Source organism: Harpia harpyja, chromosome 3 (genome assembly GCF_026419915.1).
Source record: "Harpia harpyja isolate bHarHar1 chromosome 3, bHarHar1 primary haplotype, whole genome shotgun sequence".
Taxonomy (NCBI): domain Eukaryota; kingdom Metazoa; phylum Chordata; class Aves; order Accipitriformes; family Accipitridae; genus Harpia; species Harpia harpyja.
In genome coordinates this window covers 64,766,419-64,885,827 of record NC_068942.1, presented here as the reverse complement: position 1 = coordinate 64,885,827, position 119,409 = coordinate 64,766,419, and the positions used below count along the sequence as shown (strand labels likewise).

At 37.9% G+C, this 119,409-nt stretch overlaps 1 protein-coding gene across 6 annotated transcripts; it reads left to right on the top strand.

The window, feature by feature from the left end:
* The first annotated feature begins 69,010 nt into the window (after positions 1–69,010).
* On the top strand, positions 69,011–115,937 carry PPP4R3A (protein phosphatase 4 regulatory subunit 3A). Of its 6 annotated transcripts, none has more exons than XM_052782997.1 (18): positions 70,019–70,116; positions 74,932–75,174; positions 78,694–78,749; positions 87,532–87,596; positions 89,077–89,175; positions 89,516–89,570; positions 91,629–92,246; positions 101,779–101,856; positions 101,958–102,074; positions 102,581–102,697; positions 103,962–104,093; positions 104,186–104,288; positions 105,573–105,731; positions 106,994–107,163; positions 109,015–109,157; positions 111,780–111,970; positions 112,534–112,760; positions 115,082–115,937. In XM_052782997.1, the coding sequence occupies exons 5-18, from the start codon at positions 89,111–89,113 to the stop codon at positions 115,193–115,195; spliced, it is 2,289 nt and encodes a 762-aa protein (XP_052638957.1). In that variant the 5' UTR covers positions 70,019–70,116; positions 74,932–75,174; positions 78,694–78,749; positions 87,532–87,596; positions 89,077–89,110; the 3' UTR covers positions 115,196–115,937. The 6 variants fall into 6 exon arrangements, with proteins under 6 accessions (XP_052638956.1, XP_052638958.1, XP_052638957.1 ...); XM_052783000.1 differs by lacking the exon at positions 87,532–87,596 and adding an exon at positions 82,080–82,205; XM_052782998.1 differs by lacking the exon at positions 74,932–75,174 and having other exon boundaries at positions 69,991–70,116.
* Positions 115,938–119,409: the final 3,472 nt, after the last annotated feature.

Here is a 119,409-nt window from a genome sequence, read left to right as displayed (position 1 = left end):
AATCCTACAAATATCCTTTTTGAAAAATACATCAGGTGCTGATACTCCAGTCAAACTGAGTGGTACTTATGGCATCCACTTGTTCTCAGCTACTTTATTTCATCAGCACTTCGTTCCCTTTCCCTGCCTGCACCTCTCTTAGTTGCTTAAGAGACAAAGCATACTCAAACACATCCAGCTGTTTTACTTCCTTTAATCAGCCCCTGGAAGGTCATCGGAATGACAAGTTTCTCCTGTGCTTTAGAAACGTGTCAAATCTGTTTGCAAATGTCCCTCTGTATGAACAGATCAAAGCACTAGCGTGGTCAACAAAAGCAACGAGCTTATCAGCCATGCAAACTGCATCAGTACTTCAGCAGGAATTTTGGCAGAACAAGCCATGAATCCAATATTCAGGTGCAGATCCTCAGCTGCTGCAACATAAACTGGACTGTGCATTGATAGGCCTGAGCCAGCTCATCTTAGCTGGGGGTCTAGACATGCAAGCCACAGAAACTACAATCTTCTGCTAAAAAGCAAGAAGATTGTGACTGTTGCTGTTCATCCCTTGGAAAGCTTCAGCAGGCTGCATCAGGGTCTCAGAAGCAAGTGTTCAGGGCTGGAAATACACTTTCAGCAGCTCACGCAAAAACGGGAAAGAAGAACCCTCACCTATAGTCTGGAGTGATGCAGAGTTATTCTGCATGGCCTTTCATATCCCTGGAGATCCATGATTTGCTTTCTCAGTTTTAGTGTTTCCCGATTAAAATATGGCTTCATGATCAACTAATAAGCCTTATCCATTTGTATCTGTCTTACTAAATAGGATTTCTTAATGTGGCAGGAAAGAGGGAGGTAGAGGGGAAGAATATTTACTGTGATCCTTGTCAACACTCCAATAACCTGCTTTAATATTTCTCTGAACTAGTTGTCTGTGAGCTGCAAGTGGGAAGCCGTTTTACCCTAATAGAAATGGCTAACATACTGAATTCAGAAAAAAATGGACTAGTTCAAGTCTTTGACACCAAGTCTGTTTCTTCATGTGATGCAAGAGATAATTCTTTCTTACCTTACAGAAGAGACCCAAATCAATAAATACATAAAATGTATTGCTTATTAAAATACAGTATTATAAAGTATGTACTGCTTATTAATTAAAATATAGTATTATATGTCCTTACCTATGTTACTAAATACCTCAAAGAGTTAAAACAGCAATGATTTTTTCAGATGTTTGCTTTTTCTTCATTTGAGCTCCTACATTTTCTTTGGGCAATGCAAATAAACTGGCCATATTTACTCTGAGTGAGACTGAATCTCCTTCATGCAGTATTCATTCAATAACTGGTTTTCTGTAAAGGTTTAATAACTTCTTTTGTTGACTGAATTTGATCCAAAATCTGAAATTTGGTTTCATTTTAATATTATATTGCCTGTTTATCTGCAGTATGCCAAATAAAAATTATATAGGTTGTCAGAAGCAAAGGTGGCAAAGCATTTACAGGAAGGGTAGGTCTTGAAGGATGCAGAACTGATTACAGAGTTGTAGTTCTAACAAGTTCAAATACAACCCTAGCTGATTATCCCTGGAAGTAGTTAAGTGTTTGAGGTTGTTAAACAGTCTTTGCAAAACAATGCGATGCTTGATGCTTTCAGTCCAAGGATGTCTCCTTCTCTCAGAAGGTGTCCGCAGCTGTTAAAAGAAACAATGGGAAAGATAAGAATGAAATTGGGATTATTCTTTGACTGTGGGCCTTTTGAGTCAGGCTTGAGACACAGCAGAGATGCATCAAATGGTGAATGGCTGCTACCCATGCTGCATGAATTTTGTGCCAAATCAAAAGACTTTGTTCTCCAGCTCTGTTGCCAGTCATGGGACTTAAATCATAATACATAATATCTAATAATAAGCTTGCAAATGTTCTGATGAACTGCTTTTGTGCAGTAGAGTGATTTCTAGTTTCTGTGATCCTCAGTCTTTTACAGGGGAGCCAAGAACACATGCTTGGAAATGCTTCTGCTAAACAATTAGTCCAGGAACCCCCTCCCTGGGATTTAAGAGTGCCGTAGTGCCCAGACTTACAGGCACGACAAGCACATAGTCAAGTAGAGCTATGCAGCAAATCTTAGTTCCAAGGTTAAAATTTTGAGAATTTGGAACATTAGGAAGTATTTCACTAACAAGAATTTGAAAGGTTCTGAATCTGCAACGCATAAAGGTTGCAGTCATTTCAAAGCATGCCCAGGGAAGTAGGAGTTTGAAAATGGGGGAAGCCTGGCATTTGGGTGCCACAGCCTCCTGAGAGCACACCTGAGAACGCGGTGCATGAGGCTTTTACTACTTCTTAATGGAGATCTATTTTCTAATTAATGGAGATTAACTTAGGCTGTCTATGAAACCATCCTACAGATATATAAGGACTGCACTACATGTAAAAGTGAAAATTACTAAATTCACATTTTTAGAAAGAGAAGGTGAAGTATATTACAATCTTTCAAGTTGGAGGAGTTCATTGAGGCCCCAAGAAGAGACCAGATCATACCTGGAAACAAAGATAAGAAACTGTGACACTACAAACTCTACAATTAATTTGTGATAAAACCATTGGACTGACTTACTTTGAAAAACGGTGGCAGACATCCAGCTCATAAAAGCTCCTGCAGAATTACTAAGGCTATAACAGAACGTATGTAATAGGCGATCCAAAATACAAGAAGAAAAGAAGGTTAAAGAATAAAAGCATGCAACACTAATGAAGAGGTCAGGAAAAACCCATGCTGATTCCCCATGCTGCAGCAAATGGCACGAGCTAAGACAATGCTCAGCATTTTGATGAAGATACAAAACCTGCAGTAGATCAGCCAGCCACACAGGAGTTTCCTCATGCCAGCACCCTGTGCACAGATGATGACAGTGGCATTGCTACCACAAAGAAATTCTTCATGGGGAAAGGATCAGGGGGGCCATGTTGTGACAGGTAAGTACATGGTCCTCATGAAAGCACACAGGCTACTGACTGCTATTAAACAATCACAGAGTGAAAGCTGAGAAACTAACGGCACTATGTTCATGTTGGAAACTGGCGTCCAACTGCTTGGACATCAGTTACAGCCAGAGATGGCGAAGAGGAAAAACCCTGATATTTTGGAGTTCTGGGACCTGTCACTTAATTGGCGTCATACGTGCATTTACATACACACACACATATATATATGACATACACATAGACTGGGAGACAAATGGTCTTGGCAGCAGCATCATAAGAGGTGATCCTGTTGTTCAGTGAGCTTGTTACTGTGAGTAGAAAAAACAGCCAAAAAAGGTGACACTTCCTTCAAATCCCACACAGCTAAACAGCACATTTTGCCCAGGGAGCCAGAATTCATATCACCTCCCTCAGTGAAGTTGGCATCTTTCTCTATAAATATCAAGCTGGCAGTCATTCAGTTCCAGACACATAGGCCATACAAGCCTATACTGAGTACTTCCATAGAAAAGGCTGTCCAGTGCTTTGGCAGCAGATCTTTTTGTTACATTGCTTGTAAATGTAGAAAGAAGGTGCAAAATAACACGAACTGCAAAGGGGGCATAGCTCAGTATCATGTTTGTAAGGTCAGGTATGAGAACACTACAGACTCAGCCAACTATCAGATGGAAAGAAAGGCACATCTTGGTACCACCATCCCAGCCACTGGGGTATGATACGATGGCATTGATTCTTCATATTCCATTCAATTCTGAGTGTGCAATCATGTCAGGGATAATATTCCATGGTGTTGAGGTTAATTGCTAAACTGCTATTTATCCAAGCTGATTGCAGGCTTCCCAAATCACATTTACTTTAAAAACATTGAAACATCTCCTGATGTCTGTAATAAATTAGCCTGCTGCTGGAATTTACAGGAAGGAGGTAGTAAAGGCAAAACTATAGCACGGTAATTTCTGGAGATTCATACTGAAAGCAGAAAGGGGCACAGTACACATTTTCAGATGGTGAAGCTGGTATTTTGTGCTTCAGAATAAAGATATTTGAACTGGCAATATAGTACTGTTGCAAAAATGGCAAATACCATCCTGAGACCATAGTTAAGTTTTGCACAGATGACACAGAGCTGTCCATTGCTTCACTTGGTGCTGGGAAAGCCCCAGCTGACGGATGGTGTCGAGCTGTAGTCATCATCTTTCAAGACAGACAAAATGGAGAAAGTTTAGAGGAAATAACAAGATTAAGAACACGCAAATCTGACCTGTGAGTAAGGAGTAAAGGTACTGGGTTGTTTAACCTGGAAAAGAGAAAGCATGGAGATAAAATTCTAATATACTAATATGCAGTAGTTTGTTGAAAAGGACAGAGAATGACTGTTCTCTATGTCTGATAGGGATGAACTGAATACTCACGTCATCACAGGTGACAAGGAAGTTTCAGCTAGAAAATATCTGCTTCAATTTTTTAGACTGCCCAGCAACATGTTAACATCTCTATAAAATATTGAAGCAAGAATGTGCTCAGTTATAACCTGCTTATCTTAAAAGTTTGATTATTGCTGAAGATGAATGAAAAGATGGTTTTCTTTAGTTCTTTAGTTTGCTGGCCTGCAGAACAGTCTTTAAAAAACAGTTCTTACCAGCAGTCCAAAAATTATATACGAAAAGTTTTCAGTGAAATTAAAATAATACCTCTTTTCATCTGGCTTTTTAATCCTTTCATGAAAGTTTGGCAGTTCTCAGAATTAAAACTGACAAAAAGTTAATTTTGCAAAGGGAATGTGAAGCACTGACCTCACTGATGATGAGGAAATAACTTTATATAATTCACCCATTGGGTAGATACATATTTCTGATACAGTAATGGTCCACATGGTAAATATAATGTTAGTATTACCATAAAGCACAACTTTCAGCAAACACAGCATCTCTACCTTTTGTTTAATCCATTAATTCCTTATTGTCTCTTCTAGCCCATAACCATTGTTTTGTAAAAGCTTTCTATTACAGCAGGTATGAGCAAAAAGCTAAAACAAAGGTTCATTGAATTCCTCAGTCAGGGGCCTCATCACGCATTCCTTAGGTGCCTTTCATTGCAAGGGGTGTGTCAAGTACGCACAGGGCTCCTGGTCAGGCCACCAGCCAGAAACATGGGTTTATAAAGTACTGTTGAGAAGGTTTAGGAAGTGCTAGTTTTTTATCTCATTTTGGAAGCTCCCTTAGTGATTTTCACTGTCTAAGCCCACTTTCATCAGTTTAGTTGTTAACACTGACATTTAATGAAACAAGATGAAGATGCCTGCAATAAAATCATGGTGGTATACAACTGGGGTGGAATTTGTTCCAGTTCTCTCTCCTGCAAACAAGCAGGATCATACTGAAATCAGAGAAAATGCTTTTAATTTGTTTCTTTTCTTTTCAAGTCTCATCCCATGATACCATCAGTTTCTTTTTGACTTAGCAGTTGGAATCTGATATTACTGTCTATGGGGACGGCAAGGATTTAGTCAGAGTGAAGAGCTATGCTAATAACGTGGAACAAAACACTGGCAGCAAGAAAATATATTCTGTTCTTGGTTTAAAGCTGAATTTGCCTTAACTGGGTGAACTGGTGGCTACTTTGAACTTAAATGTGTTTTGACTTATTAACATGTAAAAGGTAATTATTAAAAAACCCACATTCTATATTAATGGGATACATGCATGAGGTAAAGTTTAAGAAGGTAGCTGTTGCTTGATCTTCTCTAATGTTACTATAATGCATAGTTGGAAACTCAAGCAGCACCACTGGAGACTTTTAAAATGAATTTGTTTATATTTCAGTCCCAAGCTATTCGCATTTATAGTATAGTCTGTATTTCCAGATGAAATTGATTAAGCACATTTTGAATTTCAAAGCCCTTCTGTGTTCACTCATATTTGTTAAAAGTTTGACGCACAAGCAGCTCTTTGCTGATTCCCGAATGAGTCCAGGTATAACAGGACTGAGCCTACTATGTCTTATGTTGATTTTCTGATTATGGTATTTTATTACACTTAATTTACACACTGAAACAATTTTTTTTCTTTTACAGAGCTTCCTGTTGGCAATGTGACATTGTGTGAATGGCATATAATCTTGACTCCTTTTGCAATATCCTGTGGTCCAATGCCAACTTCTTGTTTAAAAAGGGTGGGAAAGGATTTGACTGATGAGAAAATGATGCTAAACATTAACTGTGACATCGTTGCAGCACCTGCCTCATAAATAACCCCGGATACTCTCACAGATGCAGAGTAGAATAGAATCGAAACTGTTTAAAATCTGTTTCAGTAAGAATTCTGCCATAAAATCCCATGTGTCCTTTCTGTCTTTAGTTTCTAACTTAAGTAAAAGGTTTGTTCTTGTTTGATGAACAAAGAATTTGTAGATGATACCAAATACCTAATTACTATAAACTGTATGCTCTGGACAAAGGCCAACAATGATAACCATACTTTGCCTTAGTAAGCTTCTAATTAATTTCATAAGCTGTTTAATGTGGTTATCAATTTCCCATCTCCACTTGTGCAGCGTTGCTAGGTGTTCTTACACCACCTGTGATTCAGCTCTGCTCAGCTGATTTTGTGAGTTTTCCTCTGGGCACAGAAATCTTTATGAATGCATAGGTTGTGTTACAGCAATAAAACCATCACAACAGAAATCATGAATAGAGATTTTTACAGATGAAAATGAATATGCAGAAGATCTTATTTAAGTATATTTTCTAATTACGTAGACCTTCTGCCTTGGAATGAGTATTTATTTAAATAAAAAAGTCAATGGCCATGAGCAGTTCCAAGGTTTGCATGTGAAGCGCTGCCTGAAAAATGGAACAGAATTAAGTGACTTATTTGAGTACTTATTGTCATGTTCTCTTCAGAAGCTGTTTTCTTGTGGAATAGACAAAACAAAACATTATTATTCAGCTCCACTAATAATTTTTTTGTAAAAGGCTTAGGTCTTAAGGTAAGGTCTCAATGTGAAAAGCTCTGCCTTTCCATCCAGTCATTATTGCACAGATTTCCTCTAAGTGCTTCTTTGTGTATAGCTGAGGGGAAGAAAGAGAATTGCACCCAAACCTCCAAGTCTTTGGTTTTAAAATACTATATTCTATTCAAACAAACCAAAACAAAAAGAATTTTAATGATGGAACTGATGGAACTGAAAATATACTATGGGGAGTGGGACAGAAAGGACTAACTACATCTCACCAAATTCAGTCAGTGGAGACAGGGCTAGGGAGGTCAAAAGACAGACCAAAACCACACTGTAATTGAATGGGTTTTTTTTGCATTTCACAGTAAATCAAAACTCCTGTAGTAGAACTGCCCTCTTTGAAAACAGCTTCCCTCCAGTGACTGAGGACAGAGTTGTGGTTGAAATTAACTTCAGCTGAGTAACTGCTGTAGGGAGATGTTTGTCTTACTTTGTCAATGAAACAGAGGAAGGTGGTCCTTACACTCCCTTGAAACGCTGAGCAGGAGCCATTTTAAGACAGCACCTTTTCTGTGGGGATAATGGCCCTTTGAAACCAATGGAGTTACTTTTGAAAAGTAACTTCTAATGCTATGCTATTCCGAAGGAAAATATATTTCGTATTATGAAATTACAGAATCATCATTAGTTTTATGTATTTTCTTGATAAAATATTCATTGCACCAGGTACATTCCACAAGGACGGAATAAGAAAGAAGCAGAAGACTTAAGAATAAGCCGTGCCCAAGTGAATATGGGGTAGTAGAAAGCTGATGTGTGCTTCTCTGTCTGTGTGAGTTTACACATTTGGTTTATGTGTATCCATACCTATATAGAGGTACCTGTAGAAGGAGCTGTAGAAGAAACTGGTAGAAGGACCGCAAGATAGTTGTGTGCAGAGTAAGGCCCAGGGAAGAACAGAGAAGCCCCAAAGGTAGCAGGCAGCTGACACATGAGCAGTAGAGCTGAGCTGGGCCAGACGCTTGTGTTACTCTGGCAATACCAAGTATTTGTGAAAACAATTTGATTATTCAGTGCGCTCTGGCTGCTTTAAGATGCTCTGGAGTAAATCAAACCAAATATAACTTTTTTTCATAACTATCAAGTTAAAGCATGAGATGGCGGAGACTAAAGTAATTTTCATGCTCAAATGATGTGTTTTCAGTATCTTTAATGTGCTAGATTTTCATTAACCTTAATTCTGAGCTTCCTAGGTTTATCATGTTTAGTTTAGGACTAATAACAACATCACTTTAAAGTCATCTGGAAAAAATTGTCTGGATTTTACTCTACATTATGAAATCCATTTTCAAGTAGTTTTGTCAGGGAATATAATTCCCAGCATTGGTTGAAACACTTTTGGCGGAAAATTAGATCTTTATTAAATGCACATTTTTAAACAAAAAGCCCGCTTTCTGGGGAAAACCTTGTTTTCTTTTAAATTAACTAATTAAATACTCAGAACTAGTCTTTTAGCCAAAAGCTGAAAAGTCTCACTTTGGAAATACTCCCATCTCTCCCCATGGGAGTTGTAGCTCAAATGCCTCATTGTCCTCTATTACGAGTTGCTCTCTCTAAGGAGACTGCAACTCCAAGGAGGCACTGCAGGCAACTGACACGACAGGAGACTGACAGACATAGTCACAAGCCAAACCTGCACCCTCAGTTACAGCTCCAAGGACTCAGCAGGATGATATTTTCTAGACTCAAACTTTTGGAACAATTAGGGAATAGCTGGAAATGTGACTTCCTCTTGTGTTCCAAGATTCAACACCTTTTCTGCAACATAAAATTTCCAAGAGCAATGGAAAAAAATTACTATCAGCTTGTCTTCCTCCTTGCTCATTAGAAACTAGCATTATTCATATATCTGAACATGGGAACTATACAAGGTTTTGATGTTGTGGGGGTGTGGCACTTGGTAGTACTGATCCCACCATCTTCCAGAACTGTCATCTGACAGTTAACTAAGTCATGTTATACCCAGCGTCTGTAAATTTGTTTGCGTATATGAATTAGAATTTATATAACTCTTAATAATATTGTAAAAGAAAGTTCACCCACAAAATATGCATCAGCTTAGCTTAATAAACAGCCTTATCTACATTTACATTAGGCTTCCACTCTTTCCCATTCAACATATGGTTTCACTTTGAAAGAGCAGACTTACAGTAAACTGTATCATCAGTAGGCTGATAAATGCTGTAATTCGTAACAGTGCATCTGTTTGAGGAAGATTTCCCATGCCTAGTGAATGCTTAATGGCTTTCTAAAATACTAACTTTCTTTTATATTTCAACACTGAGTACTGTATATAGGAAAAGAAATTATGGTTCTTGCCCACCTCTCCAAGAATTTTAGCTTTTCATTTATTTTACAAGTACATGCTGGTGTTGGAATACTTAACACAGATGCTAACCTCAAGATCCTTTGTCCTTAAGAGGCAAATGGGATCTTAATTCTACCTCAGTGCGCCTGGTCTTGCTGCTCGTGTAATGTGGCATGTTAGAAGTTCTGAATAGTGTAAATTACATTTCACAGTGCAAGTGTGATGGGATCAGCAGGTCCCATGCTGGGATCTGGAAGGTTTCTGAAAACCTACTGGCCCAGATGAAGATTTGGGCCTGCCTGTATGAAACATTTTGCTTGTAGGTCAGCTGAGATGCAGAGGTGACAGAGGTCCTTGAGGTTTTTGAGGTTCCTTGTGACTTTTTTTTTCTTTCTTTCTTCCTTTTGTGAAGCAGCAAAGCTGGACATCACCAGAACACATACATGATTAACAGGTGAGGAAGCCAGTTCCCACTTGAACCACCAGTGTCTTTTGCCCTAGGCAGTGAAACAGATCACTGCAGTGAGACAATTTCTCTGTATGTGGTAACTGTGGATGCATCTACATAGCCCCAAATGGAGGCAAGCCATGCACACCCTTAAAATAACAAGGCTAGTGCAGGTCAATGCCCAGTGCTTTGTTCTTGTAGACTCCAGTCTGCAAAGAAATGCTCCCAGAAGAGTCTGGTCAGGTAAGACATATATAGAGCAGTATGAAGACTAATGGCATTGTAGGGCTTGGAGTCTGCCTGGTAAAGCACTGCCATAACCTGTAAACATGGGAAAGGATTAAAGTCATATCAACATGCTGACTGACGCAGGAGGTTTATGACTAAGTTAATCATCCCATTTGAAATGCAAACTTGCTCCCGTCAGAAAAGCATGCAAAGGGGCCACTAGTAGTGCCTAGAGCCAGAAATTTCCAGGTTCTGCTCTCACAGACAGGGCAGCTGGCAAAGACAGATTCTGCAGATGAAACAGATGTAAGGCAGGAGAAAATGGGACTAGAAAATCCAGGCACCCCTTCCCTGAGTAGTACAGAATGCCAGGTCTAGCAGAAATCATCAGCCCACCCTTGGTGTTGGATGCAATGACCTATGCCTCACGATAGCAAGTCCTGGATCATTTGGCAAAGGAAAGAGCCGAACCCTGACCAAGATTTTCATCAACCTTACTGCATTATTAAAAATAGGTACACTTTGCAATACTCTCAGGCAGATGAGGTCACAATGCAAATGCTGATCCTGAAGCTATATTCCAAAGAAATGCTGCATTTGGGGCTATTCCAGCCTCTTGGGAAACAAACAATTCCCTGTGTAATTGCCATTGTTGCTGGTTTTGGCATGGGTTCATAAAGGCACTGAAAGGTTTTTTCTTTTATGTCCCCAAATCGAAGCTTTAACTAACAGTAGAGACATTTGGATATCCAGCTATGATGGAATGAACATTTCTCACTCAACTCCAGACAAGTAAATACTGTATCCCAATCTGGTGTCATGCTTTAGGCTGATGAAGTGCTGGAATGGCTAGGGAAGGCAAGGCACCTGGAAACTCCTCACTTTCCCAAGTGATATTGGCCTGTTCCTTTTGTGACTGACTGATATGACAAGTGCTGTAATAATGCACTTTGACTTTACTTCCATTCAGCCTAGACAGAGCTGCAGCTATTTCTCAGGAGAAAATTGCTTATTTCTTATCTGTATGAGCCTTTATATTGCTTCCCGCTTAGTGTGTCATCCATGATCAAGATTGAGAATTTCACCTGAAGCTGCTGCTGACTGTTCTACAATTCACAACAAAGTACAGATTTTACAACCAACCCATTTAAATGTAGCTCTAATCAGCCATAAACTCAATGTCTCAGATATGCAATGGGAAACTGACAGATGTTGCTGCTGACAAGGCAGCAACACATACAACCTGTATTATACTTAAGTTGGAAGATATTTCTATGAGAAAATGGTGGGAAGGCCTAGCATGCCAATGGACTGAAACATAATCTACTGGGTAATATGTTTATATATGAGTCTGCAGGAAAAAACTGCTCAGTATGTAGACCGGATCCTGGAGCCTCTGCTCAAAGTGCTAACCTGAAGCAACATTTCAACTGGTGCTACTGAAAGATATGATCCAGGAAACAACCTAATGATCAACAACATAAATAAAATCAAGCTTTGTCAATTCTGCCTTTTGAAGAGCAACATGAGTAGTTAATCAAAGGAAGTAGCTCATCAAAGCAAGCAGGTTGACCTGGGACACAAACTCCTGAAAGACACATCTCTCTGAATGACCCAACAGTGGACATAGATAAGCAATGAATACTGACTTTGAAAGCCAGAGGGAAAAGTGTAAACAATCCACTGAGATGATACAGAGGTAAAGTTCATCTTCCTAGTGTTACTGGTTTTGGTGGGCTATGGACTTAGGAAGCTGACACACTTGGTTCATATTTCCATTATTGTCTTTGCAGACTTAAGAATAGTATTTATTTTTCCTTTTTTTTTTTTTTAACCCTAGTAGATCTTACAGTAGTTCATAGATTCTGTGTCAAATTCTACTGCATCAAAATTGAGATATAGCTGAATAAGCAGAAGTTTGGTACAGACCGATGACTGTATTAAGAGCTTCTCTGTTTTTCACTTTGCAGTGCACAGTGAAAACCAGTCTCAAAGGACTAGCAATTTAATAGGACCATGTAAAAAGATCACATGAATGAATAGGTCTTTGTGAACTCAGTAAATCTGAATAACTTCGGCGTTTTTTCTTACTCTAGGATCTTTTTGTTTGTTCCATTTGGCTCTTTATGACTTCTTTGGCCACTGACAGATGGATTCTGGTTCCTCATTCCATGTACACCCAAAATTCTCTCTTGAAGTTTAGCCAGAGGATCAGATGTCCAAGAAGCAGGATCAGTCTTGTCATAGTTATTTCTTGCAGCAATAGTGTCTTCAGTTGACCAACATTTAAGCTTTCTCACAGTTCTTCTTTCCTGTTTAGTTGCAAACCTGTTTAACCTGTAACCAGTGCAAAGTTGTTGCTTGTAGAAGTGAGGGACTTACTAGTCTTATGCAGGTAGTCATCCTATCAGGCCAGCTTAATCAAATTTTTTAGCAAGTTAAGTAGCCCCATTGAGACTAATGCTCACATTCATATGCTGGAAATACGTTCTACATGTTTTATAAAACCCAGGCTATATGCATGTTGCCTTTCAGGACTAATATTCTGTAAAAGACTGTACAATGAGAAATGGAAGACAAACATTTCAGCCACTGAAATGTAGCACAGGTTTGTAAGACAGAAGTCTTCTCCAAACAAGGTATAAGGCACAGATCCACTACAGAATTCCTAAACATTCCCACAATGAGCAAATAAGAAGTGAATAGTTATATTTGCATTCTTTAAATTTTTAATTTTCATGAGTTTCTATCAAAAACATTTGCTTAAAATTGGATCATGTTTCCTGAAACTTTTGCAAATCCATATGGGTGGTTTTGTGCTTTTGCTTTTTTTGTAGTCTTGGATTTCAACATCAATTGTTCCCATGGTTATGTTCAACACTGTTCTCTAAACAGAGTCTGGTATCGCCTGAAGTGTGTTTTGACACAACGATGTCTTTAATTAAGAGAGGTAGGTTTGGATTGTTTTGGTTTGGTTTTGCCTTTTAGTTTGTCAATACTTAAGTAAATGTGCTGCGACTGTAGCTTATTATGCACACTACATCATAGACAATCATACTCGTCTCCTATTTTGTATTACCCAACTCTGTTTCTGTTGTCCACAAGCACACTGAGCCGGCGCCATCTTTTCTCTTTATGTATGTGATGATTACTTGAAAGAGGCCCCGACTTCTGAAGCTTTTAGTAGCTAATTCAAAATTAACATGAAAAAAAATTTGCATTTTTAATTTAAACTCCCGAACAGGACATATATATTCTGCCAGTAGTTCCATTCATCATTAATCTTAAATACTGAAGTGGAGCTAATTAAAACCCTGGTTGTCCTTAAGATGTCTTTTTTGCTGTTATGTGTGGATAATGACATACTAGCTTTTCAGTTTGGTGGCCAAACTAAACAAATGAAAAATAATTTTGGTTTGGGTAGAACTGAAAACATTTTAGTCAACCCAAAACAAAAGGGTTTATTTTGATTTCTTGTTATGCGTCTGCCTGGAAAATCAAATTTAAAATGAAAATGTAATTTTAAGACTATAATTTTGTCCAGAGTTTGCAGCAACAACACGCATTGAACTTTCTGTATTATTTTCAGGTCTTGAGAAAACTTTATTAGGTGGCATCTGACTTTTCGTTACTAATTACGATGTTCTGAAAGCATGTTTTTCAGAAAATCTAGTTTTTGCTAAAAATAGGCCTCCCTACTGTGCTGTGAATATGGGTCAACAAGTTTTCTGCTTCTTTTAAGGAACGCTGGATTCTAAGCAGGGAAAAGCCATCTAATTTTTCTCGTCGCGCCAACAGGAACTCCCTGGAGTTCTACTTATTGTCGTCTGTTGAGGGGATTATTTTTAAATTCAGTTTTGATTCTTTTGCCTGGCTGTCCTGCACATCCACGTCCCGGCAGCTCCTTCTGCTCAGAACCAGCTTCACCAGGGCCCACCGCCGCCCTTCAAGCCCGCCACCTCGGCGGCTCCTCCGGAAACCACCCCTCCTCCAAACCGGCCTGCGACGGGCAGCCCAGGCCGCGGCGCGCTGTCCTCGGCAGTAAAACTCACGCCAGCCATTGGCTCTGCCCATCAGCTGAACGAACCGCCCTCACCTGGATTCCTTCGCACCTTTGAAAGTAATTAACTGTCAGCTAATGGCACACTTGATCGGCTAGCGCTTGTTATTTCTCCAGCGGTGCCTGCCCCCGGCCCCGTAGGTCCCCACAAGCCGCCCGCCCACAGCAGGCAGACAAGATGGCGCCTGTCTGACGCCGGCGGCCGCAGGCTGCACGCTTCCCCTGCCGCTGTCCTCAGAAAATCAGAATCTTGATCTCTTCTGCCACGCAGTGGCTACTGTGGAGAACTGCCCGAAAACCATATGGCAGACGTCTGATAAATCGGGAGATTCAATTCCCGCCTTCCCCTCCGTTTTGGTCAGTTCGAAGTGCAACTAACCGCCCCCTTCCTGAGCCCCGGCTCCATCCCTGTGCTCGCACACTCAAGCTCGCACATCAACACCGCCCGAGCCTTCTCCCACGCTCTTCCCAAGCTCCTCAGCTGTTCCTTCTTTTTTAGGGGGAAAAAGTAAACACAGAGAGCAATGCGTTTGATTTAGTCCAACAAGCTCCATCTCGTAAACTGATCATTTGAAAACGGGGTAGGAGCCGTACTGGAATCTGCGGTGCTCTGCGCAGCCGGCTGTACAGACGTCCCGGTGCCGATGCTGTTCTGAGGTGCCAGAACCAGGTATCGCCACAGAAGCACGCAGTGCAGCAGGACAGTTTAACCCACCTCCACGCTCACAGGGGTTATGTGTGTCCCTGAGATCTGAGCTGATGTCTCACACTGGTGCTGAGCAGCACTGGGCTGTGTAGATACACCAAATTGCTCATTAGCTGCAGCCTCTTAAATGAGGAACTCCTCTGAATCGTACAGGCACCGCTTTAGGTGCTGCCAAATTTGAAACCAGAGAGAACCACTATTAGGGAGTTGTAGACCAACAAAAGCAATTCCAGTAGGTAAGGAAGTAGCCCTATATCCTCTTATAATTGATTTGAAGGGAAATAGGTCTTCTCAAATTGGTTTGGCAATTTCAGCACATGTTGCTATCTTCAGTCAGGTGAGGGAACCTGCTGTTTTCTTCATTGCAGAAGGTATGAATAAGCTGCTAGCAGGGAGCCTCTTTTGATTCATAATTCACAGAACTGGATTTGTGGTGTTCAGAGATTCTTTGGTAAGGAGCATACTGAAGTAAGGAGCCATCTGATGCATTTGTCTGATGAGCTGAAAACATACAGATTTCACCAAAACTCTGACCCACCTCAGAACGGACAGAGGTTGGGAAGTGTTTTTCTTTACCAGCCCAGCTTACCTTCCTAGAAGAGATACACAGACAGACTACATTAGGCTAGATCAGACTCACCCCACTAGCCAAGAAGGCTGTGAAAACAGTGCCTTGCCTTCCACCCTATTGCTGATACTACTTGGCAGAATGAATTCCTGATCTTCCTTGAAAAGGAACTCTCTCAATTTAAGGTTACAAAATGTACTGTCAGGATGGTATTACTTTTCACTTATACTGTCCAAGAAAAGTTCAGTTTAAAAATATGGCTTGGTTATGCCATTTCATTTGCTGAAAAAATTGAGTTTCCCTGTTACTTGAAAAGGAAAAATGACAGGCCTGTGCTTCCAACAATTCACATACACAAGTGCAAAACAGCTGGTTTCTGGGTTGGCTGATTGACCTCTCCATCCTTCTAGGATCTAGATTGGCAAGAGAGACACTTTCAATCATTTTTATCCTTGCAATAAACATGTAGAACCTATGAGACCCTCTCTTCAGGTATTACTCCCTGAGCATTATTATTCTTATCATATATTATTGAAGAGTCTGATTCATTGTCCATTGAAGCCAATGGCAAATTCTCCCTTGACTGACCCAGTGGTCACAGATGAGGGCCAGGTAGGGAGCAGGCCTCTGTTCTGCCAAGATTCAGCCAAAGACACACACACAAAAGGCAATACCTCTCCCAGAAAACTTACAATCTAAGATAAAAGATGGTAGTATTCTGCCATTTCCTGCTGTTCCCAATGAACAGTTTGAAGGTTCATAAATTTCAAAGACTTCACTGCAAAAAATCTTCAGTTTTAACATAACTGCCAATGTAGTTTGTCTGGGACATCCTGAAAGTATCTCTCCCCCATTTAATGATTGACATTCCAGCATTAGTTGAGAGACATGTATTAGCACTAGCATGAACTTCAGAAAAAATTTCTTTTTAAATGGATGCACTCAGCCAAGCAATTTCTGTGTTGCCTCTGCTAATTCTGGAGCTAAGTGTATTTGAATAGAAATGTATCTCCTTAACCTTTGTTTTCTCATTTGGCTGAGTCTATAGTGATCCTGTGTTCTATGTTTGCAAAATGAGATTTGCTGCTACAGATTTACTGCAGGGTCAAGTATGATGAAAAAGTATGTTGAGAGAAAGCCAAAGCCTTCTTAAAACACAGATGCCTTAAATATTACAGATGTCATCCATGTTTAGCAAATAGGGTAGGGGGCTGGATAGCTGATGAGATTGATGATGAGTGATCAACCTTTCACTGTTAGACCACCAGTCCTAAACAAGCATAGAACAGTGATTACCAATTATGTCTTTGTATCTGATTATATGAAATACACTTGCTGGCCATTATCCATTTTACAGTGAACAAATCTGCACTTCTTAAAAACCTACAGCAACATGAGAACTCATTGCTCTATCACAGATACCAACTAGTATAAAGCATTTTTTCTTTCAGCAGCAGATCCTTTGGACTAGGATCAGGGGAGAAGCATATATTGTTCTTAGCCTGCACTTCTACTGCTAAAGAGTTCAGGCCTGGGGAATGTAAAGAGAGCACCCAGTAGCAGCAAGAAATTTAGAAAATAAAAGTCAGCCAAAACTAGTTTATGGAAACTTATGGAGATTAGACTCTGGGACACCACTGACCTTTAGATATTCTGTGATGGGAAGTGAGTGTGCTATTTACAGTAAGTATTTGGAAAGCTCTCACAGCTTCCTTGAGGCTAAGAGAAATAAGTTTGGCAGTATGGACTGCACTATGACCTTCTTTATCCTTCCCAGTGATTGTTGGGTTTTTGTCATGATTGACTTTCTGGTGAGAACTGAACTTGGCAGAATTTTATTATACCTAGTGATTTCTTTCCTTTGAATTACGATTCTCTTTAATATAAAAGCTTCCTCTATTTCCAATTTTTTTTCTCTTCAAGTATTCTTTCTCTTCAAATATTTTTTTTCTGTTGTTTTAAATGGTAATTTTCCTTACTAAGTACAATTTTCCACTGCTTATTTTAATCATTATGTTTCACTGGCTTATCATTGCTTTTGCAACATAATGTTTGGCAACCATTGCTCTCTTACACTCATAATATACTGGTATCATAATGACAACATGGTCTTATTTTTAAGAGACTGACCCAACAGCTTCTGTAACACGTAAAAATCTTTGTACATGTTACAGTGCGCTTTGGATCAGTGTTGGATATCACAAATTGAAATTCTGAGATCAAAAGTCTTTTCCTGGCTATGTCAGAGACATTTTTGTGTGAGTTAGGGACAATAGTTTTCACCACCGTATCTTATTTTCACCATCTGCTGTGTGACCATACCTGTCTGCATCTCAGGCACATTGGAACTCAGCTTGCTGGCATTTGTAAAACACTTTAACATCTTTGCAAGTGCTACTTGCAATTACTATTAATTCTATGAGCTGAGCATTGTAATATATAGATGTTGTTCTAATGTGTATATTGTGACAAGTTAGACTGTAAAAGACTTACTGCTGTTGTCACTTTCATAGGCCTCTTGATTTAAGGGGCTGTTCTGATGTTTTATAAATATCTATATTTGTCTGTATGTATAGGTATACATTAGTATGCAGAGGGCATATATAGGCTATGTAGGGCAGTGGTGTCACTGCTGTTTTTATTCCTTCAGTCAGTTTCTGCTTCCACCTGTTAAACTCCTCATTTTGCAGTTTACTCCAGTGGACAATTGCCATGGATTATCAATTGTTTGCCAGTTTTATCACCCCTTATTTGAAGCTCTTTCTTTTGCAACTTGGGAGAGCAGAGGAGAAATTTAGATATGCTGATACCATCACCTGTGAATAAGGCTTTACTGTGGTTTTGTGTTTGGCCAGTTGTTAGAACTGCCTACAGTCATGTCGGCAGTATATTGCTGCACAGCTGTTTATGGCACAGTAACTTGCATTCATGCTTGGCTCTCTCTGTGTTCTGTTAGAGAGGGGAGAAAACGCTAAGCATTCAGAGTTGATTGATGCTGCGATCTTTACTCACTGTCCATAGAAGGATAAATACGGACACTTATAAAAGAAATGGCATCTTTAAAAAATAGGGGCATTAGCTATTCTCTTTAGATTTTGTTCTTTACCATGTCTGGTCTGGAGTATAAGAAATCTGTCATAAGCCCGTCAGAGGAAATAATGTAACTCATACCAATTAACAGTATGATCAGGTGATTGCAAGCAGATGTGTGAGGGCTGCTTCAGATGTTGCTGACTTCTCCATTCAGCTGGCTGTGAGCACACATCTAATTGTTTGCAGGATAAAGTGAGATGTGCTCAATGCCCCTAGAGGAGAGGTTGGCAGCAGGCAGCTCTGGTTGTCAACCTTTTTAAACTGCTAAAGGGAAAACACAAATTGCTGCTGCTGGTCTTCACAGGGTCAGAAGTGAAATGCTAGGTGAACATCAGCTCCATAGTGACTGAAGCCATTGAGGCAAGACTGTCTGTCCAAGGGGTGAAAGGAGGCAGAGCCGTCAGCCCTCGGGTTTGCTCTGAGGGGGGGTCCATGGCTCTGCTTCCCCAAAGGGGCAGGGCAGGCTGCCGGGCATGGTTGGAGCTGCCAATAGTTGGCTCAGGCAGGGCAGTGTGCCCCAGCCAAGGAGCCGTGGTGGCTTGTTACCAGCCCAGCAGAGCATGGACTAGGAGTGGAGAGGTCTGACCGGGTATGGTGGGGAGAAAACAACGGGCTCTCCTGTTGCCTGTGTTGCAGCTGTGCTAGAAAGAAGGGATAGTACCTTAAATGCAGGGAATAACAGGAATAAAGCTGAAGTGAGGGGTGAGAAATTAAACAGAGAGGAAGCACAGATGTGTAAAGGAGGACTTGCTAAAGGAGACAGGGCATCAGACTTTACATTTGTACTATACGTTCTCACCTAGACCTCAAAGTGCTTTCTAAACAAAAGCTTTCCTGATGCTTTCTGAGAGAGATGTGGAGTATGTGATGCATGGAGAATGAATAACTTGTCTAAAGCCACACAAAGTCAGGTGGTCCTGCTTGAACAGAGGTGTTGGACCAGATGACCTCCAGAGGTCCCTTCCAACTCCAACCATTTTATGATTCTATAGTCAGAAGTCTTTGGGCATATTTTGAACATGCACTCAGCCTGTCATGACACAGACTGCATTCCAGCTTCTTTTCTGTACCAGTAGCAAGCTCAGCAGCTATCAGTCTTGCATCCAGATTTTAGTTTTGAAACTTAAATCTCCGTCTTGCAAATGCATATTTGTCTCCTTCAACTAATTGCAACCTATTACTTCAAATTTGATCCTAAATATTCTCCACTCATAGATTTGTCTTAATACATAAAACACATTACTTTCAGTCTAAAGTTAACATATGCGAGTTATGATGTATATGAAGTTGTTTTCCTGAAGATTATGGCCTCTATGATCCCAGACTTGTTGCAGCATATCTGCTTTTAAGGGCAAATAGTGTGTACAAAGAAATTCAACCAATTCAATCAATTATTCATCTATGAAGTCTGTTAAGTGTTTGATCAGTTTAATTGCAATGGAGGGGTAGCGGAAGATTTCTCAAGTTAAAACATGAATTTTTCCTTCTTTTTCAAAGAAAATCAGCTGTTATTTATATAGCATAAATGGGGAGAATAACATGGAAATGAGAAGCTTCTACTGATGTATAACTCTGTAGGGCTTGCTCCCACCATCGAGATCATGAACAATATCTGTTCTTGCATCTTCCACATCAAAATGAAACAGGTGACACTTAGTTTTTCCCAGTACATGTTTGATGAGCATGAGTTATAAATTGGTTTCAATGACAATACCAACACAATTGTTTTACTAATTCTCTGTGTTGCCCCAGAACTTGTGAAACCCGTAGTCATGATTGGGACTGTGTAGATACCCTACCTGTCATTTATTTTTTTCTTGTCTGCTAGGCAGCTGGGTTAGCTTTGCAGTTCTCTAAAAATTAGAGACCAGTACAAGAGAAACATGTTTAAATAAGGCTTCATCCACTCTCATCCCTTTGTTCTTGATACAGTATTTTGAAGTTCAGTGCTAGAGTAAGAAACTTGGTGATAGCTAATGGAAGGTAGGCTGAATAGTGGCAGGTGGTGGTTGTTTAAATTGGATAGGTGAGTTGCAGAATACAAACAAGTGCAGAGGGGGAAGTTAGAAACTGGAACTTCCAGGTGGAAGTACTGAATCTCTGTTGCCCAGGAAAGAATGAGTGCTGCAAGCACTAAAGGTTTCATGATCTTCTGCATATACCATTGTAGCTGCTTGGGGGAATTAATAAAGAACAAACAAAAAATTCAAGTTTGGGTTGTCCAAGTAGCTCCCTGTAATTTTTGTAAACTTTGAACAGCTCTCAAAACTGAGAAATTCTATCCAGAGTGTAATGTCTAAGTATCATGGAATTCTTTCCACTTTTCACTGATTTTCATGTATTTTTTTGTGACAATTTAGTCCTAGTTCAGATACCTCTTGAAGACATTTTTGATGCTCTGAGGCCTAGATGCTTTACTGCTTACTTATGCTGGAATTATCACAGCAATTCAAACACTCTCAGGTGATGAAATTTATTCTCCAAAGGCACATGATACTGATACAGTATAGCTGTTCTCATACAGAGAGAAAATATACTGGTATGCATTTTCTTGATTGGCACAACTGCATCCACATCAATTGGTCTAATTATTTTTCCCAACAGGTACAGTTATACTAGCAACATATATACACATACACACCCCACTGTGTGTTTTTATATATATATATATATATATATATGTATTTTTATATATATATATATACACAAAAAACAAACCAACACAGATCTTATTATACATTGGTGTTTAGGCCAAAGTTTCTGTGTATGTTTAAGGACTGGTAAAGGTACCATAGTGTCAATTCTATCAGCACAAGGTGCTCAAAGAAAAGGGGGGGGGGGGGGGGATTTGAATCCAGGTGCTCAAGAGCACATATCCAAAGGAATCTGACTCCCATCAACTAAAGAAAGGTTTGATATGCAGTCAGGGCTTAATGGGACAGATACAAAAGCATAAATGACACCAAAGGTTCTGTGAACCAGTGGGGTCCTGGTATATCCCCACTGACTTCAGCCAGAGATAAACTCAAGGAATGTGCTCTGAAGACTTTTGTATCCAGCAGTTTTACCCTCAGACTTAGTCCTACAATGGTGCAGTGAGTCATGGACAATTAGACATGTAATTGGGGAAAGGGGTGTTTTTAAAAATAGCCTTTGCAAGAAAGTTTTAAAGTCTCTTTTAAATACTGGCTTTCATTTCTAAAGCAAACTGGAAACAACGCAAGTATTTGACATCATTATCCCCAGAGTAAATGTTAAATATAATACTGGTAAGAGTTTTAAAATCATACTTCATATCAATATGTTTTTCTTTGGATAAAATTGATATTTTTTCCTGTAGCTATAGTGCTCTCTCATAATTAATTAACTTTCCTGTCTGTGTTCAATACTCTTTTGATTTTGTTGTCACTCAAATATTTGCAGATTTTTTTATCCACTTAAAATGGTGTCATACCAATTCTACAGGTGGTTGGTTTTGCTAAACTTTCCTTAAAAAGAAAATTTTCAGATTTTTTCCTTGAGTTATTTTTATTTTCCAAAGACTTTGCTGTTAAGAATGCAGTTACTGAATGATGAACAAACATATTCATTGCTTACTGTTGCAAAAATGACTGGAGTTCAGTCTTTATAAACTATTTTTTAATAACAGCTCTCCCAACTTGAGAGTTCATATCCAGAATCATGCTGGCATATTTGGTTTCAAACTCCTGTGTTTTGTCCACTAACGCCCTGTTTCTTTCAGCACCACTGATGCTCATATTTGTGTCTCATAAAATATCTGGTTTTCATATTATATTTCTTCTTGCAGACTGGCTTTAACTTTCCTATATTGAATCCTTGACTTTTTTTTTTTTAATAAAATTCTAAGACCTTTAGATGATTTCTCATTGCTCATTTATGCCTGCAAACTCTCCTAATTTAGTGTCTGGACACTTTAACACTACCATTTCCTGCCAATATTGCAGATTTTTAAAGAAATCTGCCTAGCACTAAACACTGTGATGTTGCATTAAATGCCCTCACAGTCTAGGCTGTTGACAACTTACTCCAGAGAAGTGGTTTTCTCAATGTCTCTGTTGCAGTGCTAATGCTGGTATGCTGCTGTTGGGGTTAGGAGGAGTTTGTAAAATCTCTGCTGTTATGCAATTGTGCAAGTGTACAATTGATTTGAAGTTCTTGATAATAGTCTTCCATCTGGTCTAGTGCTCAGTATTATGGCAGGAGTCATTTTGGATAAAACTCAGTATTTGTATATCAAAACAATTGGCTTTCCAAACATTGTAGTTTGTCATTTTATTTACTTTGTGCTCTTTACCTAGCTTTCACTTGATGTAGCCAAGACATTTCCAGTGAATGTTTAGGATAAGAAAACAGTATCTTTTAATTGTTAAATATCCAGATATATTGACTTCTTGTATCCCTCATATTCAGCTAACTTTTTATATGAATTGTTTAGCTATGCAATTTTTTCTAGCTACATACTGATGTCCTTGCTCAGTAATCAGTTGCTACTAAAAAAGAGATCTGATGGCAAAGGGAAGAATGTCTCTTCTGTGAGTATCATTCTTCTATGGTATTTTATAAGATTGAAACATTTCAATAATATTAGCTTCATGTTCAAGCAGACATTGCTCCAATATAGCAATGGCTTGTAAAACTCAGAATACCTCATGGATTAAATATATTTACCACAGAGTTGAGAATAAGATAAGGCCTAGTCCTCATATATGTTGAAACCACAGGCTAAATTCAGTGTACTATCTCAAACCTCTTTCCATTGAAATCCAATCCTAGCCACAGCAGACATGAGGTTTCAGATCTAGCAGCTCTTAAGGTTAACTTTGCAATCTTCATAGTGTTCTTTCTAATACAGATGCATGTAAAACATAATTTAAGAAACAAAAAAGCTCTTAAATTTTACACAGATGCTTTTTGCCACAGTATGTATACTAACACTGCAACACAGATGTGTTTAATGAATTTGAGTTCTCCATGTTAAAAGCATGGTCTTATATTTCAATGATGTTTCTTTTCTTGATATGTGTTTGTTAATAAGTGGATTCTTCCTTTCATGCTAGCGATAAAGCTATTTAATAAATTTATTTTCTTACATGCTTACTATACTTTACCCTCTATCTATTATATTTATCGTCTTATTCCCCAAATCCATAATATCTCAAGACTGCTTCATATGCATACCGTTTATTCATGCTTTGTTGTTAAGCAGCTATATATTTCTCTTCCACAGAACCTATTCTTCAGTGGGAACTTGATGAAAAAATATACCCTAAAGACCTTGATGCTGTAATACCTTATGTGATAAATATCACATTGTCAAAATCTCCTTGTGCTAATGATGTGGTAGTCGTTGCTCTCATCTGCAGTGCTACAGTTTGTGGTAAGCGTAGACCTCTGGGCTTTCACAAATGCACAATGAATCTAACAAGTGAAAAGCAATGAATATGTGAAAGAACTGTTATGTTCTGAATTAGCTACAATTTATCAAATTACCTTCTGCCGTCTGCTGTGTCCTTTTTGCAAAATCAGTTTAGCCAAAGAAACAGTCTGGTATAATGCTTTAATTAAAATTCAGACATAGTCAGATAAATACGTAGGAGTATATTCTCTGTATTTTTATGTGTTTTATAGCTCACATGTATTCTCACTCTTCCTATTGAGTGTTATTCGTTTGTTTAAAACAATGCAGAGCTTAAGGAAAAAAAAAAAGAAATATCAAAAAAAACCCCAGATGAAATTATCTGAGATAGGAAAGAACATTCAGAAGTCTAGGGATATTTAATGTAGCAAACAAATAAAGGAGGAAACAATTGACAGTTCTGTAACATAACAAACTGCACAGGAAAGGCCTTTTGAGCATATGCTTCCAGAGCAAGGGCTGTCAGTGAAGACCTTCCTCTTTGTTTTTAAGGCAAGTTATAAATACTTTGTTGACATCAGTATCTCACTATGTGTTGGGACAGAGTTGTTTGATTTTTCTAAAGAGCTATGGCTTTTTATACAGACAACAGACCTGATCTCTGTTGTTGTTCATGTTCTCTCAGGTGAGATTCATCTCTGGATTTGTTTATGTGCAATGTGGGTATTACTTCTAGCTCATTGCCCAAACTCTTTATAGTCAAAGGAGAGAAATAAGCATTTTTAGAATGCAAAGTTCCTCTCATCTAACTTTAGATGTCTGTCTTTGGACAGACATCTTTATCCAGACAGTGTGTCTGGATAAAGTGTTAACTTGTGTCTGTGATATTTGTCTCAAGTCTAAAATGATTTTTAAAAAAAAACTCCTAAACTCCTCACCTACTTCTCCCCAGCTGTTCTTGCAACTTCTCATCTAGACAATGCTTGCCACTCTGTCCTGGTTGTGTTTTACTTTGTCTTGTAGGCTTCGCCTAAGTTCTTTCCAGTATTATCCCAAGATTCAGCTTTTCCTATTCCTCCCCAAAGCTGAAAGTCTCATGACTTATCCTCTCTCTTGATTATTAAATTATCTTCTGTATTAGGCAAAGTCAGAGAAATCTTACACCTTCACATACACTCAGTGCTGATGGGGGGGTGGGGGAAGCATTTCCTTGTATCTTTCTGCTCTCCCCCTTTACTGTTACTCCAAACAGAAGCTGTTTTTTTCTTTGGTGTGAAAACTCTTCATAGCCTTTCCTCACTCCACCTTGTCTCATTCAGTATTTACAATTTACCTATGATGCCCTTGTCCATATACTTGTTGAATTTTCAGCTAAACTTTTTTTCTTTCTCCAATGTTACTCCTCACTCTAGGAAGAATATGCAGGCACTTACAGAGCTGTCGTCTTATTATTTCTCAAATACCTCCTCAAAGCAATCCTCTGCACCAACAGCTCTACTATTAAGAATATATTTAGACCACTGCTATGCAGAAACCATTGCCTCTCATGCTGAACAACATTTCATTGTTTTCTGTCTTCAGGTATCCATTGCGTCTCTTGCTTAGATTTTAAAACAGGGATAATTTTATACATTTATTCTGTGTTTGTACACCACAAACCAAAGAGGGACATCTCAGTCCTTTATTAAGATTCCTAGACACTGTGGTAATACAAAAAATCCATTACAGCAATACTGAAATTATTGAAGTAATACTTAACATTTTTTGTAGCACTTTCCATAAACACGTATGTGCTATTCTTACTGTTTTCTAGATAGGCACCTGAGGCACTGAGCAGTGATATACCTGGCTCCAGTTATTCAGTTTTTTGATGGATTTTATTCCAGTCGCTAGCAAGTGATCCCCTGCTGCAGAATTTGTGTTGACCATTATCCAGGTCCAGGAAAAAAGTCACACTATACAAAAGGATTATGCAATTGACTGTACTATGAAGGCTTTAAGACATCCTAGGAAAATGGATGTGATGAGCTGTTACTGGAGATGAAGGATTTGCTAGGTAGTCACTTGAAAAGTAGAATGGTTGACTGACCCGTAAGTCATAATTCTGGAAGAACCCAGGGTGATCTTTCAGTCTTACCTTTACTGTAACACAGCCTGCAGAATTTTCCAGGTTTGCTTCTAGAGAAATTATTAGTCATGTTGGCTCTGTCTCTCTTCATCCGCTACCTTTTCCAGGCATTGGTGAGTTCAGCTATGCCTTATAGGCTGGTGGAGCCTAAGAGACATCATTTTCCTACAAGTTTTAGAAAATAAATGACTGGTTAAAAAAGAGAGCCTATTCATGTGCCAGTGAGGGGGAAGTAACAGCCTGCACATATCCTTTAGTAGACATCACACAGAAGATCCACAACATAAGTCTTCCATCTCATTAAACTAATTGTGTCTTGTAACAGTGTGTTATTTAGAGGCATATCTGTCTTTATACGTCTTATTAGCATGAACAACTTCAATATTTAGCAAACCAGTTTTATATACCATTCTGCAATCTGCTGAGATGATGTACAGACTCTAGTGTCTGCAGTGCCAATAAAAGTGACTGCTCCCATCTAATGAGAAATGTAAAAACAATAGAAAAATAGAAGTAAATGGATTTCTACTCTATACCAATAACTGTAGACATGTAAACAGATATTTTCCCAGATCCAGAAAGTTCAAAATAGGACCTAAATAGAGTAGCGAGTGGAAGAATAACATGTAGGTAAAATTGCCAAATAATTTAAGAGTATTTTTAACATGCTATCTAACAGTGTATTTAACAGGTGCAGGAGATTTATCTGAACTGGTTTCAGCTGGGATAGAGTTAACTGTCTTCCTAGTAGCTGGTACAGTGCTATGTTTTGAGTTCAGAGCGAAGAATGTTGATAACACTGATGTTTTCAGTTGTTGCTCAGTAGTGTTTAGACTAATGTCAAGGATTTTTCAGCTTCTCATGCCCAGCCAGTGAGAAAGCTGGAGGGGCACAAGAAGTTGGCACAGGACACAGCCAGGGCACCTGACCCAAACTGGCCAACGGGGTATTCCATACCATGGGACGTCCCATCCAGTATAGGAATGGGGAAGTGGGGGGGCAGGGATTCGCCGCTCGGGGACTGGCGGGGTGTCGGTCGGCGGGTGGTGAGCAATTGCACTGCGCATCATTTGTACATTCCAATCCTTTCATTATTGCTGTTGTCATTTTATTAGTGTTATCATTATCATTATTAGTTTCTTCTTTTCTGTTCTATTAAACCGTTCTTATCTCAACCCACGGGTTTTGCTTCTTTTCCCGATTTTCTCCCCCATCCCACTGGGTGGGGGGGAGTGAGTGAGCGGCTGCGTGGTGTTTAGTTGCTGGCTGGGGTTAAACCACGACATACCATAAGTATGTTCTGTTGAAATTTACCTCAATTTTTAAGAATGGTTTTGCAGTTGCTTATGTATTAATTGCATTGAAACATTGTACTATAAAACATTGGGGTAGAAATTGAGGCAAAAGCAGTTGCTAGGATTTCTTGTTGAATTTTTCAACAAGAACTGAGAACACTTCAGCTGTTCATTACAAAACCTGACAAATTCACATGGCAAAAATAGGATCTGAAGAGATGAAAGGCAGAATTAACATGTGGGGGGCAAGCATTTGATAATTAAACTCAAAAAAAAGCCAGCTAAAAGTCTTCCTGCTTACACCTTCAAACTTTGTTTTATATATATATATATGTGTGTGTGTGTATACATATCCTTCCTTTGTCCCTCCTTCTTTTGTTCCCATGTTTAAGTTATTTTAAAATGTTTTTTGCTTTAAAGTTCCATTCTCACCCGTTCTGAAAAAGTATGTGTGCTGAGTAAGAACTTTTCAAAACAAGCCCCAGAGCAAGATGTTCACAGCTCCTTAAACTGAATATTGTTCAGGATGCTACTGTGAATTGTATTTGAAATGAGGACCATCTTTTCTTTTTTTCTTGCATAGTGCTAAGCACAAGCAGTTTGCACTAAATAATAATAATAAATCTACCATGTTCCTAGCAAAGGACTCAGACTTGACATCAGTTGTTATTCCAGTTGCAAAATAAATCTGAAATCAATTGATGGTTTTATGTCAAAATGACTGTTGTTGATAAATCTAAGTAAAAGAAATAAACCTACATATTTGTTTGTAGAAGTTAAGCACAATAACAGCAGCAGCTAAGGCACACAAGTTTGAAACAAGCTTCATTTTTATTCCAGTGGCCTCAACCAGCCTTTACTTGGTTCTCATATAGGAACAGTTCTATGAAAGTTACTGTACTGAAGCATTACAAGTCTCAGAATTTTCAGACATCATTCTGATTTATTCTGTTCATGCTAGTAGTGTTTTTACCTGAATAGGGAAATGTTATATCTGTTCTGTGCAAAAAAATATATTTCCTAAATAGGTCTAACATTAGAGCAGAGATTCTTAAAATAGATGTCTCTTTCATGTCAATGCCAATTTTTTTTTTTTTTTTTTTTTACTTTTTAGGTGTCTATGTAGGCGTTAGCTATACTGGTTTTGTATATGAGGAGACAAGGTGGTTCAATATGACAAAAAAACCCCTGTGTACCAAGCTGGGTGGTGGTAAATTTTGATTTCACAATGATTTAGCTAGGCAAATCTGGTGGGGAGATGATACCAAGCTAATAGGATTGGAGAGGAGGAAAAAAAAATAATTATTTATTCATCTATCTATCTAATTTATTTATTTTAGACCTTCTCTGAATGTGAAACAAAAGCAATATTATTTTAAGTGAAGTATAACCTGAGAGCAGCTGTTCTAATTTTAACTGAATTTGTTTAATGATTATGAAAATTAAAAAAAAAAAAAAAAAGAAAAAAAAAGTGTGTGGGGGGGTGTGTACTGGTGGAACTAAAGGGTCAGCAGAAGAACAGAATTAAGTTGTGGGAAAAACTATCATGCATTATCAAAACAATATTTATAATTTGCTATATCAAGTAAAGTTATGAATTTGAGCTCCCAGATGCTTCTTCAAAGTTATTCTGTAAGTCTCTTAAGAATCAGGACTAAAGATCAGCACTTAAATGATCATGCCCAATGGTTATTAAATGTTTGTATATTTTTATTGTCTGCCTTAGATTATTTGGTCAGTAGTGGTTACTTGATTTTATGGATGTTATTTGCATGATGGCATCTGAGTTACTGTATGAAGAATATTGTATTCTCTTTATATATACCTGGAATTACAGAGATTTTGATGATTCATTTGTGGCTGTGGAGAAATTTTACATTTATTGCTCAGCATAGTCTTGTTCTGTCTAGGGACTGTCGATTTAAAGGAAACTTGCTTCTGACTCAGCTGCTGGGATGTTATTTAAAAACAGTGTTGGTGTGCATATGAAAGGAACTTCTTTGACATTGGATAGGGCAAGCAATTTAGTTTGGATGTTTAAAAACTGTAGTAAGGTGTATTTTTAGACATGGATCTTACCATTTTTGTGTCAATCATTTGTAAAGCACTCTAGAGCAGCTGGTTGCAGGGACAGTATGATCTTAAACCTGCCTAGCTGACTGCATGGAGATGTGCCTCCATGCCAGGCAGCATACAATATGTGAATACTGTATTATACAAGGAGCATGCTTAGCTGTACAGTTTGAAGTGTAGGTTCCTCTGCAGGTTGGTTGTCTGCACGAGCCTCCCCTCTAGTTTTGAGGGCAACTCCTGGGTGTTTATGTGAATACTCTAGGGTAGACTTCAGGAATGGCAAATGATGCCAACAAAACAACAACTCTTCACAATGTTAATTTTTTGCCTCCCCAAGTCTGTGATGACCTCTCACTTGTGAGTATCATCTTAACAAATCACTATTTAATAATCCTCACAACAACGGGTTTATTTGTCAGTGAAGACCTATGCTGTCCTACTGGAAAAACCTTAAAAGTAAGTAATATGAAGTAACTTTTAACACAGTTTTTTAAAATTTCAGCTAAATAGGAAGTAAACAATTGTAACTATTTTCAGAGAGGTATTCTGGAAATATGATGCTGTACGTTTTCAGTCTTCTGTTTTCATTTTGTGAAAGACTACTTTTTGAAGCTCTCAGTAAAAAATCATAAAATTAAAGGCAGTGACTAAAGACAAGAAACCTAGTGTTCATCTTTCCAAAAAAGTACCTAATGTTGTCTAAAGAATAGATTTTATACATGAATTTACCATATTATCAAAGTATTTTGAAAGAAGTATGACACTTCCAGCACTCCTTTATTATTTTGTACCTCTTGCAGAAGGAAAAACTAAATCTTGCACAGGAAATTAAGTACCTGTTTATTAATTTCAAGCTACTCAGACAGCTAAGTTTTCAATGGATTTTGTTGATCTGAGTGATTTGAAATCCAGTTAGCAAGGCTGATTAGTTCTTCTTCATTTTGAAGACTTTTTTTCTGTTTGGTATATAATCAGCATCTTTTAATTAGCACTTTAGGATATATATAATTCATAATAAGAAATGCAAAGGACTGGGTACTGCTGTAAATGTGCGATTCCTGTATCTAATATGATTTTTAAGTAATATTCTTCCTTGTATTTTTTTCCTGTTAATTGTAGGCATATGTTTCCTTTGAAATTGTGGGCATTTTCTTTCAAATTAGCTATCTCACGTAGTAATTTCCTTGACAGATCATTCTATGTATAGAAGTGATCACGGTAAGAAACCTGGAAATGCAATCTGCTTTCAGTCTTCATATTTGCAAATCTCTCTACATGAGTGAATATTTGTTTGAAAGTATTTGAACTCTTTGGGACAAAACAGCTCAACTGCTTAACATCTTAACATTGAGAAATTTTAGGGTAAGCCAAGATACTAGAAAAATGCAACTTCAGATTGTAACTCTGGAATTTAGTTGCAGCTACTTGAATTTGGCTGGGATGTTACCAGTGGATATTCTTGTAAGAATGCAAAGGGGTGTTTTTAAACAGAATGAACAAAGCTTTGATTTTCTGTATGATCAGAATAATTAGGTCTCCAGTGGGTGGTATTGCTGCTGCTGCTGCTGTTTGTTTATGTTCAGACATTTTGCTTCCCTGACTAGGAGAATAATCCATGTGCTATTTCCTTGGAGGTCTTTCAGAGTACTGCCCAGATTCCATCTTTCTTAGCTTGAGATCAGTCAAGCTTTAAGTGATCTAGCTATATCCAAGTACAATGAATCATTCATTTTGCCTGCCTATTGAAAGTAAATTTGTGTTATTTATAGATTTATTTTTATGTCAAAGGAGATACAATCACTTCACTGATTTCTTTTTGTTTCTCATAGAAATGTTATTTCAGTGCAAGTATATGGTATAATCACTAGTGCCTAGCTAACAGTAAAATCTATGAAGGTAAAATATCAGTTTTCAAATTTAAGAGGAAGAGAAAAAATAATAAAAATCCTAATAAAGTCCATTTAGAAGTTAATTTTTTCTTCAGCTTCTCAATCTCGAAATTGTGAAGGAATTCATATCCCACTAAACTTGCATAGAATTTGGGGACCAAACTGCCTAGTTCATGTGAACACCTCAATTCTTAATTGCCAAGTATCTCTTTCATTTTAGAGCTATTTAATCTCTTAAATTTTATCCTGCTTCTAATATTCTTCCTTATTTCCTTGTATCTGGCGAAAGGGACAGAAACTTATAATTTTGACATGTCAGTACAGATAATGGAAAAGCTGGATGGAAAGAATCCTGTGCTTGCTGACCGTGCTCCGTGAAGGGATACGGTGTCTTGCTCTCATGCACTTCCCTACTAGGCCGCCTGTTGATAAGAGCACCACCTTGTGCACAGCAAGCGAAAAGCACTTACTGTTACAATCGACACTACGAAGTAACAGTTGAGAAACTTCGTATTACTGAGATGAGGATTCTTTCTCGGCAAGTTCCTCTCATATTCATGTGAAACAAAGTTACTCAGGTCTTGGGGAAAAAAATTAGCTTGTGCACAAGTCAATATATATGGTCAAGTTTTTTAAAAGACATTTGTGTCACCCATCCTTTACAAGTATTTTGCACAAGCAAGGTAAGATGTTCACATACCAGTGCTTATTTTCTGGTTCTTAATATTGTTTTGCATAATTATTTGAATTCAAAACAGCTACACTTGTAATATGCATTGGAGACAACATTTGAGAACCCCAGATCACAATTTCTGCTCAAAAGTGTCTATGAAGTCTACTGAGAGATCCTGTACGCGGAGGCTGGCATGTCTGTGTCCATGCAGCGTACAGCCAGTTGAAGCAAACTATCCTTATGCCAAAATTAGCCTTTGTGAATACACCACTATTCCTTGTCTCATTAAAGAGATGACTAGGAAAGGACTGAAATCATGACCAGTGCAGGAAAAGGTCCAGGGAATTTCTTAAAGTACATATCCAAGTTTCTGTTTCTTTCCCCATGCCCAAATACTAGACTAGATGGATCTTTTCTCCCTTTAAATGGCTGTTATTTTCTTATATACAGAAATGTAGTTTTCCTTTCTTTAAAATAGTTCTTATTGTTTCAATACATTGAAGAATGCACCATAGAGGTGCTAACGTTCCTTCCAAACTGCCCAGAAATATAGCAGTAGGCACATCCTCTTTTGTATGCAGACCAGAGACTGTATCATTAATACTTGCTTATGTATAAAATCACTCAATTAATTATACAAGATTATATAGACCCTGTATTAAAATTACTTAGTACATGATCTGCATTTTTTTTTTAAATTGGTAGATTAATGAAAGTTTCGTTTATTCTAGAGGGTGTTGTTAGTGTCACATTCAACAAAGATAAGACATGGAGCCAGGTAAGGAAATGGAAGGTTTACAATATGCTGCATAGTACAAGTTTGCCTGATAGCTTAATTTTAAGATTCCTATTTTGTTACTATTTCTCTGCCTGAGTATTTTAAGCTTTAATATTACTAGTCCATAAATACTGACATATTGTATCCCAGTATTAGAAATTTAAAACTGCCATTTAAAAATTGCTTTCCAGGTTATTTAATGAATAAATGCTAGTTCATACCATATCCTAATAGTCTTACTGACTGGTACTGGTAACTTCTGGCCCTTTTAGATCAGTGAGCCACCAGCCTGTTGCAAGTAGCTTTTTGCATGGACTTAGATGGAGGTCCAGAGACCTTAATTTGAAATTCTGTATAAGAAAGAATTTGTAATACCTATAGGAAAGGCTGCTCACCTTTCACCTCCCAAGTTTTCCATCTGCTGATACCAGATGAATGATTAAAGTTTGCCTTAGTTTCAAATGAATGCAATCAAATTTATGCAAGTAAATTTCAGGACTTGAATAAATCTAAGTATTGCTGAAGAGTTTTGTAAGAAGACATTCTACCTTGGTACTTCTATGCCTTTTATGTGGCACTGAGCTAGTTTATGCTGAGGATCTGATTTTAACTTTAACATACAGAAACAGAGCAAATTCAAATGAGCCCGTTCATAATGTCAACATACAGAGTTTACTAACAATATACTTTCTTTTCCTCAGATGTCAACCTGTTTTTATAGTTACGATCCCTTCTCTAGTTGGGCAAGTTGCCTTCCTGGAGTACTCAGTGACACAAAGACATTATCCAAAAGAGTAATAGTGTTTCTGATTGATTATTAGCAGAATACAGGAATAGGGTTTTTTTATGGTTCAGGTATGTTATAGAGCCAGGGACAACTTCTCTGGCTTTGAATATCTCTATATATTATTTATAAATTAGATTAAGAAGTTGATCGTTCTTACTTGTCATTCTAACCTATTTGACCAAAGAAGGTTGCGTGATGTTAGTGAGAAGACTAGGAAAGACACTTCAGCCCAGCAGATCTTGGTGCTGTTCTTAGCTTCTTCACTGCACAGGCAAATTGCTTGCTTTCTTTGTGTGCCAGTTTTCCTATTTCTAAATTGGGCAATTTATAAGAACTTAGAAGAATCTGTTCACTGTGTGAAATTCAGTCTGAAAAGATTGAGGAGAGGTTTACAGGATGCAAATGCTTTTCTGGTTTATGTTGTACTTCTGCCTGATAGAGAATTTCTCCTAAGAGTCTCTCAATTTGAGATCTCTGCCAGTGATGCATTAAAAATTGTAAAATAACAATGATATATTTTTCTCTTTTATTTCCATGATATTTCCTCCTTCCCATACTTAGGACCCAAAAACTTAAGGGACAGTATCTTTTCATCAGCACAATTATGTTGATTTGAGTGAATTTTTAGTTTCAGCTGGAAATACAATCTGCTTCTCCAGGCTTCCCACAGATTCAGCTACAACTCCTTTGGTTTAGCTACAGCACCTTTCCCTCTTCTTAAAAACTTTTCATCTTCCAAACACAGAAAAAATATCCTTTCTTGAAATTTACAGGTGACCATGGAGTACTTGTATTTGACCAGTTGAAGGAAATGCACATTTGAAATCAGATATGTAATATTTACTGCTTTCTTTTTCCAACATATGTCTACTGTTTGCTTTCTCCTGACTTTAAATTCATTCCCAGCTTAAGTGTACCATCTACCTTTACTTTTTTGGTAGTCTATATACTGCATAGCCATTATACTATTATCTCAGCTATTAATAATTAATGTGTTAGTTCTTTTCAGAGAAGGTCAATGGTTGCTGTTTACAGACATGTAAATGGTTGACTGTTCACAAACTGTATCAGAACCCAAAATTTCCAGTGTTTGTATTTCTAAACACCAGATTTTTGTCACATGGAATGTTTTTCCACCCATAGAGTCATTTCTTCTATGTTTATGGAAATGAGGTATGTATGCAAAGAAAGTAATGTTGAATTTGAGTGTAACTTAACTTTTTTTTCTTTTTCTTCCTTTTTTTTTTTAGGAAGTAAATAGTCCAAATCTGTTGTTAGAACTGTTTTGGCCAAGTTCATGCTGATTTCAGTGGAATCGAGCTCAAAATTATTAGTTTCATGCATTTTTCAATTACTGGACTTACTTTTTTGCAGGGTTTGTACCATCTCTGTCAGTGGTCTCATTTAAATTGTGAGATTTTCTGAAATAATAGTTATTCAGCATCAGTACCATTGGCAGAAATTGATCTTTAGTGAGGAAATCCTTCATTTTAGGTTTTTATAGAGACTACTGAAGAAGCTATCCCTTAAAAACAATTTTTTGTTACAGGAAAATCTTGAATCAACAGAAAGAGGTTTTTTATAAACAAGGTTCTGTGTTCTGTCAGTTTGGTCTATGCACAGTAGTTTACAGGCAATTACTAAGATAAATGGCACTTTTACACTTGATGGAATAGACGCACTCTTTTCAAAAAATAGTAATTAACTAATAAACATTCTCTGTAGTTGCTTTGCCTCTAAGTATACATAGTAATTCAGCAGTGACTATTTTTTTAACGTGTGGTTATCTAGTGATGGAGGCAATTCTTTTCAATTATTAATAAGTCTGGAAGATGAAAAAATTATAAAAGCAAACACGTGTACAGTCATTCAGTCACATTCATGAGTGGTAAGGGAAGCATTTTCTTCACTAAGGCAGGTGAGGGCTTTAAACCTACTTTTGCAGTGAAGTGAGGCATGACAACTACATGGAAAAGCTCCTGCATTAACCAATCCTCACATGTACCTTGTTAAGGCCGTTGTACAGTAAACATTAATACTTCCTGTTGATAAGTTCTGAGTGAACTGCCAGGTTAGAATAGTTGAAAAAAAGATGAGGCTTGTAGGAAGTAGTAGTACTGTGTTTTATTAGTTGCGTAGTTGACAGAAACAAGCTTGTAATCACACTATCCTTCACCTAGTTGAAGAGCAGCAGGCTTCAGGCAAAGTATTATACTGATACCAACAAAGACAAACAAGGAAAGTGTAGTGTGTGATTGTGCCAAGCATGAGAAGTCATGCTTCATTACTTGCTGAGAGGTCATCAAAGGACATAGCAAGCTAGTCAGTCATGTACCATATATTCCTTGCTCTTCTGCTGCAGAATGCAGATGGCTACAATCAAATAGCTCCTGTATTGTCATTGTATGAATCGAATCTTAACAGGCAGACTGTCCTTTCTCCTTCTCCATTTGTTGTAGTGTGCTATGTATAGCATACTCGGATAAAATTGGCTTATATAGATGATATCAGGAAAGTACAGATTTAATTTAGCTGTCTTTAATTAATTTCTTCACTTGGAAAAAAAAAAAAACAAATGTAGTTAGCCCACGTAAGAAGAGAATACTTTAGAAGTCACTTTCTATGACAATAACAGTGATTCACCAGTCCAGGAGCTGCTGATTTCAGTGGAATGTTTTTGTACTATACTTTGCCATGAGGGAGAAGAAAATGTGACATTATTTTTGTGTGGTGCCAGTCCTGTGAGAATCCAAATCCAGTTTGCTCACTGCTGCAGTAATGTACAAAGAAACCTATCAAGTTAAATGTACATACATAAATTCCACTGGAGGAGGTGTGTATTGATGCTTTAGCAAGATGTAAACTGTGTGTGAAAGATTATGGAAATCAATGGGAATTTTGCCATTGTTTTTGCCATAGAATCATAGAATCATAGAATCATTTCGGTTGGAAAAGACCTTCAAGATCATCAAGTCCAACCATTAACCATGCCCCCGAGTACCCTGTCCACTCGCTTTTTGAATACCTCCAGGTGACTCAATGCTTTGAGTTGAGCCCTAGGTTTTCCAATCTGAAAAAAAACTATATAGACATGAAGCCCTTTGTTCTTGTAGAACCTCCTTGAATTTATTAGACATAAGTATGCACCCCAATGACCAGTGCAGGATGATGCACATGGTATTTTTTGAGGTATCTTAGGAAAAAAATATTTTATTTTGTTCACTTCTCAATTCGCTTTAATGAGGTTCTTTTCTTCCCCTAACTAATTTACTGTGAAATTGTTTCTTTAGGCGTATGTCAAAGCAAGAGATCTGACTGAAGTACTGACCCTCATTGCTACTCCTGTATCAGCTTAAGCAGCATGACTTTTGTCTTCTCCTCATGTGCATTATCTACTTCTAATTTATTGCCTGTATTTCTTCTTTGTAGGTTTGGAAACATATGCTAGGTCTGAGACTCTAGCGGCAAGTGTTGTCAGTTTGTACTATGACCATTTGGGAACTTTCCATCTAATTACTTTGGGTAAGTCAAAGTCTGATAGGCTGGAAATAAAGCAGCTAGATGTTTTAAAATCAGTGGAGGTCAGCTGTCAAAAAAATTCAAATAACTGCTGCAAAATATCCTTTAAATCTGCAAGGAACAGTATGTTTGTCACTGTGCACAACTTCAAGAAGATTTGGTTTGTGCAGGAAATTGAATAAAAAAATATTCTTATTGTATGGAGAAATGCCAGACTGTTGCATATATACAGCTGTATGTACATTTTAAATGTCCACTACAAGGTGAAGAAACAGCCATTTTTACAGAAACTAATGATTTTCATTATTTCCACTTGTCAATAGGGTTTTTGATTGGATTATGTGGCATCAAAATAAGTTTATATATTATAATACTAGAAATGGAGAATAAATAAGATAACCGTCTTTTTTTTCCCCTGACCTTTTAGGAAGTAAACAAATGATTTGTCTGTGTATTGTGCCCACAATATATCACTGAGCAGCAAATAATATTTTTTGAGCATAATTCAACCAGAAGGAAAGGCAGTATCAAGAGCTCAAAAATTCATAACCTCAATAAAGGTCAAGTGATACAGTATTGGTAAGATGATGATGATAATATATCAAGACTTAATATGCTAGTATTTAATACTTTCAAATGGTAACTAGCAAAAGGGCATTGGTGAAACACTTCATAGTTTCTATTTTTACTTTTTTGATATGCTGTTTTAGAAATTAGAAATAAATAATAAAATGTTCTAAAAAATGTGAAATTTCATAATTTTATTGTGGAAGTATAGTTGAATGTGGCATTCTTTGTTAATTATTACTTTTTCAGCTTTTCAAAACCAGATTCAATAGCAGTAATTCTGACTCATGCAAAACTTTGCCAAAGCCCTGTGAATTCTCAGAGAATGTTAAAAACCATTGTCAGGTAGTGAACAGCAAAGATTAGAAATATTACCTTCTTTGCTGCCGCCTTGGTTGCTGGAGTGACGTCAGCAGCAAATAAACTGGTTAAAATTACAGTCATTTGAGCAAGTGGCAGTTAGTAGTTCTTGGAAAACTACTAAGTAGAATAGATCTTCAGTGGGAATATTGTTTTATGTAGGACTGATGAATCTGGTCCCTGAAATACAAAGTTGTGGGGTTTGTAGAACCTGTGCTTACTTGCTGTCTTCCTATGTGATAATGTTGTGTGTTGAATCAGCAGTTTACTGGTGCAATACACTTCAGCAGACTGTCACTGAGGCTACCAGGAGTGGACTAAGACTTGTTTTCAGCTGACCCATTAGTGTTTGTAGTTATATCAGCATTTACATTTTGTAAATTAATATAATGCTTATTCAAGTGATCCTGTACTCCTTGGCAACAGGCTCTTAAAGTATTTGGTTTCTTTCAGAGAGAGAGAGAAATGGGGATAAAACCATTTCTGTTTTTGTAAAACTGAAGACTCAAGATGTCAGAATTCACCTCCTCAGACTATGGAGTGTATCTCATCTCATCTCACATACCAATAATGGAGTACATCGAGCTCTGAATAGCCCTCTGTTGAAAGTACGTAGCAGTTCTTATTCTTACATGGTTTATGGGGTATTTTATTCAGCCTCCAATTGTCTTTTTGCCACTCAGGCTGAGAGGACAGATCCTTGTACTAATTCTCTAAGGACCGCAAGTAGAGATTTCTTGTCAAAGGAAGCTAAAGTCTATGGTTCACTATTCTGATGTCTCCAAAGAAGAATCCGCCTTCACGCCAACAGTATCAATTATTTCCTTGTATTTGCATGCACAGTTAACAGTATAAAATGGTCTGTCTGCACTGATGATTTGTACCTCTGCTTTGATGGGAACAAGTTCTGAAAGCAGGGGCACAGCCTATTTAGCACAACCTATTGGGTCTGCCTTTAGCTCAGCATTGATGCCATGAATATTACAAATTCTAGTTTCAAAGATTCATAGATTCCTTAGTCATCTATGTGATTCATACAGAAGTCTGGAAAAGTCAGGAGACCCTTTCCTGGATGAGCTCAAGAACTAATAGATGCCATATACCTTAAAGCTAGAGACAGTGTCTTACTTTTTGAGTATTTATGCAACTCAGTCCAAGCAAAAGAGTTCTGTTATCAGTCCTAAAGATGTCTCTTCTGATTATTACCTCATCAGAAGTTTTCAGAAACACCCCATGAGAAACTGAAGTTACATAGCATCAGTGAGTATGGTAGATTATTAGTAGCAACAGTACCTGAGAACATCTCTTAGGTTACCACCACTACTAATAATCTATCATAACCTCTGACAAAATCAGTTTGACAAGTATTGTAAGAGATGTCAGTCAATCCTAAGAGATTCATACCCTTAGCTACTCCTTTCTAGGAAATCATTTAACTATTCTCAGAAGCTGCATAATAGTATAATTTCCAATACATGGACACTCTACAGTTTCCACCTATCTTGCATATCTACTTTTTTTTCATTCTTGTTTACTAAATATGTATTTCTCTTCCACAAGAGTTCAATGGGTTCACAAACATAGGCCTGTGTGAAGTGATTCTTCAAGCATGTCCACTGTTAAGCTGGTCTATTTTACCTTTCTCTCTAGCTGTACCAGTTGTTAACTATATTCCAAATTTTTATAAGTAGGTGGAGGCGGGAAGAAGCATGGAGGGAAGATAGGGCATTCATTCCCATAATGCATTTAATGTAATCATTGATTCATGTGTAAATCCACAGAGTAAAAACTTTGTTGTCTCTCAACCCTACTTCTCCACCGTGTTCTGTCTTCCATAAAGTGTACATGTGTACCACAACCTAACCCTCTTTGTAACATTCTAAAGGTTTGGGTTTGGGGTTGGTTTTTTTTTTTAAGAAATTCTGTCATTTTAAAGTAACAAATTTCTAACTCTGTTGTCTCCCCCAAACCAGAAATTTCTGAAGAAATGGTTGCTTTGTACATTTCAGATGTCATTGTATAGAAATTTCTTACATTCTTCACTGCCTATACTGACCTATTTAAGGACCAGGCAATTTCAGCTCAGGTATGTGCCACCTTGCATGAATGTGTGGTCCAAGACAGCTCTTTCAGAGGCCACAAGGCAGATTACTGTGCACTTTAGCAAAGAAAAAACAACTTCTGCTGCTTCTTATCAGTACTCCCATAAGAGAGAGATTATGGAAACTGTATGCTGTGTGTATGTGCATGTATGTATCATATCTATGTTTATGCATGTAGACAGAGAGACTATAAGACTATAAGTAATTTTAGTGTGGTTTCTTAGTTTGAATTTGATAAAGTTGTGTTTTACTCACTGAACAACTCAGCACCTTCTGCCAATAACTCTGCCAATAGCTGCGGAATATATATGGACAAGGCTACATGAAGTCTGTTTACAAGAAGGAAGGTAAGTAATTGCTCTTTGTCTTTTTCAGCAGGTAGGCAAAAGCCATACAACTGAAGAATCTAAGCCTGTCCTACTAGGTGGTAGCATTATGAGGACCTACTTTCAAATATTGTTTCATCTGTGCAGGTCACCTGGCATCCCAATCTGGTATTTGCCAGTTTGCTTTGACTTTGGAGAGGTTTTTCTTTAGTATTTGTAAAAATAGTGTGAAAGACACATGTTTTTTACTTAGGGAATTATCCAACACAATAAGAAAATCATACTTCTTGTCATTATAGGCCAGTTGGAGCAGCTGGGACTTCCCACTGGGACATTCTTCTCATTATATATCCTCTGTGGTTGTAGATGTTCTGGAGAGGTTTCCCATTGAATCTGAAGGAAGCAATCCCTGCGTAAAACATACATTAGCTGTTACGAAGGGCATAAAGGATACTAGTGTTACACTCTACCTTTCTAATCCTGGTAAGCTGCAGATGCATTTGATCATGAGTCATTAGTTACAGTAAAAGAATATTAATATATGTTCCCTCTTATTTCAAGCCATGAATTGTGGTCCTGCATTGCAATACCACTGTTTCTTATTCCAAATAGGCACGCCACTTCTTTGTGAGTGGGGAAGCTTCATATGAAATGCAAGTGCCAGAGAACAGACTAGCTAAAAAGCCACTGCCTTTAGCAGATGCAAAGTATTTCACGTCTCTGACAATTAGTGATCTGGGAGCTGCTACAGCTTCTGCTCAGTTCTGAACGCAGCAGGATTCAAAAGATCCTACACCTTATAGAGGCAAAATTTTCTTCCTGGCACCTTCTTTCTCAGAGTCCAATATTCTCTGACCAGATTCTTTTAGATATTCCACATGAGGAGGGTTTAATATTTAATATCAAACATACTTATTTGGTATATTTGGCATTACATGGGGGGTTGATTTAGCAGAGTGATACAGCAATGAACTGACATCACAACACAAGCATAATATAGCAATTGTAATATTCAACTGTAGTTGAATCTTGATGCAAATGTAATTCTTGTTACTGGTCTCTGTATGCTCACTGCCATGACACTGGGCAACCCCAGTCACCTGGAAGGAATAAGTGGATTGAAACCAGCTCAAGCCTGTTGCTCCCTTCAGAGCTTATTATTTGTACAATTTTTATGCTTTGTTTTGGGCTGAGCTACCTACACTCTGCCCCCCACCCACTCCCCACTGCTGGTCTGGCTAGCTCACGAACATATTATTCTTTGTTAATAGTCTCAGGGAACCTGATGATTCACTGGTGCAGCTGTCATATCTAAAACCAAGGTTACCCTCCAGTCTACCTGGTATCAAGATAAGTGCAGCTTGCTTTATTTTATGTTCTTCCTCAAGCTCACTGGTTTTTGCCCTTTTTTGAGCTCTCCTCCACTGTGGGGGTGTGCTGCTTGGTTACATAGCTGAACTGCCAAAGCCCCTACTGAGTCCAGAAGTCAGTGGATGTTGGTGGCCATACCATTATGACTTTGCCTTCCTTGAGCAACAGTAACAGCTGGCTTACAGAAGTCCTTGTTGAATCCCATCACCACAAAGCCCAGCATGCAACAAGCAGCCTGGCCTTGTTGTGAACAGCAAGGGATGCCAAAAGCTGTTGCTCTGTGAGTAGCAGCTCCTACCTCCCATTTCTGCTGAGCTCATAACCTAAGCTTTTAAACTGATAACAATTTGGATTTAAATTCATAAACATTTTCCACTTATTTCAACCATGCATATAAATGTGGTTATAGCTGTCTATAAATAAATAGGCCCTTAAATATTATTTTCTTTTTGGTTGTGATATGCTTTGAACATAGTCATAGAATCATTTTAGAAATCACTATAGTATATTAAAATGTTGTCAATTACCAGGTGATTATTAGCACTCCAAAATTTTTGATGAGCTCACAAGTCACTTCAAGACCTTATGGAAGCAAAACCCACTACAGTTCAAAGTCAGCTGCCTGCATTTTGATCACCTTCAGCAATGTTGTAATGTTTCACATGTTAGCATGGTAAGACAGGGGAGTGGAAAAATCATTGCTCCATCCATTTGCTTCACCTCTCTCCGAGTTGTACAGATCACTCAGTGGGCTGCAAATTAGTTGAGGATGAAAATGTGTTGACTTTAGATAAAAACAATCCAAAAGTCAAAACTGTACTGTCTGTCTTTCTGATGTATGCTAAATTTAGTAGGCATATTGGTTCAGCTAAGAGAATAAATTAGTAACTGAGCCCGGTATTTCATTATAGTGTGCATACAAATGTATGTTCTTCGGACACAAGAGGCATTAAGCACAAAGTGGGGGCTTTTTCTATCTTTCTTCTGAGCCACTTTCAGCCAGTGCTCAGGCCAAGAAGCTTAGTCTCTTTCATTTTACTTAGTGTTTATTCTGCTATTTCTTGGCTTTCTGCTTCTTTTTCTGTCAGTTCCCATGTTTTTCCTTGCTCCTTCTACTTCACCTTCACTGAGGCAACATTCCCTTTCAGCCAATCTCTACTCTTTGGGTATAGCTTGTACTCCACTTTTCCCCATGACTTTGTTTGAGGCAGAGGCACCTCACATTGTGTCTCTTTCATAAAGAAGCTCAGATTCTTTTTGCATTGCTCTTAATGAAAGGTGGTTTCTATACCTACCAGTATACAAGTCTCGTAAATGCGTAACATCCTCATCTTCTTTCAACTCATGGTCCTGATGAGGTTTAAAAGAACAACATTGTAAACTCTTTCCAGCAAGGCCACAAACATCTAACTGAACATTCTATGCAGCCTTAACTATATTTATTTATTTGTTTGTTTGTTTCCACCTTTTTTTCTTTTAGGTTATATTAACATCACCAGATTAAAGCAATATATTTGGATTGAAATCATCATGGAGATTTCTTTCCTTTTTTGGTTTTTGTTCAGCTGCCAGAGAGTAGTTTCTTTTAGCAAGCCCCTCAGGAACGATTAACATCTCCCCACAGGCAGAAGCCTAAGCACACCATTGGCACATAGCCTGTTTAAGGTCTCAAATGACATTACTGGGCAGAGGCTCTGTATCTGTAAAAGAGTCTTTTCACAGTGAACATTCCTTAGCTAACACAAATGCTCATGTCATTTGACAAAGGTTTTGTGATTCCCAAGGTGTAATGGGCAGTTTTGAAATAGTGATACAAACTCAAATCTTCCTTTCCCAGATCTAGTCCGGTGAGTTGATACCTACTTTGGTCATTCTTTTCTGTATTTTTTTCTTACTGCATCCCAAAAGGTCTCACTATAGTATTCTGAGGAAAGAATACTACCTCCCAAATGCCTCTTTTTGCCTAATTACTTTGTAATTGCACCCAAAGGTGATATCATTAGCTGCCCTATAGGAAGCTCTAATTTGATCTGAATTTTCTCAATAGCTTGTAAGTTCTGTTTATTACTGGGAAATGTTGAGGTGAATGGTAAAAGATCAGCTTCTCACAAAGTTCAGTCTTGTGCCAGATGACTACCTATGTCTTTGTCAACTTCCTGTTAACCAGAAAATCTCTGGTTTCATTGCATTAATTTTCAGGTATGACCTTGCACTGGACAAATCTAAAAGAAATTCCAGAAGCTTCCTTTCTCACCTCCCTTTCTTATCTATACAAAAGTTACTAAATTTGTTGGTTAAGATTAAGCAATTGCAGTTCCCCTTGCACTATCTGTTATTTGTTGGAAACACTCAGCACAATGCCAGGGATATATTTTGCTTCTGAGTATCAAGAAAGTTTGAAGCCAAAAATCCCCAGAAATCTTGGTCATAAAACTGAATCTAACTAATCCTTTTTTTAAAATTTAAATTAAAAGATACCGCATCAGGTAACCACTTTCAGGATTTCTATCCCGTCAAAGGAGAACATTTCCACTACAAATCAATTGATTTCCCCAACGTACCCATAGCCTGAGTCTTCGTGATTCTCTTCCTGAGACTATTTCAGAACTATTTATAGTGAAATCCTGACAAAACTGCTGCATGACAACTGTTGTTCAAGTGCACAGTTTTATCCTGCAGTAAATATGAGCTAATATAAGGACACTTATTTCATAATGAATGGAGCATAGATGACATCCCATTGACCACTGAGTAAGAGCAGCTAGACGTTGGGAGGCTGTACACTAGCTACCCCTACAGTAAGGTACGGTAGGCGTGCACCTGCTAGTGTATTTCTAAACCCATGGACAGACAGACATCTAGATGCACCTTCACAGATTAGCAGTCCACACTGAAATTACATGCAGGTAATCTATGTTACCCTTGCTTACATATGCCCAGCGTAAGTCTTTTGGAAGCTCCACAGGTTCTGGGGGGAGGTTGCTATTGTTTCAGTTCTCTAGAACTAAATGGATTTCAGTCACTTCTTTAATAATATATGAAGGGCAGCTGTTATACCTGCTAGTTTCAAAAGGACTTAACCCTACCCAAACAATATTTTAATAACTTTTAAAGCAATTTTTACTTCTTCACTGCTGTAAATTATTATGGAGATTATTAGTATTTAATGTCACATTCCAATAGTGTCCAGAAAACACACAACAGAAGTAGAAAAAGACATGTAAAGCTAGGTGGGTTGTGAAGAACTAAGAAAGGGAATTTGAAATGTGGACAAGGAGAGGCTGGTCAGCAGAAACCTTCTAATCAGCAGAAACCTTCTAATCAGCAGAAACCTTCTGAGATCTGAGCTGTTCACATACTTCCCGATTCTTTCTTCCCAGCAAGGGAAACTACAATCAAAATCTTTGAAAAGCCAGTATACTCTAAGGCTGAGTTGTCCTTCCTTTCATGGAGTGTATGTCTCCAATTCCTAAATTTTGGCTAATTAAAAATAATAATCTTTAGTTAAATTTTATACAGTACTATTTAAAAATCGTTCATTTTAAAAGCTCAAACTGGTTTAATTTTCTAAGACAAAAAGCAGCTACATTTTTCTTAAATTTTGTGACAAGTATGTGTAAAGTGATTCTGCATGGTTCGCTTAGCAGCAAGTTTTGTGGTACACCTTAATTTCTTTTTGGTGTAGCTGTTGAAAGCAAAATTGAAACATAAAAATTGAGGGTGCCAGACTTGACTCCTGCTGCAGTGCACAAAGCAGAGTTTGAAGTCATTTTGCAAGGAATGGGACAGGCCCCAAAAGGTATTTCTATGTCATTTCTTGCCTGTGTGTTTGTCAGAAAGGCAAGCACAAACGAAAATAAAATTGTGATTAGCTAGAAGACTTTTCTTCTATCCCATCTCCAGCTGTAGTAATGGCATTGGATTGGTGCTTTGAGGGAAAGTGATTGTCATTAATATTTTTAAATGAATTGTGGGATATATGCTGTATTCATATAACTTTATACATCGTGTTAAAATGGAAGTGCTGATCATGCCGTGGATTCTACCTCTAATAGTGAGATTGCTGTAAGTAACATGAATTTGTTAATGAGGAATTTTACTCAGAAAGCTTGTTTATGAACATTTTAAACTGCAGCTATAGGCTAGATTGTGTTGCTTTGTGGTCTTTCAAATAGCAGGGGTAAGGAATTACTCAAAATGAAGGTCATGATTTGGCCACAGAACCACAATGCTAAAAATAAACAAGTAAACTTTAACTCTTTGCTGTCTTTAGGTGAAAATGGATTTAGAAGCACTGATGTGGAAGACAATAGTGATTCCAGGCAGCAGTAATCTAATCACAAGAATTTTCTAATCACAAGAACTCTGGACAGTAGAACTGCTATAGCAGAGCCCACGATCCTGACAAGGTGCCTTTTGACAGGAGCTTTGCATCCAAGCAATGGTTCTTGCATGACTTTGGTACTATAAATGGGAAAAAACCGAAACCTGAAGTTAGAAGGGTACAGATATTTGATGCAAGACTATAATAATATAGCAAAGAATAGTGTTAAATACTTGGATCTGAACACAACCTACACTTCGAGATTCAGAGCAGTCCCTCAATGTACAGGTAAGAGACTTAGCATTTAGTCCTTTTTTAAGCATATAGTTTGTGTTCAATACATGAAATGGCCATTAGCTAATTTGTGTGACTTTGCACAGCTAAATAATCTCAGCAAATTTAAACTTTGGGCGTGTCTACTAAAATATTTCTTCCTTATTTTTAAATGCTATTACCTGAGAAATGTATTCTAAATGCTTATATTCAGCCAAAAGTGAATCTTACCAGATTCTGTCTCTCTTGTCTTTTCTACTGAGAAATAAAAGCACTTTACTTTGGCTGTTATGAAATATTTTAAGTCTCTCTCAATTTGGCAATGTCCATACATCTTTTGTCAAATACCTTAGCACTGGCCTAATTTAAAGTATTAAGCTAGCTATAAATGTGAAGTCTATAGGTTCATCTGTAATTTTGATTTAATGTCTCAAAGTTAATTTGAGAAGTGGGCATAATTCCACTGATTTAATTGAGCTACACATGACCCTTTGTCTTCATCAAAGAAAAATGGCTTTTGACAATTTTCAAATGAAAACCATATAAATAAACATAGTTAGAGACATTTAAAGTAAAGCCAAATGATTTTTTTTTTAAAGTATTTATTCATTTTCTTTTGCATGTAGACATAGTTACTGCCCCTGATTCACATACACAACTTCTTAAATAGCTGGTCCTTAGCAGATCATTGAATAAGTCAAATTAATAAAATAGAGGCAAAGAGAATGTAAGTAACAGATCAGTGCTTAAATAGAACCTTAATCTAACAAAACAAAGTGTGCGGTTTGACAGTTATTTTAGTTGTGTGAAAAATATTGTGGATTTTAGTGAGATTTGTCTTGTAAAGCAAGTTACTTCTACTGGTAAAAGTTTGCAAGGTAAAGTCGTTTAGGAGGAGATTATCGTAATCGATAAGATAAACATCTCTCACCAAGACTTCAGAAGGGTAATTCTGCAGTAACTGGTCTTGACTAGTTGAAGTTGGAGTTTACCCTGACTGGCTGTTTGTTGAAAATGTAAGCATATGGTAGTGTTATCAGTGGCATTCAAATCACTAAGAAAAACAGTGGCTAGGTAAGAATTTAACATTCTAAATCAGGAGGACAAAACACTTCAAAGACATATTTCCTAAAGATTACAGCATTTAAGAATGCAGGTCCCTTTGGGAAATTAGAGAGTTTTATGCTCTTAGATCCCCAGGACACATTTGAAAATCCCAACTCTCACCTGTACAGAGGAGATCAAGTCCTATCCTGTGCATCTGATATGATGTGAGCTACACGTAACCTATGTGGGGAGGCAGGAAGGAATTCAAGGTATTCTTGACACCACAGTACTTTATCCTAAGCTGACCAAGCACCTTGCCGATATCAGAGAGTAATACCAGGATTTATAGCTGATCGTGCTGGGAGCAGGTGACCTATCAAGATGCCTACACAGTTCTGTAAGGAAATTCTTTCATGGAAAAAGTATGCACACCCTTCAGGAATGCTAAAATGTTGATATTCAATTTAATAGTTTCAGGCTCAGTTATTAGTTTCAGTAGTACCTGTCTGACCTTTCTGCCTCTTAAAGGAAAACCAAGCTAGCTACTGTGCTGCTGCCACTGATGCTTGTGTACGCTGCAAATGTACAGAGAGTCTTGCTCTGATTGCTGTGGCCTGAATTGTTCCCTCCCATAGCTACAAAAACAGTTCATCCTCTGCATGTAAGCCCTTCATTCTGTGTTCTCACTCACTGCACAATGACTGCAGCTTAATAGTTGAACTCTGGTCTCTGATCTTAAGACTATTGTTATTAGTCACTGAAGTAAGAAATCAAAACCAGTTCCAGCCATCAGCCAGGAACTTAGGACTCTCTCTTCCCTCTGCAGTACTATCGGGTTGAACCATCATGCTCCCCCATGCATACTGTATTTCTGGCTTAATTTCCCTGTGTACATGGCTAGCAGCAAGTATTTCAGCATTAGGGCAGATGGACACAGCAACATGTTTACCCAGCTTTATAAACTAACAGTCAAGATGCTCTCTTGAGAAAAGGGTTTGGACTTAGGCTGTGGAGAAAGCTGAACATAGGGCTTGTATTTTCTGGGTGAGTGCTCTGACTAGTATACTGTACTACCAATGATCAGCATGCCTAGCAACAGCTGGTTTTGGAAAACTAAAGTGGCTACACAAACATTTTAAAACTGAAGAGGGGCACTTAAGATTCCATTTAACTTGACTCAATGAACCACGCCAACAGATCTCCTTAGGAAATTAATGTGCCACTCCACTTATATTTGGATCCCTATTAACTTATGTGAGAGCTGGGTGGTTACTTGCATAGGCCAGAGCAGCCTGGTAATGCTCAGGAGTGTTGAAAGAACATAACGACAAAGGCAATGGTCACAAAAGGAAACACAGGAAATTCCATTTAAGCATAAGAAAAAAATATTTTACTGTGAGGGTGGTAAACCACTACCTGTGGACTCTTCATCCTTAGAGATATTCAAAAACTGACTCGACAAGATCTAGAGCAGCCCTTTCTAGTGGATTCTGGTTTGTGCAGGAGATTTAGACTAGGCAGTCTCCAGAAGTCCCTTCCAACCTCAACTGTTCTGTGATTCTGTGAACACTGAGAATTTGAAGGCCAAACAGAAAGGCGAACTCTGGCTTCAGACTCAGCTTTTGGTGCTTGAAACTCAGATAAATCCTATTTTAAGTACCCAAGTCCTCACTGAGATCAAAGCAAAGAAAACCAGCTGTGAAGAGAACTTCCTTTGCACTTGCACGTGTTTTCTTTCATGCACTAACATGGATAAACTTAAAAAGAAAGAAGTGTGTGTGGTTTGTGTGTGTATTAAAAAAGAAACAACAAAAAGAGGGAGGGAGCTGGCTTGTAAGAAAGAATTAAACCCAAAGGCTAGAGAGCTCGAAGCAGTGGAAGTCAGACAGAACATTTTTAAGTCAACACTTTGCACAGATTTTAAAGTGTGAAATAAGTAGAGATGGAAACACTAGACAAAAAAGTTAAATATGCTTCCACAGTTACTTGCATTGTCCTTGGCTACCGTACAATGAAGTACTAGTTAGGCAGGCAGCCAAACTAGCAAAGAAGCAATTACTGGTATTGTGGAGGGAGTACACACAGAGTTATGATGAAGAAATTTTCCCTATTCCATTCACATACCTTTGAATGGAAGTAAGTTCTAGAACTTGTGTTGGCAACCCATCACTACTGGAAGTGAATGCAAAAGAGGACTGGGATGAAATGGATAATTACACACTGGAGTTCTCTGTTTGCAGCAAATATTACAAACCAGTAAGGGAAGACAATTCATTCTGAGCAACAGCCATGCTTCTACCATTCTTTTATTCTGAACAATTATTCAAATACAGCATTATTTTAATTGGAATAGTTTAAGTAAATGGGGGAGTTATCTTTAGATTGAGTCTGAAAAAGCAATGATTTATTTATGTATTGTAAAAAATAATTATGTAAAATTTTACTGAAATTTCCTGATCATCTTTTCTCAGTCCTTGGATAGAATATTAATATATGTCAACAAAGCATTCCTCTACATAATGAACACTGTTAAAAAAAATTTATGAGATATGAAACTTCAGGTAGGAGTATCCCTCTTCTTCTGTTTTTGGTTCACTCTTGTTTCTTTATTATTACGTCTTGCAGCTCCTTTGTATCATCATCTAAACAGCCAGTTTCTTCCTGAACTTTCTCAATTTGGAGTCCTTTTCCTATTTGATTACATAGAGGTGTGCATTTAATTATAAATATCACATGAGATGTAGTTCAGAATGACTGAAGGAGATCAAACTATAGGCATAGGGTGAGATGGATCTTTGTAAGAATGTCTTCTGATGGAATGGAACTACCTTAACATAGCAGGGAAATCTTAGATGGGTAATGGGAGATTTCAAGAACTGGAAAATCATCTGAGAACTCTCTCACACTGACATGTCATTAGAAAAGTTTGTAGAACAAGTCAGTTAAAGAAATAGTAAATAACTGTCAGGGCATAGAATGGTCATTCAAGAATTTTAAACATAAAATTTCTCACTTGAAAATTGAGGTGTGTAACCTATCATTTCAATCAGTCAGAAGAGCAGAAGATGACAGACATGCCACCAGTTTTTAAAAACTATTTCAGAGGTGATCTGAGGAACTACAGTACCCAAAGTCTGACTTTCATGGGTGGCAAACTGATTGAAATTATTGTAAAAAACAACTACTAGAAATTTGAATAAATTGAAATATGAGGGAAGAACCAACATGGATTTTGAGACAGGAACTTGTGTAGCAAATGTAGCACTCATGAGGCTGAGCTAGTGATTCTTGTGGATTTGGATTTGTAAAATGCTTCTTTGAGAAAGGTACCTTACTAAAAGCTCTCGAAGAAGTTAAGCTGTTATGAAACAGGAGCAAAGATCATCCATGGGCTAGCAACTGGAAGGGAGATCCAAATAAATTATTGTTTTTCACAAATAATACAGAAAATAGCCAGTGGAGTACCACTGGATCTACAGAGGTCCAGATCCTGCTGTACAAGCTATTCACAAACAACAATGAAAAGGTGTATACTGAAGCAGGAAAGTTTGCAGAAGATAAAAAGTTGTGTAGCAAAGTCATAACTAAAGCAGACAGCAAAGAGTTGAAGAAAGGTTTAACAAATGCTGAGCAGCCAGACAGTAAAACCTCTTGTATAACGCATGCTTAACAAATTGAGACAAACGCACTTGAAAGAAAAATACAACACAGAGAGCTCTTAGCTGTTACTACTCATGAAAGGGATTTGGGAGTTACTGGATAGGCAGCACCATGCTCTGTGGCAAGAAAAGACAAACTGAATATTACAATTATATCTTTATGAAGTGAATAGAGAACAAACCAGGAAAACATCACAATGCTATCGTACCAATCTTAAATCCCAAATACATGCACTTCTGGTCATTCATCTCAAAGACCAATGTAATAGCACTAGATAACACGCAGAGAAGATAAACAGTAGTGATGTGAAACAATTAATAGGTTCTATACAAGGGAAAATGAATAGGACATTCCTTTGTGGAAAAGCAATGATTAAAGGTGGATAGGGCATAAAATCAGTTGTATAAAGATGGTGATTCATTGTTTCTCCGAAATGCAAAAGCTATATAGTAATTTGAAACAACAAAAGGAAACACTTTTTTTTACATGTTGCTTACTTGAGTTGCTGAAGTCATTGCTAGAGGATGCTTTGGAAATCAAAAGTATAGATAGGTTTAAAAAGGGATTAGACAAACATATGGAGGATATGTCCATTGTTTGCTATTGAATTCAATGGTCCAAAATGCTTTAACAACTGATTGTCAGAAATAAGGACCACTTTGTACGACCCTGTTTCTTACACTCTTTCTCTGAGCAGTCACAACTGGTTACAGTACAGAATGCTGACATAGATGGACCTTTGGTCTGATCGGTGTGGCAGTTCTTACAGTCTTGTGACAGCCACTTTTTCTTTGACTGTGTTCAGTGTCATGCTGAGGCAACATCAGTTGAGCAATATGAGAAGTTCAGTATAAAAATAACATCCTTTTCAAAGTATTCTTTCCATTTGTATCTACCACCCCTCTCTACTGTGGTAGGCATTGCCAGTAGCTAAAAATACACAAGCCCATAAATAACATCAGTCCCAATCGTGTGGCAGTGATCTGCTTGTACCATACTTGTCCACATAATTTCTGTTATCAGTTTTACCAATTCATAATTGGCAACTGCTTCCCCCAAGTACTCTGGTAAAAGTATGGCGTTGCAACATACGCTGAAAACTAACAAAATCAGGCTTTGTTACGTTAAAACTAGAACTATGAATTCTTCAGACACCTTGCTAAGTACATTCTGCTATGAGGCCATTCCTAACAAAAAGAAGGACCAATTAAATGGTCTTCTGATCATTACCGTAGGAGCATTACAAAGGGAGAAAGCCAGTTTTGAAATGTGTGGCTCCAAGATAAACAAATTCAAACCAGTCTCTTTATACTCTTGCACTAGGTTAGTAGGCAGGAGGAGCAAACTTCACAATGCAGATATATCTGCCAGTGCAAACATGGTATTTACTACATTCTTTTAAATGGCTATCTTTGTTTTCAGAGTACTAATTTATTTTCACAACATAGCTACCTAGGGGGTAAATCTACAATAGCTGTGATTATCCCAGAAGCATCATGTATTTGTGATATGGTAACATATATTATAACACTGAAGAGTGGCAGCGTATGTGGGAAATCAATTCATTACATTACTCCAGTTCCGATAACTGCTGAACCGTGGCTACAGAAAGATCCAAAAGATGAAAATGGTTTTCCTCTCCTAAAAGAACTGCTGGTAAGAAAGGTAAGCAGCCATTAGGTGGTGCCTTGGAATTGGTACAGAAAGGGAAAGCCTTCCTACCTTGTGCATTCATTTTTGCAGAAGAACCAGGAGCATGTGTATACTTAAGTGCATGTTTATCTGAAGAAGTTGTCAACAACAGCCTACCAATTTCTGTTGGGGGAATGCATTGTGCAGAAATAAATCAATGTGCAAAATCAGACACTAGATTGAAAAAGTGCATAAAATTAGTCTATTTTTAATGTATGCTAAAATATGCCTTTTACTATTTAGGTTGAATAAATTAAACTGCTACTTTCCATGTAACCCCATGACCTCCCAGGGTTTTTATTTTCAGTACAGTGTTTTGGAAAAAAAAAAAAAAAGGAATTTCTCTCAGGATCCTTAAGTTCTTCTGCTATGAAAGATCTGAACTGAGATAGCTGGAGGCAAGAAACAGCACAGTTCCCAATTATGATACCATTCACTGTACTACTATTAGCATTTAATTGTCATTCCATAAACATCTCCTGTTTAAATGGATGAAGACTTCTTTTGCTAACAAGTTTTTGTTTCATTTTGTGAAATGCGTGGTTTTGAGTTTAAACTATTATAAAACTGCATAATATTTCCTGTGTTTAAAATGCAACTGATTAACAGTACTTGTATCTCATATTAAACTTGTATTTCTGATTTTGTTGCCTAAAGACATATGCTCTGTTCACCTCTCTGATTTAAACTTAAGACAAGCCTGTAAAAGTAACATATATGCTAAAGATCTCTAGGGTTCAGTCACAGTGGACTGAAAGCATCTGATGTCTTCGAATATGGTTTCTGAGCAGTGTCAGGTAGAGGTGAAAGATCACCTGAAAATCCTAGGTCTGAAGGACCCCATCAAGAAATTATGGCCATATATTAAACCACATAATTCATATGAGTAGTAAGCACCTGTTGGCTCAATTGTCACTGCTGAGGTGATGGCTAAGAATAAAAAAAAAAAAAAAAGATAGTTCTTTTTCTCTGAAGGACTTCCTGGGAACTGAAATATTTGAAATAGATGAAGGACTTGCTTTGTTTTCTATGCTTTGGAGTTTAATACCATACCATTTCTTCTGTTGTATTATCCTGGCACTAAGAATAACTTTTTATCATCCTTTCTGCACAATACTTAATATACTTAATCTACATCCCTCTGTCTTATGGTGTATTTATATGCAGGTAAACTACAGACCTGTATCTGAACAGAGAACAGGTATTCTACTTGGTGAAAATATTTATAATGCAGATCCCAGCAAACTAAGAATGAGAAATTATTGTAAGGATTCAAAAGTAAGTATTTTCTAATAATTTCATGGTTACTGAACATATCTTAAAATGAATTATTTTACCATCATTTATTTCATACACAGTGTTCTTTGTCTTTCTACAGCATACTTTAATAATCAGTATTTTGAAAAGCAGACTGTACAGACAGGACAGTTCAGCGGTGTGCTTACCGCAGCCTATTTTCTTTCAATTAAGACCTTTGGTTACACACTACTGGAGGATACATATTTTTATATCAGGCTCTGAAGGATGTGATCGTGTAAAATTATGAATATTACCTTAACAGAAAGGACAGACAGTGGGACAGAACAGGAATTGAAATATAAAGTCAGGTAACTTCAATGTAAATGTTTAAATCTTAGTCATTAATGAGGAAAGCATGTGTGCCAGAGGTTCCACTTCAAATCTATTCTCATCACCACTGGCAGAGGTACTTATAAGATGTCATGAGTTAAAATAGAAAGACAGGAGAGGTTATCTGTAAACCTAGCTCTTTCCCTCCCAAAACACTGTTGTTAAAACAAATGGCATAGTGTGCCAGTCATGATAATTCTGAAATTGTAAGACATATGGGGAAAAAAAATAGCTTTTTATCAAAATTTTCAAATTGGACTTTTAAACAGATTTTTATTTTGTGTGTTAATAAACCTAAAAAGTTAACACAGAGTTGACACCATACCAAGAAGTAGTAGAAGTTTTGTGGTTCCTCTGTGAAAATGTCATGTGGAATGTGCTCACAGGTTTTTTTAAATCATACCTGCCTCTCTATGTTCGCGCCTTTTGCCTACACTACAAAAGGTTTCTAAATTTCAAAGATCAACTCTTTAAAGACAATTCTTAACAACTAAAGCACAGGTTCACTTTCCGCTTGTCCCAGGAAAGGGAAAGGCCCATTAGATGGCTTGTCACCATACTGTGAGTCTAAAGAAATAGATCCTTTGGCAATGAGGTAAGCTGGGGCTGACTAAAGGAAATCTCAGGTGAGCAGCTGGGTCATTCAGGCAGGGCTGGCTTTAGGCATATGTACAGAAAGCAGTTGTGTAGGCCAGAAATTCACGGGGGCAGCAGAGGACCTTCCCCAAGACCATCCTCCCCAAAGAGCTCCCTTAGTACCAGTAGGCTCTGGACTCACTGCTTATGCCCTTGGCCCTGGTATGCATCTGCCTTTATTCCTGCTTCCATGCTGCTGAAGGGAAAGGCCCATGCAAGTAGCAGTATTCTCTCTAGCAATGAAAAGTAGGTAGATGGATAAAGGTTTGCCTTTCCCCTTGCCTTCCCTTCTCCGCTTGGTTTGGGCAGGGGGAGTTGGATCCATCCAGTGCTAGAGTTTTTGGTTTCCAAAGAGTCTTTTAGGAATTTCAAATAGTTCATTTTTCTCCCCTAATGGAACAATTTTCTGCTGGAAAATCCTGTCTCATCCAAACAAAGAATACTATCAACATTTTGACAGAAAATTACTGAAATTTTAAAAGGTCAGAATTTTTGGATGTAGAAATATTAGTGGAAACAATAAAGTACAGATGAAAATTTCAAATCTTAACAAAAACATTTTGTAAGTCTGGAAAACTTTTTTTTTTTAAATATCAGATTCTTTGAAAAACCCTAAGATTTCAATATTTTTCCTGATTAAAAATGAAATAAAATTTTTGGCCTGATATCTGCTGTTATCTGACCTGTAGCAAATATCATTATTTTGAAATCACCTACTGTCGTGGTTTAACCCCAGCCAGCAACTAAACACCACGCAGCCACTCACTCACTCCCCCCCACCCAGTGGGATGGGGGAGAAAATCGGGAAAAGAAGCAAAACCCGCGGGTTGAGATAAGAACGGTTTAATAGAACAGAAAAGAAGAAACTAATAATGATAATGATAACACTAGTAAAATGACAACAGCAATAATGAAAGGATCGGAATGTACAAATGATGCGCAGTGCAATTGCTCACCACCCGCCGACCGACACCCCGCCAGTCCCCGAGCGGCGAATCCCTGCCCCCACTTCCCCGTTCCTATACTAGATGGGACGTCCCATGGTATGGAATACCCCGTTGGCCAGTTTGGGTCAGCTGCCCTGGCTGTGTCCTGTGCCAACTTCTTGTGCCCCTCCAGCTTTCTTACTGGCTGGGCATGAGAAGCTGAAAAATCCTTGACATTAGTCTAAACACTACTGAGCAACAACTGAAAACATCAGTGTGTTATCAACATTCTTCGCATACTGAACTCAAAACATAGCACTGTACCAGCTACTAGGAAGACAGTTAACTCTATCCCAGCTGAAACCAGGACACCTACACAATATAGGGATAGTTGCATTGGTTTACTCATACCTTCTTCTGTAAAGTCTTGTATTCAGGATTTAGTCAAGAAACTGAACTAGAACCAGTTTTCATGGCCTTTCCATAGATTCCTGAATTGTATAAAAAGTGTGTTAACAAGTCATCTCAAGCTGAATGCTCAACCTTGGTTGAGAAAATGTTTTCACTTTCAGCTTTCTCAGACTGTACAGAGAAGGTAAGAAATAAAGCAGAAGTATTGAAATTATTGTTTCTAAGCTAAATTCTGGTACTTGGCCAGGCACCCAACCAGTATTAGACTGGGAACTGCTCAGGGAAAATTGTGCTCAAATTGGACTACAAAGGAGACATTCCAAACCACCACCAAGGCTTGAAAGGCTTAATGAATGCCTGAAATAACTAGAGCAGTTTTTCCTTTAAATGTAGCCATATAACAACACACAACTTAAATTTCAGGTTCTAAGAATGAAGTAACCAGTTACAATGCTTCCAAGCCGTTTCCAACATAAGCATTTCACGTCCATTAGAAATCTGTCATTTCCTTATTTTGTCACAGTTACTGAAGTCAACCAAAGGACAGGCTGGGAAGTCAAAGGTAAGGATAATTTGAAATTTGAAATTATAGAACAATTTTGACCCCAGTAAGTCCATGGCAAAACCCAGTAATTTCAGTGAAACCAGGAATCATGATCTTTAAAGGTCATTGCGTAGTATGAGAAGCCAGAAATCTTTCTGAGTATTCCTCTAAGTAAAGCATCCCTTTTCCCCCATACTGTTACTTTTCTCATGTCCGTGCCTTCGTCATAGTTTGTGGTTACAGTGGATTCTCTATATAGTTATTTTGCAATGTTGTCAGGAATCTTTTTCCCCTTGCCACTCCTCATGCCTACAAAGAGGCTAGACTGAACTAAATGACAAGGCTGTGTGCAGGAATCCCCCAAAAGTCACTTCCTGGGAAAACTGAGAAGAGTGTTTGCAATATGAAGAATAAAGGGCACTACACATAGGATAAACCAGAAGCAGATACATGATGATTGATGGGGTAGGGATTTCAAAGCAGTTACAAGACAGGAAGGAGAAGGATAGTAAAAAACACTGAGAATGTATTTGGCTTGAGGAGGGAACCAAGTTGTGTAGAACCTTGCAAGTGTAGAGATTAGTCCTATAGCAGGGGACACGGTAAGGCAGAGATTTCAAACTAGTGATGGGTATGAGCAGAATAGCAGTTGAGAACATAACCTAAGCACAAATCATTTGAGTGTGCTGAAAGCAATCAGGAGAAAAGCAGTAAACATATAAAGAGGGCAGCTGCATGAGCAAAGGAGGGAGATGAGCACGATTGGATCCACAGTTTCCTAAGTGAGAAGGTCAGGGAAGGGATTTAGTACTGGTCCATGTGATATATAAAAAGGTAACAGGAAAGCATAAATCATAATCCCAATGATTTGGGATTATGAGAAGTGAGAAGCACAGAGGAAAGTAGGAAGGGATCAAGGCTTCAGCTTTACTGACTGGAATTAGTCTTGTTTTCCTTTATCTCTAGTTGCCCTAGAATTCTCTCATGCCTGCAAAGCACTGTAAGATCTTTTGGTGATCAGGGCTCTAGGGTGACAGTGTTTCCAGTTTCAGGGGACCTCAACAAATGCCTATTGGCAGCTGTCAATTCTGTTGTCCCCATACATATCCATTAAATCGAATGGCTATGGTACCACATATTTGAAATACTAGAGAATGTCTTAAAATCAGTGAGCCTCAAACTATGGAGGCTAATAAAAATCAGGAAACCCCAAAAGTCTAATAGGCAACAAATGGAAGTGAGAAAAAATCAGGGCCACAAATTTTCCATGCACAGCTGCAAGAATGTGAAGAATGCATCTGACACCTCCTGCTGCTGTTTATATACTATGTTCACCAAATGAGTGGCGAGTTAGATTGTTTATCCAACTTAACCTCCAGTACCGTGCTCCCTAGAGCATGACCCCACACAGCTTTCATAGCATCCTGAGCCAGCTGCTGACCCAAAGATACAAGTCCATGGCTACTGAAATATCTCAGGTGGTATAAACAGCACCTACAGCTGCCTGCAAGGAATTTGGGCTTGTTTTATAATGGGTCTCAAGACTGTCCAGCACCGATGGTGCTCGATCAGATTGAGCTGGAGCCTAGGAATGATGACTCAGGTATGGACCCTGCATGCCATGCTGGGTTTTTATTATATTTCTCATGAAGCTTCACTTTACATATTTGGACAATCTCTCACAGTAAGCAGCTTGCTCTACTGATCCTTGAGCATTGTATTACAGACAGGATTCCAAACAATCCCAAAATGCCTCTGTCAGCGGTGAATGTAACCTGTCACCTAACGGGAGACAGTGCTCAGTGCCTCACAAGAATCACTTAGGGGAAAACTTAGAACAAAAAAAAGAAATTAACTAATTCAATTTCCCTGTCTGTGAAACCAAAAGCTACATTAGGTGCATTTAATACATCTGGGGAAAATAAAAAATTGAAAATATTTTTGAAGTGTTGTTTTTTTTTTTTTTAATTTTACAGGTATCAATGAAGCACCAGGAATGTTAAAAATAAAAGACTATTCAGGAAAAATACTCCAGACTACTGTACATAATCCAGATTCTGTGTTCTTAAACATATGACCAGAAATGGGTATAAACCACAGTTCCAGAACTAAACACCATTTACCGTTGAGGCAGTTTTGATATGAATTGAAATATCTTTTCAACAGCACATTTGTAATTTGGGCCTGTATCTAGATGGGATAAATTGGGGTTTATATTTTATGCATCATGTAATCTCTTAAGGTGGTAGTCCCAGAGACAATGAAGGAAACTTTCGATGAGTCTTTTGTGTATTAACCTTTGCAATAAGTTGCTTCAGACATCTTGTTAAAAATCTTGGGTTTTTTAACTAACCAGTTTATTCTATACACTGTCACCTAGATTTTTTGCCTTATAAATATGACTTATTATTCTGTGTGATTATATATTGACATACATATTTTAGAAGAATAACTATGCCTTATTTGAATGTATTGAATTATACTAGTTGATTTCGAAACCCCTAAATGCCTTTATGGAAGTGGTCTTCTCCTAATGCACTGCCTTATGGGAATTATAGTCTGGGCCCATATCACCTGTTTAGAGCTGGGCTGTGATGATGAGACTACATCTCCTGTGGCAGAATGTAGCCCTGCTGCCCAAACTAGGAAACTGCACTTCTGTTTGGATCTGACTCATAAGTAAACATTTCTTATCAAGAAAAAAATATGTAAAGAAAACAGTGAGACAGCTTTCTGACTGCTTGATAGCAGACCTTTTGTGAGCACCAGAATGCAAAAACTACCCACCACTAGACAAAATCGTTAGGTCAACTGAAGTTCCTTACTTAAATCTTGCTTGATGGCTTTTAAGAGCAGCATAGGTATGTTCCTTCCTAGCCTCACTTTTGCTCGATTTTATATTCAAAATTCAGCAATTCTTATGGAACTGATTGAAAATGGTGTCAAATGTTTTTGCTCAGCAAAGCCTACTTTTTTTGGAATTTTTTTTCCTGCAAAACAACGAATCCATCAATGACGATGATGATTTCTTTTAAAAGGGATCTAGGCTTTTCCATTTCAAAGTATCAACTATTCCTGGACTTTCCCATTGTCACCTGTCGGATGAATTTCAGGTACCATAAACAGACTGTAATTTATGTAATTTATAGTCACTGTATGTCATTGTGTCACTATAATTGAGTGCTATTTAAAATAAAAATCATATTATTTCATATGAAAAACAAACGAGTAAAAACAAAAGCCTCACTTTTGCAAGTCCAACCTCAACTCTTTCATTGAACAGTGTCCTATTCACATATTTGGCCATTTGCAGAATCAGTTTCTCTCAAATATTGTGTTACAGCTTTCTAAACATGGTAAGCTATTCAGCTTTTTTGACCATTTTGGTCAAATTCAAACTCCATCTGGACTGCGCCTGCCAGTTACACAGAGAACTGGAAGCCCTGCAGCTCTGGTCTCATCCCTGGGGCCTGTCATGGCTCTTGACCTACCTACTCTTAGTGCACATCTCTAATGGGAGACAATCAGCACAAGGATTGCACATTAACTCCCACTCAGTCTCCAGCCAGACTCTGCCTACCTGCAGAGAAGTTTCCAATGAAAGGTACTGCTGGCCTGTGACCCTTGTGACCCCACAGAGGTTTGCACGCAGAGGATTTTCATCAGTATATATTATTTGTTAAGACGATGTTTACTGATAGCAGTAGGTGCTTTTAAAAGGTCATTATCATATTTGGGTTTCAGTTGGAAAATGATAACACACAAAGATCCGTACTGGGGTTTGGGGCTTCATGAATCGATGTTTTATAAAAAAAATAGATGTAGATACAGCCCTTAGCCCAAAACATGTGTAGTCAAAGAAAACGCAAAAAAGGTAGAATAAGGAACTAATGAAACTAATTCTAGCTCAGCTTTTTATTTACAAAATACCACGTTGCCGTAACACAATTGATACCTACTATGTAAAAACATCTTTTTCGACATTTCATCACTGAAATTGCTTTCCTGTGGTGACCATCCACCTTCCACCTTGCACCCTAGCAATTTTGTTCTGAAATACTGAAGGACAAAATTTCTGCTGAGCTCTCAGATTGTTTGCATCTGAGAGAAAAAGACCATACTCTTCTAACTCTGTGCTGAGAACAATTTAGGTTTTGTATTAGAAATAATACACTCAGTGCATTAAAACTTTGACATAGAATTTTAGTAATAATTGAATAACAGATATTTTACATGTTTTCTGTTTCAGATTTATGTTGATGATGCTGTGACCTTTTCTGAAAAACATTTTACTTGGATATTAGCAGTTGTATTATTATTGGGCATTATTTTTGCAGCATCTCTGAGACAAAATTATGATAGAATGGTAAAGACCAAAGAAAAATAAATTCAGGGGGAACAACAAAGGATCACCATTACAAACTTCAAATACTGCAACTGCTACTTCTGCCTAGGTGCAGGAGAAGTGTTTTCAAATTATGTACAAGAAGATACCCAAAAGATAAATTATTTCTTTCCCTGCATGTTTATTGAACCTCTTACAGATGCTTTCTGTTAAAAGCAGCTCCTGATTTGATAATATATTGCTAATCTTCCGAAATTTTTATTTTCACATATGTAAATTCTCTATTGGAATTTGAGTTATCATTCCCAAATTGTTTTTGATATCTCCAGAAAGTATACGTTTACAAGATTTTTTATGCAGGAGATTTCAGAAAATATAAAAAATTCTCTTCTCACTGTACTCTTTTAGTCAGTATTAAACACAAATAAACAGGTAGAACTGAGATATATTCTTATAGATTCTCTCATGACTATTTTCTCAGCTTCCATCACCAATGAAAACTGTAAACCTCAGAAATAAATCCTGCATGTTAATTAGTTTAGACAATTGTCAGTGAATATTTAATAATTATTAAGTAAATTCTATATAGTGACAAGCTGCACTGATGATTAATGAAATGGTGTGCACTTACACTGTCTTTGGTAGCAATGTCCAAGTGTGCTTTTAGTCATACTTATTTAGGACTACTTATTAGTCCTGTTTATTTAGTCCTATTGGCATGCATCAGACAGCCGCACAGCAGAGGCCTTAGGGCCCTGCAGCATGTGTAACTGCATTGACACCACACTTCAACGCACCGGGGCGTGAAAGCTGCCATACCCCCTTTGCACCTCACTGCGACAGACCTTACTAGCACACACACCATTCCCAACCTTCTTCCTCCTGCATATCTGCTGATAATCCCCACATGCCACTAATGCCTTTGCCCATTAGTCGCAGAAAGTCTCTGACTTAAGAGCTTTGCTTTGAGGCTATCTATACTCTCTGCAAGAGAGCCTGGTAGTAGATTAGTACATCAGACTAGTACGTTGGACTTCAGCATCCATGTCACCTTGCAGCAGAGCATTCCATCACTTTCTTTGATGAGGCTTGAAAAAAGACCTCTTTTTCTTGTTTTGACCATCCCACCCACTCGCTGGACTTCTTGCTTCTTAGTTCTTGTATTGGAGAAGACATTAAACAAATGACCCTTGCTGACTTTCTTCATGCTTTTCAAGACGTTACTTTCTTCATGCTTTTCAAGATGCTACAGGTGTCTGCCACATCCTAACTCTGGCATGAGCCAGAAAGGAGCCAACATGTATGGAAAATCAGGGGACTGGGCTGGGAATGGAGAATCAGGAGAATTTCAGTGTGACTATTGAGGAACACCCATTCCGAAACAATTTAGGCTGTTATTTCTAGGTGGCAATAAGAGCAATTTTGCATTTGGTCTACTTAGCTTCACTTTTGGCTAGAGAAGAGATGCAATGTGAGGACAGTGCACATTTCCCTCCCTGAATGCCTAGCCTCTTTTACTGCAGAACTCATCCACAGACTACAGAGCCTGGGTATCAGGTTCTCACCTCTGCTTTGTTAGCTTCATATGCAAAATGGAAGATACTAGAGATGACTTAGATAATTAGTAATCTCCCTAGTAGCTGGATGTGCTCCCAATCTGCCTGCTATTCATATTACCTAGTTGCAGCTTGTACCACAATCATTCCTGCTCTGTGCAAGTCTCGAATTATTTGCATTTTCAAGGCCATCATTGTCACAAACGCTGAAGTGACTCATAACTTTTAAAACTGAAAAAATAAGCCTGTATTTGAGTTGCTGTCAGTGCAATGGCTGATTCTAAAACACTTACTCCAAGAAATGCGTCTTCCTCCTTTTTTTCCAGAACATTTTTTCATTGACAATTTTTTACATTTATTACATTATCTTATGTACAGAAGTACCGGCAGTTTCACCAGCTTTTGTCCAGGAACCTGATCCTAAAAGAGGTCCAGTCCAGTCATTCCAGATGACTGCTCTAATTAAAGCATCAACCTACTGAGATTGTGTGTGTCTGTATGGGTAAGTGTCTAGCGGTCTGCCTCTGTGTGCTGCTGTCTTGCTCTGGCTCTGACAATGTCCCTTCTCCCCTTTTGGTCTTTCTCCCTTTTTGCTCCAAATCCACCTATGTAGTTCGTATTTACAAAACTGGAAACAGCTTTTAACAGTTCCCACACACACTTCAGGATGCGCCTAAAGTAATGAGGAATTTATTTTAATGAGAGAGTATTGCATTGGTTAGTAATTTTTTAGGTGATTAGGTAGATACATAATAGGAAAATGGGGCTTGTTTTTTCTCTTCTGGGTTTTTGGTGGACTTTCAAAACTTCTTGGAAACAAGGTTGACGTGGATCTCATACTTCCTGCCTCTCTATCCACCATTTTCTCAAAAGACCTCCAACCACATGGGTCTAAGAGAAGCCTGTTGCAGTCCGAGTTACAGTTGAAGTACTGGAAATCTTGTAAAAAAAAAAAGGGGGGGTACATGGGAGCAAAACTCAGCAATAGAAAGTCTGCCATAGAAAAAGGAAAAAAAGTACTCAATAACATCTTACTAAAAATGTTTACAAATACAGTCAACAGGCACAATAATAAATGTAAAAATAGAAATGTGCATTGCATAGGGACAGCTAGCATAATTCAGATGTCTCAGAGTTCCCCTCTCAGAAAAAGGGAAGTTTCACTATTGGATGAAACAAATGACCCAGGCATGTTATCTGCATCCAATAGCTTCAGCAGTGCTTTGAAATTCTTCAGTCTTTGATGATGAGGCCTACATATTTAGATAAAGTGTAGCATTTCCAGAGAGGCATACAGGAATTCAAAAATGCAGCCTTTGCACGACTATGCAGTTGCATGGAATTTTTAAAAGGAAGCTCTGCTTGGAAGATGAGGGTCTTTTCAGCACTGTGAAAGTTCAGACAGCGATGTTGACTGAAAGAAAAGATATGACATTTCTGTTGAGGGGATTTGTATGCACATTACAGAGGAGGAAGAGTCACAGAATTTTAACTGCTGACCTACGCAGGTTCAGGTTTGTGGTTCAGGTAGAAGAACAGGGCTACTGCTTCTAGGGCATCCGTGGCAGGATGTGAAAACTGAGCAGCAGCATCTGAGACATGATTCATAGGGTATGCTGCAAAACAGTGCATGCTGCAGGAATCCAAGACGTTGAAGCGCAACAAATGGATGTGCAAAAAAAATAAAGCTCTTCATTTGAGAGAAAGCGGTCCTTTCTGACCCTTTTCAATTTCTTAAAATCTATTGACAGTGAGGACACCAGAATTATAGAATATGGCATTAAATTTACTTTTAGTCCTGATGTCACATTCTTCCACAGCTTGCTAGCTTACAATATACCCAAAAGGTATTAGATCTTATAGACACAGCATGATATATGAAGTTTATGTTGGGTTGCTTGTTTACTATGCAGCCTAGCTTCTTTCAGAGCTGCCTTACTATTTATTCCCATAGGTGTGACCTTGTATTTGGCTGTATCTGAATGGTCCCATTTAGGAGGTGTAAGTCAGAGCACAACCAAGCCATTCCTAGCTGACCATGGTGCCCCCACCACCCCCGGCTGCCTGAGCTACTCATCCATCAGCTCTTGAATCAACACTGTTTACAGCTCAGAATTTTAAGTTAAAGTGTCATTGTTTGCCTTAAAAACGCAGTGATGACTGGGAGGTGCTTATGAGCTCACAGACATTTGTAAAGCTGGAATAAGCCAGAAGCAGCTGCCAGTAACCTTCCCAGCTGTCTCAGGCTAAGCCATTCCTTCTCCTCCATCAGAACCTTCAGCAGGTGAACCTGTCGGTTTCTGACCAGTCTCTCCTCAGCTGTATGTATACTTCTTCCAGGCCCTCTGAGTCATGCAGTTTTTATTCACAGAGATTTTACGTTGACTTTCTAATCATTACTACAAATTCTAAATAGCATCAGTCCTACTCTTGATTTCTGCACAATCATCTAGAATCATCTCCACTGATTGATAATTCCTTTTGAGCTACGCTGGTCACCTCATATCTGACCCATGCAGTGCAAGCTTTCTTCAGAGAATACAATGTTGACCTTTCAGAAAAACACCCGAGAACTATCCAAGTATACTATATCTGCACCATCATCCTTATGAGCAACTTTGTAATTTAACAAGAAATTAAACAATTTTTTTCCATAAAGCCACATCAGCTGCTACTGCTATATTCCCATCTTGTAATTCCTTATTGCATCCTGTATCAGCATTTATTGTCTGTGACTGATGTCAGATAAATCAGTCTATTATTATGTGTTCTCACTTGTCCGATTTGAATACTTATAGTCAGTCTTCACCTCTTGCAGAATTTCTGCAATAATTTCAGCTTTATTAAAAATTAATATGGTTTCATGCTTCCTGAGACCACACATACAAACTCCTTCGGGACTCTCAAGTTCTTTAGGACTTGTGTACTTTAAAATATTTCTTTCTACAAATAGTTGTTCAATATCCTTCTTAATAATGACCAGGAAGGCACTTAGTCATCATCATATGATACAAATACATCACACAATCTTTCAAGTATAGAACAAATTTATTTATTAAACAGTTCTACTTTTTTGTATCAATATCAACATTTTTATAAAATCCAGATATAATAGGCCTATAAGAGTGTTAAGATTTAGAAAACTTGAGCTGTTCCTAAAACTACCAACCACGCGTATTCCTTGACATTCTCATCCATTTTTATATGCTTTATAACTTGTAATGACTGCTAGGTTTGCCATTTTTCTACTTCTTGTATGTATTTACTTCAGACTGCTGTGTTCACTTCCCCACTAAACTAGAAACCTACTTTTCTGAATCTCCCCTCTTTCTTGATCACAATATCCTGACTTCTTTATAGACGTCTGCTTCTTTATAGACTCCCCCTACTTTGATACAGTTTTGCTATGTAATTTTTCTTTTCACTCAGTCATTCATTTTCCACAGCTTTTTTGGGAACAAGTCAAAACATATGTCTTCAGAACAAGAAGACATAGCCAGTGTCCCTGTGTGTGTATATAGTATGGATAGTAACTTTGTTTGCACATACTGAATGTAGCCATATCTAAATACTCAGGCAAGCACTGACTTTCATTCTAGCAATTATCTTTACCACAATAAAGTCTGAAGTTGTTAGTTTCCCTAATATGATTTTTCTTTTGTCAGAAAATAATTAGCTAGGATTTTTAGGAACTCTGTTAAAACTTCAGTGCATAGCTCCAAGTTATCTGTCTGTTCTGAAGTTCCTCATAATAACAATGTAATTTTCTTTCCCAAAATTATGAGCAGGTACTGAAAGAAAAAGTTATCTTGTTCTTCAGTCTTGTCTGCTGTGCAAGAGGCCCTCACTGGTAAACCCAGTTTAGGCTTATTCCTATTACATTGATCCATATGCAGTTACTTTCCTATGAATATGAGAAGTTTAAAACTGTATTCAATACTCCATTTCCTCATTTATTACTCAATTCGTGGTGGGCCAAAACCTCTGCCAGGGCAAGGTCCTTTATTATTTACAGGAACTAAGGGAGCCCAACCTTTTAACTCAGTTAAGAATAGCCTCTCAAGATACCTGAAGATATTTCCTTCTGGACGCCGTCCGTGAAACCTCTGGAAATGGAGAGAAGGAATTAAGGTGTGACCCGACACACTTTTGCCTTCTAACTTATGACTCTAAGAAAAATAAACTGAGTGTTTTTTTCTTTCACATCTTCTTTCCAGCATGGGAAGTTGCCCTCAATGCCCAGCCTTTCTTCTGGAATCACTGAGGTGGAAACGTTTGAAAAAAATAAAACCCCTTGCCAAATATAATGAGAATTGGATAAAACCTTACACGTAGGCACTATTGTTAGGCTGAGCATTGTTCAGACTGATATCAAAATAATACAAGGCCAATTAAAAGAAGCTGAACCCAAATCTTCATAAAGCAAACTATGCAAACTGAAATCTGATTGAACTTCTTGTTTTCAATTCACAGAAAACCCTGAAAGAATCAAAACTGCAGTGAACAGTGGTCTATACTTAATCTGATGGCCACAAGAGGGTACAATTTGTAAATTGCAAATGAGTATAATGGTCCCACAGAGGTTTCTCTAAGTGACATCAATCTTTTTTGAAGTCACAAAACCCCATCTCCAGAACTGCCTAAGAGAAATTCTGGCACAGCACCTCGCCAGGTGCGTCCCCTCAGGGCGCTGCACAGGTCACCAAACGAAGGTGACGAGCGCCTTTCCGTGCATGTGCTGCGTGACAGTTTCCCTTCATCGGGGCCTGTAATCTGCAGTTCTTGGACAACTGAATCTTTCCAAACCTTTCGTTGCATTAGCCAAGAATGCCGCACTAAGAACAGCTGAGCACAACATACCTTCAGTTACATTATGGACGCCCAAATATTACTGTTGAAGGCATCTGTATTCTTAACCAGTCCTTGGGCATCAGAGCCAGGCCTGAAAGCAAGGGCCAAATGGCTTCATTTGAGCACATCAAGAAACTGGGTATCAATTCTGGAGCCAGACACTGTCCTTCTCATGGGGCAAGCAAAATGGAAGATGGAGAAAGAGAAACAGTGCTTGACTGGAGGCTTCCTGGTGACACGTAATTAATTCTGGGGTGAAAGTTTGCCATCTCTGGTTTTGGCTCAAACCAGCCCCAGTATAACTCACTTTTTGATAAACAAGTATCAATACTTGTTTGAAAGTATAAAATAAAAAGAAATCGATCTAAGTGAGTATATAAATTGCAGTGAGCTCCCATGTATGTAATGTATCTACAATATACTCTGAAACGGACTCTCTCATGCAGTGGCATGTCTGTGTGGGGTCCCAAACGCACTCGTGTTTTTGCATATTTTCGGAAAATCTGTCAAACATATGTTCAGATGTTGGCAGCAGTGGCAAAAGCAGAGACTCGACAGCTTCTGTTTGTTATTGCAATTGTTAGATAGATCCTCTCTCTGTCTATGGAGATCCGACAGCCGCTCAACCAGAAGCTGTTTAACTTCGGGTTCACCCAGCAATGTGCGAGAGGAAGGAAGGAAGGAAGGAAAGAAAGAAGGAAAGAAAAAAACCCTTTTGCGAGAGGAGCGGTCCAGTTGTGCTCACCGAGCAAAGACACCCCGAAACACGGTCCCAGGTGCAAGCCAGCGAGGTGAGGGGCGGCAGCAGCTCCCCCCGCTCTCTTCCGCGCGGGGACGCGGGTTTGTGTGTGCCGCCCCCCCCGCCCCGCGCACACGCGCGGCTGCCGGCAGACCCCACCTCGCCGCCGCGGCCGCCGTGCCCGTCACCTCCCGGCCCCGGCAGCACCCGGCGAGCTCCGAGGCGCCGCGCAGAGCGCGGGAAGAGCCGCCGCCGAGCCGCGGCAGGCAGCGGGCGCCGCCGGCCTGGCCCGCGCCGCCCCTCCGCTCCGCTCCCTGGGCCCGCGGTAACGGCCCGGCCAGGGCCCCACGCGTGTCCCGCCCGCGCAGATCCGAGAGCGATCCCGGCAGGGCGCTGCGTGGGGGCGGTGCTGGGCGCGGTGCTGCGCGGCAGGGCTGCCGGTGCTGCGTGGGGCGGCCAGGAGCGCGCGGGGCCCGGCGGCGCGCGCGCGCGCGCGCCCGCCCGTGGGCGCAGAGCGCCCCCAGCCCGCCACCCAGCTCGGGGCCGCTGGCCCTTTAAATGCTGGCGGGCGGCCCGTGCTGCCGCTGGCTGGGAGACCCCGCGCCTCCAGTGAGAGGTGAAACCAAGATGGCGGCCGCGCAGTGACTGAGGCGGAGGCGGAGACGGAGCCGGTGGGAGCCGGGCCGGGCTGGACGGGCCGCGCCGCGCCGCACCGGGCCGCGCCGTGCTGTCGCCGCTCGCCCCCTCCGCAGGGCTTGAGCGCCTCTCTGCCGGCCGGGCTGCTGAGCGCCTGGAGCGCGGCCACGTCGCAGGGCGCGCTGAGGAGTCGGGACTGAGCCGCCGCAGCACCGGGAGGAGGAGGAGGAGGAGGAGGAAGAAGAATATGGCGGCGGAGTCGGGCTGGGAGTGAAGCCGCCGCCTGCGACGGGAGCTCATGGGGGAGACGGGGCGCTGAGCCCGCCCGCCCGCTTCATCCCGCCGCGGGACAGGCAGTGCCCGCAGGCCCCGGCTAGCCCCGGCGGGAAGGAGGGCGGCTTCTCGAAGCTCCGCGCTGACGGACGGCGAGAGAGGGGCTTCGGGCCTGGGCAGCTGCTGCACAATAGAGCCGAGCTCCAGGCCGGGGTGAGCGGCCCCTCTCCCGCCTGCCTCCCCCCCCGCCTGCTTCACCCCGGCCTCGCCAGCCTCCCGCCTGCTTCCCTCGCCAGGGCCCTGGCCTCCAGGGTCGCCTGCTCCTGTCACCTCGGGCCGGCTGTCCGTTGCCGCCCGTGCCATCTGCTGTCCACCGCTGCTTCCACTCTCGTGGATCCACTTCTCCTCCAGGATCCCTGCTTCACCACCGCCTCTCCTGCCTGCCCTTCACCCTGCAAAGAGCCTCTCTCCTTTCTGCGACTCTCCCCTGTGTAAGCTTGCTCGCCTTTTGTGCAGCGCCTGACTGTGCCTGGAGCAGCTCCCCTTCCACATCTTCACCTCTTCTCCTGTTCCCGCTCTTCCCCTGCGCCCCCCAGTCCTCTGTTGCCCTCGATAATGAGGATCCCGTTGGAGCACTGAAGAGGAGTAAGAAGAGCTTGCCTGGCTTGCCCGTGTGGGGCTGCTACCTTCTTACTCGCTCCCCTCCTTTGAGGGGGGCCTAGCCCCCGACCAGCCTCCTGCTCCTCCAGCAATTGCAAGCCAGAGTGGTGGCTGTGGTGTGGCAGGCGGCAGGATGACTGACACCCGGCGGAGGGTGAAGGTTTATACGCTAAATGAGGACCGCCAGTGGGACGATCGAGGCACAGGCCATGTGTCCTCTTGCTACGTGGAGAGGCTCAAGGGCATGTCCCTGCTAGTCAGGGCAGAGAGTGATGGTAAGTGTGTATGTCTGAAGGTACAATCTTTCCTCATGCTACCTGGAAAAGGAACTGGGCTTAGCTTTGTGTTTGTTGCCTTAATGTTTTGCTGCATAATTCAAATGTGATTCCTAAAAGCAAGTAGGCACTAACCATAGTTCATTTGTGTTAGGCCAAGTGAAAGAAATGGAAGATTGCCATCAAGTGCAAGCACAGTAGGCACTTGGTTCATAGTGAATACACAGTGTTGTGTAAAATATGTTCAGGTCTTGTAAATCTTGTATGGATTTGGATATCTAGTGATCTATCGCTAGAAGCCCAATGTACTCCAGTTTCAAAACTGATGATTGTGATGTATCCTTCCTTAGATGTTTCTGGAAACAATCCCCTCGTGAAAGTTGTTGTTCAAAACTTTGATGATGTTTTTTTAGTATAAATTTTTTAAACGGTCATTGGATGGCTAACATCCTAACCCTCCCCCCTCCGCCCCCCGCCTTTCTTTATTAGCAAGAATTATGCAAGACATTCTGAAAGCTATCAACAGTTACCAAAGTACAGTTGCTATAGTAGTAAAGACAATACAATGGACAGAACAGCATTTTGAGAGATGCTTTTTTTTTATTGGAATGGTAGTTCTCAGTCCTTCAGCAGTTCTAGATCTTCCGGTAAATAAATTTAAAATGATGCATTATCAATTTCCTTCACATTTTCTGACAGCATGTGACAACAGTATAGGTTATGTAGTAGTATCTAACCCTGTAGCTACATGTTTGGGCTAGTCTTGATTATTGGTTAAGTGAGTTCATGACTGCTATGATCAGAGTTGGTTTTAAAACGTATACTTTGCAACATCTAGCATGTACCGTTTTGTTAGTAAAGTCTGTCAGTGCATGACTTACAGTAGCTATGTATCTAATGAAGTAGTATCTAGTGACTTATAGATTTAGTTGTAGCTTGTGACTGTCAACAGACTTATAATTCTCTTTATTTGGCTTTTTTGTTGTAGGAACTAGGATGAAAAGCAATTTGAGAATCATTAATTCTTACTGTTTGAGAAAGTTCTGACAAACTGCACGATAATCTCTACAGCAAAGATCATAAACTGATATGGAGGAGTCAAACTTTCATCTGAGCAAGATTTTGATAATTGAGCTTCTGCTCGGCATGAATCTCAGGGTTTTGTAGTTTCTTGATGATACTTTAAAAAGTTAAGCTGATACTTGATTTTACTTATTTTACACTGGAGAAGATGCATTTATAGTTTGGCCAACTTCATAGTGTCAGAGAAAACATTCAAAATGGAAATAGTTTAATTTCAACATGAGGGAGGTAAAAAGAAGGTTATCACTAAATGTTGAGGGTAATCTTTACAGTATATTTTGTTGTAGATACAGTCCTTGCTGTCTACATGGCTGAAGTGCTCATGTTTAAAAACTGTCATGTCTTCTACATGCTAAACAATTTCCTGCTTTTTTTTTATTCTTTTTAGAAAAGAAAGCAAAAGAGCTGCAGTTCATATCCTGCTTGTGAAGAAATAGCCCATTCAAACTAAAATACCTTTGTTGACTTTCAGTGGGGATATGTATGCTTAAGACTGATTAGAACCTGCATTGGACTGTTGTTGCCAGCTTATTTGTTGTTAATGAACATCTGTAAGAAGGAGAATACAAATTGGTATAAATGATCCCAAAGCAAAGATGAAGTCATTACTCCGTGTTGCATAGCTAAGATACTCTAATCAAAGCAGAACTGGCTCAAACTTACTAATTGCTCCTAATACATAGAAGTATATTTAGTAGGATACACACATTAGACTTCTCTTAAACAGCATACACGTACTTCAAGAGTATTGAATAATATACAGAGCTTAAGTTCCTAATTTAGTAGGTAGTATCAGTCCTGGGTAAATGTGCACTCTATTAATAGGCTAGTTTTTTTCTAACTTGCTTGTGTAAACACATCATAAAATTTGATTTATATTTTGTTTACTCCCAGTGTCAATTGTTTGTGGGCTAATTTTGAAGGCAAATGTAGTAATTTTTACATGTGAGCAAATGGTTTGGAAAAAAGGTAATGCCAGACTTGTGTTTTAGGTACTATGCAATTTGTGTGTTCCCTTGCATGCCTTTTTAACTAAATGAAGTAGCTGACTGTGATACTATTTTTTTTTTCTAGTTATCGGATACATACAAGTACTAGGAACCTGACCTATACACCATTTGCCTCCATGTTTCCATTGCGTTCTTGTATTGTCTTTCTTTGTCAGCTCCTCCTCTTTCCACAATGAAACTTCTTCCTTCCTCCTTTTCTAAACCAGCTTTTCCTAGCGTTTGAGCTGAGATTCATCCTGTGCACACTGGCATGTTCTTACTGACTTGCTCCAGGAAGCTCACTGAAAACCTCGGGATCTGCCTGAAGTTGAAGGCTCTGTTTCCTGAGTAGGGGAGGCCGTGGGGGATGTTAGCAGTAGTTCCTGCTGTGTATGGGAAATTCCCACTCCTGTTAAAGGGCCAGTTCGGCTGTGCATAGAGCAACAGCAGGATTACCAGAGGTTCATTTGGCTGACCATGTGGGCTAGCACATAGTTCAGTCTTTTGATTGTGCAGCTGTGACTTGGTGTAGCTCTGTAGCTGCTTTACAAGTGGTTGAGATTTTATGGCAGGGTCAGGGTGTTCCGATAAGGGAGCTACACAATCAGTATGCCAAGTCCAAGGTAGCTATCATCTGGAATTGGAGCAATAAGAATTGGAGTGCAATTTTTTTTTATCTGTAGGAGTGGTTTTTTTTCTTGGGTTGGCGGTTTTTTAACACCACCTTAAAAGAAAAGAATTTAGAGCAGATAAGGGATTTGTGTTGCTATCTGAGATGTCTAATACTCCCAGGCAGTAAACTTTAAGAGTCATTGCAGGCAATTTGGAGTAATCTATTATAGTACAGAAATACCATAAACTGCTTTCAGATCAGATATATTATGCTTTGAAACAGGGAGTTGGGTTTTGTGTTGTTTTTTTGTTTTGTGTTGGTTTTGATTTTTTTTTCACTTAAGTAAAAAAGGTAACAGTTGTTTAAAACCCTGAAAAGTTTCTCTGTGTGATTCCTAGTTGCAGTGTATTCTACTTGAATTGCAGTAGAGCAATAGTGAACTCTTCTCTTAGGAATGATCACCTTCCATGTGAGTTTGTGTGTAATCAGAAGCCTTTGATTTCTTACCTGTTTCTCGTGTGGTATTTTAGACTGCTGTGGCCTGCCTTGTTCTTAAAATGTCTACGTGCTTCTAGATTTTCACTGCACGGTTTCAGATTGCTTTTTTTGTTGTGAGCCCAGGTGACTGAAGTAACCTCAAAATGAACTTTTCTGTTCAACTAACTTGGGTTAATTTGAAGGCTTAAACTCTTAATTAAAAGCTTACTAGTCCTGTAACTAAACATTTTGACAAGCCAAAGTGAACTCCCCCATCAGAGGCCATATTTACCAGCTATCTTTTAGGAACTAGCTAATAAATTTTATTCAGAAGTTGTAGTTTGACATTTCTGGATTCCATATGTTAATGACTTCTGCCACATGGCAGGTGTCCGCATCCTCACCGTTTCTTTAGACTAGATGTCAGTAACCCCATAATACTGGCAGAAGGCTTAGTCAAAATTTGGCTTATGTTTGCTTTACCTTGCTCAAACTCAAGGGATTAATTTTATTTATTTATTTTTAGGAAAGCAACACTGAAAATTTTGTGGTTATGTACTTACCTTAGGTTAAAATGAAAAAAACATGGGGGGTGTGGGGGATTTTTTTGTTTGTTTCTCTTCTCCTGGTTCTCCCCTCTCCTTAATGTTTGGGTTTGACCCTTCAGAAATGTGTTAGACTGAGGAACAGTCTCTAGCAAACGCAGAGCGCATTCTTGGACCTCAATTTGAGCTGTTTCCTAGGTTCTGTGGATTGGTTTCTGTGATTCAGGAGCAGCAGAACTGATTGCAGAACTTAAACCTCTGTGGGCATCTTGCAAAAACCAGCTTTTGAACTGAAATTTTCATTTAAACATTAACGTGTTTACACTGGTGAGGGGCGATGGGCAACACTGTACCTTTTCTGCTTTTGGGGGAGGATCCACGCAATAGTTTGATGGGAGAGGCGCAGTATTCCATATCAGCAGGTCTCCTCCATATGCATACATGTAAACAAGTCTGCAGATTTGTTGTTTAAGACTACTGGATCAGGATATTTGATGTTCTCTAAGTATCTGTGAAAATAGCATTGTGTATCTGTATGTCATCTCTTTTGAGCAAGTCTTTCCCTATACACACATTCCTTTCACAGCACCGAATGGTGTTACTATACTAACAAAAAACCCCAGCTGTGCTATATTGCGTTACAGTGGCAAATAACAGAATTCTGCAAATCAATGTTTTCTTCTTTATAGGTGGTTTCAGATGTTACTTTCTGGCACCAATGTTTTGCAGTTACCTTTACAAATTCATTCAAGGCTATAATTTAGAAAATAACTAAATCTGCATAATTTTGGAGGGTTTATTAAAACCATAGCTTGTATTAAGGTGGGTTTTCGGATACCTAACTTTGAATAGAGTCATTGGGTCAGTGAAGATGAAATTTTTTTGGTGTATTTTTATAAAGTAGACTGGATAGTCTTAATGTATTCTAGGATAGTACCAAGAGAAAAATACCTACATAAAAAGTAATTGCTTTTGACAAACGCAAGAGTAAGCATCTTGAACTGTATTTAGGAGTCAGTAGTGATACTGACTTTGAATGGAGAAGAACTTTCTTTGCGATATGTTAAATTTTTATAACCTTTTTCCAAAGAATATATTTGTGTTACAGACATCTGTTACTGTTGCCTGGTTCCCAGAAGCAAGTAACAGAGACCTAAGACTGCCTCATACCAGGAAGGGGCCTGATCCTGTAAAACCTACTGGATGAAAATAATCTCACTGAACTAACTAGTAGAATAGTCACTGATTTTTGAGTCATTGAACCCTTTTTGGGGAACAAATTGCACAAATGGAGCATCAGATTCTCCAGAAGGATGGATTTGGGGCAGTTAAAGAGCCAGTTTATGCTTCAGTATGTTTCTATCTCCAAATTCGTATTTTTCTAGTTATTGTCTGGAATGGTGAGGAATAAGTTGAATCATGTGGTAATGAGAAGCAAGTCAAGCCTTATAAGGCTTGATTTGTCTTTCCTGCAAGTGTCAGGTTTAGTAGAGAAGAAGAAATGCTCTTTTGTGGTAAGTCTAGTAAAGAGGTCATTCTCTAGTGTCTGCCTCTAGCCTGGAAGATGAAATGTCTGCATTCAATTGTATTCAAGGTTGGTTTTTTTTTTTAATAGTATTTTGTCAAACATGGTGTTCAAGTTATTTATGATATTCTGCTAATTTCAGGGTTTCCATGTCTGCAGATCTGTGTTCAGCAGTTAAAATGTAACGTTGAAATTATCAAGTGCTTTTATTTATTACAAGATTCTAATTCATATTTGCTGGTATTAAATATTTCTAGATCGTAAAGACTTTCTAGAAGTTAGTCAACTGAGTTAATAGCACAAAATAATACTCTAAAACTTCATGTGGTCGAAGCTTAGGCTTTGAAACTGAAAGTAAGTTCAAGTGAAATACTGCCTAACTGATGATTGTAACGGAAAAGGGAATGCTGTTTTTAGATGTTCACTAGGCAAACCCCAAATTCAAAGCTCGAGACTATGGGTTAGGTACCACAGTGCATTGGATTTATCAGTAAAGCTCACCTTCGATGTTTTTCCTTCTCTGTTGTGCTCTGTAGTTTGTGATTTTTATTTCTTTTTTTTAGTTATGCTGTCGCACTTAAGCAAATAAGCTGCTTTATTAACAGCTAACGTAGGTTAGAAAACCAGAAAAACTCTTAAAAAAAAAAAAAAAAAGGTAGTGGTTTTGGGGGGGAGATTGCTTTTCTGTTGTGTCTTTTTTTTCCCTTGAGTGCTGTTTAGTTCAGTTTTGCTGTCGGAATGTATCTGAGTTTGTAAACAGCTCTTACTGCAAGAACAGTTGAGACAGGGCGATAGCTTCTTGGCCAACTTCATTAGTGAAGGCTGCTTCTTGTAGAGCAACAGACTTAGAAATTAGGAAGAAGCAGCCATCGCAGGTAAGTTACTTTGCTAATTAAAAAAGATGAATTAATTGTATCTAATTATCACATACATAGTAAGCTAATGAATATCAAAATCCTTGGTAAAGCTTATAAATTAATGAAGTAATAACCTTTCTTACCAGACAGCAAACTGTTCTGATACTTTTGTATCAGTCTGGTTCTTCAGTGTCTCTTCCCTCACTTCCCCCAACCTAACATCTTCATCAGTGACACAGACAGTGGAATCGAGTGCACCCTCAGCAAATTTGCAAATGACACCAAGCTGAGTGGTGCAGTTGACATGCCCGAGAGATGGGATGCCATCCGGAGGGATGTAGACAAGGTTGAGAAGTGGTCCCATGTGAACGTCATGAGGTTTAACAAGGCCAAGTGCCAGGTCCTGCACATGGGTCGGGGCAATGCCCAGTATCAATACAGGCTGGGGGATGAAGGGATTGTGAGCAGCCCTGCAGAGAAGGACTTGGGGGTACTCATGGATGAAAAGCTGGACATGAGCTGGCAATGTGCGCTCACAGCCCAGGAAGCCAGCCGTATCCTGGGCTGCATAAAAAGTGTGGCCAGCAGGTTGAGGAAGGTGATGCCGCCCATCTACTCCACTCTGGTGAGACCTCACCTGGAGTACTGCGTCCAGCTCTGGAGTCCTCAGCACAGGAAAGACATGGACCTGCTGGAGCAGGTCCAGAGCAGGGCCACAGAAATGATCAGAGGGATTGAACACCTCTTCTATGAGGAAAGGCTGAGAGAGTTGGAGTTGTTCAGCCTGGAGAAGAGAAGGCTCTGGGGAGACCTTATTGTGGCCTTTCAGTACTTAAAGGGGTCTTATAAGAAAGATGGGGAAAAACTTTGCAATAGGATGGGGGGTAATGGGTTTAAACTAAAAGAGAGTAGATTCAGACTAGATATAAGGAAGAAATTTTTTATGATGAAAGTGGTGAAACACTGGAACAGGTTTCCCAGGGAGGTGGTAGATGCCCCATCCCTGGAAATATTCAAGGTCAAGTTGAATGGGCTCTGACCAACCTGATCTAGTTGAAGATGTCACTGCATGTTGTAGGAGGGTTGGACTATATGATATTTGGAGGTCCCTTCTGACTCAACTACTCTTACGATTCTATGGTCTTCTATTAGTCAGTAGCAATTCTTCAGGAAAGGGCGGGGGGGCGGTTGTAAATGTGACCGATGAGATTGAGAATGGTGATACCTAGTAAACAAACACTGGTTTGGGATATTTTCTGCTGTGGATTTTGTAATTGGTATACTATTCAGATAGTAAAAACTAGCTAGTCCTTGATTCTGCTGTGAGATTTGGAAGTACAATTTTCAGTTCCAAGTATGTTTTTCGTATCCAAGTAATTTGTTTTCTTGTCCTGTTTTCAAGTTCTCAGGCTTCCATATTTCAGATGGTTGAAGCATTTTAATTTTTCTTTAGTGTAGCTTCTGTGAGGATATTTTGAAAATATTCTAGTAGTATAAATATAAGACTGCTTAGAACAATAGCTGTGAAACTGACAAGTTGAGACTTTTCTTAAAGAAAGTTTGGACTTTTCTTAAAGAATAAATTTAAACTGGTAAATGAATGGAGAAAAGAGGAAATGTCTCTTTAAAGAGCTGCTTGCAGCCTTATGTTTTAATTACAAGACTGTCTATGCAACTTAATTTATCAGTACCTCTTCATGTATGTCAAGTGAAGCTCTGCAGATACATAAATTTAAGTCATGGCTGTAAAGAATCCCTCATGCCCTGGCATTTGTGCAGCTCAGCAGCAAGATGGATGAGGGAAGTGATTGGACCAAAAATAAAAGCAGTTTTAAGGGTTGTTTTCACCTAGATCAACCCTCCAAACCATTTAAATGTGACATGTATTAACACTAACGCTTAGGCAAAAGGAAGAGCAAGAAAACAGAGACATGACAATGGAATTGCTCTTCTGTGTCTTAAATCAGTATAAGCTGCTGTGAAACTATTGTTCTTAAGTTTATCATGTCTGAAGTTTTTTGGTATTGGTAGTCACAATGGTTGCCACTCTAAGCATTAGTTTCTAGATATGCTTTCCAGCAAAATAGTGTAAGTGTTTTAGCTAAACTTTAAGAACAAATACTACATGATTAGCAAATTTCGTACAAAACGACTGTAGGTGATCGATGGAATGCAGTTGTGATGCTTTTTGTGTGCTGATTTTTTGCAGACTTTATTACCCCTAAAAACTTTTCTGTGGAAAAGTCATTACTTAGAATAAGAAAGAGGTTAAAAATCCAGTCCTTAAAACACTCTTGAATGTTCTGTATTATGTGAATAATATCTTTGAGGGGAAAAATGAAATATAAAGCTGTAGAATATGGGTTTAACATGCTTATTGTTGGGAGGAAAGGTGTTATTACCTACTTGAGGAAGGAGTGATCAGAAAAATCATGTTGAAATTGAAATTTTAGTATGCATGTAAATAAGTGGAAATTTTTTTTTCTAGGCTCTCTTCTTTTGGAGTCCAAAATTAACCCGAACACTGCATACCAGAAGCAACAGGTAAATATACTTTTTTTTCTTCACGTTTGAAGGCAGGTTCTTTATCTTCAGCAATACAGTCTTTTTTTTGCCTGTATTGTAAATTATATTGTGTGTTCTTGTACCAAAAATAAGAGGCAAAGTAGTTCTCAAAATTTTTGTGCATTTCATGTGTGTTATTTCTCTGCATTTTTTGTGAAGTTATATAGATAACTTGCACTCTGTTTTACACTAAAAAATGCTTTGGAAGAGACAGGGAAAGCATGGCTGCAAAAATCACAAAGTAGCTGAGGTTCCTGAGGATTATAGTATCTGAAACTTAGTATCATCTGGCTTTTTTCTTCTTTATGTTTCAGATACTACAACTTTCAATGTATTTTATTTAAGAGATGACTAGAAGGCTTTAAAGCTATTTGCATGTTTACCTTTGGCCTTTACTGGAAGATGCATATGAGTTACTCCTGCTTCAAAGCATTCTGTATACATAAAAGCAGCTTCTCACCTCTAGTTTGTACCTTGCTTCAATTATTTAAGCCATATGTTGTGAGCCCCTAAAGAATGCTACTGAGATTGCTGAGAAGTGAACTGCAGGTCTTGCACTTTGTTTGCTGTTCTTACATGGATGCTGAGAATTACCCTTGGAGGTTTAGAAATGCTGAACCAGATTGTATTTTGTTGCCTGTCTGGTCAGCTCAGACTTCCTAAAATCCTGTCCAGTACAGCTAATGTATTAAAACACTCTTCAGTCTTCAGCTTTAATAGTTAATTATAAGCATAGACATATAGTAGTTTTTCTCACAGGCAGTCCCAGTGGTTGTGCAGCTGCAGCTGCTTGTAGGATTGTATATTGAACTGAATGGGAGAACCAGTCTGGGTTTAAAATATCCTTCTTTGGAAAATTTAACCTGTATCTGCCCCTTGATATAATTCATCATGCACCATATAAACAGTCCTTACTGAACAACTGGTAAGGCCAGTGTGGGGTGGAGAATCAATTGCAGGGAGTAATAAAGGACAAGACCAGCAAAAATGCTAAGCAAGCTAACTCTTAGTTGTAATCCTGACTAGCTTGAGGTCACGGTTCTACGATACAGTAACTTGAGCTTTAGGACTCCTGAAATGACCTTCAGTATTTCACAGCTCTATGGCATAAAGTGCTGATCTAGTGTAAACTTGCTTTGCTGGTTCCAATCTGTTCAAAGAGCATTGAGGGGCGAGCTTTGTATTGGTAGGCTTTATGCCAGATCAAACATGAAGCATGCTTAAAGTAAGCACAAGTAGGAGCATCTCCCCTATGAGGACAGGCTGAGAGAGTTGAGGTTGTTCAGCTTGGAGAAGAGAAGGCTCCGGGGATGCCTTATAGCAGCCTTCCAGTACTTAAAGGGGGCCAACAGGAAAGATGGGGAGGGACTCTTTATCAGAATGTGTAGTGGTAGGATGAGGGGTAATGGTTTTAAACTGAAAGAGGGTAGACTTAGATTAGATATTAGGAAGAAATTCTTTACTGTGTGGGTGGTGAGACACTGGAACAGGTTGCTCAGAGAGGCTGTGGCTGCCCCATCCCTGGAAGTGTTCAAGGCCAGATTGGATGGGGCTCTGAGCAACCTGGTCTAGTGGAAGGTGTCCCTACCCATGGCAGGGGGGTAGAACTAGATGGTCTTTAAGGTCCCTTCCAAACCATTCTATGATTCTATGAAATTGTAAGATCAGTGCAAACCACCACAACATGCCTGTCAGTGCAACAGCATCTTGTATCTGTGCTCATTGCTACTCTGGGCCAGACATGTATTGTAATCTAGCACTGCACAAATCAATACTGGTAATTGTGAAAACATGGTTAGGGAAATAAAAATATTAAACATGAATCTGGCCTGTTAGAACAGCACTGTATGTTTTCTGTGCTGGAGAAAGAAAAGTGCTGTTCTTAAAGCTTTCAAATGTGGCATAGACAGAAATTTATATTTGCAGGTGGGGTGTTCATATTATTTAAGCAAAGCAGTATGTAATATAGATTGAATGTAGGGCTCCACTCTGAGCCTTAGAAATACCAAATCTTTCTTGGTGCATGTATTAATCCTACTCTGTAGCACATTATCTTTCAGGTGAGGCCTACTTACCCTTTCCCTTATAAAAGGCAACTTCAGAGTTTAAACCTGACTCCATATGAGCTAAGCTTAGAGCTTAGCAGCTGAAAGGAGGAGTGGCTTCTTTCCAGCTCTGCTCATAGAACTCTGAACTGCCTAAACTCACTAAACCACAAGAAAATCAACTTGGTACTCCAAATCCCTCTTCAAAAACTGGTAACTCTACATCAGCAGAATTTTCAAGCCACCTCACACAGGATCCATCTGCAGAACTGTGGGATGGAAGAGTGAGTGAGATCTTTCCTTTTTGGCTGCAGAGTGCCACTTAGGTCACCTCAGCTACTAGTGAAATTGCAGCCTGAGATAGAAGACTTACTTTTGAGTTTGCCTGCAGTTGTCACTTGCCCTCATAAAATTTCAAGAAAAGTCTCCTAGAAATGTGAGACTTAAAATTTCAGAGTAACTTTCCAATGTTATGATCTTACCAGCCTTTATCTCAAAATTTTGTTGCAAGGGTGAACCTCCATTCCCTTTTAAAGGGGTGTGTAACAGTACATCAGAGCTGTTTTTACTGTGACATACTTAGCATGTGGCTTGTGGGCACTTCAGATATCTAATGGAATAAATGGGTGAGTTTTGACTTTTGTCTAGGCTGACATGAGGCTTGTAAGAAGAAACAATCTTTTATTGGACCAACTAACATAATTTGTGGTTGGAAGGAAGGAGAGATGTGTGGTAGTTAAGCTCTTGGGGAGATGCTATCCCAGTTGCTTCGGGTTCTTCAACAAGCCTATAGATACCTTTGTGATAAACAGTGAAGTTCTTCCACTGGTCAAAGAACCTTCTACCTATGCTGCACTGGTAGAGCCAGTGTGAAACAGATTGTCTCAGTAATTGTTGATATTGCAAATTAGGCAATCTCAGCGTATACATATGTATATTTTAATGATAACTGCCACAGCTTACATCATTACTTGTCAAAATAGTAGTGTGAAGACCTGAGTACAGTTTTGCCTTGCTGCCTCTGTTCTCTTGGGGTATAAAACACTCATGGAAACCACAAAAAAAACCCCCAAAACAACAAAAGCCATACCCTGTGAACCTGAGCTTCAAGTAAAATCTTGTCAAATTGTCTGCTTTAGATTTCTTGGGGTTTAGGATTGAGAGCAATGACTGCCCTTTATTGTGGATTAGTCAGGTCTCTGTGTGCATGTAAATGTTGGTCTAATTGGTGGTAGATAACAACTGTCTGCTTTTCCTTTTGGAGAGGAAGAATACTTGGCAGATCTTGAGACCTGCTCGGGAACTCATTTTTCATACATCTACATGGTCCTGAGATACTTCAGTTTGCAGTCTAGTCCCCAGTCTTTCCAGACTTACCTGCCATCTAGAGGTTTGAAATAATTCCTTAAAGCATGAAACACATAGGCAGTCTTTTAAGTACCTTTTCACTAGTCAGGTAAATTAGTCTTTCTGTCACAATAAAGAGTCATTTGCTGCTGTGCATTCAAAAAGAAAGATATGTCTATGTATCTGATTCTGTAATGTAGAATTGCTACCAGTGGAAGTTTTGGGATTCTTTGAACTCTGTACTTCCTGGCAAACTCATCATTACTTATACTAGAACTAGAAGAAAGGAATCCGTAGGAGGAAAACAAGCTAGAAAGAAAACAACTTGAGAAACTAATGTCCTGTGGCTCAGAAAAAGGACCAATATTTCTTATGTTAAGGTATGATTTGTAGACAGAAGTTTTCTTCTGAAAAAGCAAAATGTGCATCAGTACAGCCACTTGGCCTCCTGACTTGTATTCTTGTTTAGGGCTATATGTTAAGTTTTTATTGGTATTCTTATTTTAAAATATTACAGTAATGGTCCTATAACTTTGGTATGGAATATACTGGATTTAATTATGGATAAGTAGCACACAGCTTAAAAGCAAATTTTGTTTAGTAAGTGGAATTTAGTTATAGTATGGGTTGCTGGACCACACATAGAATACTTAGTTTTCCTCTTCTGTTGTTAGTTGTTTTCTTAATATACTGGTAAAGGTAGATGATACTTTAATTGTAATGTCCTGGTGAAGTTGGTTTACACACTTCAATCCATGATGCTCTGTTCTTTTTTTTTTTTTTTTTTTAAAGGCATTAAAACTGACACAATTCCAGAATGCTAGTGACAGAGGTGCTGTTCTTAAACAAGTGATCCTTATTCAGAAAATGAATAATTACACTAGTATTTTAGGACAACACACCTCTTCCTATGCAACCTTAAAGGAGAAATAAACTCTATATACATAGCATTTGTCTAGGGAGAAAGCAGATATGGGTGTGGACTGGGTTATATACTTTTCCATATACTTTTGATATACTTTGGCAATGCTTTAGCAATAGAACAGTAAAGACTTATATCCTCAACTTTATTTTAGATACATCCATGTACAACCTGTAACCCAGTGATGAAGTATGTATTGCATCCCTTTTTGTGCCTGAAACAAGGAAGACTTGAGTTGCTTCCAGCTTCCAGCTACAAAGTCTTGCCTCTGCATTAGAAGCTTCAGTGTCTTGTGTCCTCTGCTTTTGCAGTCCCTCTTTCAGTTCCTCACAAGAATACAAAGCTTAAATTCATCCAGAGTACCATCTACTAGCTATGTGGCTTGAAGGTGGCTATCCTTGAATGACGGATAGCAGTCTTATTAATAACAAAGCTAAATTTTGAAAAGATCCAAAAAGGCACTGGCAGAATGCTCAGAGAAGATGAACTTCCTACCCTTGCTGTCAGGACAAGTGAGCCAACAGTGTAACTATTTCAATAAAATTTGTGCCTATTGTAGCTAAGATAGTAAGGAAAAGTGTGTGGGTTTGTGGGGTGAGGGGAGAAACAAAGGGGAGTGACTGCTCTTGGTTTTGGGGGGGGGTCGGTTCATCTGTTTTAAATGATCACATGTTCCTTTATCTTAACACATGTTTTCCTGTGAAATCTAATTTGCTGTTTCTGGGTATGGTCACTAGGCCAGTGAGTCGAGGTTCTGTTACAGAACTAATAAACTGATTTTATTCCACATGATTCATGGGAATGCAGCTATGAAATCACTAACTGAAAAGTCATGTATGATTGTTGAGCTTCCGTAGAAGCTAATAGAATACATTCTGCCAAAAGACTGAGTGTGCCTTTGATATGTTCTTCCAGTTTTTGGGATAACTTGTTAGCACATCCAGATATCCAGGTTCTAGGTGAACAAATGCACAAAAGCAAACGCAAAATTGAAACTTACATTACATTACTGGGGCTGGTTTTTTTAGCCTGAAGATTTTACTTCAACCTACCACCATAACTATATATATATTTAACTGAAAAAACCTGGGTAGTGCCAGTAGTTTATTTCCTCAGCAGAAAGCTGCTTATGAATAGCTAGCAAGATGCTGAAAGGTGGCTTGGCATGTCCAGGGAAGTGTCTGTGTAACTGTAAGCAATGTAAGGGCTTAGATAAGGAAGACTGACTAGCAGTCGGGCAGGCAGTCCAAGAGGGGGAGGAACAACCTTCCTGTGTTGAACTTCCAGAGGGGGCCAGGAAAGTGTCATAGGCCTAAATCATTTGAGGCCTAGTAGGAAGAGATTAATTTGCTTTTTAAGACAGAAAGAAAGAATTTATGGAAGACCTATCTAATTTAGGGGATCAGTACTTCTTGAGAGTAGCCCAAATCTCATAGGGATGCCAAGAGAATATTTTGGAGCTACAGGGAAGACTAGTATTCTTCCTGGATGTGAACACCAGTGAGAGGGTATTGTCAAACAATAACAGTTTTCTTAATTTTATCACGTTAGGAAAGAAATCTTAAATCAGTTTTACAGCAGAATCAGATCCTGAGTACTAGTTGCTCTGAAATTCTTCATTATGAAATCCCAGGGCTTGCTTTGGAGATTGTATGAATGCTGTACAACACACCTGCTAATCAGCTTGCTAATAGTTAAATAAAACTGATTTAATGTCTAATAAAAGTGTGACTTCTGGTGAGTGTTATGGCAAGAACTTGAGACTGATAGTGTGTATTCAACAACCTTTCTATAAAGGAAAGTAAGGCTTTTGGAAATAATTTCAAAAGGTGAGGAGAAATCATATGGTAGATACCAAGCCCTGTCCATCTAAGTACAATTGCCACTGCTTCCTGGCTTAAACTATTGCAGTAGTATTTTTGAAGGTTAGCTTCTTAGGAATGAAGTCTCAAAGCCGTAGCATACAGTAATGCTTCCTTGAAAACCTCAAACTAACCAAAACTTGCTCCATGTGAACTTGATGCAGCCAACAATGAGACAAGCAGCAGAGAAATCCCTGATTGTATTCTGAAGAAGTTTTGCCTCAGGCTGTATCTTTATAAGGATAAGAGTGCAGAAAGTTAACCTTCATTGGTAGAAATGATAAATACCTCTTTATGGAATGTTAAATACATAGGTCTTCTAAAAAGAGGCAATGCTCAGAATTTTTGCTTAAAATTGAGACTTCCTGATTCTGTCTGAGCAGTCATAATGAACAATAGTATGAAAGGAGACAAATTTTTATAAATGGTCTTAAGGAGACAGCGAATTTTGTATGAGCTAAGGTGGTGATGACACATCCAACTGGCACTATTGTCAAAATATTTTTTTGCGAAGCAGCAAATTATTTTCAAACTCAGAATAAGATCGTAAACTCTACATAAGTATTTTCCTGATTGTCATCCTATTAAAAAAAGATCTTGCCAAGAACTCTAACGCATCTTGAAAAATGTGAGGAGCTAGAATGCTAGGATTCTTGCAGAGCACTCAGTATAAAAGCCTTCAATGATAAAACATTTGTCTGTGTTTATGACTTAGTTCACACAATGTAGCTATGATTTAATACTGCACTTTCCCATTTTAGTTGTGTTTAACAAGCTAGATAAGAACCAATTTTAGATGTTTGTTTTAGGTGTCCCATCCAGTTCCTTGTTTAGAGGCTAATATTTTGTATGTAATGCAAAAAAAGGATATGTTTTTGATCAAACTGAGCCAGAACTGCTTTTATGAATCATATAAAATTGAAGATTTTATGCTCATAGAGGGGTAATGTGCGAGACTCATCTCCTTACCTCTCTAACCAACAGCTACTATCACTAAATATATTTATTCACACTCCTGTTTTCTCTTGGAATGGAGGAGGCAGTCTTAAGAAATTTCAGTTGCTTTTTGGAGTTGCAAGAAGTAATGCTTGGCATTTGGAAGCAACAGATAGTCCTATTCCATAGCTGAGAGATCCAGAGTAGTTGGTGGATTCAAATTACACTGAGGAGATTTCAGATCAAACACACAGAAAGATTCCTTTAAATAAAGCAGAAACTAGACCTTTATTCATGTTTTTTTAACTACATCTAGAATTTCCTTCAGTCACTTCTCCTTACATGTATAAGTCTTGTACTGCTCTTCTTTTTGAAGAGTATAAGCTTTGTAGGATTAAGAAAATGAAATTACATTAATAACTGTCTGCATTTAACAGTGAATTTAAACTTTGACTGAACTGTGTATTGTGCAACAGAGTGAAGTGCTTTTCTTTGTTTCATGTTTTCTTTTAAAAGCCCTTTGAGGCAAGAAAGGATGTACAAACAAATAAGATCTGGAGAGTAGCAATTGATAGTTTTCTGTTGAGGCACTGATATTAATCTGTAATACAAAATCCTTGTGTGATAAGACAACAGATAACTAATCATTTGAAATTGTTAGTGCTGGCAATTGGAAAATATTTTTCTAATATTAATAAACCAAACTTGAAGATCATTGTTCTGCTGCTCAAGTAATTTCTTTCAGCAGTTTTTTGTTTTGCTTTCCAAAGAAGAAACAATTAAAAAAAATAATAATCAGAATGTGTAGAGGTGAAAAAATACTGTCTGAATTTCCATGTATGATAGTAGATGATCTTGTTTAACAAGAACAATTGCTATACTATGGCCAAATACACTTCTGTATCTCTGTGACTATAGTTTTCAAAAGTAGCTTTACCTTTGTGTCTTCCCTTTCATTTTTCTCTGCCTGCCTTCCTCCCTCCATCCCTCCGCTCCCCAAAGGAGAGAGACAGACAGACCTGTGTTGATCCAGTGCTGGATTTTATTCAGACTTAGAGCTTTGGTTTATTCAACTTAATGCAGTTAATGTAAATAACACTGTCCTTATTTGTGTTTAGTCATTTCCCTATTTGTTAGTCATGTTCTTTATAGAAAAGAAAATACATTTTGATCTTCTTTTCGAAATGGCTTGCTTAGAAATCTAACCACTTTCACTTAAATGGAAATGTAATTAGATAGGAATGTTGCAAGTTCTGCTAGGGTCTACTTAAGATTTAGTGTTATGGTTGGTTTTTTTAAATGAAATAAGTGCCACTCATTGGGAAGCTGATGAGACAGTGGCCTTGAAAATTACTGCAGTATAAATACTAATTGCAGAGATTAATGTATTAGATTTTGAACCCAATACGTACAATGAATACTGCAGTAAGGTACATACTGTTTTTAAAAGATGCTTAAAAAAAACCCTTTTTTTTTCCTTTTGGACCTTCCCTTTCCAAATTTTCATAAACTGTTATTTTTCTTACTCTACAGGAGTCAGCAGTACTAGGTGCTGTCAATCTGTTATTACCAGAGTATTTGTACCGTGACCTGTCTTGTAGCGAATAAACTATTAATTGTGACTTTCTTCTTCCTTTTGTATTTTGGAGGTGGTCTTCCTAAATCCCTTTCTTCTGTGTACCACCTCTTCCTCAACCCTTTGGAAAAGGAAAAGGTAAACTATTTGCCATTTGCAAGGTAAAGCCATTAGTGCCTCTGAAGCAGTATACCTGCTCTGGTAATGGCAAATTGATTGTATTGTATTGCTTGACTGAATCCTAATGGAGCTAGCTGATTGTGCTATTTGGATTACAGTTTAGTTTAAGGAGTTTTCTAGTAAGTGCATATTGAAATCTAAATGTAAGATTTCTCTTTATCCTCAGTGTTCATTTTAATATTTGAGATCAATTAAGCCTAATTAATAAACTGCCTTAAACTTTATAAATGTCTGGCAATTTATAGTGCTTTTGCAAATATTTAAAATTAATTCCTTTAGGAATAATTGTTATAAGCAAAATCTATACTTGATGAAGCAAAAATACTCTATTTTATGGTTCTCATTGAAATATAAGTAGAAAAATTCTCATGTCTCTTGTCCTCGTGAGTAAATGCATGTTTTAGCACTTAACTGAAATAATGCAGTTTCATGGGGCTATATGTATTTAATGTGGCTATATTTCAGCTAGCTGTGGTAGGAAGACAAAAGACTTCTAAAATAAAACTTGATTCAATATGTAAATAATGCAGATTATATTCTCTTTTTGTGGTTTTTTTATTCTAACAGTTATTTAGCAGAGTGTCTGTAAACTACTGCATCAAATACCTTGTCAGTATGTGATACTGCTCTTTGCAGCATCAGCTTCCACTTCCATATATTGTTTTTGCATGCAGTATGAGGGCTCTGATAAACTCTTGAACTATTCTAGTAATGAATGGTAGATGAGAGGTTAAGAGTCTGGGTAGTAAACATAGCTAAGCACAGTTTCAACTAACTTCTAGAAATCTAGAGCAAAACATCCTTTCAGAATTGTAGTTTGGAATGGGTAAAAATGGTGCGTGTCATTCAGTGTAATAGGTATGCACACTCTTAGGCAGTTAACTGTGTCCATACTCAGGTTTCTGTTCTTGTTTAAAGTTTGTAGGTGTCTTGGGGCTGCTTTTTAAGCAGCTGTTCTGTGCATTAGCACAGTGTCTTCTGGGGCTTATAAAAAATGAAAAAAAAAACCACATTGTAACTTTGATCCTACAAAAGATGTGCAGTTTTATGTGGTCCAATTGAAACAGATTTAAAAAAAACAAACCAAAACCTCTTGCTATTGTTACCATATTTTATCAGAGGATGCACTGATGTAGAAGTAATTCTAGATTAACCTTTTTGACATTTACAATATTATGGTCATGTGAATTAAGAACTAAAACTTTCGGTACCTTTCTGGAACTTCCTTGTTCTGGTTTATGCAGAATGTTTTTACTCCTAAGAATCTCAGAACATATAAAAATCTTACAAAGTATGTTCTTTACATTTGTATTGTAATACTGTCCTGTCATAATTAGGTGTCAAGCTGTTTTTATTTTACAATCTTGCTCTTTAAACATGATTCAGGTTTGTAAAATCTGAAATACATTGCCTGAAAATACTCTTCTTCTCTTTAAAGGATACCTTGATTGTGTGGTCTGAAGCTGAAAATTATGATTTGGCACTTAGCTTTCAAGAAAAAGCAGGATGTGATGAAATATGGGAAAAAATATGTCAGGTAAGTTTAATAATTAAGATTGAGACAACCTAAATCATCTTAATGTTTGTGTTCAAAATTTTTAGATTGTTCTAAGAGGTAAATGTGAACACGATAGGTAGAAAGTAAAAACTATCGTCTTAGCCACCTCCCTCACATTTAACATTTTTGAGTTTGAAAACTTTCTCCAGAAATTTGGTATGAACTTAAACTATGTTTGGGGTAAGGGGTTTTTTAGAGCATTTTCAGGTCTTTTTGCTTAACATAACTTCTCAGCTCTATTATCGCCCAAGGTAGTGTAGCTCAAAATGAATGCTTAAAAAGTTTCATAACAATTAATTTAATAATTAACTTTTTCCAGGTTGGCCAGAAGGGAAAAGGTTACCTGTCCAAAGCTCTATTGTAGAGAGAAGAATGTATGTGAGCTCTTAGTGAATTTTATAGTGTATTTCTCACGGATTTAACCACATTTTATTCACGTTTCTCTTTTTACATTTCTCATTCTTGTCTTGCCTCATTCTTCTGTTTCAGGTGAGGGGAATATTGAGTTTCTCAACAGAACTTTTTTCCATGTAAATGTGACAGTATGCTTCTGTTGACTGTCAGGGTGTGAAAGATTGATCTGGTAGTTGAAGTAGGAGATAGCTCTATCCCTGTATTATCAACTCAAGGCTATAATTCTTACAGTTTACAGAAATCAAACAATTTATATGTAGCATGTATATATTTTAATATGGGCTAATTAACTTGTGTTTTATCACTACAACCAGATGACTGTATAGTCACTGAATTAGTATTGCTTCTGGATAATATTTGATCAGGTATTAACTATTGACCAATACCCAAAGGAGTTTAGTCAATATATTCACTGATGTTAGTTCAATTTGTCAATTCTTGTTTGGGTTTTTTCCTCCATTCCAAGCATTACAACTTTTCTTAATTTCTGTGCTTAATTAGGTGGGATTTCTCTAAATTTGTCTATTCTCTCTCTACGTGCTCTCTCTTTCTGTTCTTAACAAACATCTAGCTCTCTCTACTCTGTCTCTTGGAGTTTGTTCTCACTGATTTCAGAAATAAAGCAAAAGAAATCTGGTTTCATAATTGCATGTGTATAGATCATTCCTTTTTTTTAGGAATGAGTCTCTTCAACAGTTTACCACTTACATAAATAAGTACAGAAACATTTCCAGGAACCTTAGCAGTCAAAGGACCAAAAGTTGGGAGAAGAAACAAAATGGGGGAAAGGGGAAATTGTGTTCTTGGGAAACACCCAGATAAGCCCAGCTTCCTCAGCCTCCTGTAACGATCTAATATTTTTGTAAGAAACCAGTGTCTTTACATCCTGTTTTGAGGTCATGCTATTGTATTTGTGTCTAGTGTGCTTTGAAGATCTTAAGCTTCCTCAGTCATTAAAGCTTCATCTAAAAGGAAAACTTTTATACAGCTTATATGGAATTGGTTGCTGATGTATAGGCAGAACAGTATGTGGGTTTTAACAGCATTCTGGATTTTAATCTAAGTATAGACTTGCTGTTATCCGTGAAGAATTATTTCTCCCAGATTTTTTTTGCTGATTTCCAGGATTAAAAAGAACAGTACCTTCTACTGCTCTACACAGCAGTGCCTTTCTGGATTTGACATATCAGACTCCAAGCAGATACCAAAATTAAGATGTCATTAAAGCTGAAACACTCTGGTGCCCAAGCATCTGTCTCTTTTTTCACTAGTCCGTACTTCCCGCAGTTTCCTCATTGTATCTCTAGAGAGATCTTTGCAGATCCTATGCCTTGTTTTTCTGACAGCTCCACGTTTCCACTACTCTTTTGTTAATGGTGGTTTGGGGTTTTCTGTTCTTAAGAGGGGATTCTGTGTCTCTGTTGAGTATTTAGAAAGTGCATGGTAACAGATTTTGACTTGCAGCTCTCAAGAACTGAAAACAACAATTAAATTACCAAGACTGGCCTCTCTCTTCTGTTTGAGGTAGCCAAAGTTTTGAAAAGCATCAAGAGCAGTTAAATAGCCTATGGAAAAATGTTTAAAGCTATCCCTGCAATAACGTAATAGTGGTTTGCATTTGAAAATCTGTCTGCAGAGAATAAAGACCGGAAACAAATAGCTTAGTTCAGTAGTCTACTAAAAAGTTGTAGTCCACACTAGTAATTATGAATTTCCTTTTTTATTTGAAGTACTCAGAAAATGTAGCTTTTTTCTTTATTCTTCCTCCTTTTTATAGAAAATAAATAGAAATAAATATCTAATGTAGAAATAATTTTGTAAAGCCTTCTGTTTGAAGAAATCTTTTCATTATGTCATATTTTCCAAACCAGCTGTACTCAATATGAAACTTAGATTTGCACTTCTATTTTGGCCATACAGAGAAAAAGTGTGTGACATTTGAAATGGTATTTTTAAAAAAGCATTCAAGTAGCAGTAAACATTAAACTCCACTTTCCTGAACACATCTTATTTTGTAGGTTCAAGGCAAAGACCCTTCTGTCGATATTACTCAGGACCTTGTCGATGAATCTGAGGAAGAACGTTTTGATGATATGTCATCACCAGGTCTAGAATTGCCATCTTGTGAATTAAGTCGACTAGAAGAAATTGCAGAACTTGTGGCATCTTCATTGCCTTCACCATTACGTCGTGAAAAACTCGCACTAGCACTGGAAAATGAGGGCTATATTAAGAAGCTCTTAGAAATTTTTCATGTGTGTGAAGACTTGGAGAACATTGAAGGACTACACCACTTATATGAAATTATCAAGGGAATTTTCCTTTTGAACAGAACTGCACTTTTTGAAGTCATGTTTTCCGAGGAATGTATAATGGACGTAATTGGATGCCTAGAATATGATCCGTCTTTATCACAGTCACGGAAACACAGGGAATTTCTGACTAAAACGGCAAAATTTAAAGAGGTGATTCCTATATCTGATCCAGAGCTGAAGCAAAAAATACATCAGACATACAGAGTACAGTATATTCAAGATATGGTCCTACCCACTCCCTCAGTTTTTGAGGAAAATATGCTATCAACACTTCATTCTTTCATCTTTTTTAATAAAGTGGAAATAGTTGGTATGTTACAGGTAAGTTTCAGAATTTCACAGTCTCTTTATTTGCGCTTGGGCAGAGAAAGTTGCATAATTTTTCTTGGAAAGATTGAGGTGCTTCGGTGGAACCTTCACTTCTGTGATTCTGAAAGTCATTTTGAAGTATGACATAAAAGGCATGGATTTGAGTACTGAGCTATTAAATATATGTTGTTAAATTTCAGGTTTTGGACTAGATTCTCTGTAACTGATTTAAATGGAGCAAACATATGTAGAATCCTGAATGAAGTTGTTTGGAAATAATAGTACTGTTTGCATGTTGAAGGGTTGATTTTGTTAGGGGGTTTTTTTCTGTATTTTGGGACTTTTTAGGCAGTTAAGGGTAATTTTTGTCATGTTACCCTAGCAAAAAAAAAAAAAAAATTACTTCACCTAGACTTCACAAATATAATCTCATACCAGGATATTACTGTTTCTAATTTTGAAGTAAATTTTGTTTGGAAAGTACAGTTTCAGAACATAACATTGCCTTAGGTGTTTGAATGTTTTCCTAGTTTGACTTATAAGTTCCTAAATAATAAGCTTGTAATTACCAGTTTTTCATGATGTATGTCTTACTGCAAATGTAAAGAGATTATATGATGCTTTAGATACCTTACTTACACGTCTTAAGTATTCTGCACCAACCCATGAACTTCCTGAACTGTGTAGAAATAGGTGGTGCATCTCCATAATGGGAGCTTCCTACAGCTTTCAACTAACATGTTACAGCACGTGCATTTTGGTTTGTAGAAGATAATTACCATTATCTTAATTCTCCTAACATTTAATAAATGAATAGCCACTGTCTTTGTAGGGGCTGTCTGATCTGGAGAAGTGGATGAAGTGCTAGATGCTACTGATTACCTTAATCATCTTTATCTTCAGTTGAATCTCTGAATGCACCCTGTTTAATTTCATGGAAAAAACAGCAAAGGAGGGTGAAAATTGCTTTTGCAAGCTCATATGGCAAACCATTGTCAAAACTAGGCCTCCCAACTTTTCATCCACCACACTCAGTTGATGAGAATACTGAAATTATTTAATCCACTCTCTCGGAGCTTTAATCTCTCATGTCCACACATGGAGTATTTGATAAGCAGCCAGATGTGCAAGACATCACCCAGGCCTAGCAGATGAGGCATGTGCCTTGTGGACAGACCATCACTTATTGGAGCAGCCACTGGAGGCCTGGTGGAACACCTGGGGCATCTTCAGTAGTACTAGAACCCCAGCTTATGCCCAACTGAACGAAACCCTTCATGTCTGTATGTGTGTCCTTGATACACAAAGTCAGAAATGCGTATCTGAAACAGTCAGAAGGCCTTAATCATTTTGGAGTTGCCAGTTTGAGAAAGCCTAACAGGCCTGACTTTGAGAGAATGCTGAAAAAGATTCAGTCAAGGGGTCTCAACTTGAGTATCCAGTATGACTAGTGTCTCTAAAATATCTTGACCTCTTTGTAAGCATTGCTAAAAGCAAAGTCCTGAGGATGGTACCTTTTGGCTTGAGGAGGAGGGGGGAAAGAATTATTTGGGAGTCTTGGTGTCAGTGGCTAATTCTGGGAGGAATCGTGAACTTTGAAAAGGAAACTGGGCAAGAAAGAAGGGGCCTGATCCTGCAAAATCTTTAAGGGTGTGTTTGGCAGAAATCCTGAGGTAACTTGATTGAAGACTAGTGGCTGATTAGTTTCCTTTTTTCTGTCTCTTATAACCTGTGTTAGGTTAATAGATGTAGGCTAACCTTGGGTTAGAACATCAAAGTTTAGTGTGGTTGCAAAACTTGTTAGTTGCAGTTTACAGTTGAAATAGAGGCTGAGATCTGATTTTGATTTGTTGTGTGACCGCAGGTTTCTGAACCTTATCTTCACTTCTGTTGCTGTTGTCTATGGTTGAGAATGAAGTATACTCCCTGTGTGGTAGAGCCAGAAGAATTAGCCTTGCATAACTTTCAAAGTTAGATAAATATTTCAAATTGTTCAAGTGCTTTCTTTCTACAGCTTTGAGGAGCCAAGAGTGGTAGTGCACGATGAAGAAAATACATGTGCTATATTGCATTTCCTAGTCCTTTCACAGTACAGCTTTATAATATTATATATTATTCTTTATAATATTATAGGAGAGGGGGAACTCCCTGAGTTTATAAATTGATTTGACATTGATGATCAATTCTTGGTTTTGAGGGAATTAAAAGAGGCTATCACAAATCAGATGCCCATTGCCTTTTGAAGAGATTAAAAGGTTTGCTTGCTTGATTTTTTTTCAAGTTCTTACAGTGTAGCTCTAAACAAAGGTTTAAACCTGTTTACCTGGCATTTATTTATTCATTCATTTATAGAGCAATATATCAGGTTGCACTTTTATGTAATCTCAGCCCCCTAAAGTTTCATTCCCCCCCTTTCCTTTCTCCACCCCCCATTCGCACAGTCCATGTATAAAATGTATGATACTGTTCCTTCTCATTTCTTTAAGCAGAATAAATAATGTTCTGAGAACAAAATTAAAGACTGCTTTTGTTGATTTCACTTCTGTAACTAATTCTTAAGGTCTTTCTTCCATTAGTGTATGGTTTAACATGCATTTCTGTAGCTGGTTGTATCACTATACTTTGGTGGTGGCGGGGGTGTTATTTCAGGAAAGATTGAAAGTTTTATGTAACTGGAGTTCCTGGCATTCATTTTTTCAGATCTTATGAGATCCTGGTGCTCACTAACCATACGTGTGTACTTAAGAAGTTGCTGCTTTTATAAGTCATTATTAATTGAAGAGTTTCTGGGATGCTTCATGGTAGTTTATTGGGAGCTATGGATGAGTCTCAAGTTCTTAGCTGATAAGTAGTACAGGTTGTTAATGCTTCTGCTGTTGACTTTAGGTTGTCTCTCCTGGACCATTGAGGGTGTGACAAAAGAGCTATCTTTTTAGGAAATTATACTTCTCGCATTAAAAGTAAACTCCCTGAGCAGCTGCTGTCCTGTGACATACTGCAACTATTGCGTGTAGAACTGAGTTGTTTTATATTCTGTTCTTTTCTCTCTCACTGGCTGTGAAGAAAAGGAGAGAAAAACTGTTAACCTCCACCACGAAAAAAAGATGAGCTCTAAAGAGCCCTTTACGTGTCAGGCTGTGTACTAACTAAAGTGGCACTTTGTGATACCCTCATCTCAAATTAACTCAGCCATACCTAAGGTATGTCATGGTTTAACCCCAGCCAGCAACTAAGCACCATGCAGCTGCTCACTCACTCGCCCCCGCAGTGGGATGGGGGAGAGAATAGGAAAAAAAGTAAAACTCGTGGGTTGAGATACGAACAGTTTAATAGAACAGAAAGGAAGAAACTAATAATGATAATGATAACACTAATAAAATGACAATGATAATAAGAAGATTGGAATATACAAAACAAGTGATGGATAATGCAATTACTCACCACCTGCTGACCGACCCCCAGTTAGTTCCCGAGCAGTCATCCCTCCCCGCCCAACTCCCCCTAGTTTATATACTGGGCATGACATCACACGGTATGGAATAGCCCTTTGGCCAGTTTGGGTCAGCTGTCCTGGCTGTGTCCCCTCCCAACTTCTTGTGCCCTCCAGCCTTCTTGCTGGCTGGGCATGGGAAGCTGAAAAATCCTTGACTTAGTCTAAACACTACTTAGCAACAACTGAAAACATCAGTGTGTTATCAACATTCTTCTCATCCTGAATCCAAAACAACACTATACCAGCTACTTGGAAGAATATTAACTCTATCCCAGCCAAAACCAGGACACTTAGTTACAGAAAAGTGACTAGAATTTTGTACAAGACGCTGCACAGATTGTGCCTTATGCTTTTTGACAGGCCGGGTGACTTTACTCAAAATTACCACTGTGTCTTTTTTAAGGTATTTGGTGTCAAGATGGGACATTTAAGGTCATTAAAGGTCACTGACATTTAAGGTCAGTTTTTCAGTTATAACTCGTGAATTCTTTAAATAAGAACATGCTGATTCTTAAGAATTCTGGATTTATTAGGAGAGATTTTGGACGTCTTTAAAAAAAAAAAAAAAAAGATATAAATTCTGTAGTCATGTAAGATACCTGCTTCCATGATTTTGCTTTCTTTGTTAGGGAAATAATTTTTGCCAGTTTTGTGGTAAAACCAAAACCAGAGTGGGTCACCTTTGGCATGAACTGTATTCTTCCCTCCTTCTTCATGAAGGTTAGCTTTCCCGTAATCTTTATAAAAATGCTTACACTGATGGGCTTTTCTGAGAAATGGAGGTTAGTTTATTTGTGATTTAATTGTCTAAGATGTGTCATTTTAAGTAACTATGTCAAAATCTCACTAAACTAAATACTGTTGGTCATGATGGATTGTAAACCCATGACACCAGTATTTCCAGTCTACAGAATTAACTGCTGTGGAAACCTACTCAATTACAGGTTTTATGATTCGCTGTACCTAAGATATGAAAGAGGTATATAACATTTTTTTCCAATTTCAGCCCCTCCTAATATGCTCTTACTGCTTGGGGTCCAGCCTGTTCTAGTCTTGAGATGTCATAGCCACCAAGAAACCTTGCTGAAACATGGAGTTCACCAAGTTTTGAGAGTGGGGGTGGGACAGGTAAGTGGTGTTTCTTACTTTATATGACGCTCTTTTGCAATTTAAAAAATATATACTAATGTTCACACTGGAGGCCACCAGTTCTTCCCCTCTGTATTGTTAACTAGTTCTTAAAAAACAAAAACTTGCAAAACTGCGCCATAGAGTGAGCAAACACTGTTTCCTTCCGTTCTCTCCCCCCATTCTCATTGGCGTGTTCTTTTTGCCAGCAAGATCCTGCGGTGTTTTTATCTTCCAGAATACAGAATATTGTTAGGATTACTTTTGAGTATGTGCATTTAGACTTCAGAGTCTTTTATTTTCAGGAAAGTGGAGAGTGGAAGTGGAAAATTGGACATATGGTAAAATAATTTATGTGCCTAGTAGAGCAGTGATCACATGGCATTACTGTACTGATAAATCAGCTTTTTTAAATACAGATACCATATTACTGATAGTCCCTATCTCCCTTTTCAATAACTAAAAAATTGTAGGCATTTAGGTACATCTGTATATTTTACTGTATTTATATATAACAATAAGCTGGTTTTAATTTTGAAAGTGGTTTTACAGATAGGTACTTAATCTTAACAGAACCCAGTGGATGTAAATGTAATTATCTGTAGTAGTTTTAGAGGAAGAATTGTGTCAGTGCATATTGCTAGTTTTGCCCAAATGTATTAGGATTGAAACGTCTCCTGCCAGTCTGCTGTTTTGCAGTAGTTGGCTCAGGAATAACTCTGGAGATTTGCTTTCAGCAAAATTTACCTTGCAATAAAGTGTAAAAGAATGCCACTTTCTGGGGGAAATGACTTGGTGAAAGAAGTTTGCAAGTGGTGCATGCTAATGATTTCTGAGATTAACTTGTTCATTGCAGAAAATTATTTCCAATGCGTACAGAAACTCCAAATGTAATTAGGTGGATCCCGCTGCTGTTTCAGTGTGTTGTCTCAAGTGGAAATACCTTATTAATAGTGAATGAAGGCATGTGTGGGAAGGCAGTCTGAAATAAAGGAGATTTCATAGCTTAAAATGTTTCAATCTTCTGGTGTGGTAGCAGGAAGGAATGTATGTTTGAAGCTGTAATTCTCTTGTTTGCTGGTAACATTTTATGAAACTTTCACTTTCTGGGCTGAAATATTATTTCTGCCTAAAATGAATATGGAGGTGGAAAATAGGATGGAAAGTATGCTCTTTTTCCAACTTAGATGTCATTGAGTTTCTTGGATGTTTTTTTGAGAAAGGGATGTCTTTTGTCATTTATCTGTAATCACAGACATGAAGTATCTGACAACTGAAAGCTAATTATATTTAAGAGAGGCCTGCTTTTGAAGAATGCTTTTTTAAGTGGCTTTGAGGAGGAGGAGGAGGACTGCTTTGAACGTTGAATCACAAATGTAAATAGTGTCTTTTTTTTGTGATCCTACTTTGTCTGTGGGTTTTCTTGTTTTTAAAGTAATAAATGATTGAGTGAGTAGATGGCCTGGCTTAATTTTATCTTTGTGAACTTTGAAAGGTATTAAATTCTAGGAGCCTCTACATAGATCTTGCAAAAGCATAGATTAATATACTTATTGTTTGGTATATTCATAGTTTAAGTATTGTACATTTAATAATTTCTGTGCATGGGGAAAATAGCTAGATTCTACAATTACCCTGTAAACTACCATTTGCAGTTTTGTTTTCTTGGAAAACAGTTGTGACCTTCGCAGCTTCTAAGATACATGCAAATGGGTTTTTGTCTGCATGAAGAGGCCAGATATTGCAAAGAATTATCCATTTGCACTGTGTTCACTTCACAGACATATTTTGGGGGATTTTTGCAAGTTGGAAAAAAAATGGAAAACATTTAAGCTTGTGTAATTCTAGCATTCGATGCTGGTGCTTTGTGACTTCTAAAATATGTGAGCTCTGCTGTCAGACTGTGCATTTCCATACATTCTGGTAGTGTTGTTCAGGAATGTATCTTTAGATATGCTGCTCTTGTCAGTAATTTTACAGTTTGAGAGAGAGAGAATCTTGTATTTGGAATGTTCATTGTAATCACAGGTTTTTCTATAAATGTGAGAGGGTTGGGGTTTTTCCCATGAATAACAACCTGTCTACCTTTCATTAAGCATCTGGAATGAGATAGCACCTAAATGCATTTCAGGGCTAAGACATAACTGTGAAGTTAGTAATAGGTTGGTTTTATTTTCTTGGAATAACTGCCATTTACTGCATGTTATCCATGTAAGGGTGGGACATTTTGAATCACTCGGATCCATCTTAATTCGTCTGATTTTAAATAGATCACGGTTGTTCTGAGGCCTAGAGATTTCAGATAATCCTATTAATTTAAAAATACGATGGAATTAATGGAGTTGGGAGAGGACATGGTGTGGAAAATGCTTCAGTATTATATTTAATACAGAATTGTAAAATACTGTATTATATATGTGGAATATTGAAAAACGGTTACATACTGAACTTCTGCAAATTATTCCTGAAACATTGTCAGCATTGAAGTCTCATCACCTCCCAATGTTAGGAAGTCCCCTATACAAGTTCCAAGTGTTTGCACAGCCCAGTAACAGGGTGAGTGGGTTGGCCTCTGCTGCGCCTCTGCTGCTGAACTGGGCAGGGGTGTGGTGGGATCCGATCAGAGAGCTGAGCTGGGGTCCTGCCTGTGCCTTCCTGCCTGCCGTGCTCTGCCATGCAGTGCTGGAGGGGCAGCTTCCCCGGCCACCTCTGTCTCTGGGGTTCTGCCGTGGGTCATAAATGAGACCCACATATTGCCAGCAGGGCAGGGTCTCCTCTCCTTCCACGTTTTGACTTAAAAAAAAAAAAAAAAAAAAAAAAGATACTTTGGCTAATATTGTTTACCTTTTTTATGCAGAAGCACGCTAATCATGGCTCTGACATATTTAAATGCTGAAATTTCCATTTTTTTTTCCCAAGGATCATTCTGAGAAATTTCTGTGGTATCAATTTGCACTTACTGTCAGGTGTTACAAAGGAGGTGAAAAGTTTATTTCACAGTGAGAATGGCAATAGGGATTACACTTTCCAGCTGGGGATAAGCATGCATCTTCTCAATAGTTTTGATAGATGAGGTTAGTTTTACGTCTTGATCAAAATAGCAAAAAGATAAATGAAAGCAAACTACTTAGCCTTTTCTTAAATGCACTGGTAATCATGGAGAATAACGTGCATGTTCTTCAAAAGAATTGGTTTTTATGTTCTATTTTTTGGTTTTGTGTTGTATTTTTTTATTTCAGTAAACAAGTATGTCAGTATCTCTACTGTGGGTTAATTATGTTACCTGCAATGTCTAATGAGTTAAATATTAGAACAGAAAACTTACCAAGCCATGTAACGGCTGGATAGCAGGTAGTCAAACATCTTTGTATTCTTTCATCACAGCTTAAGTTATATTTCTTGAAATCAAAGACCTTAATAGTTGTTTTGAACACGTTTGACTGTTGAAAACTGAAAGTCAAACTTTACATTTCCAGTGCTTGGTCCTCCGGAGTGAATTTCAGTAAACTTCAAATGAAGTGTCTCCTATCTCTTTTTGTTTTGATTTTGAAGCAGTCACAGAAATAGCAGCTGAAATTGTGTCCAGAAATCATTCTTTTTCATTATCAGTAGGCTGTTGGGTCAGGTTAGAAGCACAGCACAGCATCAAACAAGAGGAAACGTAGTATATCGTAAATACAGGGTTTACCTTATAGTGTGGTGAAATGCCTCGTAGGGTAGTAGCTCATGCCAACCTATTCTGGGTTTATCTATGTTGTGCAGTACCACATAGAGATCCTCAATTGTGTTCTGACAGTGTTATAGCTGCATTAGCACGGTGTGCTATTGGAACCGAGGTACACATTTTCTCAGGAAGGCTGCAAGGTGAGCCTGGATGAGGTACCTAGATAATTTGCGGTATAAGAAAGTTTATGTGGATGTATCTGAAGTACTTTCATGGTTCTGCTTTATGCTGTGTAAACAAAAGCAAGGCAGCTTGGGTTTCTAGCACTGTGGTTTTGGAATGGAGGGATATTCCATGTGGTGTTACTGACTTCACAAGAAACAACACTCTGGTAGCTTTTTGAAAAAATCTATTCATATCTGATGTGCAGGTATCTTTTTCAAGCAAGTGCTGTCTTATTACTGTATAATATTGGGGAAAGGACAGGGGAAGGTTTACTTCTGTTTTAATAATCTTCTAGTTTTTAGGACTGTAAAGGTTATGGGAAGCTAAGAATTGCTGCTTCTTTCAGTCTAAATACACATTTGTAATATGTTGGCTGTTTGTAGTTTTGCTAAGGTACAGCAGCATGAAAAATAACAGAACAGTTTTTGATTGCTGCCACCAGAATGCCCAATAAATGCTGCATGTAATAGGAACAGTTATTTTGATTTGGTTTCTAGAATTCACCCTTTTCACAACATGGGGGGAAAGAATCTCCCCCTCATACCTGCTGTTAGGCAGCTCTCACTTCGTTGTGTCCTTGCTTTAGTTCTGCTGCAAAGATCTCATAACATTCCAAAGATGTATGCATGTTTATAAATATATGTAAACAGTTGAAGCAAGGGTATTGTAGTGTGGTTTAGGGGGGCGGGCATGTGACAAGGAGGAAGGAAGTTAGAGAAGAAGTCACAGAAAAAATGATGAGAATGGCAGTAAAAATAGAAAAAGGACAGCCAAAAGGCAATACAAGATACATCGTAACTGAGAATGAAGTGTTGGGGGTGGACTGGTGTTGAACATGATAAAAGCTCAAAAACAAGATTCATATTAATTTGTTTGAAAATTGAATTAGAAAGTTGATACTGGTATGATTAACTACAGTACAAAAGCGTATGTTCTCTTAATTGCAGGAGGCATGGTTTAGAAGAACTTTATATTATACTTGGATGCATTTTGATTTTGTCAGATAAACAAATGGTATTGTTTTGCCATTGTAGGAAGATGAAAAATTTCTGACAGACTTGTTTGCACAACTAACAGATGAAGCCACAGATGAGGAGAAAAGACAGGAATTGGTAAGAAATCTGTAAAATATACATGAAAGGGACAGTTACTACAAAGTGATACGTGCATCTTTTTTTTAATTACTAACTAGTATATTATTCCTGCTTTTCAGGTAAATTTTCTGAAAGAGTTTTGTGCATTCTCTCAAACACTGCAACCTCAAAACAGAGATGCATTTTTCAAAACCCTGTCAAATATGGGCATACTGCCAGCACTAGAAGTTATATTGGTAAGTCAGTTCAATTTTATTTGTGATAACAATTTTGTTTATCTCCAGAGAGGTTTTTTTAAAAAGGTAAGCATGCCAGACTTCAGTCACATGGTTTTCTGAAGTGTTTGCTTCATTTGTCTTGTCTTAGTTTGAGATTCAGAACATTTAAAATATTTTTGTAAAACTTTAAAAGCAGTTACAATATGACATTGGTAAGCGCCCTGGCATTCTTACATTTTTGTTTCCTCGTTTGCTTTCCTATCTTTACATGCTTCTTGGTGTACAATTAAGTAAGAAAATAGGGAAATAGACCAAAGGGCAGGGAAACCATAAAATTTATTTTGCCCAATAGATGTCAAACGTACAAAGAAGAGGTTAGAGTCAATTCAGTTTTAGAATACAGTTCTAGTAATAGTTAGGTATGACTCGTAAGTAGGAATTAAAAGCTATACGGTTTCTGTTTTTCATTCCATTTAAGCCTTTTCTTTTAAGAAAACATAAATGATTTTATTTTACTTTTCCAGGGTATGGATGATGCACAAGTACGAAGTGCAGCCACTGATATATTCTCATATTTGGTGGAATACAACCCGTCCATGGTACGAGAGTTTGTCATGCAGGAAGCACAGCAGAACGATGATGTAAGTAGAGGGTCCCCAGAAATGTGTGTATTGTTTTTTGAAATTACTGTTTTATACTTACAACTCTAATGACATGAGCCCTAGTCTGAAGAAGTATGGCATAGTCATGATGGTTACAGGATACTCAACTACCACGTTTTTAAAAGTTCTGTTAGCCAGGTAAGACAAATGTTTGCCTGTTTATGTATTCTTGTTCGGTTGTGTTTAAAGTAAAACAGGTTACCGTAAACCACAATTTTTGTTAACGTCAGCTGTCATACAAGCAAAACAAAATGGTTTTGAATGATAACCTCCTTAAAATGCGAAATACAAATTTCAGTCTTGATCTTAGCATGTATATGCGTTTTTAATTTACTTGTGAGAAACCTGTGTTCAGTTTACTATCACACACGTTGAAAGTGGAATTATGGTCCTAAGTGTTTGAGAACACTTTTTGACAGAGGTTTACATTTCCCAGAGATCCTCTGTAGCTGATTAATACAAAATGCTAGCACACAACTAGTATTAAGAAGGGTATCTCAAAGTGGCATTCAGTGGAGAAAAAACATTGTGCTGCCTTTTCCATAGAGGAGATAGTTAATGTTTTTTCTTATATCTGCTAAGAACATGCCAGAGAACATGAAGCTACTGGTGCTTCTACTTCTGTACTGGAATAAAGGGGCAGCCAGGACAAGGAATATCACTGGTGGTTCCAGCCATTTGAATCTGATGACTCTCCTCTTTTATCCGGGACAGTGGTAACCAAGCAACTTTAGTGTAGGGATTCCTAAATGTAAAGATTATTTTCTATTTTTATGTGTTATTCTTGTTTTCTGCAAGTACAAGTTGGGGTTATTTTTAGGTGAAAATAATCTTATCAAGTTCAATAGCATTATGAAATTTACTGTTGTATGTTTGTGGAAATAAGACTTTTGGGATGTATTCTAAAGGGGGATCCAAATTAAAACTTATGTGCTCTGAAAACACTTCCAGAAATCAGTTGAATTTTGAGACCGTTAAGTATCTGCCTCTGTACTTATTATCTTTTGGAATTTCATTTCAGACTAAATTCTAAATTAGATTGTTAATTTCAGAACCATTTTTAGTTGATGTGAAAGATTCTTCTTCACTGTTTGCCTTCTTACTGTCGAACCACTGACCAGAATGCGTTTGATAAAGCACCATTTTTAACGAGACAGTAACCCTTTTAGAAGATAATTTCAGATTTGGGGCAAGGGAGTAGCATTAGAATTGATTTTTCCTTTTTTCCCCCCCCCCTTCTTAGGATATATTACTCATTAACCTCATTATAGAACACATGATTTGTGACACAGATCCAGAACTTGGAGGGGCAGTGCTACTCATGGGTTTGCTTCGTACTTTAGTTGATCCAGAAAATATGCTTGCCACAGCTAATGTAAGTAAATACCTTCAAATGAAATTACAGTTGTTTTTTTAGGGTATTTGGTGATATATGTTACATACGTAATTTTTTTTTTCATTCTTTAGAAAACAGAAAAGACAGAGTTCTTGGGTTTCTTCTACAAACATTGTATGCATGTTCTGACAGCCCCTCTATTGGCCAATACTACAGAGGACAAGCCTAGCAAAGGTAATGCCACTCTGGATTTTGGGCACATCAAAGCTGTTGAATGTCAATGTTTAAAATAGAATAACTGTCAAAGGATGTTTTCTGTCTGAAAGAGAATCTGAGACTATGATACATAGTTCAAAGTTAAATGTTGATTCATGATTTAGTCATTTGAATAACTTACAAGCATAATGTTCAGCAGAGACCTGATTTAAGAAGTAAACAGCATTTGCTGCAGATTTTGCTTCAGCAAAAATTAAAATATTTGTATAATTTTTACTAACTCATGAGGCTGTTCAGTGACATAGACTTGTAAACATGCGTAAATGTTTTTTAAGGTCAGGGTTTACTAGAGAGGATGCAAAATTGCCCTTGAGAAGGTGTGTATCACAATACTATGCTGAATTTGAGGGTGTTGGTTCTACGTCAGGCTAAGAAAGCAGAGATCAGTGATGAAGTAACTGTTCTTGCTGGCGACTAGCAGCAGTACTGTTTGTTTATTAATAGTATAACACATCCAAAATGGATGTGAAAGGAGGTACATAAATGATACATAAATGTTCTCTAAACTTTTTAATTTATTGTAGAGATTTCCAAGGGATTAGTTAAATTAATCTGTTTTATCTCAACTGGTTTCCAGATAGATTGGAAGTGAGATTTTTACTATTTAAAATACTTGCATTCTTTAATGGTCAACAATCTGGCAATATGTTTAAAAAGGTTGCACTATCTTTTAAAAAAAGATTAAATCTAACATGTATTTAATTTATTATTTGTCTACTTAAAAGCAGGATTTGAGTTCATGTTTCGTATAAGCTGATACAGTTATGTCCTAGAGGTATTAAAAGAGCCTGAGATACTTCTTGCATAGTACTTTTGTTAAAAGGCATAATAGATCACATTTTTGGTACAAACTTAGTCAAGGCAGTGCATATAGGGAAATACTTTATGATATGGACATCGTAATGAGATTTGGTTAAATAAGCCTGACTTTGTGTTAGTGTTAAGTCCTATACTCTGTGAACCTTCAAACACTGGTTTAAGACAGACAAAATGTAATTGTTTCTATAGTTTAAGAGGGTTTCCTGCCATATCTGTAGAAATAGAAAATACTCAGTCCATAACAAGCTTGTTCAATTTCTATTTTGAAGACTAAGCATACCCTCCAGCCTGTTCCCTAAACTATCTGTGGGAATATACAAGAATTTGGAAATGTTTACCAGACTGCAGTTAGATATTTGAAGTTAGTTTCTGAAGGCAATATGCTAGATATGTTTAATTACTTTGGTTTTGGTTTTGTTACAGATGATTTTCAGACAGCCCAACTCTTGGCATTAATACTGGAATTGCTAACTTTCTGCGTAGAACATCATACTTATCACATAAAAAACTACATCATTAACAAAGATATCCTGCGAAGGGTACTCGTTCTCATGGCCTCAAAGCACGCTTTCTTGGCATTGTGTAAGTTTGAAAGCTAAAGAATAAACTAGTATTTTGTGAATGTGAAGTGTTACATATCTTTATTCTGCTGGAAGAAAAATGTTCACAGATCATGACAATTTGTGACTGAATACAGAAATTCTACTGTTATACTCTGTGTTTCTCATACCAATTTATAGATAAGTCAGCTAATATTAGTAAATAATTTTGCATTTATTAGATGTCTTTTTTTCTAAAAAGCAGAAGGATTTTTCTTAATCTCAATGTAGAGCTGAATTGAAAAGATGGTATCTCAATATTGAATATCCTAAGAGAACTATTTCAAGTTTTTATATTTTTTTAGTAGAAATTATCAGAGGTATTTAATTAGAGATACGGTTATCTGACTGCATTAAACTGCACAGAAGCTCAGTGTGCTGCTGTTCAAACTCTGGCAGTTTCTTAACCATGCTCAGCACAGTAATAGCAAAGCAGTGTGACTTAATTCTGGAGGCAAGTAAGAGATTTTTTCCATGATTCCATTGTGCACGTAGAGTAAATCAAAGCCTAAAGTTGACTGAGCAGTACCATACAATAAGAAGTGCCTTTCAAATTTGTAACTGAATCACCCGAGTTTGGTTTTAGAACCCTTGAATAATCTTTTTTTCATGTACACCCAGCTGCTAACCAAAATGTGCTGCCTTATAGCAAGATGAGACTGTCTGTTTATGCATGGACTTTCACATACTTGTGTATGCTTCGGAGTTTCAGAAATAGCATTAAACTGGATGTAAATTAAGTCTTTGCTTTACTGTGTGTGTGAAGAAAATGTCATTTACCAATTTTAAAATGAGATAGTTTGCATCCTAATCAAATAAGACTTAATTAAATGTAATCAAACTTACATTTGAGTAATAGGAATGATAAGCAAATTTCCCAGTTCTTCTACTGAGAAAATCTTTTACCTTTATCATAAGCCATTTAAAAAATTGAAAATACACCTTTATGTTAGTAGTAATATAGTTAAACAGTAGTATATTATTTCTTCAGTGAACAGAGGTGGTTTCACTTGTACAATTATGATGGAGGATTTCTTTATGATAAAATAGTTAAGTAATCTTCAGCAGTATAGTCAAGACTGTTGAAAAGCAGAGAATAGCTGAATGTATTAACTGGTTCTTATAATACAATGCTGTATGAGAACTGAGGTTGCAAATTGCCCTAACTAGTGCTGAGTAATTTCTGGATTTTTTTCTTTTAAATTTAAAAATTTAAAAATTCTTTTGACAACACTTCTGTTTCAGGTGCCCTTCGTTTCAAGAGAAAGATAATTGGGCTGAAGGATGAATTCTACAACCGTTACATAATGAAAAGTTTTTTGTTTGAACCTGTGGTCAAAGCATTTCTAAATAATGGTTCCCGTTATAATCTGATGAACTCTGCCATAATAGAGATGTTTGAATTTATCAGAGTGGTGAGTGCTGTTACATGCTGAAGATAATTACTGTATTGTTTAATCTTGTAGTTGAAGACAACTTTTCTTTTTGCTCGTACCCTAAATTATGCTATCATAATGGGACAGTATGATACTGTATTTAAATGAACTTTCTTTTATATCACTGTTACATATTTGTACATGTTCTTTCTTATGTTCAAACAGTACCTTGACTTGAAAATTAAATTCACTTGATAGTGTATTCACAGTACCCAAATTTGCAAAGGCAGCACTAATCAAGTTTCATCATGCAGATTGGATGGGCCTGTTATGACAGGAATGTAATTTGAAACTACTGCTACAAAAACATCAAATTTAGCTGTGCTCTGTAATGTCAGTTCAACAGAATATGGAAACATACAGAAGAGATACCAGTCTTTTTTCATTATATTAATGGAGTGCTACAAATTCCTTCTGTGGGGAGTCTCTTAAAATATTCACGCCTGTTTGGCTGTCTGCACAGTACTGTTTCCTCACTGTTGTTTGCATCCAGATTCTGACAAGATGCTGTACAGACTGTAAATGTGGTAAGTCAGGCCAAGCTAGGGTGCAGACAGTCATGGAGGAGTGAGTGAGTGAGTGATGAAAAAAGGAGGCTTTGTCACCTCTGGAAATCTTCTGTGCTGATGACCTCTTTCCTCTTTGAGTTGGGACTTAAGGTAATTGAAGACAGATGACCTGATCGTCATGGAAGAGTTGATTTTAGAATGGTTTTGAAGTTATGAAAAAAGTTAATCCACATAGGTGGCCCTGACTTCGGGGCTGTGGTCTTTCATTACTCTGTGAGATTGGGTGCTGATTCTGCAGTTCATGCTATGGGGAAATAAATAATCTTTTATTTTCTTATCCTCCTTTTCACATGGATACTCAGGTTGCATTTCCAGAATACTTCTTGGTATCTGCCGATAATTTTTGTCAGTTTTTTTTAATCCAGGTTTCTTTTTAAAGACAGCAAATTTTAAAAAAAAGCATGCTTTTGTTGTTACTGATGCATTACCATTCATAAGAGGTGACCTTTGAGCACGTAACCAAGAAGGGAAATAATTAGTATATTAAGATTTTTGTTGCTTTGCTTGTCCTTAGTAGATGGTAATTCAGGTGTTTATTCTGCAGTGTATTCCAGGGGCTGTGCAGTGCTAAGAAAGACAAACAATGCACAGGAGCAATTTTCTTGGTGCAGTATGCAGACCTGTGCTAGTCTCAGCTGTCTAGAGTGGCTTTGGGCAGCCACAGCACTAAACTGAAATAGCAGAACAGTTGGGAGCCTTTTGTAAAGGATCTTGACCAACACTGTGTGGCCACAAATGAAAAACTTGATGTTAGTTTCTGATGAAAAATACCTTCCTTGTTCTCATCCTCCACAAATGCATTGAATAATTATTTTTACATACTTAATTTATTTGCAGCGAGGAAAGAAACAATATGAATGCTAAGTCTGTATCTCATAAACATATTTTTTAATTGACTGATGGCAACAGGTATCAGTTAGTCTATCAATATAAAAATATTTATAAGGTACAGTGGGGAAGACCTTTTAGAATTGGTTTTGGTATAATTTTCTATCAGGGTTTTAGGTTCTGTTCATGTGTTTTGAAGGAGATATTGCTAGAAAATTGCTGCTATTATGCCTGTTTCGCTAATCAAATATTTGAAGCTCTTGATTTTTAACTACACTTGTATGCATAATACTCATATTTGCATAAGCTAATTAATATGATGCTTCCTGTAGATTGTTTAAAAATAATCTCTCATTTCGGTTACTTTTTACATTGTATTAAATAAATGCTTTTGAATGAAAATAAGTCACTTTATCTTTGTTTGTTCCTATAGGAAGATATAAAATCGTTGACAGCTCATGTAATTGAAAATTACTGGAAGGCACTGGAAGATGTAGATTATGTGCAGACATTCAAAGGACTGAAACTACGATTTGAGCAACAAAGGGAAAGACAAGATAATCCAAAACTTGACAGGTAAAATGCACTAAATGCTCTTATTAGTATATTATTGCTTTAATTCTGTTTTGGGAATATTGGTGGCTTGTTCTGTGATAGTGGGAAATGTAAATCATTTAGACTCCTGGTTGCATCTCAGGCATTGTTGAATTTACTTGATTAAAAGTGTGATTTCCAGATGTGTTACTTCAAACTCTTGATCAGCTTTCAGCTAACATTAGTTGCTGGACCCCCAGTAATAAATGCTAGGTTGTCATATCCTAAATTTATGTACACTACTGTAATGAGGCTGGAAGTCTGTCAAGTATCTGAAGTTCATTAGCTTAAATAACAGATTCCCACTGTTGCATTTGAAAGATTGTTCAGTTGTGAATATCATTCTGTGGATTTTTCCTTCAAAAATTCACGTCAGATTTTCTTTTATTTTAGTTAGTTGTAGGAGTAGATATTTAGACAAGCTCTACCAAAATGACTGAGAAATAGAATGTACAAAGAAGTTTTTAGAGGATGCTTTTTCGTCACTGTTAGATTTGCTGATGGAGTAAAAAACAATCTGATGTAACACTTGAATCACTCCTTCTGTTTGCCAGAGCATAAGTTCCTTTCCTTAGTACACAGTTACCCAAGGTTAAAAGGTTAGGGTGTCTAAAAATAGGAAGCTTAGGACTTTTTACTCCATTTATTTTTGGCAAACGATATTACTTTTGTGTGTAGTTTCATTAAAACAGAATGGACTGCTTGTGTGAATAGATGAGTTACTCTTAAGAGTTGTTAGCAAGACCTGTTCTTGTTCTGTTGTCTTGAATTAGTTTGAAAACACATTAAAAAATTAATCCTGATTAGTCATACTAGGACATCTTGAAATTTCAGATTTCTAAGTTTTTTTTATTTCCTGCTACAGGATTTCTTAACCAATATTTAAATTTGAGACTTGTACAATTAAAATGAGAGTATAATTGTAGATTTGTTTTAAAATGTTGAAGCACTTTCAAGAGTATGTGTGGGATCTGCAGTTTTGAGTACTAATGTTTTACAGGTGAGATGTTACTATTTTGGCTTGTGTCAGCTAAGCTTGGCACTTAAATAGCTGTGAAATTCAAGCTTGTGATTCTTACATTAATGCATTGTGCTGGAAAGAACACCCAGCCACTTCCTTCAGTAATTTCCATCCAGTATAGGAAGTAAAACCTAAGTCTTTCCTTGGCTTAAGTTGAGCTAAGTGATTGTGTATAGTTGTGCCGCATGAGTTTATCCAGCAGAAAGTTATAGCTTCAAGAGGTTTGTAGCTCAACCAGCTCAGTTTTTACCTTCTTCCTACATCTTATATAGTGGCTGCACAAGCCCTGTCACAGTCCATGTAATTTCTTAAGTGAAAACCCAGAAATAATAAAATGCAAAAATAACAAGAATCTGTTTACACATTTTAGCAAAGAATAGTTCAGTAAGGAAGGAGGCCAAAAATTTTGTTGACATGGGCCACAAAAGTATTCAGAAGAGTGCCACTTAAGTAATAGTTTTGCACTATTAGCAGAACTTGAATTTAAATGCAATGTAAAATGATGCAGTATGTATAGATCTAGATGATAGTGTTGGCAAGCAAATTATTCAGAATTAGATTTGTTTTTGAAAGCACATTTAGGGTTCTTATTTAATACCTTGTAATTTCCTAATTTTTCCCTGCTGGCTTTTTCCTGCAGTCAGTAATGCAAGACCTTTTCTCTAAATAGAGTAAGCCTAGATTGTATTATTAACATTTTGATTCCAGTAACAGAGACTTCATGAAAAACATTAAATTTCAGACTTACATTGTGGCCAGTAAATTTTGAAGAAGTGCTACAGAAAATTTGTCAAGTGTTTCACGCTTTTGTTGGAAATTGACTGTTAGAATCAACATCTAGCAATGAAAAGAGTGTTTTCAACCTCTCTTCCACTTCTCCCCCTGTTCTTCAGGGTGCATATCACTGTCCCACTCCTCCAAGGCCATAACACTGCTTCTGCGAGAAAAAAGAAAAGGAAAGTGGAGCTGAGTTATTATTACCAACACTAATAATAGATCAAATGGGGAGGGAGAAGTAGCACTTTGTATCCAAGACTCTGAAGAATGGAAAATATTGATAGTGACCAAAAATTGTAAGAGCTGGCAGAAAGAGACAGCCGTCTTTTTAATGTATCTATTTTAAACTGGAGTCATATTTAAGTTAGATTTTGGGTTGTGTTTTTTTTTTCTTTAACATATTGGATGCCAAATACTGACGAGTTATAAAGTATTTTCAGAAAAAGTCTATAGCTTCTAAACTCTTTGTTTTACTTTCTATTTACCAGTGCAAACTGTTAAACCAAGCCTGAACGCAACACTTTAGTGATGTTTATTAAAATTACTTTTAATAGTGCTGTTTGTAAGCTACAGAATTTTGGACAGATAGAGTAGTCTGAATGTGCCATTAGCAGAGTTGTACTTCATTTGATTCTTCATAAAGAATTTTTTTTAATGATATTTGCATTGAAAATACAAAGATTCACATTGCAGAATGATTTGCTGGTATTTTTACTGCTCTACAATATTTGTAAGCTGTCACTGTAAATGTTGAGTAGAAGTTTTAATATTAATATGAGTTGTTTTTAAATCTTACTTTTCTGCAGCATGCGTTCCATTTTGAGAAACCATAGATACAGAAGGGATGCAAGAACCCTAGAGGATGAGGAGGAAATGTGGTTTAATACTGATGAAGATGATATGGAAGATGGAGAGGCAGTGGTGCCCCCTTCTGACAAAACTAAAAATGATGAAGATATTATGGACCCTATCAGTAAATTCATGGAAAGGAAAAAATGTAAGTGGTAAGAAGAAGAATGCCATATAGCTTATGCAGAAGCTGTAACTTGTATTCTTTAGTCCTACTGCAATGAAGGATTTGCATGTATTTATTCTGAGGTTCTTAGATTTTGGAATTGTGACACCAAGTTTGTGGACTACCCCTTCAGAACAAGTTTTGTTTTCTTTGAAAGCAGAATGATACAAAATACTGGTGTTGATTTCTTAAAGCATTTGAATTACAATCTTAGCTGATAGTCAAGTTTTCCTGTGTTTTATTCAGGTTTATAGTTCAAAATTTCCAATGTAAATGTTAGGTGACATCATTGGTAGAATAAAAGTGTTCATTCCTGGCCCATGACAATAGCTGGTAGGTGGTATAGTAGTATGGAAAAAAAAAAAGTCTATGATGACTCACTTTACCAAGTTGTACATAAAGTATTAAGCCTTTTCCCACATGGTAAAGTGCTTTGTAATTAAATGTTTCCCACAGAATAAAGTGATTTGTAATTAAATGTTTCGCTCAATAATAGTGGTTTACTTTTGCTTTTTTTTATGTGTGTTTATTTTTCTTCTCTCCAGTAAAAGAGAGTGAAGAAAAGGAAGTTCTTCTGAAAACTAACCTTTCAGGTCGTCAGAGCCCAAGTTTCAAGCTTTCCTTTTCCAGTGGTACAAAGTCTAACCTTACCAGCCAGTCATCTGCAAGTAATCTGCCTGGATCCCCAGGGTCTCCCGGATCCCCAGGGTCCCCTGGGTCTCCAGGATCAGTTTCTAAAAGCACATCTCAGATGGCAGCTATTACAACTAAGGTAATTTTGAATGGACATAGGTTGACTTCATTGTTACAGACTAGGAATTTGCTTTAGCATCTCTCTCAAGTTTGTGTTAATTCTGACATGTTAAGCAGTAATGGACTGTCTGGTTTGTCTGTATTTTTTCTCTGGCCTTTAGTATTTTTAAGGAGATGTGACATGTATATAAAAAGAAATAAAACTCTTTCAATGCCCAGACTCTTAAGTATGAAGTATACAAATAGCTGCTCTTTGTAGCAGTCTATACTGTGAAATACAGACAACACTTTTTTGTTAAATTGCACAGGGATGTTTGGAAGGTAGAAATATAGAAATACTTGGGAAACACTGCCAAATTTTGCCAGACTCCACAATGTCCCACCACCTCCATTAAGCATTTCTACTGTTACCATTTTTAATATTGTTCAGAATGATACAACTGGCACGTGTGAAAGAAATAAATTGTATTGTGGAGAGGTGGTTGCTGTAAGCCAAAACATAAACAGTTTTTAATATCCTAGCATGACTTTTTACCTTTTGAAATAACATACAGTTTTGGGTTGGAACATATTGAAGTAGAAGAAAGCCCGTTTAAAAGAGTCAGTATAACTTGCAGTCAATATCCAAAATCAGCATTTTAAAATTCCTTTTAGGATATGCTGTTGGATTTTATCAGATTTTTTGGCTAAAAGTATTTAAACCAAGTCAGGGAAATAGAGTGAGTGGTGTTGTCTCAGCACTGGGGGATAGATAAGGTAGTGTTGGTACAACGTAGTTCAGATAATGAGAATTTACTTTCATAACATGGGTTTCCATTTCTGAAAGGTCAGGTATGTATCTCAGGTAGCCTTGGAATAACTGAATCATCCTTATTTTTTAATGCCACCATGCTGCTTGTTCACCTAACTTCTAGTAAAGGCAAATGGGGGTTTAGGTTTTTTATTTCTTATAGTTGAACATGGCTTAAGAGTTTGTGTTTAGATTACCTTCTGTTGAAAACAGCTGAATGAGAAGAGTTCAGCTGATGGAAGAACTAAGGGATGTGTCCTCTGAATCCTTCTGTGGAGGAAGGGGGAGCTATTTAATTTATGAAAAAAAATACAGTAGGTAGTCAAGCACTTTTTAAAAGGGATAGAATTGGCTTGGAATTCAGTTCAGTCTATTCTGTATTTCTGCTGGAGGCTTGTTCTCTCCCAGGCAGTATAATTCCTTGAATCTGAAATGGAGTCTTTGCATATGGAGCATATTGTATACAGTATTGGCTCCAAAGTGTCAAGTCGTGGTGGCAAAAGAAGAATGTGTGAGTTAGAGTGAATATGCAGTGCACTGAAAAAGCATTCATGGATTTGGGCATAAACCACCTTCTTTCAGTAAAACGGACACTGTTTATAAATGTGCCACAGTCGCAAACTAGAAGCAGCGTTGAAATTGGGTTTTACATTAATTATCTGATCCTATTACTTTATGTGTATTATACTCAGTGTTATGTTGTATGTGACTGTACAGGATACATGTAATTGTTTATCGAGTTGTATTTTGGTATACAGTTGGCTGAAATTTTCTGGTTTGGATGTCTATCATTAGGCATCTGAATAAGTAATATGATCCTTGAGTAAAGTACCAGTAACTGCCATTGTAGTCAAATGCTGGTTAAGCTTCAGAAATTGCAACGTACTGTAGTTAGAGGAAGTTTTAGAAGTTCATGCCGCTGCTTCATGGGTCCAGAGTTGCCTAATCTTAAAATCTGTGGTTATTTGCAATACAAGGGAGGTTTTAATATTACTAGATAAGCTTTCATTTCCAGCTGCCAAGTTGTTTAAATTTTGTAACATGTACACCTCATTCAATTATATTATACAAAAAATTCTTTAAGTTACTACACGTTTAAACTAGCTTTTGTGAAGACAGACTGTCTTCTAAAAGTATTGTGATACAAAAATTCAAATTGAAGGATATTCTGTATTTGTTTGAAGTGCTTCCAGATTGCTCATTCCTGCAGTCAGCTATGCTCAGTAAAAAAAAAAAAAAAAAAATTTACATCTTTACAGATAGAGCTGCAGTGACACATTGCAAAACTAAGTAGATTTTTGGATTTTCTTAAATTTCAACTGGAAATATTTCTATCCAGTTGGATAGGTAAAACCCATTTTGGATTTATTAATTTAAACATTTTTCAGACAATATAATTTTCATTCATACTGAAGGATTTATTTTTGTTCTGCTTTGTTTTATTAAAAACTTAATGAATCAGTATGCTTATGGCAATATTCTGTGTAAACATCATTTTCCAATCAATGTGCAAACATTTTCTGAATTATAGTAATTGTGTGTCCTTGTAGGGAGGCCTCGTTGGGCTTGTAGATTATCCTGATGATGATGAAGAGGATGATGAAGATGAAGATAAAGAGGAAACTTTACCTTTGTCAAAGAAAGCAAAGCTTGAGTCATCATAATGGCAACTGCTGAAGAACATTACCAGTTGGGGGAAGGATTTTTTTTCCAAAAACAAAACAAACCCACAGCAAAGCAGCAATCTTTTGTGAATTACTGTGTGACACAGATCAACCTATACAAACAGATTTCTGCCAATCAAGTGCCAATTCAAAGCAGAAGAAGGGGAAATATTTCGTTTAGGGGAAAGACTTACGCCTTTGAGCTCTCCAGCTTGGACCACATATTGCCCTTTTCTCAGGGAAGGAAATGGAAAACAAACAAAAAAAAAAGCCAACAGGGCAGGAGTTTTGTTAGTGGAACTCTGGATTGGCTGGTCAGTTGCTACAATCGGAATATGCTTTCTTGGACCATGTATGAGACTTCTGAAGAAAAGGCAGTTTTTGCCATAATTCTTCACTAGTTAAGAATGCCAGCAGTTTCTTTGTATAAAAGAGACCTGCCTTTGAAATCATACATTCTGAACATTTTAGTCAAGCTACAACAGGTTTTAAAAACCTCTGCGGGGGAGGGCTGAATATAAAGTTTCCTCTTTTTTTTTTTTAAATCTTTTCCCTTTGCCCTTTAAACTGCAGAATTTTTTTTTGGAGGTGGGGGATTTGTTTGTCCCTTCTTGATTAAAGATTGAGTGGAATTCTAGATGTGGTCACTTTTGTGTCATAATTTTTTTTTTTGCCCCCCTGAGTGTATGCTTAGTTGTTGAGTATATATTTGGGACCATTAAAATTTTTTGATGTAATATAATCTCACTGTTGTGGTGGTACCTGTTTCACCCTGTGTAATTTTGTTCTGCATCACAGTTCTTAATATGTTTAGGATTTTATGGAAGATGGTATAGTTTTTATTGGAAAAAAAAAATAATCTTACCACAATGTGCATAGAAGCAATACTATTTTGTGACTAAATATTTTATATTAAATTTTACATCAGCAACTGTCAAGAAAAAATTCAGGGAAATAGGATGGAATAAAAAAATTTAAACCTATAAATATGAAATTAGTATTCCAAAGAGACTTTGAAATTTCGTAACTCAGAACAATGATGGTAGACTAACTCATCAAAATGCAAGATGGATGATTTAGGAATACCAATATATTGACTCATTTGACTTAAAAAATAAAAAAGAAATAATTAAAGCTGAAGGAAAATGGCATTAGTGGTATTTTTTTAAAACCTCTGATTCCCTTTGGAATACCAGTTTTAGTGAATCAAAGATGGTTGTAGAATAAACTCTTTACAAGGATACCATCTTTTGAAATTTATTCTAATACTTAATTGAAAAACAGCAATTAAACTTTGGGTCTAACTCAGTGACTATATTCTTTCCACTTTTTCCAAAAATCTAAATAATATTAGTTATTAATTTGAAACTAAATGTTATATCCTGCTTCCTTACTGCTTTTACAGAAGATGGCTTTGATTGCACAGCAGTGCTTCCTGTGAAGGGGAGTTTATTCAGTTCCTTTGCAAACAAGGGACCCTTTCTTATGTACATTTTCAAGAGTTGATTTCCTTTTGGGTGTTCAAAGCACCAATGTTGAAACAATCATGATGTTACACATTAAGGTATCACATACAAATAGAAATAAGAAATGAAAATCTGAGGCTGGATCATACGTGATCACACCCAACTGTAGATTAGCACTTTGTTTCTGAAAATGGTGCATTGCATGGCAGACTCTATGCTAACTACAAAAGTCAAAGCTCTTGCGCTTCGACTTTATTAATACATATTAGTAATTTCAGATTTAAATAAGAGTGTGCATTAGGGAAAAATAATTAGCCATCTTTTCCTCAAAAAGTTCATTTGAAATCACTTTCCAAGGTTGAGTTTTTACAATGTGTTTGAAATGTCTGTAACAGGGCACTTCTCAGCAATAAATTTTACAGAGAGGGTGAGAGTTGAGCACTTGGATCACTACAAGATTAGATAACAACCTTCTGCAGTATGAGAGTCCCCATGCCGTCTCAACGACCTGTCTGAAACCTGATTTTTGCAACTTTGGTGTCAGAGCAGACATGACAAGGAAATCTGTAATTTTGCAGGTTTTCTTAATTAGCCTGAATTTAAATCCTTCCCAATCTGTCAAACTTCCCTTGAGCATAAAGCTCTCAAAATTTATCCATATAGTCGTCTTCATGTTCTCCAGGCTATATCTCAGGAAGTCATTCTGAGTTGGTCAAAGGAACATTTTTTGTTAATTTTTTTTGTTCCTTCAGCTATTGAGTGCTTGGTCTTGTGATATTTGATGCTGCAGTCTTCTAAACTTTCAGATACTTTCATAATACTTGTAGGAATCTTGGATTTTGGACTTTCAGTACTTGAAGAATTACATTTAACAGAATACTATCCTTAAGTTACTGGTTTCAATCAAAATAATAACTGAAGTAGGAATATTTTTGAACTTTCTGTATTTTTATGAAGCTCTAAAGGACTGGTAAAATACTAGCCGTACATCTTTTAATGCTGTCTAACTTGTAGTTAGATGGTTAATTGTCTTCCCAATTATCTAATGCTTGTGGCCTGACAGGACGCATCTACGCTTAGATGATATATTCATGGAAGTTGGAAGTAATCAGGAAGTTGGTGAGTTGGGGACAGCGGTAGGTATGCTCTTGCCCAATGAGTTTCACTTTTGTATTCATGGAAATCTTGACATATATTTCAGGGAAAAAAGGAAATAGTGGGATTTTGAGAAGTGATGGATATAAAAAAAAGTGGGTATGAGTTAAGAGATGGAAAAAATTGTGTTATGAAACAGTGTTCCTTTCTAGATCTTTCTCTGGGCTGATGGTTTTTTTCTTTTTCTTAGTTTTAATACCATTTGCATCCCAAGAGAGCTGTGTGTATACTGTATTAAACATGGCTTGGTCATCTTAATTGCATTTTAACTGTACCCTTAAGTATGGTTTACAGGGTAAACCCTTAAGTATTGTACAGGCAAGATACAATGTGCTTGAATCATCAGTACAGGCCCCTACATTCCTTCAGTGGTTGCCAGACTTGGTGCTGGTTACTCTGATTTACTCTTCCCAGCTTTGAGCCTAGGTTCACTGGGGATACCTGTCGGAAGTCTATAGGGTACCTGGTCCGCCAAGGAAGCACATCCTTACACTAATGAAAGTAATGCCAGGTAATCTGGAATATTTCCAGATTTTTTTCCACTGTACGCAGAGGGCAGGTGCATTCAGGTAACAGTGCACGTCACTAAAAAACATCTCCTATGTCATGAGGGCAGAAGGATCTGAATACTGGTGTATCTAGCTAGCAATAAGTTGCCTCTAAAATGTACCTGTCTGTAATATACCTACTTGGTAAACAAGATCAGACTATTCATCCATCTCTCATAGCCCACCCAGGTGACATGTCACATTCTCATGGAATTAAGTGTCAAGTAGGCCCAATCCTTTTAATATACCAAGGATGAAACTGTTCAGAGTGGTTTTGGCTGTGTTTTTTCATCTCTGCAAATTTCAGAAACTGTTTAATTAGATAACCAGTAAGAGTGTTCTCATATTGCTGCTGTGGCTCCATATAGGGAATTGGCTACCTTGCAACAAGGCAACAAGTTAGGCTAGCTGCCTTGCTAAATTATGTTTCCTAGCACCTGTAGAGTGGCCACAGAAGTTCAGCCTTACCTTACGAGCCGTTTTACAGCTGCAGAGGCATCCTGGAGCAACACTCTCTATACTAGAGTAGTGCTGCAGTTCCCCTGCCTTGATGATATCAAGACCCATTCCACATAAGCTATGGAAGTAGGAGACCAGATAGGTTACTGCTTGGGCTCACCCGCAGCGTAAGTGTAAAACCAGGCAGGCATTCAAAGAAGAGAAGTTACCAACAACTGAAATTTTTCAAGATCAGTTGTCCATGTGCATGTTCTCCACCTGCTCCTACTGCTGTCTCTTTTTGGAGTCCAGAAGAAATGAAGGTATATACAACTTACCGTTCAGTCCAGAAAGGAGGCAGGGTATGTGGGTGTGCTGCAGATACAGCAAAACCTTCTGTGGAAGGATTTGTAATGCCTGCCGTCAACCATAGCCGCAACTTAGTCTGTTATGCAAGGGAGTCTCATGCAAGGGAGCCATAACTTACTATGTTTTTGTAGGTGGCTGGCTATCTGGTGAGCTTGTATCTCGATTTAATATTGCTGTAGTTGCAGTCACATTTGTTGGACCATGTAAATCTTGTGGTTTTTTTATATAAATTGAAATT

What these genes read in the sequence shown, in the direction of transcription:
- PPP4R3A (XM_052782996.1), top strand. Translation starts at nt 69,975, where the DNA reads ATGACTGACACCCGGCGGAGGGTGAAGGTTTATACGCTAAATGAGGAC. An exon ending in GATAATCCAAAACTTGACAG is followed by an intron (nt 109,158 to 111,779) that starts GTAAAATGCACT and finishes ACTTTTCTGCAG; the next exon opens with CATGCGTTCCATTTTGAGAA. An exon ending in ATTCATGGAAAGGAAAAAAT is followed by an intron (nt 111,971 to 112,533) that starts GTAAGTGGTAAG and finishes TCTTCTCTCCAG; the next exon opens with TAAAAGAGAGTGAAGAAAAG.